The sequence below is a fragment of the Manihot esculenta genome, chromosome 5, assembly GCF_001659605.2.
Source record: "Manihot esculenta cultivar AM560-2 chromosome 5, M.esculenta_v8, whole genome shotgun sequence".
In the NCBI taxonomy this organism is placed as follows: domain Eukaryota; kingdom Viridiplantae; phylum Streptophyta; class Magnoliopsida; order Malpighiales; family Euphorbiaceae; genus Manihot; species Manihot esculenta.
Genome location: NC_035165.2, coordinates 3,244,173 through 3,362,706, shown reverse-complemented (window position 1 = coordinate 3,362,706; position 118,534 = coordinate 3,244,173). Strand labels below are relative to the sequence as shown.

At 36.2% G+C, this 118,534-nt stretch overlaps 18 protein-coding genes, 2 non-coding genes and 1 pseudogene across 31 annotated transcripts; 9 read left to right on the top strand and 12 right to left on the bottom strand.

Moving 5' to 3' along the window:
* Positions 1-4,609: 4,609 nt before the first annotated feature.
* LOC110614676 (subtilisin-like protease SBT4.14) lies at positions 4,610-7,881 on the top strand. Its single transcript, XM_021756288.1, has 11 exons — positions 4,610-4,696; positions 4,802-4,893; positions 4,989-5,086; positions 5,194-5,337; positions 5,420-5,525; positions 5,631-6,147; positions 6,281-6,378; positions 6,459-6,680; positions 6,753-6,861; positions 6,938-7,151; positions 7,235-7,881. Exons 1-11 carry the CDS (start codon positions 4,610-4,612, stop codon positions 7,771-7,773), a joined length of 2,226 nt encoding a protein of 741 aa, XP_021611980.1. The 3' UTR covers positions 7,774-7,881.
* A 1,620-nt stretch (positions 7,882-9,501) lies between these two features.
* LOC110614834 (subtilisin-like protease SBT4.14) lies at positions 9,502-13,022 on the top strand. The gene is made up of 11 exons (XM_021756513.2): positions 9,502-9,774; positions 9,886-9,977; positions 10,066-10,163; positions 10,268-10,411; positions 10,493-10,598; positions 10,731-11,247; positions 11,344-11,441; positions 11,529-11,753; positions 11,854-11,962; positions 12,039-12,252; positions 12,350-13,022. The coding sequence occupies exons 1-11, from the start codon at positions 9,688-9,690 to the stop codon at positions 12,886-12,888; spliced, it is 2,229 nt and encodes a 742-aa protein (XP_021612205.1). The 5' UTR covers positions 9,502-9,687; the 3' UTR covers positions 12,889-13,022.
* Positions 13,023-14,375: 1,353 nt separating this feature from the next.
* On the top strand, positions 14,376-17,271 carry LOC110614785 (subtilisin-like protease SBT1.1). Its single transcript, XM_021756447.2, has 2 exons — positions 14,376-14,678; positions 14,798-17,271. The coding sequence occupies exon 2, from the start codon at positions 14,805-14,807 to the stop codon at positions 17,103-17,105; it is 2,301 nt and encodes a 766-aa protein (XP_021612139.1). The 5' UTR covers positions 14,376-14,678; positions 14,798-14,804; the 3' UTR covers positions 17,106-17,271.
* A 21,664-nt stretch (positions 17,272-38,935) lies between these two features.
* Positions 38,936-46,026, top strand: LOC110616089 (phospholipase D beta 2). Of its 2 annotated transcripts, XM_021758409.2 has the most exons (10): positions 38,942-40,984; positions 41,349-41,465; positions 42,117-42,311; positions 42,529-42,780; positions 42,896-42,964; positions 43,091-43,238; positions 43,727-43,875; positions 44,169-44,345; positions 44,683-44,880; positions 45,510-46,026. In XM_021758409.2, exons 1-10 carry the CDS (start codon positions 39,263-39,265, stop codon positions 45,801-45,803), a joined length of 3,321 nt encoding a protein of 1,106 aa, XP_021614101.1. In that variant the 5' UTR covers positions 38,942-39,262; the 3' UTR covers positions 45,804-46,026. The 2 variants fall into 2 exon arrangements, 1 of the variants encoding a protein (XP_021614101.1); XR_006350644.1 differs by lacking the exon at positions 45,510-46,026 and having other exon boundaries at positions 38,936-40,984; positions 44,169-44,444; positions 44,683-44,824.
* Positions 46,027-46,305: 279 nt separating this feature from the next.
* LOC110616090 (ataxin-10) lies at positions 46,306-48,333 on the bottom strand. The gene is made up of 2 exons (XM_021758411.2): positions 47,580-48,333; positions 46,306-47,466 (listed from the first exon to the last, which is right to left on the bottom strand). Exons 1-2 carry the CDS (start codon positions 48,184-48,186, stop codon positions 46,592-46,594), a joined length of 1,482 nt encoding a protein of 493 aa, XP_021614103.1. The 5' UTR covers positions 48,187-48,333; the 3' UTR covers positions 46,306-46,591.
* Positions 48,334-49,499: 1,166 nt separating this feature from the next.
* On the bottom strand, positions 49,500-51,264 carry LOC110614699 (transcription factor TCP9). The gene is made up of 2 exons (XM_021756322.2): positions 50,077-51,264; positions 49,500-49,998 (listed from the first exon to the last, which is right to left on the bottom strand). Exon 1 carries the CDS (start codon positions 51,132-51,134, stop codon positions 50,094-50,096), a length of 1,041 nt encoding a protein of 346 aa, XP_021612014.1. The 5' UTR covers positions 51,135-51,264; the 3' UTR covers positions 49,500-49,998; positions 50,077-50,093.
* Positions 51,265-51,417: 153 nt separating this feature from the next.
* LOC110614669 lies at positions 51,418-53,359 on the top strand (annotated as a pseudogene).
* A 2,982-nt stretch (positions 53,360-56,341) lies between these two features.
* Positions 56,342-59,930, bottom strand: LOC110614373 (peroxisome biogenesis protein 16). The gene is made up of 8 exons (XM_021755892.2): positions 59,604-59,930; positions 59,010-59,067; positions 58,432-58,648; positions 58,038-58,339; positions 57,691-57,959; positions 57,457-57,524; positions 57,302-57,363; positions 56,342-57,188 (listed from the first exon to the last, which is right to left on the bottom strand). The coding sequence occupies exons 1-8, from the start codon at positions 59,670-59,672 to the stop codon at positions 57,127-57,129; spliced, it is 1,107 nt and encodes a 368-aa protein (XP_021611584.1). The 5' UTR covers positions 59,673-59,930; the 3' UTR covers positions 56,342-57,126.
* Positions 59,931-62,105: 2,175 nt separating this feature from the next.
* On the bottom strand, positions 62,106-62,186 carry TRNAL-AAG. Its single transcript has one exon. It is a non-coding gene; the product is annotated as a tRNA-Leu (tRNA).
* Positions 62,187-62,570: 384 nt separating this feature from the next.
* Positions 62,571-66,373, bottom strand: LOC110615859 (ATPase GET3A). Its single transcript, XM_021758037.2, has 7 exons — positions 65,657-66,373; positions 65,213-65,337; positions 64,454-64,604; positions 63,693-63,803; positions 63,311-63,449; positions 63,089-63,204; positions 62,571-62,948 (listed from the first exon to the last, which is right to left on the bottom strand). The coding sequence occupies exons 1-7, from the start codon at positions 65,918-65,920 to the stop codon at positions 62,772-62,774; spliced, it is 1,083 nt and encodes a 360-aa protein (XP_021613729.1). The 5' UTR covers positions 65,921-66,373; the 3' UTR covers positions 62,571-62,771.
* A 134-nt stretch (positions 66,374-66,507) lies between these two features.
* LOC110615858 (SPX domain-containing membrane protein At4g22990) lies at positions 66,508-73,201 on the bottom strand. 5 transcript variants are annotated; one of them, XM_021758034.2, is made up of 12 exons: positions 73,051-73,179; positions 72,361-72,625; positions 72,097-72,171; positions 71,864-71,984; positions 71,097-71,432; positions 70,794-70,934; positions 69,890-70,344; positions 69,436-69,734; positions 68,489-68,676; positions 67,618-67,808; positions 66,978-67,111; positions 66,508-66,843 (listed from the first exon to the last, which is right to left on the bottom strand). In XM_021758034.2, the coding sequence occupies exons 3-12, from the start codon at positions 72,147-72,149 to the stop codon at positions 66,605-66,607; spliced, it is 2,157 nt and encodes a 718-aa protein (XP_021613726.1). In that variant the 5' UTR covers positions 72,150-72,171; positions 72,361-72,625; positions 73,051-73,179; the 3' UTR covers positions 66,508-66,604. The 5 variants fall into 5 exon arrangements, 4 of the variants coding, with proteins under 4 accessions (XP_021613726.1, XP_021613727.1, XP_021613728.1 ...); XM_021758035.2 differs by lacking the exon at positions 72,361-72,625 and having other exon boundaries at positions 73,051-73,201; XM_021758036.2 differs by lacking the exon at positions 72,361-72,625 and having other exon boundaries at positions 70,830-70,934; positions 73,051-73,200.
* A 6,980-nt stretch (positions 73,202-80,181) lies between these two features.
* On the bottom strand, positions 80,182-81,264 carry LOC122723747. The gene has a single exon (XM_043957136.1). The coding sequence runs from the start codon at positions 80,989-80,991 to the stop codon at positions 80,659-80,661; it is 333 nt and encodes a 110-aa protein (XP_043813071.1). The 5' UTR covers positions 80,992-81,264; the 3' UTR covers positions 80,182-80,658.
* Positions 81,265-81,883: 619 nt separating this feature from the next.
* LOC110616001 (UDP-galactose/UDP-glucose transporter 2) lies at positions 81,884-84,071 on the bottom strand. Its single transcript, XM_021758294.2, has 7 exons — positions 83,649-84,071; positions 83,329-83,357; positions 83,056-83,257; positions 82,725-82,967; positions 82,547-82,648; positions 82,365-82,472; positions 81,884-82,226 (listed from the first exon to the last, which is right to left on the bottom strand). The coding sequence occupies exons 1-7, from the start codon at positions 83,811-83,813 to the stop codon at positions 81,993-81,995; spliced, it is 1,083 nt and encodes a 360-aa protein (XP_021613986.1). The 5' UTR covers positions 83,814-84,071; the 3' UTR covers positions 81,884-81,992.
* A 1,602-nt stretch (positions 84,072-85,673) lies between these two features.
* On the bottom strand, positions 85,674-87,764 carry LOC110615133. Its single transcript, XM_021756850.2, has 2 exons — positions 86,755-87,764; positions 85,674-86,498 (listed from the first exon to the last, which is right to left on the bottom strand). Exons 1-2 carry the CDS (start codon positions 87,460-87,462, stop codon positions 85,950-85,952), a joined length of 1,257 nt encoding a protein of 418 aa, XP_021612542.1. The 5' UTR covers positions 87,463-87,764; the 3' UTR covers positions 85,674-85,949.
* Positions 87,765-88,472: 708 nt separating this feature from the next.
* On the bottom strand, positions 88,473-88,554 carry TRNAS-UGA. Its single transcript has one exon. It is a non-coding gene; the product is annotated as a tRNA-Ser (tRNA).
* A 152-nt stretch (positions 88,555-88,706) lies between these two features.
* Positions 88,707-92,491, top strand: LOC110615962 (ribosomal RNA small subunit methyltransferase, chloroplastic). 3 transcript variants are annotated; one of them, XR_006350844.1, is made up of 10 exons: positions 88,707-89,118; positions 89,377-89,526; positions 89,601-89,657; positions 89,752-89,850; positions 89,980-90,075; positions 90,538-90,622; positions 91,082-91,134; positions 91,343-91,491; positions 91,631-91,741; positions 91,870-91,975. XR_006350844.1 is itself a non-coding variant. In XM_021758236.2 (10 exons), the coding sequence occupies exons 1-10, from the start codon at positions 89,000-89,002 to the stop codon at positions 91,933-91,935; spliced, it is 915 nt and encodes a 304-aa protein (XP_021613928.1). In that variant the 5' UTR covers positions 88,708-88,999; the 3' UTR covers positions 91,936-92,491. The 3 variants fall into 3 exon arrangements, 2 of the variants coding, with proteins under 2 accessions (XP_021613928.1, XP_021613927.1); XM_021758236.2 differs by having other exon boundaries at positions 88,708-89,113; positions 91,343-91,426; positions 91,870-92,491; XM_021758235.2 differs by having other exon boundaries at positions 88,710-89,118; positions 91,343-91,426; positions 91,870-92,491.
* Positions 92,492-92,642: 151 nt separating this feature from the next.
* LOC110614664 lies at positions 92,643-93,137 on the bottom strand. The gene has a single exon (XM_021756274.1). It carries the CDS (start codon positions 93,135-93,137, stop codon positions 92,643-92,645), a length of 495 nt encoding a protein of 164 aa, XP_021611966.1.
* Positions 93,138-95,381: 2,244 nt separating this feature from the next.
* LOC110614560 (RING-H2 finger protein ATL7) lies at positions 95,382-98,193 on the top strand. The gene is made up of 3 exons (XM_021756122.2): positions 95,382-96,199; positions 96,851-96,948; positions 97,478-98,193. Exons 1-3 carry the CDS (start codon positions 96,053-96,055, stop codon positions 97,824-97,826), a joined length of 594 nt encoding a protein of 197 aa, XP_021611814.1. The 5' UTR covers positions 95,382-96,052; the 3' UTR covers positions 97,827-98,193.
* A 4,229-nt stretch (positions 98,194-102,422) lies between these two features.
* On the top strand, positions 102,423-106,030 carry LOC110615938 (vacuolar protein 8). Of its 4 annotated transcripts, XM_021758177.2 has the most exons (4): positions 102,423-102,578; positions 102,759-103,046; positions 103,244-103,316; positions 104,152-106,030. In XM_021758177.2, the coding sequence occupies exon 4, from the start codon at positions 104,198-104,200 to the stop codon at positions 105,878-105,880; it is 1,683 nt and encodes a 560-aa protein (XP_021613869.1). In that variant the 5' UTR covers positions 102,423-102,578; positions 102,759-103,046; positions 103,244-103,316; positions 104,152-104,197; the 3' UTR covers positions 105,881-106,030. The 4 variants fall into 4 exon arrangements, with proteins under 4 accessions (XP_021613869.1, XP_043813017.1, XP_021613870.1 ...); XM_043957082.1 differs by lacking the exon at positions 102,423-102,578 and having other exon boundaries at positions 102,612-103,046; XM_021758178.2 differs by lacking the exons at positions 102,423-102,578; positions 102,759-103,046; positions 103,244-103,316 and adding an exon at positions 103,341-103,653.
* A 3,412-nt stretch (positions 106,031-109,442) lies between these two features.
* On the top strand, positions 109,443-112,732 carry LOC110615639 (peroxisomal membrane protein 11C-like). The gene is made up of 8 exons (XM_043956875.1): positions 109,443-109,632; positions 110,816-111,017; positions 111,394-111,468; positions 111,558-111,632; positions 111,711-111,791; positions 112,047-112,121; positions 112,221-112,394; positions 112,480-112,732. The coding sequence occupies exons 2-8, from the start codon at positions 110,826-110,828 to the stop codon at positions 112,513-112,515; spliced, it is 708 nt and encodes a 235-aa protein (XP_043812810.1). The 5' UTR covers positions 109,443-109,632; positions 110,816-110,825; the 3' UTR covers positions 112,516-112,732.
* A 548-nt stretch (positions 112,733-113,280) lies between these two features.
* LOC110615638 (F-box protein At4g00755) lies at positions 113,281-117,530 on the bottom strand. Of its 2 annotated transcripts, none has more exons than XM_021757628.1 (6): positions 117,450-117,530; positions 116,317-116,463; positions 115,225-115,641; positions 114,963-115,126; positions 114,360-114,478; positions 113,281-113,867 (listed from the first exon to the last, which is right to left on the bottom strand). In XM_021757628.1, exons 1-6 carry the CDS (start codon positions 117,481-117,483, stop codon positions 113,603-113,605), a joined length of 1,146 nt encoding a protein of 381 aa, XP_021613320.1. In that variant the 5' UTR covers positions 117,484-117,530; the 3' UTR covers positions 113,281-113,602. The 2 variants fall into 2 exon arrangements, with proteins under 2 accessions (XP_021613320.1, XP_021613321.1); XM_021757629.2 differs by lacking the exon at positions 117,450-117,530 and adding an exon at positions 117,374-117,395.
* Positions 117,531-118,534: the final 1,004 nt, after the last annotated feature.

Here is a 118,534-nt window from a genome sequence, read left to right as displayed (position 1 = left end):
AATTAAATTAAATTAATCATTTAAATATATTTAAATTAATAAAAATTAATTCAATTTCGTTAAAATAATACATTTGGACGTGCGTAAAGAAAGAGAAAGAGATTGAATTTAACCTGACTGCATTGGATAAAGATTAATATAATAATAAATAATAAAATTGATTAATTTAATTAATTGATTATTTAAAATATTTAAATTGAATCAAATTAAAAATTAAATAATTTAAAAAATATTAATCAAATTAAATCCAACGTTCTAACTAATTGAACCGCCAAATCAAAATCACTCAATTTAATTTATTAATTAGATCGGAAATATATTATGCTGGACTGATCTTATTCAAGATCCATTATACATTTAATGCTCATTATAATATTATATTATACAATTATAATTATTTAATAATTTTATAAATTACTTTTTATTTTATTTAATAATTTCATGCCATAAATTTAATTTTTTATTATTTATATATAATTCAAATTTTAAAATTTTTTATCTAATTTTTAAAGTTAATTTTAACTATGCACGGATTTAGTATGATGGTAAATATGTCTGAGTAAATATGAGAGATCTCATATTCTACCCCTCTAATTTTTATTTTTTTTAAAAAATAATTTTAATTATAAAATTACCATTCACTTATAAATTTAAATATATATAAATTTTAAATTTTTTTTAACTTTCAATTAATTTAAATAATAAAATTATTATTTACTTAAATTTTAATCATATATTTGTAACTAATTAAATAAATATGGACTACATAATATATATTTATAATTAAAATTTTTAAATATTAAAATTTATTAAATTTAATAAATTATTTTTAATATAATAAGTAATTTAATTCTATTAAATTTAAAATTAATAACATTAAACTAAATTCACTTGTACAATATTATAAATATTTTTTATTTTAAATAAAGATTATAATAATTTTTTTTATAATATTAAATCAATTAATTTTATAATTATTAAATATCATATATTATGAAATAAAATATATAAAATTATTAATATAATTATATTATTATTTATATTATTTTTACTTATTTTAAAAAATAATTTTTAATCAGGACGAAAAAATTTTAATTAGAAATTAAAAATATTATATCTCTCAACTTAATCACAACCGAATACCGATCAGTTATCATCTTGTGTAATATATTATTATTTTTTAAATACTTTTTTTTATACTCAAAAAAATAATTTTTTATATAAATTATAAAATAAAAATATTGTATTTATATATATACATTCAATAATATAATTTTTTTTAATGATAAAAATATAAAACTATAGAAAAATAAAATAAGTGTATAAATAAGAATAAAGAGTCGGTCGGACTTTGATCCGTTTACTCCTTTAAGATAAAATTTGTAATTTGTAATTTTAAATGCTACTAAAAAGTTTCTTTAGAGTTTTCATTATAGCACTTAAATTACCATTTAATTCGATAGTAATTATTTATTATTATAATAAATTTTAATATTTTTTTAAATATTTTCAAATTTAAACTATTAAATATCTTTTATTCAAAATGATTTGTTTAAAATTTTTTCAAACATTTTTAATAAGATTATTCTTTTAAATATTGTTTAAAATTTTTTAAGTATTTAAATAATAATAAAATTACTAATATTTAAAATTAAGATAATTACTTTATTATTTTATTTTTTAAAAATTATTAATTCGTTGATAAACATTTCATATATTTTACAATTTGTATTTTTTTAATTTGAATTTATTATCTAATATTTTAATATTGTAATTATTTTAATATTTTAAATAATATTTAAGTTTGTTATTTTAATAATCGTATATAAAAATTTTAATCTTTTAATTATTATGTATATATCAAAACCTATAAATTTAATGATATATGTGTTAAAAAATATCAAAATTTTAAATGCATAAAATACATTAGGGTTAAGAATTGAAAATAATAATTATTAAAATAAATTAAAATATTAATTAATTATCAAATAAAATTAATTAAACTCAGAAAATTAACAATTTAAATTTAATAATATGATATGGTGATAATTATTTTAATATTATTTAAATAATAAAATAATTATTTATTTTAAAATTTAAATTCAATTATAAATGGCTAAATAATATAAAGGTAAAATTGAAAATCTCATTATTCCATCTTCCCATTTTTATATATAGTATATATTTTTTTAAAAAAATAATTATGTAAGAATTAGTTGAATATAAATTAAAATATAAATAGGATATGCATAATTATTAAAATATATCATAAAATAATTAAATTAGATATTATGAATAAAATTTTTTTTAACCAAAGTTAAAGGAGAATAAATAACGATGATGAGAATGTTAGACTTTTCATATTTATTCTAATATATTTATCATCAGGTCTGTAAATGTAGTAAAAAAATTAAAAAAAAGTGTTATATTTAATAATTTTGAATATTTCTAAAATTATAAAAAGTTAAGTATATGATTTTTAGTTATGGGTTTAGGACTACGGCTTATAAACATAATTTTAATGGAATTGAACTATATTTAAAAGATAAATTATAATTGAAATAATATTAGCTATTTTTATAAACATAGAACTATATTTTTATCGATTTATAAGTTTGATGTTATGAAGATTAAAAATAAAAATCTAAATTATTATCCAATTAATAAACTAAGTAAAAACAACATAAAGTTAGAAATTGAATTATCTTGCATAATAAGTGGTTGATAAAATCAGCTACTTGTTGGCTTTAAGGCGGCTAGAGTCACTTTCATACTTTTTTGGATAGAATGAAATTTTAGAAAATTTTATGGAATTCATTGACACAGTAAAATTTAAAACAAATATCAGTCCAACTCAAAACAATAAAAGAAAAAATATAAAATAAAAGAACAATAATAAAAAATATTAACTTAAAAAAAAATATCAACTTCGCAATAATACCATAGATTAGACATAAATATATATTTCTTAACATCATATTCCTTTTTTACGTAGGTCAATTAAAGTTAAAGAAGACAAATTTAGTATACTAGGTTTGTTAAAAAAATCATTACGGTTTTGAAAAATTTCTCTACAAGAGAGGTCGATAACCCTATTAACCCCTAAGTTTTCCTTTAACAAACTTAGTAGACCCATGATGGACAACCACAAAATTTTCAACTCAAACTTTGATCGAATCTTTATACTATGCAAATATGAACAATTCAATGGGAGTCGAAGTAATAAAACTCATAAATAGACCTAATAAGATGGAAAAAAGTATAAAACAACTCAATATAAAGGACAAAATCCCAATACAAACACATTACGGATTTGAAGCTAACACATGAATAAAATAGAATTAGGACCTATTTATGGGCCTACTCTATGTACAAACTCTAGACTTGCTTTGATGAACTGGGTTGGATGCTAGCCTTCCGTGAAATAATAAATTTCGTGATACTCGGGATCATGTTGATTTGACGCCATATGGAATTAAATGGCCATATGATGATAGGTATGGCCAAAATGACTATAATAAGAGGATATAAAAGGAGGATGACAGTTACACATTACTAAAAAAGCAAAAAAAAAAAAAGGAATAAAAGGAAGTAAAGGAAGAGAAACAAACTAAACTTATAAAAATAGGCTCTGAACCTATTTTTTACTGGATTTCATACATCAAATATGATATCAAAATGTAACATAAAGAATGTAATACAGAAAAAAAATTATGATGATATAATAAATTATATCAAAATGTAACATAAGAATGTAATACAGAAAAGAAATTATGATGATATAATAAATTATAATTGATAAAGAAGGAAGGTGAAAAGAAAAAATTACCATAAATTTTATAATTTTAGGTGTTGTTATAAACATAAAAAAGGTAACGTAATTATTATTTTATAGATATATCATTTGAAATATGAATTGAAATTGAAATAATAATTATTTTAATCTAAATTAAAATAACTGGTATAAATTAAAATAGACATAGAAATGGTTTAATATAAAAATAGGTTTGATTGAGGCTCTTTCCATTAACACATTAATTGAAATACAAATTAAAACAAAATCTAAATAAACATGATTACTAAAATATAAGGATGAAATATAAATAGAAAATATAAATGGGAAAGGAAATATGATGATAAAATTAAATTAAATATAGCAAAGAAGGAAAGGTGAAGAAGAAAACAATCATAAGTTTTTTAATTTTTTTCTATGAAAACGAGAAGCAAAGTTGGGTCACGAATCACGATGACATTGGCTAGATTAGAGTTTATCACAATGTTTTCAATAATTTATTAAAATATCTTAAACACTTTAATTTTTCTGTTTATTTAACTTTAAATATTTAAAGAAAAACATAATATTTTTACAGAAAAAGTAAAATCTATTTTTTAAAAATAAATATAGAAAATATTTATCTGAATTCCATACATGTTTTTTCTTTAAAATAAAAATTATAAAAATAGAATATGAAATTTCGTAAATTTATTAGGCTAAGTTTGTAAATACGAATTCTAACGTTGTCGTACAACACGTATACACCTAAGAATTTATATATATACACATAAATCTCTGGACATAGTTTGGCACCAAAATATTAATCCTGCAAACATGTGGAGAGAGAAATCTATTGCTTCTCTCTCTCTCATCTTGATATTGACCTTTACAGGGCTTGTTGCTGCAGCTGAAGACAAAAAGGTGTCTTAGATCTTCTTATTATAATACTCTAGCTATTTATTTTGCTGTTTGCGTAGTTTCAGGGGAAACATATTATAATACAAGTGCTTGTTGTCCAATGAACAGGACTTCTATATTGTTTTTCTTGGAGATAATCCATTGGACACCGTCTCTGCACTACAAACACATATAGATATTCTCTCGTCCGTGAAGAAAAGGTAGGCAGTGGGCTTACTCCTCTAACACCATATTAGTTCCCCTCTTTATAATATCCATATGCTGCTTTTGATTTACATGGTTCTATGAGAAGCAGCCATCGTGATGCGAAGGAGTCTATCGTCTACAGCTATACAAAGAGCTTCAATGCATTTGCAGCGAAGCTGTCTAAAGCTGAAGCCACTAAGCTATCACGTACGGATATATGTTTCCTTGTTTTATTTACTGATTTATTATTTAAATTTTGTGTGGATTGAAGAAGTACTTTCTGAGCTTATTTGTGGGTCGCCGTCATGATTCAGAATTGGACCAAGTTATTTCGATGTTCCCAAATCGATATCACAAACTCCATACCACCAGATCATGGGATTTTATTGGATTTCCTAACACAACACAAAGAAATTTGAACGTGGAGGGAAACATGATTGTGGGTCTACTGGATACAGGTATATATTGAGTATCTCTATCTTGCAATTGTAGTTAATTATGAATTTTGTCAAATAAAATCAATCGGTAAGTTGCCTTCAGGGATCACTCCAGAATCTGAGAGCTTCAAGGATGATGGCTTTGGTCCTCCACCCGAGAAATGGAAAGGAACTTGTGACCACTTTGCTAATTTCTCAGGATGCAACAAGTAAAGTTTTCTCTTTTTATTGTAAAATTTCTAGGAAGTTTCTATACTTTCTTCTTCTCTTCAACCTTAACCTCATGGGCTCCTGCTTTATATGGGTTCTTAAAGGAAACTTATAGGAGCTCGATACTTCAAGCTCGATGGCAACCCAGTACTCCCCGGCGATGTCTTATCACCCATCGATGTGATTGGACATGGGACTCACACATCATCAACTGTAGTAGGCAACCAAGTTCCTGATGCGAGCCTTTTTGGTCTTGCAAGAGGTGATGCTCGTGGCGCAGTGCCAGCTGCCAGAGTGGCCATGTATAAAGTATGTTGGATCGGATCAGGTTGTGCGGACATGGACATACTTGCAGCAGTTGAAGCTGCCATAGCTGATGGTGTTGATATTATCTCAGCATCATTAGGTGAAATTACTGTTGATTATTTAACGGATGCACTGTCAATAGGTGCATTTCATGCCATGAGGAAGGGTATTATTACAGTGGCCGCCGCTGGGAATAATGGACCAAATCTTGGCACTGTGGCGAACCATGCACCTTGGCTATTGACCGTGGCAGCTAGCGGCATTGATAGGGAATTTAGGGACAATGTTGAGTTTGGTAATGGGAAGAATATCTCGGTAAATCCTACGTGATCACTTTTAAGATAAACTAGTTTTTTCTTAAAGGTCCCTTGCACGTCATTAATAGTTGTTAAATATATTAATTAGTCATATATTTTATAATATTTTTATTATATATTATTGTACACAGGGGCTTGGGATAAACACATTTGAACCTGAGCAGAAACTATACCCTATTGTTAGTGGAGCTGATGTAGCTAACAACTCTGAGAGCCAAGACAGCGCAAGGTACTCGTTCATTAATTCATCAACGAGTTATGCAATGCAAATGGGTAAATTTTAGTTAAGAAAATGAAATCAATACGCAGGTTTTGTACGGGCGGAATGGACCCTAACAAGGTGAAGGGAAAGCTTGTTTACTGCGAGGAACAAGTTGGAGGTTGTGATTCTGTTGTTAAAGGACTTGGAGGGCTAGGCGTTATTATTCAAAGTGTGCGATATCCTGACATGGCCCAGGTTTTCATAATGCCAGGAACAATGGTCAATTTCGCTGTTGGTGAGGCCATCAAGGACTATATACATTCCACCAGGTAATAGATAAATGAAATATGTGGAAAATAATGATGAATTATAAATAAATATATTAGTTTTGTTTGCTACAGTTCAGCATCAGCAGTTATACATAAATCCCAGGAAATAAAAGTCCCTGCGCCATCTATTGCTTCATTTTCATCTCGAGGACCGCATCCACAATCAGCACACATCCTCAAGGTATTCGTTGTGTAAATAAACCATGCTTGTTATTGAATGTCTAAAAACTATTTGCTGATTGTTTACAATGATTCAGCCTGACATTGCAGCACCAGGCATTGACATTTTGGCATCTTTCACTCCCCTGAGATCACTCACAGGGCAAACAGGGGACACTCGGTATTCAAAATTCACACTCATGTCTGGGACTTCTATGGCTTGTCCCCATGTTGCTGGTGTAGCTGCTTATGTAAAGTCATTCCACCCAAGTTGGACACCGGCTGCAATCAAATCTGCCATTCTCACCACAGGTAATTCCCTATATAGCTTTCTGTTCATTTATGTCTCTATCATCTCCATAATGGCCTCACATTTCAATGAAATTTGTGTCAAGCTACACCTATGAGTGCGGGAGTTAACAGCGAAGCAGAATTTGGCTATGGTGCTGGTCAAGTAAATCCAACTGGAGCTAGAAGCCCTGGCTTAGTCTATGACATGGACGAAATGTCTTATATTCAGTTCCTATGTCACGAAGGCTACCCTGGATCAAAATTGGTTGGGTTGATTGGCTCAGAAGTAAATTGCTCCTCATTGCTTCGTGGACTTGGCTATGACGCTCTTAATTATCCCACCATGCAACTTAGTCTCAATAACGACAGCCAGCCAACCATCGGAGTTTTTCTACGGACAGTAACCAATGTGGGTCCTTCTCCTTCCATCTACAATGCCACTATTACGGCTCCTGATGGGGTGGAAATCACAGTAACACCCACGAGTCTCTCCTTCTCTTCTGCCTTGCAAAAGATGAGTTTCAAGGTCGTGATTAAGGGAACACCTACGACAATCGGACTAATAGCGTCTTGTTCACTTGTATGGCAAAGCGATAGTCACACTGTAAGAAGCCCGATTGTCGTGTTCAGGCCGCAGGCCTAAACATTAAAAGAAATTTTGCAGTAGGATTATTACATGTACAACGGTTATAGTCCCCCGCCAACTTACTATGTCGAATGACTGTAATATAATTGTCGTACGTATAAAGGTTACGCGTAATAAATTTTCCTACTTGATATGGATATATAATCCTGTTATTATATTACGTTGATGGTGCTCACTGAATTATATGAAAAATTTTAGTAAATTAAATTAATTAAATAATTTTACAATTATCTATTTATTTTACATTTTTATATATTGTAGATTAATAAGAATAATATAGAGTAATTTGATTGGTTTAAATCGGTGATAATTTATTAGATTTATTCTATTTAAAATGTGTTAAAGATTATATTTGTTCCTAAATGATTATTAAAAAATTAAATAAATTTAAACAAGATTAATGAATGATAGCCTTATTTAACATTTTGGGGCAATTTTAAACTAAAAGATGAAATAAAATGCAAATTTATTTTTTTTAAAAATTTTTTAATGATAATATAGATACAAATTTAGAGTTTAAAAAATTGTATTTTAAAATTTTTAATGTATAATTTAAAGATAAATTTAATTTGATAACACCCAGGTTTTCAGAATAATAATGATGAATTTATTATAAAAAATTTACAATTTGTAAAAGTTTTGTGGATAAAAATTTATATAAAATTAGATTTAAAAGTGGAGTTCTTGTTTTAGGGCGAATATCTGAACCTTGTAAGAGTTGGACTATATTGTTATTTTACAAATAATTAAAAAATAATAATAAAAAGAAAAGTGGCTTTCTAGTTTCTAGAGAGGAATTTTGAATTTTAGGCTGCTGTGTTTTGAATAAATTAAATAATAACAATAATGCTCACAAAATTAGTAGGAATCAAAACATGGAGGATATTATTCTAATTTTTTATTGGATATTATTATAAAAAATTTGGTGAAGTTCTGATTTGTGGTTAATGAGATATACATTATTTTTATCCCTTGTGCTAAGCAAAATAAATATTTGGCCATATTTAATTGGAGTAATTCAGTTAAAAAACTTAAAATTTTCAGGAATTGTAAAAATTGTTTATATTTGATTAACATTTCTTCTTAATTTTCGAAAAAGTTAAAAGGGTTTTTCTTTTATGGGGAATTAAGTTATTTTTTGAAAAATGATTTTTCAGAAAATAATACATTTAAATTTCAATCCAAATTCATATTTATTTAAATTCATAGGACTGTAATAAAATCATTCAAAGTTACCTCATAAGGAAACTTTTAAGCTATCATCACCATATTCTTAGGCGGTTAGAAACCTTGACTTGCTTAAATTGGAATTTAAGGAAAAGGGGTTGTAATGTTATTTGCTCTAAGCAACATCTCCTTCAATATTCACAATACCCATTCAAGATCTGCATAGCATTTTTCAATTAACATAGTGTCCATTAGGGCAGAAAATTTAATGCAGACCTTTCAAATTGCAAATGGGTAATAATCTCTCTCCACTATTTTGACTATTGCCTTACAACTTGAACATAGTCTACTCCACAAATCTTAGTGATTAGAAGATAAGATGTGAGAGTGCTCATCATAAACTTCTAGCTTTTCATGGGTCAAATTTTTAAGAATTGTCTTAGAAGAATTTAATCATTTTCTCAGCCAATAACCATAGATTTCACATGGACAAACTTGCCTGTCACAAAGCACTACAAAAACTAGTGGAAGTATTTGCAAATCACTCTTATTGTTATCTTTCTTCAAAGCTTTCTAATCCATATAGCTTAATCAACTACAGCTTAAGATGATAACTACAAGTTTTCTATCTTCTTATCCCCTTTGAAGCTTTCTTGAATTGCTGCTATTAATACACGAGAAGCTTGCACCAACATATATATAGCTTCCTACATAATTTGGAACCACAACATTTATCCTGCAAACATGTTGAGAGAGACATTTGTCCGTTCTCTCACTCTCATCCTGATATTAACCTTTACAGGACTTGTAGCTGCAACGGGAGACCGAAAGGTGATTTGGATCTTCATATTATACTAGCTGTATTTTTCGTTGTTTTCCAAAGCCAATATGGTTTCCAGGGAAAACATGTTATAATAGCAGTGTTTGTTGTTGAATAAACAGGAATTCTATATTGTTTATCTTGGAGAAGATCCACTTGATAATATCTCTGCAGTACAAACACACATGGATATTCTCTTATCCGTGAAGAAAAGGTAGGTTTACTCTTCGAACACCATCTTCATTCCCCTCTCTGTAATATCCAGATTTTAGTTTTGATTTACTTGGTTTTATGTGAAGCAGCCATCGTGATGCCAAGGAGTCCATTGTCTACAGTTATACAAAAAGCTTCAATGCTTTTGCAGCAAAGCTATCTAAAGCTGAAGCCACCAAGCTATCACGTACGTTTCCTTGTTTTATTCATAGTTTAATTATTTCAATTTGCTTGGAGAAGTTTTTTTTTTTTTTTTTCTGAGATTATTGGTGGGTTGCTGTGATGGTTCAGAACTGGACCAAGTCCTTTCTGTGTTCCCAAATCAGTATCACAAACTCCACACCACCAAATCATGGGATTTTATTGGACTTCCTAACACAGCAAGAAGAAATTTGAAAATGGAGGGAAACATTATTGTGGGTCTACTGGATACAGGTCGACATTTGAGTCTCTTTGTTTTGTCACTGTAGTTAATTATGAATTGTCTTACAAAATCAATCGGTATGTTGACTTCAGGGATCACTCCAGAATCTGAGAGCTTCAAGGACGATGGCTTTGGTCCTCCACCCAAGAAATGGAAAGGAACTTGTGGCCACTTCGCTAATTTCTCAGGATGCAACAGGTAAAGCTTTCCCTTTTTATTGTAAAATTTCTAGGGAAGTAAGAAAAATCATGCACTTTAGGATTTGTATATACAACCTGGATTAACCTCATGGTTTCTTTCTTTTTGTCCACTTTATGTGGCCACTTAAAGGAAACTTATAGGAGCTCGATACTTCAAGCTCGATGGCGACGACCCATTCGCCGGTGATATCTTATCACCCATCGACGTGGATGGACATGGGACTCACACATCATCAACTGTAGCAGGCAACCAAGTTTCTGATGCGAGCCTTTTTGGTCTAGCGAGAGGTGATGCTCGTGGTGCAGTGCCATCTGCCAGAGTGGCCATGTACAAAGTATGTTGGGCCGGATCAGGTTGTGCAGATATGGACATACTTGCAGCATTTGAAGCTGCCATAGGTGATGGTGTTGATATTATCTCAGTATCAATAGGTGGAATGACTGTTGATTATGTAACGGATACACTGGCAATAGGTGCGTTTCATGCCATGAGGAAAGGTATTATTACAGTGGTCTCCGCTGGGAATGATGGACCAAGTTTTGGTACTGTGGCGAACCATGCACCTTGGCTATTAACCGTGGCTGCTAGTGGCATTGATAGGCAGTTTAGGAGTAAAATTGAGTTGGGTAATGGGAAGAATATCTCGGTAAGTCCTACAGTATCACTTCTAAGATGAATAACTTTTCAACAAAACACATTTGAACATTTGCCATTCCATAATCACTAGTCTGCTTAAGTACAGGGGCTTGGGATAACCACATTTGAACCAAAACAGAAACTATACCCCATTGTTAGTGGAGCTGATGTAGCTAAGAACTCTCAGAGCAAGGATAGCTCAAGGTACTTGTTCATTCATCATGGATTTATGCAATGCAAATGGGTAAATTTTAGCAAAGAAAATGAAATCAATGAAAAATTATACTGCAGGTTTTGTACGGATGGATCAATGGACCCTAACAAGGTGAAGGGAAAGTTTGTTTACTGCGAGCTACAGGAATGGGGTTCTGATTCTGTTGTTAAAGGACTTGGAGGGCTAGGCGTTATTGTTGAAAGTGAGCAATATCTTGACGCAGCCCAAATTTTCATGGCACCAGGAACAATGGTCAATGCCACTGTTGGTGATGCCATCAATGATTATATACATTCCACCAGGTAATAGATGAACTTATCTTCATCCTGTCATTCAAAATATGAAGTGTGTGAAATAGAATGTTGAATTATGAATAAAATAGATTACTTTTGTTTGCTACAGATCAGCATCAGCAGTTATACACAGATCCAAGGAAGTAAAAGTCTCTGCTCCATTTATCGCTTCATTTTCATCTCGAGGACCACATCCACAATCAGCACACCTCCTCAAGGTATTCATTGTGTAAATAAACCATGCTTGTTATTGAATATCTAAAATCTATTTGCTGATCATTTAGAATGATTCAGCCTGACGTTGCAGCACCGGGAATTGACATTTTGGCATCTTACACTCCCCTGAGGTCACTCACAGGGCTAAAAGGGGACACTCAACATTCAAAATTCACACTTATGTCTGGGACTTCTATGGCTTGTCCCCATGTCGCTGGGGTAGCTGCTTATGTAAAGTCATTCAACCCAAGTTGGACACCAGCCGCAATCAAATCTGCCATTCTGACCACAGGTAATTCCCTATATAACTTTCTGTTCATTCATATCTCTTACTCTAGCTGTTGATCATCTCCATAATGGCCTCACATTTCAATGAAATCTGTGTCAAGCTAAACCCATGAGTGCGAGAATTAACAGCGAAGCAGAATTTGCCTATGGTGCTGGTCAAGCAAATCCAACAAGAGCTAGAAGCCCTGGATTAATCTATGACATGGATGAAATGTCTTACATCCAATTCCTATGTCACGAAGGCTACTCTGGATCAAAATTAGCCGTGTTGATCGGCTCAAAAATAAATTGCACCTCATTACTTCCTGGACTAGGCTATGATGCTCTTAACTATCCCACCATGCAACTTAGTGTCAAAAATGATCGGCTGACAACCACCGGAGTTTTTCGACGGACGGTAACTAATGTGGGTCCTTCCCCTTCCATCTATAATGCCACTATTAAGGCTCCTAAAGGGGTGGAAATCACAGTATACCCCAAAAGTCTCTCATTCTCTCGAGCCTTGCAAAAGAGGAGTTTCAAGGTCATCGTTAAGGCAAAACCTATGGCAAGTGGACAAATAGCGTCTGGTTCACTTGTATGGAAAAGTCATAGTTACATTGTAAGGAGCCCGATTGTCGTGTTCAAACCAATGAGCTAGACATTAAAACAAACACACATAGAGCATCGAGTTAAGTCTGCTTTACGAGACGTTTTACTGTAGAACTACTATATTATATGCACAACAAAATTATTATACATACAACGGTTTTATATAATAATTTTTTTTATTAAGTTAAAATTGCTCACTGAATTATATGAAGAATTTTTAATAAACAAATTAATTAAATCATTTTACAATTATAATTTTTTTTTTCTCTCTCTCTGAATGAGCCTGGATTTCTTTCTTAAGATGGAGCTTGGTGGCCTAGCCGGGCCAGGCTGCTTCCACTAATTAAAAAGTTAATTAATTGAAATAAAAAATAAAAAAGAAAAAAAGAAATTGCGATAGAAAGAGCTTCAAAGGAAAGAGTAAAAAAGGATCAAACCTTCAAAGCCAAGCATGTAATACTAATTAAAGTATAAAAAAACAATTTTTTTTAATCAATGGAACAAAATCCTGAAAAAAATGGATATTTGTATGATATATATATTTTTTAAAATGAAAATTAAAAATTGTGGTAGAATCTAAATTTAATAGACTTATCACCAGATTAAATCTGTGATTGGATTTGTAAAATATTCTTAACAATTTTTCTTTTGTTTATTGTTAAAATATCAAGATATTAACTCTTATTTAAATATTTATTTTATTTACTACACATATAATTTTTATAAAATATATTAAATAAATCAATTAAAAAGGAATAAATACTCTCAATTTATTATATAATTTTATTCGATTCTTTGGCATGTGGGCATGTGCTCACTACTTGAATTCCACTATCTAATGTGGGCATATAACGATTTGATTTCTCCTCTGGAACATACCTTAAAATAGACTCAAAAAAATTAAAAAGAAAAAAGAACATAAACAGTGATGAGACACTCATGACTCAGTGACTCACCCACTAAGAATTTGGAGAGGCCAGATTGTATGTTCATCGAGTGTTCCATTTGTTTGTAAAACATCAATATGGTATTGGTCCAATTTGAATTTCATTTTTTTTTTGGTGGAGTGCACCATCTCCCTTCCAGCAAAAGCAAGTAAAAGAAGGCATGAATATTTCCATAACATATGCTCTATAGCTTTTCTTTCTGTTTCTGTCAATACCATTATCATGCATCCCCCACCAACAAGCATGTCATGAGGGCCATAATTGCAAGCCTCCTCCTCTTTGCTTCATTTTTTTTTTTTTTTTTTTTTATACTTGTGCTTCTGTCTTTATATACCTAACTATTCATTACTGTTTAAAAAAAAAAATAACTATTTTTATACAAATATCTATGCTCCTGCATGAAAAAATGATGGTCTTCTATAATTTTTCCTTTAGCACCATTGAAAGTGCCAACTAAAAGTATTTTCAAGATATTAACTATTAAGTCAACCGTCTCTATTAGGAATACTTAGCTTTTCTTTAAAAGAAAACAGTACAGTTCTAGTTGGTGCAGTTTTCTCTCTAAGGGATGGAAGTGTAATTATCAAAGTCCTCCAAGCTCTGTTTAGGCAATAGGCATGTCCCACAACCCATCTTTCTGTAGCTCGTGGAGGCTTATGTATAGGCTATAGCTTTGCTTGCGCACTTTTATCCATTTCAAGGCGTGCACCTTACAACAGAAGAAAAGGGGAAACAGTGGGGATGATTATTATTCAGCAATCGAGCACACTAAATTCAAGTTATCAACTCTTTTAATTTCTTTCAATTTCCTATATAATAAGATATACCCTTCAACTCCTTCTCATTCTTCATCCTGCTTCTGCACTGTTCTGTTGGGTTCAGGCACAGAGAGGTACTTCTATTGGATCTATTCTTTCTTTCTTAAATGCCATTAGTATAGGATTGTTTGTGAAGTAACAGATTCTTACATGCATTCTTTTTCTAATGTATGACTTTTTATTTGGAATTTAGTGTCAGGATGATCTGGAGGATGTGCTTGTTGCTACTAGCCTTAATGGCTACATTGTCAACTGCTTCAATTGACAAACAAACATATGTAATTCATATTGACAAAACCAAGATCCCTACCTCATATCATTCTCCAGGAAGTTCCAAACAATGGTATGAAGCAGTGATTAATTCTGTCAACGAATTCTCATCTCAAGAAGAAGAAGGAGAAACAATTTCTCCACAGCTACTTTATGTCTATGAAACAGCTTTTTCTGGTTTTGCTGCGAAGCTCTCTAAAGACCAAGTCCAAGCCTTGAGCAAAATCAATGGTTTTCTATCTGCCATTCCTGACGAAATGCTAACTCTCCACACCACACATACCCCTCAGTTTCTTGGACTCCAAAGTGGTGAAGGCCTTTGGAGTGCTCAAAACTTGGCTTCAGATGTGATAGTTGGCATTCTCGATACAGGAATCTGGCCAGAGCATGTTAGTTTCAAGGACACAGGCTTATCTGCAGTGCCTTCCAGGTGGAAAGGCGCATGCGAAAATGGCACAAAATTTTCACCGTCAAATTGCAACAAGAAGATCATTGGTGCTAGAGCCTTCTTCAAAGGCTACGAGTCCATTATAGGAAGGATCAATGAAACGGTTGATTACAGGTCTCCTCGGGATGCACAAGGCCATGGAACACACACGGCATCAACCGCAGCTGGAAGCCTTGTAGACCATGCAAGCTTCTTTGGCTTAGCAAATGGCGCAGCAGCTGGAATGAAGTATACAGCAAGAATTGCAGTTTATAAAGTCTGTTGGTCATTAGGTTGCACCAACACTGATTTGTTGGCGGCTATAGACCAAGCTGTTGCGGATGGTGTTGATGTGTTGTCCCTCTCTTTGGGAAATAATGAAAAGCCATTTTATTCTGATAACCTTGCTATAGCCTCATTTGGGGCAACCCAAAATGGAGTCTTTGTTTCTTGCTCTGCAGGCAATTCTGGTCCATCTAGCTCAACTGTAGCCAACACCGCACCCTGGATCATGACAATTGCTGCTAGCTACACTGATAGAAGCTTTCCAACAACTGTCAAACTTGGCAATGAAGAAACTTTTTCTGGATCATCTCTATATCATGGAAAACCCACCAAGCAATTGCTAATCGCATACGGACAAACTGCGGGTGGCCAATCAGCCAAGTATTGCATCAGTGGCTCACTCAACAAGAAGCTAGTTAGAGGCAAAGTTGTTGTCTGCGAGAGAGGAATGAATGGCCGAACAGCAAAGGGAGAACAGGTGAAATTGGCAGGAGGAGCAGGAATGATACTAATCAACGGCGAAGTTCAAGGTGAAGAGCAATTCGCTGACCCCCATGTTTTGCCAGCCACATCTCTAGGAGCCTCAGCAGGTAGAGCAATCAAGAAATATATCAACTCAACTAAAAGACCTACTGTATCCATTACTTTCACAGGAACAACATATGGTAATCGTGCACCAGCTGTGGCTGCGTTCTCATCCAGAGGGCCTAGTTCAGTGGCACCAGATGTGATAAAGCCGGATATTACTGCACCGGGAGTTAACATTTTAGCCGCTTGGCCACCATTAACTAGCCCATCCCTACTTAAGAGCGACAACAGGAGTGTACTGTTCAATATAATTTCAGGAACATCAATGTCATGCCCACATGTTAGTGGCCTAGCTGCACTACTAAAGTCCGTCCACAAAGATTGGTCCCCAGCAGCAATCAAATCAGCTCTAATGACCTCAGCTTATGTTCTAGACAACAAAAATGCTCCAATTGCTGATTTCGGAGCCAACAACTCTGCACCAGCAACACCATTCGCGTTCGGTTCAGGACATGTCAACCCCGAGAGTGCTTCTGATCCTGGACTAATATACAATATCACCACAGAGGATTATCTACGCTATCTGTGCAGCCTGAATTATACATCTTCTCAAGTAGTTATAGTGTCGAGGAGGAGTTTCAGCTGTCCTAACGACACACTTCTTCAGCCTGGTGACCTGAATTACCCTTCTTTTGCAGTGAACTTTGAAGGTAAAGCTAAAAATGTCAGCAAGACATACAAGAGAACCGTGACAAACGTAGGGACATCTCCGAATACTTACGCAGTACAAGTCCAGGAACCCAATGGAGTATCAACCATCGTCCAGCCAAAGGTTTTAAGTTTTCAAAAATTTGGAGAGGAACAGAGCTACAATGTAACTTTTATTGGGTTGAGAGAAAGAGATGCCAGAATTAGTTACTCTTTTGGGTCTATAGTTTGGATTTCAGACAAGTACAAGGTCAGAAGTCCCATAGCCGTAACTTGGCAGTAGTTTTGGAATTGTCGCAATATGTAGGTGCAGACACAGAAGAGACTTGGACATTTCCCAATTTAATTCCTGCGTAGAAATTGTTTGCAGCTTCGCTGAAAAATCAGACAAGGGTATGAGATTCAGGTGTTTTGTATTTTGTATTTAAATATTTGTGAAAACAAATTGCTTACTTTTCTTTTTTCCAAATCCAAGTCGAGACTTGGAAAGCGAAAGAAGCCAATATAAAACGGCAGAAATGCGAGTTGTGGGATATTTCAAAGGTGGGGGAAATTGTAGGCGGTGGCCGGTCGGTCCTTCCTGGTTCCAGATCGAAAAAAGAAAAAAAAAATTACGGGTATTTTAAGATATTTCATTTAACTTTATTTCATCGAAAAAGTTTAGATAGTGAATATTTAAATTAATTTTGACTTAAAAAAATAAAATACGTATCAAATTTAAATAAATTTAAGAGTTGACAATAAAAAAAATTCTGTATTTCAATTTATATTTTTTTAATTAAAATTTAATTTTTTAAAATTATTTTGATTATATAATATTATCATTTATAATAGAACTGTTACTATGCTACATCAGTAATTAATTGTTAAAAGAATTTTATATTTTATTTTTATTATAATTTTACTTTATATTTTTATTTTTTATTAATTAAACTCTATTTTTTAATATTTCATTAAATGCATTCAATCGTTATTCGTATTATCAAAAATTTATAAAATTATAAAATTATTCTTTTGCACTCTTAAATATATTTAAAAGTTATTATTATTATTTTATTTTATTTATTTTTTATCAATAATTTTATAATAATAATAATTTATTTTAATCTTATTTTAATTAAAATTATTATTAACTGATTTTTTAAAATTTATTTAATATGTTTACTATAGTATTATTTTTAAAATTATAATTAAAAAATAATCTTATTAAATACATTAATTATAAAATATTAAAAAATAATTTAAAATAATATTTAATATGATTCGATTTAAAAATAATAAAATAATTTTTTAAAATTATTCTTTCAACTTTAAAGTATAATATTAACTACTACTTTTCTTAAATTATATTAAAAAATTTTAAAAATTAATAAAATAAATAATTATTAAAAAAATTTATATTTAATTTTATTAAATTCTACCGTAACTTTTAAATTATTATTAATTTTATTTTTAAATTATTATCAATTTTATTTTAAAATGACATTAACGTGAATGGATAAGGTAATTTTATTAATTTTTAAAATATTTCAATAATTTTAAAAATAAAATTTTAATTGAAAAAAAATTATATGAGTATAATTACAATAAAATTAAAATTATAAATTCTTTTTCACTACTACCTCTAAATTTAAATATGAAATATACGATAATATTTATAAATTTTAAAATAAATATAAAATATTTCATGAAATTATTAATTTTAAATATATGTCATTAATGAAAATTTTCATATAAATTATTCATTAAACTATATAAAGTCTGTTCCTGAAAGGATAGCTGATTTGAGACTGATTTCTCTTAGTAATGTGATTGATCGTATTGTGTGCAAAGCTATGGCTAACAGATTGAAGTTTGTTCTTTCACAAGTCATCTCGGAAGCCTAAAGCTCTTTTATTCCGCATCGTCTCATCACTGATAATATTATTGTGGCATATGAGCTTTTCCATTCTTTAAAGCAAAAGAAGCAAGGCAAGCGGGGGTATTAGCATTAAAGACTGACATGAGCAAGGTTTATAATCGTATAAAATGGAAGTATTTGAAGCTTATTATGTTAAAGTTGGGTTTTGATGAGTCTTGGGTCTCTCGCATCATGAAAATTGTTACTTCCGTTTCTTATTTTTTTGTGAGAGGCAGTTGTAACGACCCGAAAATCCGGACCGCTATCGGCGCTAGGATCCAGATTGGCATAAGGCCGCCAGGACCCATAGCAAGCCTACTATGCTTCCTGTACAGCTGGTATAATCCCAAACATGATCAAACATATCCATAAAACATTTAAAACTTTACCTTTAACCAGTTTGACCTGTGTATGCACTATGACTGAACTCATAGAACCCCTAGGGTCAGCATACCCTATGTCAAACTCGGTCCATCACATGTAACAATCATAAAATAAAACTCATGTACAAAGGGACTATCCAACTCGAGCCAAGCACAATACTATAACTCTGAACATATAACATAATATCATTATGCAATACAACTCTTTTTACAACAATACATAACCTTACATTACATCATGTCCACTACTATTCTATTACATAAACATGACCATGGACGTAACCTGCTGATCTCCTGACTATCTCTGACCCTGCAAACCTGGGGTTAGGGGAGAGGGGTGAGCTAAAAAGCCCAGTGAGCAGAAACCACAAAAGAAAACAGTTCATTTTAACGTATGCTATCATGGAATGCGTCACATCACAAATATATCACTTCAAGGATGAATCTGTCACCAATAGCCCTCTACATATCAATCTCGTACCATAACAAGTCAACAATACTCTATGCCAGGGGCGATACGGCCACGCCTGGACTTCATATGCTCTATGCCAGGGGCGATACGGCCACACCTGGACTTCTCATGCTCTATGCCAGGGGCGATACGGCCACACCTGGACTTCTCATCTCATATCATATCGTACATGCCATATCATATCATTCTGTAATACCCGGCTAGACTCCGGTATCGGAATTCCTACCGTCCGGTGGAATCTCGGATGTCGGAGACCTCTAGAAGGGTAGAATCATGTTTTATAAAAATGTTTTAATGTGTTTTATGATTTTTAAGTATTAAATAAAATGAGTTTTTGCTTGAAAAGTCTTTGGAGGAAAACCCAGGTTCGGCCGCCGAAAGTCAAGTTCGGCCGCCGAACATACATGCGTTTTGGAGGCACGTTAGGCCCCCGAAAGCATGAGTTAGGGAAGTCCAGGTTCGGCCGCCGAAAGTCAAGTTCGGCCGCCGAACATTGCATGGATGCGGAGACACATTCGGCCCCCGAACGTGGCCTGGCCAGCCACCTATAAAAGGGGCACTTAGCCGAAATGGGCGAGTTTTCTCCCATTTTCGGCCACAGCAAGCTTCCGACCTTCCCTTTGCAACTCTTGTGTTCTTCTTCCAAATCTCTTCCATTTTTCTTGAGTTCTAAACTCACATTGCAAGTTTTGAGCGTTTAAAGCAAGTTTTGGAGCTTTGGGAACTCAGGAGCTCATTTTTGTGGATCTCCAAGTTTAGGTCGTCTCCCTCTCCATCTTCAAGAGGTTCGGACCCGAGGAACCGAGGACCCCAGCAATGAGTTCAGCTGCTTCGGTGTTGTCAGAGTCAGCCAGAAGTGAGTAGGACTAAACTTAATCTTTTAAATTAAATGTTTTTATCATGTTTCATGCATCATGATTATGCAATAGGATGATTGCATTAGTTTTCACGAATATGCCGCATTGCATCGATTGTTGTTGATGTGGGTGAATGTCGGATGACCCAATTAGTCCATGACAGGAAGACCAGGCCCCATTCTACAGGCCTGGCACAGAGTAAGGAAAGACCAGGCCCCATTCTACAGGCCTGGTACAGAGTAAGGAAAGACCAGGATCCCATTCTATGGTCTAGCACGGTTATGGGACTCGAAGACCAGGAGCCCAGAGGAGGCCCTGGGGAAATGGTAAGTAATGTATGTTCTGACAGGAAAGACCAGGACCCCATTCTACAGGCCTGACACAGAGTTAACTTGGACTAATTGGTGACAAGTTCACCCAACCCTTATGTGAATTGTCTGTGTTATGATGCATTTCATTAAAGCATAGTGTTAATATGTTTTATAGTTCATCTCACTGGGCTTTTAGCTCACCCCTCTCCCTTTACCCCCAGGCTTGCAGGTACAGTATAGTGCGGGAGTCCGTATAGAGTAAAGAAGTCATGCTTATGTAATAGCTAGCAATGGACATGATCAAATTGTAATGTAAAAGTACAGTATAGTTATGTAATGAGGTTTATGGATGTTAGTGTGTGCTTGACCATAGATTGTGCTATCCCTTTAACACATGATCTTAGAGATTTTTACGATGTTTATGTAAACCAACTCAACAGATGTTATGTTACCCATTGGGGGCACAGATGAGATCCCACAGAGGGATCAAAGCTATGTTAATGTTTATGCTCAGGTTGAGTTTGGTTGATGTTCATGGAATAAAAAGTTTTAATTTTTATGTATGTTGTGGATCATGTATGGGATTATACAGGTTTACAGGTTTTATGTCAGGCTTGCTACGGGTCCCGGCGGCCTTAAGCCGATCCGGATCCTAGCGCCGGTAGCGGTCCGATTTTCGGGTCGTTACAGAATGGTATCAGAGCCCTAGGTTCATATGGTCGGACCTAGAGTGTCGGGCTCATAGATGTTATAGAAGGTCAAGCACAATAGGAAAAGATCATGTCCACTAGGATAGGATGTGGAGTCCTGTCTTGCATGATGATGTGAAATGCCATGATAATATGCATGTGCATTTATGATATGTGATGTATGTGATGTATGTGATGAGGGTTCATGTGTGCCCACATGAACCATATGATGCTAATGTCTATGTGTTGTGTACTGTCTTTCAGAAAACACGATGAGAGGAACTCGTCGATCAGCAAGATTGACTGGAGTACCACCTGAGGATGAGGGCATGAGCGCCCAGAAAGAGCAGCAAGAGACCCTAGAAGGTCTTTGGATCTGGGTAGAAGCAGGTCAGTCAGAGGAACAGTTCAGGGAGGAGCGTCAGAGGATATGGGGGATGATATGGACGTAGAACAGAGGAGGGATGGCAGCTTGGGAGTCAGTATGTCAGAAGAAGGAATGGGAGAGTCCCAAGGAGGCACTCAGGCCTCGGGATTTGTACAGCCACCTCACTACCCACATTTCTCACAACATCCCGGGTATTCGATGGGAGGTACATCGGATTACCCTAGTTTCACCCCTTATCCCACACAGATGCCATACCCACCATACTACCCACCATACTCTCAGTACCCAATGTATCCACCTCCACCCTATTATCCAAATCCAGCAAACCCTACCTCAGAAAATGTTGCACCACCTCCACCACCTACAGAACCAGCAGCCCCAGTTGCTCAGCCATCTAGATCTAGCGCAGCCAGTGGGAGCAAGGTTAAGATGACTGACTACATGAAATTGGGTGCTCCCCAGTATGAAAAAGGGGACGACCCATTTGTGTACCTTGAAAGGGTTAAAGTAATCACCAATGAGATTGGGGCTGATGACAGTAGAGCCATTCAGATGGCAGGGTTCACGCTTAAGTGCAAGAAGGCACGGGAGTGGTTCAAAAATTATGTGAACCCGAGAGTGGACAGCATGACTTGGGAGGAGTTTGCAAACGAGTTTACAGGATGGGCTTTTCCCGATAGTTCAAGGGAGCTGAAGATGATAGAGTTTGAACAGTTAAGGCAAACGGATGAAATGGGTGTGGAGGAGTTCACCGACAGATTTATGGAGTTGTTGCCTTTTTCTGGGCAGAGTCTGGATGCAGATTCGAAGAGGTCAAGGAGGTATGTTATGAAACTCCATTCCAGGTATCCCTCCTTGATTCAGTCAGTGGACAGGGAGAGCTTCCATGCCATAGTAGATATGGCCAGGAAAATGGAGGCCAGTGCCATCGTTCAGGGGACAATCAAGCAGTCAGTGGCACAGTCTTCCGGTTCTAAAACTCCGGGTGGGGGAAGATTAGATCCCTCTACCCTGAGTGCAGCAGCTTCAGGCAGTAAGAGATGGGGTAAGCCCAAGGGTAAGAAGAATAAGTTCTGGAACAAGGTCAAGTCTAGTCTGGGATTTGGAAGTGGCTCAAGCTCTGGTGCGGATAATGCAGTTTGTGCAAGGTGTGGTAGACCACACAAGGGAGTTTGTCGGTTAGGGACTACAGCCTGTTTTAGATGTGGTCAGGAGGGGCATATAGCTCGAGATTGTCCAAGAGCGACCCCGATGGCTCAGTCCCAGCAGACAGCTTCAGGCAGTGTAGCGCAGCCAGCAGCTCCAGCCATGACTCAGGCCAGTGGCAGAGGCAGAGGGAGAGGAGCAGCCTCTTCTTCAGCGGGTTTCAGAGGTGAAGGTCCATCAGCCCCAGCACGGATCTTCACAATGACACAGCAGGAGGCAGACGCATCCAACACCGTGGTGGCAGGTAATCTCGTCATAGGTTGTTCGGATGTTTATGCATTGATGGACCCTGGTGCATCTCATTCTTTTATTGCTCCTAGATCCGTCCAGAGGTTGGGGTTGATGATCTCTGAGTTAGAGTGTCCTCTCTGGGTCAGTGGACCCAAGTGTGATCCATCTGTGGCAGAGTCAGTCTGCCAGTGTAGTCCTGTGTTTGTTGAGGGGAGATGCTTGTCCGCCGACCTAGTGGTTCTAGATTTGACAGACTTTGACGTCATTCTAGGGATGGACTGGTTATCTACCCATGGTGCTACCTTGGACTGCAGGGACAAGGTAGTCAGGTTCAGAGGTCAGGATGGATCAGAGGTCGTCTTCAGAGGAGACAGGAGGGGTACACCTAGAGGTATGATCTCAGCTCTTCAGGCTCGTAGGTTGCTTAGGAAGGGATATCAGGGGTATTTGGCTCATGTGAGAGAGCTTAGCAGTCAGGTTAGAGAGCCCGCCTCGGTGCCAGTGGTTAGAGAGTTCTTAGATGTGTTCCCAGACGAGTTGCCAGGTTTACCACCTGCTAGGGAGATAGAGTTTGAAATTGAATTGATGCCTGGAACTAGACCGATCTCTATCCCTCCCTACAGGATGGCGCCAGCTGAGTTGAAAGAGTTGAAAGAACAGTTGCAAGAGCTGGTAGACAAGGGCTTCATCCGACCGAGTACCTCACCCTGGGGTGCTCCAGTCTTGTTTGTGAGAAAGAAGGATGGATCCCTTAGACTTTGTATCGACTACAGGCAGTTGAACAAAGTCACTACCAAGAATAAGTACTCATTGCCAAGGATCGACGATCTATTCGACCAGTTAGCAGGAGCGGGTTGTTTCTCCAAAATAGATCTGAGATCGGGGTACCATCAGTTGCGGATCAGGGAAGAGGATGTACCAAAGACAGCTTTCAGGACCAGATATGGGCATTTTGAGTTCCTTGTGATGCCGTTCGGGTTAACTAACGCCCCTGCAGCATTCATGGATCTCATGAATAGAGTGTTTAGTCAGTACCTGGACCACTTTGTTATTGTCTTCATAGATGATATCTTGGTGTATTCCAGGAATGCAGAGGAGCATGCCCATCATCTGAGGTTGGTTCTACAGACCTTGAGGGAACATGGCTTGTATGCCAAGTTCTCCAAGTGCGAGTTTTGGCTGAGGAGCATTTCATTCTTGGGGCATGTAGTGTCAGAGAATGGGATAGAGGTAGACCCCAAGAAGGTAGAAGCTGTGGCTAACTGGCCTAGACCCACTTCAGTGACAGAGATCAGGAGTTTCTTGGGTTTGGCAGGTTACTACAGGAGGTTCGTTCAGGACTTCTCAAAAATAGCAGCTCCTCTGACCAGACTGACCAGGAAGAATCAGAAGTTTCTGTGGACCGACCAGTGCGAGGAGAGTTTTGAAGAGCTTAAGAAGAGGTTGACTTCAGCACCAGTTTTAGCTCTGCCATCTAGTGATGCAGACTTTACAGTCTTTTGTGACGCGTCCCGTGTGGGACTGGGTTGTGTGCTTATGCAGAATGAGAGGGTGATTGCTTATGCTTCTAGGCAACTAAAGAAGCATGAGTTGAATTACCCCACGCATGACCTTGAGATGGCAGCAGTAATCTTTGCACTCAAGATGTGGAGGCACTACCTCTATGGGGTAAAATGTGAGATCTTCACCGATCATAAAAGCCTGCAGTACATCCTGAGTCAAAGAGACTTGAATTTGAGACAGAGGAGATGGGTAGAGTTGCTGAGTGACTATGATTGCAAGATTCAGTATCATCCGGGTAAGGCGAATGTTGTGGCAGACGCCCTAAGCCGGAAGTCACTAGGCAGTCTATCCCACATCACGGCAGAGAGGAGACCAGTGGTGAAGGAGTTTTACAAGCTCATTGATGAAGGTCTACAGTTGGAGTTGTCTGGTACAGGTGCCTTGGTCGCTCAGATGAAAGTGACACCCGTGTTTCTGGAGCAGGTGGCTCAGAAACAGCATGAGGACCCAGAGTTAGTGAAGATTGCCAGGACTGTTCAGTCAGGCAAGGACAGTGAGTTCAGATTTGACAGTAAGGGGATCCTCCGCTATGGGAGTCGATTGTGTGTACCAGATGACATAGGGCTAAAAGGAGACATTATGAGAGAGGCTCATAATGCAAGATACAGCGTTCACCCCGGAGCCACCAAGATGTATCAGGATCTAAAGAAAGTTTATTGGTTGCCAGCTATGAAGAGAGAAGTGGCACAGTTCGTGTCAGCCTGCGAAGTATGTCAGAGGGTGAAGCTGGAACATCAGAAGCCGGCTGGAATGCTTAACCCGCTACCTATTCCAGAGTGGAAATGGGAGAATATAGCTATGGACTTCGTAGTGGGGTTACCGGCGACGTCCAACAGATTGGACTCCATATGGGTGATTATGGACAGACTCACCAAATCTGCTCACTTCATCCCTGTCAGGAGTGGCTATTCTGTGGACAAGTTGGCGCAGGTGTACGTTGATGAGATAGTCAGACTGCATGGGGTTCCAGTTTCTATAGTGTCAGATAGAGGGCCCCAGTTCACCTCCAAGTTTTGGCGGAGTCTGCAGAATGCCATGGGTACTAGATTGGATTTTAGCACTGCCTTCCATCCACAGACAGACGGACAGTCAGAGAGGACCATCCAAACCATAGAAGATATGCTAAGAATGTGTGTGCTGGACTTTGGCGGTTCTTGGAGGCAACATCTACCTTTGGTGGAGTTTGCCTACAATAACAGCCATCATGCTAGCATCGGGATGGCTCCATATGAAGCTTTATATGGAAGGAAGTGCAGGTCACCTGTTTGCTGGGAAGAAGTTGGAGAAAAGGCCTTGGCGGGGCCTGAGCTAGTAGAGATCACCAGCAGGGTAGTACCCTTAATCAGAGAAAGAATCAAGACAGCTGCAAGCAGACAGAAGAGTTATGCAGACATCCGCAGAAGACTAGTAGAGTTTCAGGAGGGGGATCTGGTATTGCTTAAGGTGTCTCCAATAAAAGGAGTGGTTCGGTTAGGGAAGAAAGGTAAGCTGGCTCCGCGGTACATCGGACCCTTTGAAGTCTTGCAAAAGATTGGGAATGTATCGTACAAGCTGGATTTACCTGCTTCTATGGCAAGAATCCACCCGGTTTTCCATGTTTCAATGTTGAGGAAGTTTGTGTCAGATCCGAGCAAGGTTCTTAGTGAGCCTGATGTGGAGGTCCAAGAGGATCTCACCTATGTTGAGCAGCCAGTACGGATCCTAGACACCCAGATCAGGAAGCTGAGAAACAAGGAAATCCCGATGGTGAAGGTCCTGTGGAACCACCACAATCTGGAAGAGTGCACTTGGGAGACACAGGAGTCTATGCTCCAGCAATATCCTCATCTCTTTTAAGGATAGTCTCTATGTGTTTTATGTGTATGCTGTGATGTATGCTTTGCATGTACTAGTTGAGAAACATTCGGGGACGAATGTTCTTAAGGGGGGGAGAATGTAATACCCGGCTAGACTCCGGTATCGGAATTCCTACCGTCCGGTGGAATCTCGGATGTCGGAGACCTCTAGAAGGGTAGAATCATGTTTTATAAAAATGTTTTAATGTGTTTTATGATTTTTAAGTATTAAATAAAATGAGTTTTTGCTTAAAAAGTCTTTGGAGGAAAACCCAGGTTCGGCCGCCGAAAGTCAAGTTCGGCCGCCGAACATACATGCGTTTTGGAGGCACGTTAGGCCCCCGAAAGCATGAGTTAGGGAAGTCCAGGTTCGGCCGCCGAAAGTCAAGTTCGGCCGCCGAACATTGCATGGATGCGGAGACACATTCGGCCCCCGAACGTGGCCTGGCCAGCCACCTATAAAAGGGGCACTTAGCCGAAATGGGCGAGTTTTCTCCCATTTTCGGCCACAGCAAGCTTCCGACCTTCCCTTTGCAACTCTTGTGTTCTTCTTCCAAATCTCTTCCATTTTTCTTGAGTTCTAAACTCACATTGCAAGTTTTGAGCGTTTAAAGCAAGTTTTGGAGCTTTGGGAACTCAGGAGCTCATTTTTGTGGATCTCCAAGTTTAGGTCGTCTCCCTCTCCATCTTCAAGAGGTTCGGACCCGAGGAACCGAGGACCCCAGCAGTGAGTTCAGCTGCTTCGGTGTTGTCAGAGTCAGCCAGAAGTGAGTAGGACTAAACTTAATCTTTTAAATTAAATGTTTTTATCATGTTTCATGCATCATGATTATGCAATAGGATGATTGCATTAGTTTTCACGAATATGCCTCATTGCATCGATTGTTGTTGATGTGGGTGAATGTCGGATGACCCAATTAGTCCATGACAGGAAGACCAGGCCCCATTCTACAGGCCTGGCACAGAGTAAGGAAAGACCAGGCCTCATTCTACAGGCCTGGCACAGAGTAAGGAAAGACCAGGATCCCATTCTATGGTCTAGCACGGTTATGGGACTCGAAGACCAGGAGCCCAGAGGAGGCCCTAGGGAAATGGTAAGTAATGTATGTTCTGACAGGAAAGACCAGGACCCCATTCTACAGGCCTGGCACAGAGTTAACTTGGACTAATTGGTGACAAGTTCACCCAACCCTTATGTGAATTGTCTGTGTTATGATGCATTTCATTAAAGCATAGTGTTAATATGTTTTATAGTTCAGCTCACTGGGCTTTTAGCTCACCCCTCTCCCTTTACCCCCAGGCTTGCAGGTACAGTATAGTGCGGGAGTCCGGATAGAGTAAAGAAGTCATGCTTATGTAATAGCTAGCAATGGACATGATCAAATTGTAATGTAAAAGTACAGTATAGTTATGTAATGAGGTTTATGGATGTTAGTGTGTGCTTGACCATAGATTGTGCTATCCCTTTAACACATGATCTTAGAGATTTTTACGATGTTTATGTAAACCAACTCAACAGATGTTATGTTACCCATTGGGGGCACAGATGAGATCCCACAGAGGGATCAAAGCTATGTTAATGTTTATGCTCAGGTTGAGTTTGGTTGATGTTCATGGAATAAAAAGTTTTAATTTTTATGTATGTTGTGGATCATGTATGGGATTATACAGGTTTACAGGTTTTATGTCAGGCTTGCTACGGGTCCCGGCGGCCTTAAGTCGATCCGGATCCTAGCGCCGGTAGCGGTCCGATTTTCGGGACGTTACACATTCCATATCATGTCATAACATATTGAGGGCTAGAGGATCATCCAGTATCCATCCACATCATTATCATCGTATTATGCAATGCATCATATTCGTGAATTCTAATGCAAACAACCTATTGCATAACATGGTATTCATGATGCTTGAACATGCTGAAAACATTTGATTTAAAACATAAGGGTTAGTTCCACTCACCTCTGGCTAGCTCTGGACTAACTCTGAAGCAGCTAACACTGCTAAACACCTCGGTTCCTCGGGTTCGATCCTACACAGGTGGACTCCAGTGAGGTGCCAAACATGCTCTAAACAACTCATAAACAACTATCCAAAAACCCCCTAAACATCCTCAAAACAAACATAGAAAACACCCATGAAAGGGCTGGACAGGGCACTTTCGGCGGCACCTTCGGCGGCCGAAGGTCCCTTCCAGAGACGAAAGTCAGGCAGGTTCGGGGGCACCTTCGGCGGCCGATCCCTCTCTCCAGAGACGAAAGTCAGGCACTTTCGGCGGCCGAACATTACCTTCGGCGGCCGAAAGTCTGCTTTCAAGCCAAAATCCAACTTTCGGGGGCAAGGTTAGGCGGCCAATCCATGCGTCCTCAGGCAGGTTCGGCGGCCGAAACCACCTTTGGCGACCGAACCTGAGTTCATCCAGAACTCAGCCTTTGTGCATTTCAAGCCTCCCAAACCTTCCATACACCCCAAAACAAGCACCCAACTTCTCAAACACATGCATACATCCTTAACCATGCACAAAGGAGCTTAAACAAGCTTAAACTCCAAAAAAAAATAACATCTAAGGCATACATAGATAGCTTATGACCCACATAGGCCAAAATCATCAAAACAAACCAAACCTCACATACTCTCTCCCATATGCTCAAGGGGCTTGAAAACTAACCTAAACCCCAACACAAACATCACAAAAACATACATTATCATACATTGGGCATAAAACCCACATAAACCCTAACATGCATATCTACCCATACTCAACCATCAAAACCATCTTAAAACTCACTTAAAAATTCATGAAACGTAAAGGAAAGCATAGATCCACACTTACCTCTTGAAGATCGAGGGTTTGTGCGAGCTCTAACTTGGAGATGGGAGGAAACTACTCCTTGGGTCTCCAAGCTCCCAAAACTTTGATCTAAGCTTGAAAACTCTTCAAAACAACCATGGAACTCATAAAAATATGAAGGAGATGAAGAGAAAACATGAGAATGACCAAAGGAGGACATGAACACACCTGAGCTCGAGAATGGGGAGAAATCTCGCCCATTTTCGGTCTGAGGGGCTTTTATAGGTGGCCAGCCAAACCTCCTTCGGCGGCCTAACGTGCATGCAAAACACCCCCATGTTCGGCGGCCGAACTTGAGGTTCGGCGGCCGAACTTGAGGTTCGGCAGCCAAACCTAGTTTGTTCAAACATAGCTTTCGGAGGCCAAAAGCGCTCCCAAAACCAACTCATGTTCGGCGACCGAACTTCACTTTCGGCGGCCGAACCTGGCAAATGTCTCCTTGGTCTATTCTTTTCAAAACTAAATTCTTTTTCATTTAAAACCATGAAATCAGTAAAAAAATCATTTTAAAAATCACATTTTACCCCTCTAGAAGACTCTGGCATCATCAAAGTTCCATATTCCAACGGAGATTCCACCGGAAGGTAGGGATTCCGATGCCGGAATCTAGCCGGGTATTACATTCTTCCCCCCTTTAAGAACATTCGTCCCCGAATGTTCAAACAAACAGGCATATGCATAAACACAACATAGCAACACATAAGCTCTAATCTGAAAGAAACACGGTGCCACTGGAGTATGAGCTCTCGGTCTCCCTGGTGTACTTTTCATCTTAAGGTGATTCTAAAGGGCTTTCACCATCGGGATTTCCTTGTTTCCACACTTTCTGACTTGTGTGTCTGCAGTCCGTACTAGCTGCTCAACATAGGTGAGATCCTCTACGGTCTCCACCTCTGGTTCGTTTAAGAACCTCACTCGGACCCGACACGAACTCATATATTGTGGAAACATGGAAAAACGAATGGATCTCTTCCATTGAAGTGGGTAAATCTAACTCGTGGGATACATTCCCAAATCCTTTGCAGGATTTCAAAGGGTCCTTGAGAGTAAATTTACCTTTTTGCCCTTAACGAATCACCCTCTCTTTAGGAGACACCCCCAGCAACCTCAACTTCCTCGAGAACCTCAACAAGTTTCCGCTGCACACTCTGACAAAACTCTTCTCTCTTCTGGTACTCCACATGCCTCTTGTGGACAACTTCATAACTTTCCTGCTGACCTACAGCAGTTCTGATTCTTCTCATTCTTCTGCCTTGACTCAAGGTATAGTGCAAGCTCTTTCGATCTGTAAGGATCTATCCTGATACCTTATACAGGTATCGCCTCCACATCTTGAGTGCAAGGATTACCATCGCCATCTCTAGATCATGTGTAGGATGATTCAACTCATGCTTCTTCAGCTACCTAGAAGCATAAGCAATCATCCTATCACCTTACAATAACACACAATCTAGTCCCACACGGGACGCATCACAGGACACTGTGACATCTTCATTATTGGCGGACAGAGCCACCACTGGTGCTGACATCAACATTTCCTTCGGCTCTTCAAAGCCCTCTTCACACTGAGTAGACCACACAACCCTCTGGTTCTTCTTGATCCATCTAGCCATAGGAGCGGCAACTCTAGAGAAGTTCTAGATGAACCTCCATTAGGTAACCTGCCCAACCCAAAAAGCTCTTGATCTTAGTCACTACAAGGGGCCTGGGCTAGTTAGCTACAACTTCAACTTTCTCAGGTCTACTTCACTTTTCTTTCTCCGACACACATGACCCAAGAAGGATATGCTCCTTGACCAGAACTCACATTGGGGAACTAGGCATCCAAGCCATGTTCCCTCAAGATCTGCAATCCTGATTTCAGATGATGGGCATACTCTTCTGCATTTCTGGGACTCACCGAGGTACCGTCAATGAAGACAATAACGGAGTGATCCAGAAACCGATTAAAACTCTGCTTATGAGATCCATGAATGCCGTAGGGGCGTTCATTAACCCGAACGACACTCCTAGAAACTCATAGTGCCCATATCTGGTTCTAAACACTGTTCTCAGTACATCTTCTTCCTTGATCTTAACTGATGGTACCTAGACTTCAGATCTATCTTGGAAAGGCAACCAGCTCCTGCTAGCTAGTTCAAAGTAGATCGTCGAGCCAAGGTAACAAATGCTCATTCTGGGTAGTGACTTTGTTCAATGACTTACAGTCGATACAAAGTCCGAGGGATCCATCCTTCATTCTCATAACAACTCTGGAACACCCCAAGGCGAAGTGCTCAGTCGGATGAAAACACTTAACCACCTACTCTTGCAACATGCTCTTCCTACTACTTTAATTCTGCAGGTGCCATCCTGTAGGGAGGGGTAGAGACGGGTCTGTCTCTATCATCACTTTCATTTCAACTTCTATCTCCCTAACAGATGGTACACCTGGCAGCTCGTCTGGGAAAACATCTAAGAACTCACTACTGGTATTGAGGCGGGCTCCCTGACATGACTACTGAACTCTCCTGCACGAGCTAGAAACCCCTGACAACCTCTCCTGGCTAACCTATGAGCCTGCAGGGCTGATATCGAACCTCTAGGTATCCCTACTTTGTCCCCCTCTAAGGACTACCTCTGATCCATCCTGACCTTTGAACCTGACTACCTTGTCTCTGCAGACTCAAGTAGCACCACTAGTAGAAGAACCAATCCAACCCTAGAATGACGTCAAACAGTCAAATCTAGAACCGCTAGGCCAGCTGGAAGGCATCTACTCACACATACTCTGGACTATATCGGCAGACTGACTCTGCCACTGATGGATCACTCTTGGGTCCACAGACCCAAAGGGAATACCCTAACCCCTAGGCTATCAACCCAACCTCTCTACGGCTCTCGAAACCATAAGGAAAGAGAAACACCTCAGGGTTCACAAAAGCATACACATCAAACATAAGAGAGTGAGATTACCTGTCACCATCATGTCCGATGTGTTAGCTTCTTGCTGCGTCATGGAGAAGATCCGAGCTGGGACTGATGGACCTTCACCTAGGGAACCTGCTGAAGAAGGGGCTGTCCCCCTTCCTCTGCCTCGACTACTACCCTGAAACATGGCTGGAGCTGATGGCTGTGCCATACTGCCTGGAGTTGTCTGATGGGACGGTGTCATAAAAGCCGCCTTAGGACACTCCCGAGCTATGTGTCCCTCCTGGCCGCATCTGTAACATGCTGTAGTCCCAAACCGACAGACTCCCTTGTGCGGCCTACCGCACCTTGCACACTCTGTAACCTCTGTGCCTGAGCTCGAGCCACCTCCTAATCCCAGACCAGACTTTATCCGATTCCAGAACTTGTTCTTCTTTGATCTTCTGAGACCTCTGTCTCCCTTCTTACTTTTTGTGACAGCCTCGCTCAGAGGGGAGAGATTAACATCACTTGTCCCCGGGAGTTTGGAACCCGAAGACTGTGCCACGTACTGTTTAACTGTTCCTTGAACGATAGCACTAGCCTCCATTTTCCGTGCCATATCCACTATAGCATGGAAACTCTGCCTCTCTGCTGATTGAATCAACGAGGAATACCTGGAGTGAAGCTTCATAACATATCTCCTAGACTTCTTCAGGTCTGTGTCAAGACCTTGTCCTGCAAACGGCAACAGCTCCAGGAACCTGTCTGTAAACTCATCTACACTCATCTCTTCTGTCTGTCTTAGCTGCTCAAACTCAATCATCTTCAGTTCTCTGGAACTATCTGGAAAAGCCCATCCTGCAAACTCATTAGCAAACTGCTCCCAGGATAAGCTCTCCAACCTTGGGTCCACATAGTTTTTGAACCACTCCCTTGCCTTCTTGCATTTCAATGTGAACCCTGCCATCTGAATGGCTCTACTGTCACTTGCTCCTAGCTCATCTGTTATCATCTTTACCGTTCTGAGGTACTCAAAAGGGTCATCGCCTGCTTCGAACTTGGGGGCATCCAACTTGAGGTAATCTGTCATCTTTACTTTATCCCCAACTGACGAACCAGGTTTGGGTATCCAGACATCAGGGACTATTGGTTTTGCTGGTGGAGGAGGAGGTGCAACATCCCCTGGGTTAGGGTTTGCTGGACTTGAGAAAAAGGGTGATGATGGAAACATGGGGTGATGATGGAAACATGGGGTACTGTGGGTACGGTGGGTAAAAGGGAGGATAGGGCATGTAGGTGGGATATGGATTATGGCTAAAGAAATCCGATGTACCTCCCATCGGATACCCTGGCCCTTGCGGGTAGGGTGGACACTGTGGTGGAACAAAGCCCGAGGCATGAGTGCCTCCTTGGGACTCTCCCATATCCTCTACTGACATACTCATGCCCAAACTACTATCTCTTCTCTGGTTATCCTCCTCTGTTTCCATCACATCCGCTGACATACCTTCATGAACTGATCTCCTTCGACCCGCATCAAAAGACCTTCTAGGGTCCCTTGATGTACCTTCTCTGCTTGTCCTACAAGATCTTGCCCTCTGCAGAGCAGGGGAATGGGCATCCATGCCCTCATTCTCTGGCGGTGCTCCAGTCAATCTAGCAGATCGACGAGTTCCTCTCATCTTGACTTCTGAAAGCATAACATAGCACATAAACATTAGCATCTTATGGTTCATGTGGAAACACATGAACCTGCATCACGTACATAACATACATATCATAGCATTAATGCACATGCTCATCATCATGGCATTTCACATCATCATACGAGACAGGACTCCATATCCTATCCTAGTGGACATGATCCTCCTATTGTGCTTGCCCTACTATAACCTCTATGAGCCCGACACACTATAGGTCCGACCATGTGAAACCAGGCTCTGATACCATTCTGTAACGACCCGAAAATTCGGACCGCTACCGGCGCTAGGATCCAGATCGGCATAAGGCCGCCGGGACCCGTAGCAAGCCTACTATGCATCCTGTACAGCTGGTATAATCCCGAACATGATCAAACATATCCATAAAACATTTAAAACTTTACCTTTAACCAGTTTGACCTGTGTATGCACTATGACTGAACTCATAGAACCCCTAGGGTCAGCATACCCTATGTCAAACTCGGTCCATCACATGTAACAATCATAAAATAAAACTCATGTACAAAGGGACTATCCAACTCGGGCCAAGCACAATACTATAACTCTGAACATATAACATAATATCATTATGCAATACAACTCTTTTTACAACAATACATAACCTTACATTACATCATGTCCACTACTATTCTATTACATAAACATGACCATGGACGTAACCTGCTGATCTCCTGACTATCTCTGACCCTGCAAACCTGGGGTTAGGGGAGAGGGGTGAGCTAAAAAGCCCAGTGAGCAGAAACCACAAAAGAAAACAGTTCATTTTAACGTATGCTATCATGGAATGCGTCACATCACAAATATATCACTTCAAGGATGAATCTGTCACCAATAGCCCTCTACATATCAATCTCGTACCATAACAAGTCAACAATACTCTATGCCAGGGGCGATACGGCCACGCCTGGACTTCATATGCTCTATGCCAGGGGCGATACGGCCACACCTGGACTTCTCATGCTCTATGCCAGGGGCGATACGGCCACACCTGGACTTCTCATCTCATATCATATCGTACATGCCATATCATATCATTCCATATCATGTCATAACATATTGAGGGCTAGAGGATCATCCAGTATCCATCCACATCATTATCATCGTATTATGCAATGCATCATATTCGTGAATTCTAATGCAAACAACCTATTGCATAACATGGTATTCATGATGCATGAACATGCTTGAACATGCTGAAAACATTTGATTTAAAACATAAGGGTTAGTTCCACTCACCTCTGGCTAGCTCTGGACTAACTCTGAAGCAGCTAACACTGCTAAACACCTCGGTTCCTCGGGTCCGATCCTACACAGGTGGACTCCAGTGAGGTGCCAAACATACTCTAAACAACTCATAAACAACTACCCAAAAACCCCTAAACATCCTCAAAACAAACATAGAAAACACCCATGAAAGGGCTGGACAGGGCACTTTCGGCGGCACCTTCGGCGGCCGAAGGTCCCTTCCAGAGACGAAAGTCAGGCAGGTTCGGGGGCACCTTCGGCGGCCGAACCCTCTCTCCAGAGACGAAAGTCAGGCACTTTCGGCTGCCGAACATTACCTTCGGCGGCTGAAAGTCTGCTTTCAAGCCAAAATCCAACTTTCGGGGGCAAGGTTAGGCGGCCAATCCATGCGTCCTCAGGCAGGTTCGGCGGCCGAAACCACCTTCGGCGGCCGAACTTGAGTTCATCCAGAACTCAGCCTTTGTGCATTTCAAGCCTCCCAAACCTTCCATACACCCCAAAACAAGCACCCAACTTCTCAAACACATGCATACATCCTTAACCATGCACAAAGGAGCTTAAACAAGCTTAAACTCCCAAAAAAAACAACATCTAAGGCATACATAGATAGCTTATGACCCACATAGGCCAAAACCATCAAAACAAACCAAACCTCACATACTCTCTCCCATATGCTCAAGGGGCTTGAAAACTAACCTAAACCCCAACACAAACATCACAAGAACATACATTATCATACATTGGGCATAAAACCCACATAAACCCTAACATGCATATCTACCCATACTCAACCATCAAAACCATCTTAAAACTCACTTAAAAATTCATGAAACGTAAAGGAAAGCATAGATCCACACTTACCTCTTAAAGATCGAGGGTTTGTGCGAGCTCTAACTTGGAGATGGGAGGAAACTACTCCTTGGGTCTCCAAGCTCCCAAAACTTTGATCTAAGCTTGAAAACTCTTCAAAACAACCATGGAACTCATAAAAATATGAAGGAGATGAAGAGAAAACATGAGAATGACCAAAGGAGGACATGAACACACCTGAGCTCGAGAATGGGGAGAAATCTCGCCCATTTTCGGTCTGAGGGGCTTTTATAGGTGGCCAGCCAAACCTCCTTCGGCGGCCTAACGTGCATGCAAAACACCCCCATGTTCGGCGGCCGAACTTGAGGTTCGGCAGCCAAACCTGGTTTGTTCAAACATAGCTTTCGGAGGCCAAAAGCGCTCCCAAAATCAACTCATGTTCGGCGGCCGAACTTCACTTTCGGCGGCCGAACCTGGCAAATGTCTCCTTGGTCTATTCTTTTCAAAACTAAATTCTTTTTCATTTAAAACCATGAAATCAGTAAAAAAATCATTTTAAAAATCACATTTTACCCCTCTAGAAGACTCTGGCATCATCAAAGTTTCATATTCCAACGGAGATTCCGCCAGAAGGTAGGGATTCCGATGCCGAAATCTAGCCGGGTATTACATTGATGACTATGGCCCGTTAATTCTGGAAAGAAGTTTGTGTCCAGGTGATCCTCTCTCTCCTTACCTTTTTATTATTTGTCAGGAAGGATTATCGACGGTTTTGTCTAAATTTCAGGCTCAGGGTCGGTTGCATGGTGCTACTGTTATAAAGAGAGCCATTCCTGTTTCTCATTTATTTTTTGCAGATGACTCCCTCTTCTTTACTAGAGCTTCGGATGAGGAAGCGCATCAGTTGAAGTATTGCTTGACTCTTTATGAACAAGCATCTAGGCAGAGAATAAATTATGATAAGTCGGCAGTGATGTTCACTCCTAATACAGATTATGGGCTTCGTGCAAGTATTTGTCAATGTTTGGGAGTGCAGGAGGTAGAAAATCATGGTAATTATCTTGGCATGCCTTCGGGCATTGGCATAGATAATAAATTAATTTTTAATTATGTGGTTGACAAAGTGGCGAAGCATATTCAAGGATGGAAGATGAAATTTCTTTCTAAGGCTGGGAAAGATATTCTTTTGCATACTGTTACGCAGTCAGTTCCCAATTATGTTATGTCATTGTTTTTGTTACCGATGGATACTTGTAAAGATATTGAGACTATAATGAATAGTTTCTTTTGGGGCAACAGGAATGACACTGGTAGTGGTATAAGGTGGTTTCGATGGAAACGGCTTGCAGTTCCAAAGGTAGCTGGTGGTTTAGGGTACCGGGACTTACGACAGTTTAATCTTGCTTTAGTGGCTAAGCAGGGTTGGAGGCTTTTGAAGTATCCTAATACCTTGGCTTCTAAAGTGTTAAAGGCGAAGTATTTTTCCCATTCTGATTTTTTACAAGCTCCTGTGGGTAATGGTCCGAGTCAGATTTGGAGAAGTATTTGTGCTTCTCGCTCTATTTTAACTTATGGCTGCAGGCGACGGATTGGGGATGGGCGTTCCACTCACATTTGGACTGATCCTTGGATTTTAGAAGTAGGTGATCCTTAAATTCGGATTGAGGTTGTTGAGAACATGCCTTTTATTATGGTTTTTGATTTGATTTTGAATAGGACATGGAATGCTGAGTTAATTTGGACTCACTTTCAGCAGCATGATTCTGATAATATTTTGTGTATTCCTTTATCTCTTAGGGAATGCGATGATGATATTCTCGTACGTCCGTATCCGTATGGCAGAGACAGGTGGCCCAATGGCAGCAAAACCGTTACACGTCACTGATCGACAAAGGAAAATAATAAAAGGGGAAAAGCATTCTCATCTCAAACTAAACTTACACAACTCTTGTAAAACTCTATTTTCTGGATCTTAGATCATCAATATTTAAAAATTTTAAAATAATTTTAATCAAATTTAAAATTAATTTTAACTTAAATAAAAAACTTTGTGTTAAATTAAATCAGTTTTAATTTTGAGGGAGGTAGTAGGTGAAGTGGTTTGATGTTTGTTGAGAATGGGCAAATTAAAGATTTGGTATTTAAAGGTATAAAATAAATAAAATTAATGATTGCAATCATATTAATTTTTATTTTTTTAAATCGACGAGAATTGACAAATTAAAGCTTTGCTATCATGTCACGTGGAAGAGAAAGAGAGGGCCCACACTCCATTTACTAAAAGGAAAGCATCCGCTGTTATGCAACCTCCTCAAAATCCTTGCACCTTTTTCTATTTTTATTGCTTTCATTCTCTCAATAATTTATAATTCCACAAAAACTAGTTCTAAATAAGTTGAACTTTCTGGTGAGAATGAGATGTACTGCTAGAGACAAAAAAAAAAAAAATCAAAATATTTTTTTAAAAAAAATTGAAAACGTAAATTTAAATTTTAAATAAAATAAAAAAATATAGTGTTGATTTAATGTCTATAAGGTAGCTAAAATTTTAGCTGCAATAGCATTAACTTTATAAGATAAATAAATACAAAAGAAAAACCCTGAGTTTACGTTTCTTATTTAACCCTACCAATAACATATTTACAGCGTGGCTTAAACTAATTTTGGCTATTATGTTATTATTATTATTATTATTTAACCCAAAAAAGGGGGAAAAAGAAAAAGAACAGAGCTTAGTAACCTAGAAAAGCCGGTGGGCTCACACGTTGTCAACACGAATAAGGTTGCACATTACGGAAAATGGTAGAGGTTTTGTTGTTTGATCATCTTCTTCTTTGAAGGTTCCAGGAATAGCTGATTCACCCTTATTTCACCCAATTCAATTCCACAGGTGATTCTTTTCTTTTTCTTCCTCATACAAGTTTGATAAGCTTCTCCTTCCTTTCTCTTTTTTCTTCCTTGAAACCGATTTACACGAAAAATAATCAGTCATTTCGTATCTCTCTCTTTGTAAGATTTGGTTATGAACTATCTTTCATTTGATTTACATTTCAACCTAACACAAGAGTTTTCTGCTTAATTCTTTAATGGAGAATTATGGGTCTTCTTCTTCGTACCCATACAATAATCCCTACTCTTACCCTTATCGTCATCCTTCTCCTCCACCACCAAATCATGGCTACCCACCTCCTCCTAGTTCAGATTCATACCTCCCCCCTGCCCCATATCCATACGCTTATGCTCCTTATGCTTATCCACCATCCCCTGCCTATGCATCACCACCATCACAGCATCAACAACCGCCGTATCCAACGAGTCATTCAGGCCCTTTAGACTACTATCAGCCGCATTCTGGCCATCTTCCCCATCAATATCCATACCCTCCATCTCCAATTCCACATGGCTCTCCTACACCATCCCTTACACATCATGGCAGTTTCAATTACAGTGTATCGCAGTATCCTTATCAACCTCCACCTAGCCATGATAGCTCCCCACAAGGATCTTCCTTTTCCACTCATCAAAGGCATGAAAGTTGCCCTCCTATGGGAACTGGATCATCGATAAATCATGATAATCACAGTGATATTGCCAATTCTCACTCTTCTGCATACCCACCTCTGGATGATCTGATGAGTAATATGCATTTGAATGATAACAATCGCCCTTCTGCCCATGCTTCCCCGCCAGCACCCTCAGTGCCACCGGTACCCGATTCCCCTGTTAGTCTTCAGAGTTCTAGTTTTGGGTATGATAGACACGGCTTTTATGGTTATCCTAATGACTCATTTTCAAGTAATTACGAGGGCGCATATCTGGGTCGTATTGATTCTTCCGGTCATTATTCCACCTCTGTTTATGCCCATTCAAGTTCCTTTAGCGATTCAAAGCATGGCCAGAGTGCACAGATTGTGCCTTGGCAGAATAATAAAGGATCTTTGCGTGTTTTGCTTTTACATGGGAATTTGGATATATGGGTTTTTGAGGCCAAGAACCTTCCGAACATGGACATGTTTCACAAGACACTTGGCGATGTGTTTACTAAACTACCAGGAAATATAGGAAGCAAGATCGAAGGACAAATGAGCCGCAAGATTACCAGCGATCCATATGTTTCAATTGCAGTAACTGGTGCTGTAATTGGGAGAACATACGTGATTAGCAACAACGAGGATCCTGTTTGGTTACAGCATTTTTATGTTCCTGTTGCTCATAATGCTGCTGAAGTGCACTTTGTTGTTAAAGACAGTGATGTTGTGGGTTCACAATTGATAGGAGTTGTTGCTATTCCAGTTGAACAAATATATTCAGGGGCTAGAGTTGAGGGAGTTTACCCTGTTTTAAATAACAGTGGCAAACCATGTAAACCTGGAGCTACATTGAAAATTTCAATTCAGTACACCCCAATGGAGAAACTGAGCATTTACCATCAAGGTGTGGGTGCGGGTCCTGATTATCAAGGAGTGCCAGGAACATATTTTCCTCTTAGGAAAGGTGGAACTGTGACTCTTTATCAAGATGCCCATGTTCCAGATGGCTGCCTTCCAAGTTTGAAACTTGATAACGGGTTCTCTTATGTCCATGGGAAGTGTTGGGTCGACATCTTTGATGCAATACGCCAAGCCAGGCGTTTAATTTACATTACAGGGTGGTCAGTATGGCACAATGTTAGACTGGTTCGAGATGCTGGTTATCCATCGGATATCACATTGGGGGATCTGCTGAGGTCCAAGTCTCAGGAAGGAGTAAGAGTGCTGCTTCTTGTTTGGGATGACCCTACTTCAAGGAGTATCTTGGGATATAAAACAGTAAGAGGCTTTTCTGTATATAATTGTGCAATTCCAGTTGTACTTGTTATTCACAATCTATCTAATATTTATCCACCTGTGTAGTTTAATTTTCAACACAATGAACACAAGGCTATGATCTTTATTTTTGGATCTTAAGAAAACTAAGTGTTGGTGGTTATTATCTCTGTTAAATGTAGTGACTACTGTGTTTTTGGTTCTTCTTGTATGCTTTATGTTCTATGGGCTTCTGGACAGATGCCATGACCATTGATTTTCCTAAGAATGTTTTTCATAAATTACTCTCTCTATTATTTGCACTTTGGTTTTTAAATTGAAAGGTTTTTTTTTTTTTGCTAAAACATTTTAAAATGACTTAATGCAGGATGGAATCATGGCAACCCATGATGAGGAAACCCGCCGTTTTTTCAAACACTCATCAGTGCAAGTGCTTCTTTGTCCTCGCATTGCTGGAAAAAGACACAGCTGGGTCAAGCAAAGGGTTAGCTATTCCTTGACAAATCTGAAACATGAACTATCTTAATGATTGAGGCAAAATAACATTCTTCTTGATATTTTCAGCTTGTCAAAAAATTTGCATAATAAAACCTCTTATGTTGCATTATCCTTCAAACTAAGTTAGGTGCTAAAACATCATACAGTTCAGTTTCACTTTTTTTTTTCAGTGAATGCCATTATTGTGGAAGTTTTATTATTCAGTATCATTAGTTGATTTTTTTTATCTTTACAGTCTTTACTGCCTTTATAATCTAAACTTCCTATGTGATATGGGACCGGTAAGCTTATATGATATTATCACCATGGTTTAATAACCTTTCAAAAGAACTACATTTCATAGGTAAACACCAATGTTTTTACATTTTATTTTCTAGGAAATACTAAATTGACTATGCTGGTTGGCAAATCAGTGTCGAAGATATTTTTCTCTTTACTTCTTGCTGCTCACATCTATGAACTTGGCAATGATATAAAGTGAAACAGCTGGCACTTGATTAATCAGAAATATTGAGGAGCTCTTTTTTTTTCTTTTCTCCTTATCTAAGCATGCTTTGCACTTTTATTACATATCAGTAGAGATTGATGTAGAAACTGGAAATTCTCTGTAAATTTCCTCTTACTTTTTAAATATCAGGAAGTCGGGACCATATATACGCACCATCAGAAAACTGTAATTGTAGATGCTGATGCAGGCGGTAATAGAAGAAAAATCATAGCTTTTGTTGGTGGACTTGATTTATGTGATGGACGATATGATACTCCGCATCATCCTATATTTAGGACATTGCAAACAGTGCACAAGGACGATTACCATAACCCCACTTTCCCAGTAAGCTCTTAAAACTTTTATCTATCTCGGTAGGTACACAATTGTGGTTAAGTGTATTATTTGTAGTAAAGTGTCATTACACATGAGAAGCAAATGTGATAAAGGGAACTTGGGGATCATATTGATAGGGTGTTAATGGTTGTCGCTTTTTCTTTTTTTAAAAAAAATTGAAATAAGTTTTCCCTTTATTAATTATGTGATTGTATTACCCAATTAGGCCAATAATGTTTCTGGTTGCCCTAGAGAACCATGGCATGATTTGCACTGTAGAATTGACGGCCCAGCAGCGTATGATGTCCTAACCAACTTTGAGGAGCGCTGGTTCAAGGCTGCAAAGCCTCATGGGATTAAAAAATTAAAAATGTCATATGATGATGCTCTACTCAGGATTGAAAGAATTCCAGATATCATAGGAGTTTCTGATGCTCCTTCTGTTGGTGAAAATGATCCTGAAGTTTGGCATACACAGGTAATTTGTCAAAACTGTGACTTCCAGTCAAAACTGCTGTAGGATGCTTGTCGGTTATGTTCTGATGTTTGAAATTTGTTTTTCCATAATAGATATTTCCCCCTTTGAATTGCAGATTTTCCGTTCAATAGATTCAAATTCTGTTAAAGGCTTCCCAAAGGACCCCAAAGCCGCTACAAGCAAGGTGAGTTTAGAGAATATTTGGTAAGGTTAACTGATTTTACCATTTCTGATTCAACCTGTGTATGTTATTGTGCGGCCCAAAAAACATAGATTCATGTGGATGTTGATTATTTGTTCATTGTTGCAGAACCTGATGTGTGGGAAGAATGTCCTTATTGACATGAGCATACATACAGCCTATGTAAAAGCCATTCGTGCTGCCCAGCATTTTATTTATATAGAGAATCAATATTTCATTGGCTCCTCATTCAACTGGAGTTCATATAAAGATTTAGGTGAGGGGATTTATTCTTTGTTTTAGGAATCATTTGAATATTCATGGCTTTGTAGGTGGCATCTCTACTTTCAGACTTTCTAATTGATATGGAAAAACATGAGATTTATGGATTTTAAATTCAAAGATTTTGGCATGTTGTCCTGTTTCAATGGTGCATATATGTAGTTGTATGCTGGTATTTATTGATTTCTCTAATTTATCTTTTACTTGGTTCTTTCTGTCATAGGATTAAATAAATAATTTTAACATTTACGGTTTTCATTACTTGCGCATATATTTTAGTCTATGTTATTGGCCATTGTTAGTGTGTTACACCACTTGTGGCACTATCAATTCATTGATATGTACTGTAGAATGCTCTTATTGATTAACTCAACAGGAACAAAGTTTGGTAAACGGGAGCTTTTCTTTTCCTTTTTTCTCTTCTTTTGCTCAGTTGTAAAGTTGGGCACAAAATGCTGACTTGCTGAGCCATTATCATGCTAGGTGCTAATAATTTAATTCCGATGGAAATTGCTTTGAAGATTGCTGATAAAATCAGAGCAAATGAGAGATTCGCTGCCTATATAGTTATTCCAATGTGGCCGGAGGGTGTTCCAACAGGTGCTGCTACACAAAGGATTCTATTTTGGCAGGTGGGTCTTCTACTAAACTATTCACTGAAAATAAAAATAAACCTATGTTGTCTTACTAGTAGTATTATTGTTGTTGCTGCTGGAAGTGGCCATCTACAAGAGTTAATTTACCAAATAAAAGTGTTTTCTTTGGGAAAAGATGATGATCAATGAACTCACCGTATAGTGCTGAGGCATACGTCTCCCTACTGGGGAATTTATGTAATTGACCATGTTATAGTACTTGTGGTTTTATGTATTCCAGTGGTGGGAAATTCATTTTGTTAATCTGAGAAATTTATGAATTGCTGCAGCATAAAACCATGCAAATGATGTATGAGACAATTTATAAGGCCTTAGTGGAGGTTGGACTTGAGAACATGTTCTCACCTCAGGATTATTTGAACTTCTTCTGTCTTGGTAATCGTGAGGCCACTGATGCGTATGAGACTTCAGGCATAGAAAGTCCCGCTGCTGCAAACACTCCTCAGGTATGTTAATTCCTGAAACCAACATTTTTCTTTGGACCAGGATTTTGGCGGCACTTTCTCTGCCAACATGGGAAACGTTTCACTGCAAGAAGGGTTCCTGTAAGCATGAGAAACAAGCGATGAAAGTTTTACACTTGGATGCTTCCATATTATAGATGAATGATTTTCTAGTATGGATGTAACTTAGAAGTAGTTGGTGATTTCTGTTACCTACTTGCATCTGTGTTGAGTAGGTTTAATAATTGGCTCATACAAAATTTATTATGTATGTTTATGTCGCTTTCTCCTCTTCTCACTGCATAGTTGTGATCGAGTGCTGCAATGTTAATATTTCCAGGCACTCAGTCGAAAAAGCAGGCGATTCATGATTTATGTCCATTCAAAAGGGATGATAGTGGATGATGAGTATGTAATTTTGGGATCTGCAAATATAAACCAGCGTTCAATGGAGGGCACAAGAGATACTGAAATTGCAATGGGAGCATATCAGCCTAATCATACCTGGGCAAGAAGACGTTCTAATCCACATGGACAGGTAACTTTGTTCTTTTTTGAGTTCCTAGGATCAACTGAAGATGTCATTTCGCCTTGGATGTATGTATAGCATGCAACTTCTAGTATGTATACAGCATTACCGTTGGTAGTGGCAAGTCATTCACCTAGAATGGAGGTGAAATTTTTTTGATCCTATGCTAAAAGGGAAAATTATTATTTAGTCATTATGGTGTGGGTAAACTCATTAATTAGTCCCTCGATTTTAAAAAATACATTAAAGCATCTTTGAGGTTTTTAAAAATCTACTAGTTTTGTCTCTTTGTTTATTTTCGCCGTTGAATGTTTGAAAAAAGTCTAAAATGTCTTCAATCCGGAGAGACTAATTAGTAATTTTTTTAAAAACCTCATGGATGCGTTTTATTGTATTTTTTAAAATAAAAAAACCAATTAATGAATTTCTCATACAATAGAGACTAAATAGTAAAATTTAATGGCTAAAACTAATTGAGGGATTAATTAGTAGATTATTTAAGACCCTATTAATATATTTTTCAAATCGGAGGGACCGGCTAGTGAATTTTGCCATATGAAAGTAACTCGATATAAAATTTTCTTTTCTTAAATTATGCAACTGACTTGCTGGTTGTTTGGAAATTTGCACTTGTGTAGATATATGGATATAGGATGTCACTATGGGCAGAGCATGTTGGAACTCTCGAGGACTGCTTCACCCAACCAGAGAGTATTGAATGTGTTAGAAGAATTAGGACACTGGGGGAGATGAATTGGAGACAATATGTAGCTGACGAGGTTACAGAGATGAGGGGACACCTACTACAATACCCAGTTGAAGTTGATAGAAAGGGTAAGGTGAGGCCTCTTCCTGGATGCGAAACTTTCCCTGATGTTGGCGGAAATATTGTGGGTTCATTTCTTGCCATTCAAGAGAATCTAACAATCTAAGTAGAAGTGTTGCATGCGGCAGCAGACACTCTTTTCTCTCGGCATTGACATTTGTATCATTCACACACCCCTTGAGTTTATTGATTGTTAATTCACTGTAAATCTTCAGAGAGTAATTATTATGATGTGTTGAAGGACCTGTGAAGATGACATAGTCCTTGTACATTCCTGTAGATATAATAATAAAATAAAATTAAAAAAAAAAAACATCTTTTTACCTACAGTTTACTGCTTGTACTGATTTTAGTGTTGAACGATTTTAATCGGAACCGACGATAGGTAGCGGAGTTTTCCTGTTTAATTATACATCTTTTCCATCCAATGGCATTCAGGCGTGTCAAGGAATTCATATCTCTTTATGATGAGAAAACATCCAGGCCATGAAACTGATGATTTCAGAAAAGGTCACATGTCTTTACCCAATTTTACTCAAAAACTGACCCAAATGGCACCTATAATTTTAAAAGGTCTCTTGGTAAAATTCTGCTCCTTTGTCAGGAAAATACCAAAAGAGAGCATCAGTAACAAATACTATATCACAGTTTCAAACAAAGTTCCGCCTTACAACATCAAAGTTCTTTACACGTTATTCATCATTCGTTGCAAATGATTCAAATTTCAAGCTTGATCAAATCTGATCGGCACAAAGATGAAAGGTAACGCCCCAAAGAAGATCAAATGCCTATGTTAAGGGATCCCTGTAGATACTGACCAAAAAGGGGATATACCACGGTTCAAATGGAAGCATATGCCCATTTCCACTCATAAGAGGAGCACAATGTTGCCTCTTAGGACACATTTACTAGCCTTGCACGTCCAGTTTTTGGATCCACCTCCACTCTTAAACCAAGTCCAGCAAGTTCGGGCACATCAACAGATCCTTGAAGCTCCAATTCAGCTACTGCCTGCTGATTATCTGCATTCCCTTCCAATAAGTTCCTCACAGACCAAATGCCCCATTCCCTTAAAAATGGGTTATCTTCATCAGTGACACACTGTTGTAACATTAGAAGAATGGATTTCTTCTCCCTAATATAATCTTGCACACTCCTCCTCTGAAATGCACAATTGCCAATTACTGCAACAATGTCTCTCCGAAATCCTATGTAAGGGCAAGATCTGAATGAGTGTGAAGGATCTGCGGCTTGGCTCCCGTTCAATTTCATGGCTTTCTTGATAATTGTTGGGGGCTCGAGGTCTCGAAGGACTGATAGAAGCAATTCAAGAAATCCATCTGACAATAGTTTATCAACGACATCCATTAGATCTTCATTAAGACTGCTCTTACAATGCTGAGCACATATGTCTCTTAAAATGGTGAGTGAGTATCCAAGAACATCAGTTGCAGCAGAACCTGTAGGAAGGCCAGAATTGGCTTTCGAGCCAAAGTCAATGACCCCAAGCGACCTTTTAAATATTCCAAATATATACAATCCAAAATCAATTGCAACAGTTATCTCCCTGAGGCGTTCATTCAATATCTCTGATACAATGCTTAGAAGATAAGCCTGTTCCCTCGAGAAATGGCCGTCGCTTGAATTAATATCTTCACTGTTTTCAGACTCTTCAACACTATAAAATCGAGAGAACAGTTGTGGAAAGTGAACCTCCTCCAAGCATATCCTTGATAGAAGCAGCTTCAACCAATCTTCTCCAAAACCAACTGGCAAAAGAGCAATTCAAAACCAACAATTGCAATCCAATTGAAAGGCGATAAGAGCAAAAATCGATAAAAAGAAGGGTAATGCAAATGCAGAAAAACAATACAAAACATACCTGCGGATGCAGTCCTCACAACTTCAGCCATAATGGGCAACCCTTGGTCTCCAGAGAGCTCTGCAAACAAACTAGGGTTTCCATCACAACAAGTATAAATAATCATACAGAGAGGATCAAGAATGTCACGACTTGAGAATTTTGCAAGAGCAACAAATTCACGAGGGAAAAAGCAACGCCAAATAGATTGCTGATGTTCTTCTCCAGCCAAAGAGACATTTGCCAAAACCTGCAATCCCATACGGATAATCCCATGATCTGGGTCAGAAGCAAGAACTGCAGGCCTCAATACAATTGAAATTATCCCAGGTCCATTCAATGCGATAAAAAGTGTCTGATTAGCTATTTCTCCAGCACAAAGGTTCCGGAGGAGTTTTAAAGCGAGCATGAGGCATTGATGTCCAGAAGGGTAAGGTATGGACTGGGTAAGCTGAAGAACAGTAGGAAGAATATCTTTAGAAGCAAGATCAGCACGGCCTTCATCAATTCTAGAAGTTTCAACAAGAATTTCTAAAGCCTCCTTGAGGTTAGAAGATTTCGAAGTCCTGAACAATGGTTGCAGGAGATTTTCAGGCAAAGAGAACTCCAGCTCCGATACGCGCCCCATGGAAAGAAGCTAAATTCGCAATCAATAAACTCCACAATGGCACTCAAATTGCCGAATACCTGGATCCCAAAAGAACCGTCGTTGGTTCTGTTTCTCCTGAAGCCGTAGCCCATTTCATTGCTCTCTTCCACTGTTTCCGAAAAGCCTCTTTCTTGGACCGGCCCATACCCATTGAAAACAACAAATTTTCTAAAGTTATTTGGTCTCCTAAGTCCTAAAATGGCCTAATCTTATAAAATATTAAAAAACTAATAATTATTTCAGGAAAATTACCACGATAGCCTTTATTTATGGCGGCTCGATTTATTGGTTTATTGTATGTTTACTAATTTATTTTATTTTATTTTAAAAGAGCTGTACTAACCTTCAACTTCCATTTCCATTATATATCATTTATGTTGAATTTAATTAATTACTGTTACTATAAATAATATGATTTTTTTATTGAATTTCAATTATTTCTAACTATTACGGAAGAACAAAAGTTGAAGAATTTACAAGTGCTAAATACTTTTTTTATTTATTTAAAACAATTTGTTTACCAAATGAATTGTATTTTATGAAGACCTAACACCTATGTTGTCGTCGGCCCCCTCCGCCTTTAGTGTGGGTGCGCTTCATGATCGGTTCGGCATTTTTGTTCGTTTACTTTTTTCTTTTTTTTTTTTTTAATTTTCTACGTTTTGTTTATTTTATTTTTAATTTGTTTGATGATTTTTTTATAGAGAATTTAAAAATAATTGTCATAGATGATTATGAAATATAGCCTGTAATTTATTTGATGTTGGAGTTTAATTGACTTTGTTACAGTGTTTTATAACTATCTGAAATTAAGAATGTTATATTAAAAGCATGTTTGACGTGATGAAGTCGGTTGGTACCCTATACAGAGTCGATGGTGTTGTGTGGGGTGCGTTGAATTGCTGTTGTGAGCCTTTTTTAAATTGTTGGTTCTTTCGTTTTGTGGGATATAGATTTTTCGTCAATCTTTACGAGAACATTCCTAATAAACTCTTTTAATTTTTTTTCTTTATTTTGTAAGTTCTTTTAAAACCATATTCTGAAACTGGTTTGATGAGCAAGGAGTGACTTTCATTTTAAATAATTTTTTTACTTATAAAATGGAAAACTAAACACTCTCTACTTTCACAAACAAATCAGACGCTGTAATTCCTTTGAGATAAGAAGTGATTCTGATATGTTACAGGGTACATTTACATTTGGTTGTAACCCTTAATATTACAAGACAAATAAAGATCAGCGGCATCCAATTCCAAACATCATCCTCATCGGTCATCACCATCACGTTTTGCTTTTGAAAAAAAAAAACAAAAAAAAACCGCCAGTAGGCCCTCGTTAAAAAAAAAATGAAAAAACCTACGTGTCAGATATAAAGTGATGACCCACATTTACAGATAACATAGGCCACGTGACCACGTCTCCCCATCTCTAGACCCACTCTTACTTTCCCCACTGCTCTTATCGGACCACCGAACCAACCTATAGGGACCACAAAGCGGCCGCCTTGGAAACGATGTCATAACGGTCCCGTAGGGCCCATCTCTTAGGGTCCCGCGCCCCATCACATGGCCCCACTTTAAAAAACGCTGCTCTTTTTGTGCTGCACGGTCCACGGAGCCAAGTCTTACCCTTTGCATTTTAGGTTATGTTGACCCACCACAAGTGGTGAACCCCACACTCCCGCCTAATCCTGGCCCACTTTGCACGTGCACACCATTGACCCCCCATGTCCAGCAAGCACGTGCTTTCCCTCCCCCTCAGGCCGGGCAATTTCTCGAGCTCAAATGAACTCTGCAATGGCGGATAGCTAAAAATTAAACCCCAAAAAAGTCAACGAAAGAAAATATCCAACGGATGAAGAGTAAGCACCGAAACAATCAATGTTGTCATTGCTTTGAAGATCGAGTCATGAACTGGAGCTCCTCTTTATCGTAAACCTCCAAGGAAAAGTCTCTAAGCATTTGGGTGGTACTTGTTGTACTACTAGCGGGAGCAGAACTTGAACTTGACGCCATAACTGACGTAGCTTTCGCGGGCTTTGTCCCAGAAATATGAGAACTGGAAGCGGGCGTAGCTACTGCAGCTCGTTGCATGTATGATGCAAAAGACGATATTGGCCTCGCTGATATGTTGATTAGAGGCGTGGCCGCAGCTGGGAATGCGAATATCTGGGGCTGATTTGAAGGTCCCACGATGGATGTCGCCAAGGGCGGTACCATGAAGAACGCGCCAGGAACGATGGCGTTAGATGGTATAGCCCACATAGGAACAAAACCCTGAGGAACTACTGTTGCTATTGCAGCTACTGGTTGCGGTGGTGGTGATGTTGTTATAGGGGCAAGAGGCGCGGAGATTGAAACGGCAGCGTCGCTTATGTCGATATATTCGCTATTGGCCGGTCGTTTACGCTTTTTTTTAGCGAAAGGATCACTGGGTTCGGAGTTTGCATTAGAGGTGGTGGGGATTTTGAGTGTCCCATTTACTGACATGGCAATAGCAGGAACAGTTCCGGTTCCGGTGGCGGCTACAATTGCTGGCTCCGCGTGCTCAAGTAGCCACCTAATGGTCTCTCCATCGGATTTATGGCCCAGCTCCCTGGTCAGCTGGAAAATCCTAGCCGCACAGGTTGCAGGCATTCGGATTCTTCTGCCCCGACCCTCGACTTTGGTGTGTCGGTCTTTCCCAGAAGGTTTCTTGGGTGGAGCAGCCGGCACATGGACTGCCACAGGCATCACACAAAGAGGCAGAGATGATCTCTCCTCTGTGTCAGGCTCTTCCTTCGGAGCAACCTCCTTTGCTGATAACGTGGACTCAGTGGTGGGCTCTACCTTGTCATGACGTGCATCTGTAACGCCGTTGATTCTGAAATCGTCAGTACTCCTGGTTTCATCGTCTTCTTCAAATTCTTGTTTGTGGTTTGTTGTCATCACTGAAAATGGAAAGGTAATAAGTTTTTGCACACGTCGGAGAAAGAAACGGAGGGCGGAGGGGAAGAGAAAAAGGGTGAACGCAGATGGAAAGGAAGCATAGAAATAGTGGAGTTTGAATTGTGGCAATAACACGTGAAACGGAGGGGATCAGTATATATATAAACAGGAAAGCTTTTCTACGGTTATCTGCCTATCGCTGAAGGAGATGATGACACGTGGTCATCTTTCTTTCCCCCGCGATATGATCTCTTCTTTGTGTTGGGTAGGGTCAACGGTTGTGATGCCGCGACTAAGCCAAGTAACCTATCCTCTTGGTTACCTGATTTTTTTTTTTTTTTTTTAAAAAGAACATTTAGTAAAAAGCAGTGAAATCGTTAAAATTGCATCCCATTCTAAAATTGCATCCTTACACTGTAATTTACATTATCCAACCAGAATCTAACAATTAACTTTTTTTTTTTTTTTATCCTTTCATTTATTTTCTTTATTTAATTATGAAAAAATATAATGCATAATAATTATCTTTTAAGAAATATTATTAAAATTTTTTATCATAATTGTGTAAATAAAAAGTATAATAAATGTCCATATATATTTTATCAATCCATTCAGTGGACCACAAACTAAATGCAATTTTAAAGATTTAGTATAAATGTTCTGTTGAATTAAAATTTGCATTTCAAATCAAAACCAAGATTATTTTTCTTATTTTATATCCATGTTGTATTTTTCTTAGAACATCCATATTGTATTTTGATTTTCTAATATATCTGTTTAAAATATATAAATTTGCAATTATTTAATTTTTTTTATTAACTTTGACATTTGAAAATACGTTAAGCACTAATTTAAGTTATTTATTTCAAAAAAATTGTTAAAAATAAAACAAATATTATTATATGAAAATTAAATATAATTTTTTTCACACTTTTTTTTTTTCGAAAACTAACTATTTTCACACACATGATTTACTGTAAATGAACATTTGTGTTATAAGATTTACAACTAACTTTTAGTTGGACTTTTTTTTTTTTCCCTCTTCAGTAATCATAGGAAATACCAACCAAAATCAAATTCTATAAATTTTCTCAATATTACTACGTATAAAGAAAAATTTTTAATTTAATAATATCAAATTGTTTTAGCATTATAGGATCTCAAATTACAAATTTCTAGTAGGAGAGAAGCATATGAGAATTCAAAACCGAAGAGTATCAAATAAAGCTTTGTTTGGTTTAAATCTAAGGAAAAATTACTTTTTAGTTTTTGAAATTTAATATAATTAATATTTCTATTTGTCTATTTTGACGACCCAACACTTAAATTTCTCTTTTTTTTTTCGTCAAAAATAGCCATTTGGTCAGAGAGTTAAAGGTGATGTGAAATTTTTTATCATAAATATCTTTAATGAAATTGTTAAAACCCTTCTCAACTTGAGATCCCTCTATTCTTCTTTTCCCTCATATTTTCTCTATTATTCTTCTCTCTCGTATTTTCTCTGTTTCTTACATCCATCATTCTTCTCCCTCATATTTTTTTATTTCTTCCTTCCATTCTTTTTCTCCCTCGTATCTTCTCTATTTCTTTTATTCTCTTCGCGCATCTATCTTTTTTCTCCTTCCTCTCAATCCTCCCCTTTCTCTTATTTTCTCTCCATTTCTCCAACTTTCTTTATATACCCCACATTTTCAAGGCGCCTCTTTGCCTCAACCTTCACTGTCAAGGCTAGTGCTGCAAAGAAGAAGGTTCTTATAGTTAACATAAATAGCGGTGGTCATGCAGTTATTAGGTTCTATTTTGCAAAAGAGCTTCTGAGTTTTGGCCATAAAGTTACTATCATGACGGTTGGTGATTAGAATTCTGACAAAATGAAGAAGTTGTTATTCAGCAAATTCCCAATGAGTTTTAGAAATCATTAAATAATTCTTGAAATTTTCATTAGAATTTAATTTCATTTATCATTTTCTGATTTAGGAAATTGTGTGTGCGGGGTGGCAGTCAATCTGGAGAGACCCAGTAGAAGTTGGAAAAGCTGTGGAATGAGCAACCTTTGATGTGGTGTTAGATAACAATGGCAATAACCTTGATGCTGTGAGATTTGTCAACATTATGCCTATTGACTTAAACTCATTATTAATATAAGCAACCAATCCTAATCAACCTTCACAAATAGGCCTGTAGCGGACTGGTCCAAGAAGAAAATTGATGATATTTTGTTCTAAACAGGGATTGTTCGAAAAAGGTCAGTGCTCATCCTTGGATTTGGGATGTAACTAACTAATATTGCTCATGTTAGAGACTTGTCCTTTATGATTACAACAGCTTTTGAGAATCCAGAAGCTTTGCAAGTAATAAAATATTCAATTGCGTAAGTGATCGTGTTGTGACTCTGGATGGATTCGCCAAATTTTGTGCACAAGCTACAGGACTATGAGTTGAAATTGTGTATTATGATCTAAAAGCTGATGGAGTTGATGCAAAGAAAACTTTTCATTTCCAAAAAGAAATAGATAAAATATGAGGAATAAGAAGAACGGAGGATTTCACGTTGAAAAAAGGTTTAATAATTTCATTAAGAGCATTTTTCATAAAAAATCTCACCTCTCACCTTTAACTTTTTGACCAAACGGTTATTTTTTATGGAAGGACTATGAATTCGGATGGAAGAAAAAATGAGAGACTTAAGTGTTGGATTATCAAAATAAAAGGACAGAAGTATTAATTATATTAAACCTTAGAAACTAAAAAGTAATTTTCTCTAAATCTTTACTTTTTATAAATTACTTCTCTTCATTTTAAATAAATTAATTTATTTAAATTCATGAGAAGTTAAAATAAAAATACCAACCAAACAAGCTGAATTTATCAACTTCCCGAAAAGTTAAAATTCTTTAGTTAAGATCTTATTTGATTAGAATTATTTAATTAGAATAATCCAGTTACGAAACTTGAAATTTTCATGAAAAGTTAAAATTCTTTAGTTAAGATCTTATTTGATTAGAATTATTTAATTAGAATAATCCAGTTACGAAACTTGAAATTTTCATGAAGCTAAAAATTATTTCTATTTGGTTGTCATTTCTTTTTAATTTTCTTAGAAATTTAAAAATGTTTATTTATTTAATAAAGAGAAAATAACTTAATTACTCTAACCTAATTAAATTAGATATTAAAAAATAACACATTTTAATCAAACAAAACTCAAATTAACTCAAGAAATCAAGTAAAATTGAATATAATACCATTAATGCTAGTGGGAGTGCAGCTATACATGCCTACACCAATCCAATTGGTACACTCCATTATATTTTTTGTGAAATATAATTTAAATATATAAAACCAACTCGTTCTTAAAAAAAATCTTGCATGATGAATTATAATCGTAATAAACCCAATTAAATTTTCAGATCAAAATAAATCAGCCCGAACTGGTAGAATCAACAATACCAACTAGATTTTCCTCTTCAAAAATTAAAATCTAGATTAATTGCAATTATTTTATACATAATAAATAGATTTTTAGAATGCGATAGTAATGACACCTATTATAATTGATGATTAAAAAATTTTTAAATAGATTTGATTCACTATAAATTTAAAAAATATTAAAATTAATTTTATTTATTTATTACATTAGAAAATTTAGCTCTCGATTGATTCAAAATGACCTATTTTCAAAAAAGTTAATTTTTTTGAAAAGTACACTTCTAAGAAAATTATTTTTTAAAAAGTATAATTTGAATTTCTTAGAAAATAAATAAAATGTATCTATAAAAATAACATAAATATCATCACATTAATATATATATATATATAATATTTAAAATATAATATTCAATTTAATATTAAAAAATTATATATTTACTAAATATTCAAATTTTCACAAATGAATACTCTATTCACATAATAATCAATATATAATTTTTTTATGATAATAATAAAAATTATCATAAAATATAAAAAATATTTATATTTAATTTAATTAATTTTTTTATTTGAATGAATATATAACTTCAATAGAATTATATCATAAATTTTTTCACACATTATTATTTATCAATAAATATAACTTTTAATTTTCTACTAAATTTCATCTAAATATTTGAGTTTAAAAAAATAAAAAAATAAAAAAATAAAAAAAAAATAAAAAATAAAAAATATAATTTGAAGTTGCTTAAATTGAATAAGAAAATTTACTTTCCTCGTAAAGAACACAAATCAACTTTTAAAAAAATTATCGAAAAATTATATAATCATGTTAATTATATAAATTAATATTTCATATTTTTTAAAAAATTAAATTTCTCTTTCTAAATTAGCCCAACCAATAATATCTTAGAACCTGTCTCGGACCACCATGTTTGTGCACAATGATTGGATTGGGCGAGAAAAGCAGGTCGATACAGCGGACGGAGATGCAGACCGGTGACTTTGTACGAAGTCGGGTAAATGTTGGTGGGGATCAGATGCGGTCGACCACAATCACCATCAAGTGTGTGGAACTGGATAGGGTAACTCAGCTGGTTGAAAATGACAAAAACCAATACACCACGCCTAACTTGTAGTGTTCGCCAACAATATCTAAAGGGACCCATTACCGGTCTGAAGGCTCCACCATTCATCTGGTGGATCCCACCACACACACACAATGCCATCTTTCTCCGTTATTGGATTCTTCAATTTGGGCCCGGAACCTACCATAGAATGGTGGTGGTGGATCCCACCATTTTCACTGGGTCCAATGAAGCATCAGCTGGGCCCCGCGAGGAGGAATTTCCACATGGCCACATCTATTAGGAGGTGTGGGACCCACCACCCCGGGTAGGCCGACGATGGAAATGGTCACAGATCCACACACTGTGGGCCGCACCCACTTGTCCCAAGAGCAGATTTGGATCATTAGATGGGGCGGGGACCCCAACACAGGTGGTCCCACGTGTGTGTGCTGTGTGCAAAGGACCCCACAGTATGCTTTACCCCAGCACGAACTTTGTATAGTGTGCATCACCGCCAGCTAATTGCAGTTCCGCATGCCATCAGTTTTAGGTCCAAGGCAATCCAATTTGCTGATGCATGTTTCTTGGAGTGCAATGGGCCAGGCCTACTTACCTTGACAAAAAGGCCGAAACGATGGGGCCACATCCCACAAAGAGCTTTTCAGTTTGAAATTTCGTTCCTTCTGGAGTTGGGACTTGAGATTGAAAGGAATTTTTTTTTTTTTTAAAGAAATATTTTAAATACTATACAAAAAATAATTTAGAAATAAACAGCAACAACAATAATATCAAATAGAAATAGACCTTCTAGATCATATGATCCAGGCGAATCAGATCAGTACGACTGAAGAACCAGAACAATAAGCACCTTTCTTATCCCTCCAACTTCTCTTTTGGCCTAACTGTCCAGTGGCTAAAAGCATATTAGCCACTTACTAACTAGGTTTGAGTCCCCACTCTCCTATTCCCATGCTTAGAAAAAAAACTCCTTATTCAAATTTATAGAAAGATCAAGTCTTCTATGAACTCGTTATGTTTAGCCTTGCACATATAAATGTATTATGCAGAATTAACTGTTATACATAAAGCAAGACAAGCACCTGTAACTAGTTTCTTAATTCTCAGAATAAAGAATGCCCAATTCTTGCTAATAGAAACTTACTGCACTACAAGCCTTGAGCATTTCACACCTACACTGGAAACAACTTAATACCGTCTACAAAAACAAATTTGTATGCATACACTCTTATGCATTCTGAATCTGCATGTATCCAGTCTAGAATATCTGAGACCAGTTTTTTTCATCAAACACAAGTTTCTTGAATTTCTACTTATGACACAGGGAATATGGCCAAATCATTTGACAGTTGTAACCACAGCTGAACTAAAAACTACTATAACAATAAACCTCTAGTAAAATTCTACAATTTGATGGGTATACTTCACCTAAACAGTTGAGAATTATCGGAAGACTAACTTCATGCAGATTTGTCTCACGATCCTGACATGTACGTGTAACGAGTCTGAGCTCCAATAACAAGCTCAACAATTTTTGCTGCAAATTCAAAGGTATCAAGAATTTGAATTTTTAAGAAATAAATTCAATTAAAATACATGATTCATGAACATAACAAAATTTGTGAACTCGAGAGAATGTACAAAACACACCTGTTAGAATCCCAATTAGAGGAATAGGTTCCAGTAGTTTTTCACTGCTTTCAAGTCTTTGTCTGAAATGATTGACAAGCATTATGTTGGTTTTTGGATTATTCCAACCAAGAAACTGCAAAAATTAGCAAGTAACTTGGACAACGCATCAGTACCTGGTGTACTTGCTAAAGAATGGATCTCTCATAAGGTAAAGTGCCCATTGCAATTTTCTTCTTTTCAACTAATTCAAACATAAGATCAACACCTATTTAGTATTGAATCTATCAATCACTGACTAAAATTTTCATGCAAAAATTACTTCAACAGTCTATTGCCAGACATATCCTCAATGCTTAGGAACTGGATGCATAAGAAAATTGCAAGATAAAATCCTATGGAATCCTAACCTCGTCCTGTTCAGAGACAGAAAAATGGAATGGTTGCCCTTTTCCTCCATGCATTGGCTTTGTAGCTTGTGTTAGAAAGCTTATTCCAATGAGATCCACAGCCAGGGAAAAGAACCAAGGAGTCCAAGATCGAATTCCATATTTTCTGATAAACAAAACATAAATAAGAGGTCTTGTGATACAGAGCACCTCTCCCAAGACAAATAATGCTCCTTGTAGACCTTTCTCAGATAATATTGTGGAAAGTGTCATCCTATCAACCATTGGAGCTGTAAATTCATAATGGAAAATATTAATGGCAACAACATAAATTTAATGAAATCCTTAAAAGTTGAAAAAATAGTTACATGGAGGCCCCATAATTGCATGCTGATGTTGAACCCTACTCAACCATACTGGGTCAGATACCATTCTAGCATTTTGTCCAAACCTGCTCAATGCAGACAATGCCCTCCCTTCTAGATTCCATGGATTCCGTCCATTAATGTCTCCTAAATGACTAGGCCCATGATGGTTTCCAGGCTTTGGAAAACCCCCAACAGTGTGTTGAGAAGATAAATTTGACTGCTTCTCAATATTTGGTGTCTCTCCTCCATGAAGAAGCATCTTATATCCACTGTTCCGAAACAAACCCAGCCTAACTAACACCCTAAGCAAATGACCATTTTGATTATAGGCACAGAAAAATAAGCCAGAAGTGAATAGGACAGAGGCAAACACAGATTTACAATGGCAACTTACTTCAAAGCTTCTGTAACAGCCATGAAATTCCATTTCTTATCTTCACCAAAATAATGTTCTGCTGTAACTTCAACTAGCGTTTCCAAGTCCTTCATTGCGGATATGCACAATGAATAAGGGAAAGAATATGGTTCTACAGAGCCAGGATGCCATTGGGTTGGAGTTGTATCAATTATATGCTCGTTGATGGCAGTGATTATGCCCAAGATAGCAGTTACTGCACATGATGACTAAATTGATCAATTCAACAGTTCGAGGCAGTATAAAGGAGGGGAAACAATGTGATTGTAAATCAGCCTGGTTATTTGCTGGAAATAAAAAATGGAAAATGCATGAAACACAAAATTAGAAACTTAAATTTCTTAATCTTTTAACCCGAGAAAACAACAAAATTACATTCAGCAAATCCAACAGACACAGGTTTACTTCAATTAAGAATTAACTATGGAATTATAACTCTAGCAGAACTCGCACATTACTTGGGCAGCATTTCCATGATTTTTTTTTCCGGTAAAAGGAAAAGACCCAACAAATTTTTAGCTCAAAAGAAGCTAAATGTTACCAAAGTTTCACAAAACCTGCTTCTGGTCCTATCTCTGAAGCAGAAAAGCGCTCTGGAAGAAGCCATGTTAATCCCTGCACAAATATTTTCAATACAAAATCAGATATTACTCGGATATAAAAACAAATTCCACAGCCAATTCATTAGAGTTTTCCATTTCTGCTACCACACGGTGGAAATTCAAACAAAATAAGTAATAAATGAATTTCTTTTTCTTTTTTTAAAAGAGAGACTTTAAGGCATGAGCACATTCTTCTCCCCAAGGGCCTAATCTTTTATTTCCCTTTCCTCCCTGGTGAACAATCTACACTCATTACAGACGAGACAATACCAGATTAATACCAATTATTAGTTGCAAATATAGCCAATTATACGTGCAATAATTTGTCAAGAACTACAACTACTAAATTTTATGGGAGATAGGGACAAGTCAACTAAAAAGCATATCAACCTGAATTCAAATTAAAACAAGTCTCTAGAGCAGTCTCTCCATCAATGCAGAGAAAGAAAAGAAAACCATTTGAAGCCAAAATGGATATACGCACACCAATCTATACACATATTGTACAAGAATTTTTGCAAATTAAATAGTGACAATGATACAGCTTACATTGGCAAGAGATTCCAGCGAGTGGACATAGTCTTTATTCGTCCTAACCCATCTTTTATAAGCCTCCATGGATCAGAATCTCTATCCAAAGCAAGAAAACAAACAGAGAGACTCAGCTCTCCAAATCCCAGAATTCAAATACAGAGCCCGATCCTCAATTCCAGGAGCAACTCTGTATGGTATTTCTAGTGCAAATCACCCAGAAAATGGAACCCTTTTCGTTAATTTATCTATAGAGTTGGATTTGAAGAGGCATGGATGTGAACAGGAAGGCTTGCGAAAGAGGGAGAGCGGACAAGTGAAATTTTTGTGAGAAAGATGCAGGGATACAGTTATGATAAGGCGTAATTTTCATTGCGAGGAAATGAGGCACCGTTGATCTGCCGAACATGTCTGTATCCCTGACCGTAGGATTTTAAAACAGCGAGTTCTGTGGTTGTGATGTTGGTTAAGTTTACAGTTATGTGGGGAGCGTAGCACAAGATCATACTGTGATAAATGAGACGATGTCCTTTTTGTGCACCCCAACAACTACCGATTATCTCATTAAACATAAAAGGGAAATTATTTTTTTCGTGGTTTGAAGTATGATATAATCAATACATTTATTTTTCAATTTTTGAATTTTACTTTTATTAAAATTAAAAATCTTTCCATTTAATAATTCAATTAAGTTAATAATTTAATTTTAGTTAAAAAAATTAAAATATAATTTAAAAATATCCTTATCAATAATAAAAATTATTTCTACCCCTTAAATTTTCAAATTCTCTTAATTTCTTTTCAACCACTAAATCATCTTCATCTTCTTTAAATTTTCAAATTTTGTTTATTATTCATACTGATCAAAGAAGATAGAACGCAATTCATGTTATAATTGTATTATAATTTTCTTAATTTTAAGTTTTCCTTTGATGCTCTCCATGTGCAGTGGGTATGAACACAATGTTTATTCAGACATACATATGAGGAGTTTCTTGAACGTGGTGTGCTTCTGGTGGGTCATGGAGCTGCAGGTTATGCTCCAATCCGGTTTAAGGAAAAGTCCTAGATTATCAAAAACTCATAGGGAGAAATTTGGGAAGAGATGGGTATTATAACACACAAGATAAATTGGAATTTTAATAGAATACATGGCAGAAAACGAGCTTGTTTCTACTTTTCCCTAAACAGCATTGGAGAAATAGTACACCCTAAAACTCACCAACGAATAATACATGCCAATACGATTGGTATCACTGTTCTACTCTTAATCTAAGTTCATCACTGTTCTGCTCTTAATCTAAGTTCAACAAATAATTGACTGTTGAACAGCGAGAGGTGCAAGATAAAGAGCAATATAAACTACATGTGATTGCAAACAACGAGAGATGTAAGCAAGTAAGTAATAGCGAACAATGAAAGATATAAGCAGTAAGGAACAGCGATCGGCAACGCGACGTAACTGGCGATAAATAGTGGCAAGAATGATCTCCATTGGACTTTGATTTTTGATAATTTAAATTTTAGGAAGATTTACAATTTAGTTCTTGGATATTATCATTATTAACAAGTCAGTTTTTACATTTTCAGAAACCTATTAAAACGTTCTTATTTTTTCTCTTCGTTAACAAAATAGTCATTCCGTCTATTTCTATTTTTAAACTCCTTCCTCCTCCTCATCGATTCTTTCTCTTTCTGCTTCTTCTTTTTCTTCTTTTATTTATTTTTTCTTTTTTTTCTCCATCATCACTATTTTCTTCTTCTTTTAACTTATTAATAATGGTAATATCAAAAAACTAAATTATAAATCTCCCCAAATTTTATCCATTTAAATTTTTTGTTAAATTTATTTAATTTTTTTTATGAAATTGAATTTAAGATTTTTTTATTATTTTGATTTGTGAATATATATATTTTTGTTTTAATTTATGGATACATTTTATTGCTTTAGTTTTGTTAGTTTTGTTTATTTGATTCTTTTGAGAGAGAGTACTTATTTTAATAGAATTAAAATTTAAAAATTAACTTCTAAAAAACAATATTTTAGTCATTTTTTTTACTAACCATATCTTAAAAAAAAAAAGATTTTCATAAAATTAAAATTTAAAAATTAAAATATTAAATTTTAAAAATAAAAAGATAAATTTATTAATTATACTATATTTTAAGAATGAAAAAGTAATTTTTTTAAAATAATTAACTTTTATTCTTTAATACGATGCAATTATTTTACAAATAATTAACGTTTATTGTATTTTATTATTTAATTTTCATTAGAGTTTTAAGCATTAAGCATGAAAGGATTCTGTGCAAGTATTAAGCTGTTTTGCATTATTACATATATATATATTTCTTTTGTCATCGATAAAAAGCACACATTAAGATTAGGGGTAAGATCGAATTCGTATTAAAATCATTATAATTTTAATAAAATTCTTAATTTTATATAAATCTGATTCGCAAACTTCACTTCAAATGTTGATGCAAAAATAAAGCTTCCATAAAAAATGCAAGAGATAGTGTTGAGAGTGGGATTTGAACCCACGCCCTTTCGGACCAGAACCTTAATCTGGCGCCTTAGACCAACTCGGCCATCTCAACTCTTGAGCCAAGTTTCCTGACATTTAGATTTGGCACTGTCAATAATCGCTTCAAACTTTAAGAAACGCACTTATCTTAAATTTAAGAAAAAAACTACAATAATGTGTTTGTCAAAGAACATTATTTTATAGTGCTTGCTATAACTTTTCCTTTCATTATCTTCAAAGCTCAATTTTTCTTTTGTTTTTTTTTTTTTAAAAACAAAACAGATATCTAATTTCAATTCAAAGTAAATCCACATATGTAAAGAAATAAAAAAATCCAATTCATTTTCAATTCAAGGCATGTGTTGATGAAAATCATTTTACCAGGTTAGGGATAAAAATCAATCTCAGAACCCCAAAACACAATTTCATGCAGGCATAGTTTCTTTCTTAAGCAATATGAAAATGAAAATTTATTGTAAATATTTAACGATCTAAATGATACAAAAACGAACTTATTTTGATGTGAAATGTATAAAATTAAATTAGTTTACCATAAAAAAAACGAACAAAATTACTCTCTCTGCTTTTCTTTTAGCAGCTGAAGTCAAGTAGATGCCATTTAACTGTGATATCAGGGAAAACGAGCAAATGAACAAAATTACTCCGTCTGCTTTTCTTTCTTAAGTATTTCTAGCTCTCCCTCAGCATCTGTCAATTGTCGCCTTATGGTGTTTATTTTTCGTTCCAAATCTTCCACAGTGTCATGACTAGTGGAAGGCTTATATGGAGTCACAAAACGACTTGAGAAAGCTTCCAGAGCTTCAACCCCAGTAACCTATCATATCATATGCAGCTCCCACTAGTTAAACTTATTCACTGCCTCCAGAGATGAACAATTCAAAAAGGTAATAGCAAGACTTAAACTAAGATATTCCTTATAAAATTCTATTCACAAATGCTACTATATAAGCTTACCTCGTCTGGCAACAATGGCAACTTGGTGATATGGAAGTCGTCATACAACATGTAGAACTGATCAAGGTACTTTTGTTGCATTCGCATTCTTGCTTTGAGCAATTTGGATTCAACATCTACAATAATAACATGACCGTTTAATATTTCACCTTTCCAATATTTTATTTAAAGAATACCATAAAATGTGAAAGGAAGGCCTAGATGATCACATAGAAAATGCACCTTCGTCACTATAAAGTACTTGGTTAATGAGAATATTATGTGTATCTATCTCAAATTTGGTAAGTTCCTGCACCAGCCTCTCTGTTTCATATAGCGAGAGGAACTCTGGGATGCAAACACAGACAAAGGTTGTCATATCCTGCCAAAGAAGAAAACAACTGGATTACAAATAAATGAATATTGCACAACAAAAAGAATTACAAAGAAATCTCACAAATAGGACGCTTCGATCGAAATTAAAAAGCAGGCAAATCGTAAAGAAGAAGAGACAACACAAGACATTAGATGATTCAGCAATCCTTGTTTTACACTGGAAATTTACTAATATTTTTAGTTCATCTGGATCAAGGTAAGAGAAAATCATGTGAATGGGAGATCTTACCGGGTCTTTGAATTGCCTATTCACTTGTTCAATCACATCTTTCATGCCCTCAAGTCTTCCCAAAAGGGCATCTTCACCAAATTCATCATCAATACCAAACATACGGGTCATCTATAATGAATAATATCAATCATATCAAACACATAATTCTACTAGTAATAGACTATGATCAAAGAAATAAAAACTACAAATGAGATTAAAGATCTAAATTTACTTAGATTATGATACCAAAAGTCTCCACTGAATATATTTTACATTCCTTCTTTCAAATGAGCAAAAGCTTATATTCATGTATGATAGTAGATGCCAATGTATATTCATGTATGATAGTAGATGCCAATGTCCAAATCTAAAGCATGTACTATGAATTTTATCTGCCCATGAAGCCATCGCACAAATGCAATAACACCATAAAACCAGCACATGCATTCAGTTCTTGAATCATGATATCTAACATAGAAATCCACCAAATACAGTATGAGAATCAAATAAGATAATGGATATAGAAATCAACACCTTTTATAACCAGTACAATACATTTATCATCATCGGCTATAGACTTCCATGACTCGTTTGATAGGAAAGTTAACCACTTTAATTAAGATAAAGAGGGAGTCAAAACTAAAACAAGAGATGAATACGGATTGGTAAAAGACTGAGCATAGTGTAGCCTCACTCAAATTTCCAACCTACAATTCAGTGGAAGGAAGCCCAAAAATAAGCCCTTGCTTGAGTTCTGATCATATTACTCAAAGACATACCTGACTCAATAAACCACCAAATTTACTTTTCAAAGACATCATTTTCTCAAGGCCCTTCTCTAAAGTTGATGGAAATTGTAATAGCCTGAGTGTATGACCAGTTGGAGCAGTATCAAATACAATAACAGAGTAATCCATTGTTTGCACCAATCTGCAGGAAATAATTTATGCATAAGGCATGAGGCTAAATTATTAAAAAACTAAATTGGCAATTTGGTACCCAACATATGAAGCAAAGTTTATGAAGAGAATGCATGTGTTAAAAAGGAGAAATACATAAGAGTTGATAACATATCATTAACTCCACCACATAATGCATTTATTTGAATTTGTTTTTCTTTTCTAATATAATGAATAATGATAAGTTCACTCTTCGAATCATTTAAACAATTAAATAGAGTAAGCAAACCATGTAAAAGAATTTCCTAAAACAGTCCAGGCAACTATTCAATGATACTCCTCTACAACTATGCAATACAACTCCTGCATTATGACTAAAATTTTAGTTATGATTATGGTTAATCTATTGGCCTTTGGCTAGCTCACTAAGACGTGCATTACAAGCTAACCCCTTATTTGTGATGATAGTTATCATAAAAAGAGTAAAACCATCATATCGAAAAGGGGAAAAATTGTAAAAATCTAATATGAAAAAAGAGTAAACACAAAGCTCTTAGATCATAGGAATCATTGATCCACTAAATGCATTTGCCATTTGGATGTCGCAACATAATCAAGATGTGGAGACATAGTTCTCACTTCAACATTTCTGCAAAGCTCATAGCCTCATCGATTCCAGGAATTGCATTAGCTAGCTCAGAAAACACAGTGTCCATTCCATCATTTCCACCCATGTCATCGTTTTCAACATTAGCATCGACTTCCTATATAGTATTACACCAGACAACAAGGTCTTAAGATATTGAAACAAAACAAACATAAACTATAAAATAACAGTTTTCCTGAAAAATGAACATGAGAGAAACGGTTAAAATCCAACAATAGTAATGAATAGAAATAACAATACAAGGATTAAGAAGAAAAAAAAAAGTCCAATTCTGCATATTAAATTAAAAAATTATCAATGAAACAACCATAAAGACGCTGAATTGGTCTAATGGGCATTCCTCTACGTATTGCAGACACCCAAATTCACATAAAAACAATAAAGCAAAAACATAAGCCCAGGAAATAAAAGAGTACCATAGCATATAAATTGGTATAGCCATTGATCAAAGTGGGGATCTTGGTGAATCGTTGTTGAAACGCATCGCTAAGATTGTGAGCAGGGTCAGTTGAGATGATCAATACAGAGGATCTGACCTTAGACAAAAGGATCGAGAGAATCGAACTGGAAGTGGTTTTTCCTACGCCACCTTTGCCTCCGACAAAGACCCATTTGAGGGTGATTTGCTCTAGTATATTCCGGACGGATCCTTCAGGTATCTCTTGATCATCTGTTGCCATCCTTCTCTAACAATGTGATTCCTTGTCCCAATTCTCTCTCTCAATTGCTCAGTTCAAAACAGAAAATAGATCCAACTCGATGTACAAACACAACTTATCTTTTTCTTCCTTAATATATTTTTCATGTAATATGAGAATATATATATATATATATCCTTCAGTTTTATGCTAATTTTATGTTAATTTTTTTTTCTTTTTGGATTTTTCTTTTTTATATAATGTAAATTTTCTTTTTAATTTAATTAATACATTATCATCATATCACCCAAAAAGGTTAAGGCAAAGATAACGCCGTAACGGAAACTTTCACTTGGTCGTAAGACTGGAAGACCGTGCCCAACAGACTTAACTACTTTTTCTCATAAATTACTGTTTAATTTCATTAAAAATATTTTAAATTTATTTATTCTAAATGCCATGCGTTAAGTTGGTAATTTATCTTAAAAAGTTGGATTGTTTTTAGCGTTTAAACCATAAACTGGGCTCAAACCAAAGGGGCCAATCGATTGACAATTGGCACAGCAAACTGCTGCCGGAAATTGCCTGGTCTACCGCCACTTCTCGTTCGGTTAATGTAGAGGCGGATATGAGAAATATGGACATTTTACATTGCATTAGCAGCAAATATTAGATGCTTGGAGATTGAGATTAGTCTGTACAATATGTGATGAGAATGGATGGGAATCAGTAGAGAGAATTGTAGGTGAAGCAGGTGGCAACAATGGAGGAGATACAGATGAAGAGTGATGGAAGTAGAGTGGCATTCAAGAGCCTACTTTCACTTAAATATCCACTCAGTGTTATTGTTCCATCTGCAATCACTCGAGCCAAGGTTCCTGCTTCTGTTGAAAGCAACCCTCCATTGTAGGTCCCTCGAGCAAGCCTTGATGACATTACTCGAGATAAGAGTGATAAGTTCACACCTGGATTCATCAAGCAAGTGGGATCTCAAAATTGTTAAGCAATCCAATGAACCAGAGTGATAGAGTATGACTTAGTGCTCAATTTAGAAGATACTAAAACAAAAATTTTCAATGTTTCGCTAACAGAAAACTACCTTCAAGGACTTCAGCTGATACGAATGTGATCAGAGCTGAGCCGACATATTGAGGCACAGAGTAAGGAATCAGTATATTGAAGCTTAGAAGTATACCTATGCACACCATAATTTCAGATGCTAGCAGAACCTGCCTGCAACCAGATTTTCCAAAACATGAACTATTTGGGAAAGAAAGTAAAATGAATTTACAGCATGAAATTCTTAAATGACATAGTAAATTACAGATTATGTTTTTGCTGGATGACAATGACTTGGTGTTTATTTCACAAAAGCTGATAAAACAGAACAATTATACTCTTGAGAGAGCCTTGCAGACTTGACTACTCAGGCTTGACTGGAATAGTGATTTTATTAAACCAAAACTGTGTTTCTGAGTTTGTAATCAAATAATCTTTCAAATGTAATTTTAGGACATAGTTCCTCCCAGATTATTAGGTGTTTATCAATCTCTCATCATATCTGATAATAGTAAAAAGTTTAATGAGTAAACGAGGCATGCCAAAGCCAGCAAGGAAATAAGAAGATGAGAACTTCCAATACTGCAGCCTTCACCTTACTAAGATGCTCAGAGTTCCATGTTCTTTTATTGAGGAGGAAAAAAGTAAGGAGCTCTTTTCTCCCCAGTTGAATGTTTTACCTCTCTTCAAATTTGTTGCTGATGTAGCTTCCAACGAAAACATTTACAGGAAGCACTGTCAGCCCAAGACATGCGAGAAAAATTGCTACGCTGCTGGGTGACCATATAAAGTAATACCCGGTGATGACACTTGATTCAGCAAGTAAAATCTCCATTGCATATTTAAGCATAAAATAAATGAATAGCTGCACCTGTAAGTAATAGAAAGATTCAATTTCAAGATTGTGTTAGACATCACAGTATTTTAGATCAGCAAAAGGAATGACCACATATTGGACTAGCTCAACAGGTTGAATACAGAATCAACATGCTCACTTGATCATGCTTATAAATTATAATGCCTGGTTCCCTCTAAACTACAGATAATTAAACCTGAGAACAATTATCATTTATGCATCAAATCAACAATATCAATGCACTTCAATATGTATACCACATCTTATAGTTGGTGCTAATTCTGGTGTCTACTTGTTGTGACAGATTATTTCTTCTTTATTTGTTCACAAAACAATCAAGAGATCATGAAAGAGTGTAAAATTAAAGCGACTATCAACTAAGCATGATCAGAAGCATGCCAAGTTCAAGTTTCTCTTCATCAATCCTTTAAACAAAAGCGCTAAAAAGTAAGTCTTCCCTTTAACATAAAGTTGAAAGTGCTTGCTATGTACACTCGTTTGCCTGAACAGCACATATTTTTTGCAGTAACAGATGCACAAATACAGCTATATGGTGGAAAAGAAACATAGACTTCTTGTTAACTTGGATGGTTGAATTAAGCTTCATGCAGTTGAGAATCAAATGATAGACATGGACAAAAATGAAAAGAAACACAGAAATATATACAAGTCTAGATAGGACCAAGAGTTAACACCTTCACTGATGGTGTGAGCAGTCGATATGCTGATACAATTGAAGTGACAGGTTCATGACTTCCCTCAGAATCTTCATCACCATCCTCAATTTCTTGGCATACACCTTCATCTTGATTCTCAGCTTCTGCTTTCAAAAGCAATGGCTGTGTAAAACCACTCTCTACAGCGCTATCATTCACAAACAGCCCTGCATAAAGAACATTTGAATCCTCAAGAGTCAAGTAAATATCAAGGCTACAGAAAGAAACATTTGAAATTTTGTTACCAAAATCTGTAAGCTGCAAAAAATTTGAAAAATGAAGTTTTCAGTAGGTCCCAATTCCTTCAGCGTAGCTATCTCATTACCTAACTTTGTAAGTAGACATACTTTGTTACAATGATAAGTAATTCTTTTGTTACAATGTCAAGTAATTCTCATATACCATGAGGTCTAGCCTGCTCTGGTGGACAGTTTTGAGAATATGAAAACAGAACACCACTAACTTAGCATTGGTGTATACTTTCTACTGCTTCACTCTGTTTGGCGTCAAGTTTCAAGGTAAAAAAGCACCGTTCAGAAGGGCAATTTTTAATATTTAAGGTATACTCCAAATGTATGGTGAAACAAGCCACTTCTGATATTTAACGTGATTAGGAACGTCGTGTCAACAAGGACTTCAACAATTCTCATAATCAAATTAGTCAAGAACTTAGGGTTATGGTTCAGTTTTACTGAGAATTTATTTGGGAAACCATAGAGTATTTTCTAGTTCTTTTCAGTCTTAACTCTTAGACCTGCAAGCTGTCCTGCATGCCACCCTCATGGATGGTATATGAGATGACAGACAAGAGTTCACAATGTTCACAACCATCAGTCCAGTGTAAGAATTAGAGGGTGATCAAAATCATCATGCTGAAAAAAGGACTGCATATCCAAAATTTAGAAAAGCTCATCATGTTGACAAACCAGAATTAGTTTGTTGTGGCACAAGTTCTTTAGTCTCATGTGAAGGTTCTCTAAAAGAAATCCACAGCCATAGTAGGTATGCAAGCCATGCAAAAGCCATCACCCAGCCAGGTAAAGTGTCCTCATTAAAAGTAAGGCTGTATATCTTGAAATTAGTTTGGAATAAGCAAGCAAGAGCTGGACCACATGCCATGCCAAGTGCACTTGCACTGACAAAACCTGCAGAAGCCTGCATTCTCAATTTGAGTGGAACACAATCACTGATGTAACGCCTGTTAACAGCTCTTGCAGAGCCTAACCTGGAATATTAAAAACAAACAAAAGAGTCCTACTTTAGAGCATCAGGAAACTCCATAAGAAAGCATAAAATGCAATAGCAATCCAAAAAAAAAAAAAAAAAATCTCATTGTCATTTCAGTGCCCAATTAATGAAAGTATCAATGAAATCACTTACCCGCAGAAAAGACGACCAATCAGAAGGACTGATATTGAATTAAGATCATAAGCCAGTGCATATAAGGTGTTCCCCGCTAGAAGAATGATGCTACTAAACACAAGAGGTCTCAAATATGACCTATTTGACCATGCACTAAAATATATAGAAGAGAACACCTGTGCAACAGCCATTGACCCAATAATGACACCACAAACAGTTGCTGCAGCTCCAAGGCTCAGGGAGTAGTTATCTGCTGTTGGGACAATAATATATGTGTTGACCATATAAAGAAACGTGTTTACCAGGTTCAGCAGAAGTGACATAAAATGATAATTCTGCTCAATGAAAGAGTCTTCGGAGGAAGTTGGTAATTCCTCTTGTATAATGAATGCATGCTTCCCCAAGTACTCAAGGAAACTTGTCGAGTTTGATAACTTGTTTACAGCTGCTCTAATAGAATCAATGATAGGATCCTGCAAAATTATTCATCAAATGTCAATTACGTAGGCAAAGTACTTTCTGAATCAATATAAAGACAGATGCTATTACATGCTCAAGTTTGGCATCTCATTTAGACTCTTTACAGGATGGTGAAAAATTGCAAAATTCAAGGCATTACAGTTTTAAAAGGACAAACAAATTACGTTACAAGGATAACCACTTGTGTCAATATTTTTTACTTCAAAGTACTTTAGTGTCAATAATTTTTATGTTCAGAGTTCATAAATTGCAATGCAGATAATGTGACTCAAGGCAAGCATGTTTGCGATTTCTCTCCATTGAAATGATTACTTTTGTTTTCTCATACACCAACAGAAAAGGAAATGCTGCTAAATGCATTGGTGAAGTACAATATGAAGAATGGCCACGAATACTTGGACGCTATTTAAAACATTAAGAAAGGATAAAAAGAGGGCAATACTACGGCATATAATTTTCTATAGATATGAGAAAAAACCGGGTGGCGTAATGAAGGCTGATCATATATTGATATGTGGTTCCCCTCGTGATCTTGGAGATCTGCAAGGTTGCGAGATATGGCTCCAACAACAGCCTCAATACCCTGCATGTTCAGCCACTCCATATCAAGTACCAAATTAAGAACACAAAACTTCAACTAGGTACATGATGAGCCAAAATAATTCCAGGTACTTATTAACTTAAACTAATGATTATTGTAGAATAAATATTTTGAAGAGTACAGTTTGCATGAAAAGCATATTACCACATGCTTGAACACCTGCTGCAGCTGCGAATAAGGATGATTTGCACGGGTTTTAACATAGTAATCAGTAAATCTATAGCCAAAGCGCTTATCAAATTTCTTCAGAATCTTTCGCAAACCAGTAGCATTCATCTCAACAAAGAAGAGGAGCTTTAAGAGATCCTGTCCAACTGCTCTATATGCTTCTCGTAGTTCAGGTATTTTAGAATCATCTGATTGCTGTAAAAGAGCATTGTGCTCTTGCTGTAAAAGAGCATCATGCTCTTCTCCAAGATTCAACAACCTGCTTGCTAATAGCCCTTGTTGTTGTATCAGAAACAAAACAATCTTTTCAATCTGGATTGTTAAAAGGGCAGGGAAAAGTGAATCTCTCTTTTAAGCATCTTGCATTCCAATGTAAATAAAAGGATAAGGTATGATAAAATAAGAATCCTAAACTGCAAAAAGGCTGTATGTCTTGTCTGAAACAGTAAGATACAGGAACTACTCTTTCAAACGAGAGGGAATAGTGCTATTGGGTATAAAAAATCATATCTCAAGGACATTGAAAATTGATGAATCAAGTAAAACATTGAATTTTGCAAGGTAAGAAAAATGTTCCTGATCATCTATTACCGAATTGAAGATACATAGAAGAAGAAGAAGAAGAAGAATAATTTAACTCAATCAATCATGCTTTTTCCTATCATGTCAAATTATGATTTCCCGAGTACCCTTTTGCACTAGTTACATAAAATTGTGAATTATTCATGTATAGTTGTAAACACCTGACAGTCCAGCATTCTTGAGAAATCCTTGAGAACATAGTGTTGATTTTCTGCTCCAACTTCAATTTGTCGTGTATAACGGTTGACTTTCTTCTTCAGAAACTTATAGTTAATATAGTATCTGAAAATAGAATATTCATAATAACTAATATTAACAAATTGATTTAAATAAATGGCAGAAAAATTATTTTTAAGTTGAAAGCCAACTGATCAAAGTTGTCGCAACAACATACTCTCGCCATTCTTCAATTTGATTTTCTTTCAACTTCTTCCCGAATGCGACCATCCTTTAGAATAGAACCAATACACTACAGCAACAAATAACTTATCATAAGCACACGAGACACTATGAGACAAAATTAAACAAATCTTACAACTGGTTCAGACTTTCTTGACATTTGTTGCGATTTCTGCTGAGTATTAGAATTGAAAGGAAAAAAGAAGTCCTCAAAACAGAGAGCAGAATAATCATTACAAAACCCAAAACTTTATCGTACGTATTAATTTAACTGGCAGTTGAAAATGGGGAGATGAGACCAAACAAACAGGTGATGTGCATGCGGCTGAAGATTTGCTAGCTCAGGGACAATGATAAGAGAAACCCAGCAGCGAATCTAGACGGAGAGAGAGAGAGAGAGAAATCGCGCGAAATTTGTAATATAGTTGGGAGTAAAACTAATCAATTCACGAGGGGCAGGTGTACACGTCATTTCACGTGACCGTCAAATTTCTCCATGCCACGTATCCGCTGCATTCTGGCCACTTCTTTTTAACAATAAAATATATATAAAATTTTAAATTGTGGTTCTCAGTAGTAAATATTCGAAACGTAATTAAGAGTGCAGTAATACAAAAAATGTAATGAAATTGTCTTTAAAACTCTTAAATTTTCATGTCCAATTTCCGTTTAAACAAACAAAAAAGTTTTTTTTTTGCCCTTTCCCACGGGAGCAGCAACTAATATGGATAATGCTTTTGGCAAAAAAATATGGGTAATGCTGAAAACGAAATATATATTATTTTTTTTAAGAAAAAGCTTGGTGCTGCATGTGATTCTAAAAGGTAGATGAGCTGAGAAAGAAGGAAGCTGCATGGAATTCTATATATCTAAAGATAAAGAAGCTGCATGCACATATATAAATTTCATTTATTGTGTATATATAACTGAGTGAGTTTAGTTCACTTACAGCAGCTGGCTGAGGTTGGAGGGTGAAGAATATAAGCACTTGTTGAAGGAATTGAAGTTCTGGGAGAGCTTGCAGGGGGAATTAATGGATGAGTATATATTGGAGATGAATGGTAATGGAGAGACTCTCATGTGATGAGAGAAAATAATAATAATAATAAAACACGTGTCAAAAGGATATTCTTTGTTGTCTCTTAAAATAATGAAAGGGCACATCAACAGCTGAAAAAATAATGGGGTAATGATCATGTGATGGCAATTAGAAAAGGGTAATAGGAAGAAGAAGAAGAAGACAGGATTAATAAGGTTAAATGTGAAGGGTATATTCTGTGGTACAAAACTTAAATAAAAATGGCGAAACCAAAGGGAGAGCGACAAGGCAGCTTAAACACAGAAGAAAGAAAATAAAGGACGCTTGACTGTATGTGGGAGTGGCTTGCAAATGCATTTCCACTATCAGACAAACATATCTGTTTCATTACTACACAACACAATCCCAATCACATCATTTTATTTATTCATATTCTACCAAATAAATAAATGAGTAAGCTTTTTGTTTTATGTTAAATGGAGAGGAGGAGAGATTGTGAGTAGGAAATTTTTAAACGGGATAAATAAAATTAAAACTATATTTTATTAGCCGAAAGAAATTTGGTTTAAGATATGGGAGGAGATGGGTCTTTATATAAATAATTATTACTTTCATTATCAACTATTAGATATGTTGAGACTTTAGGGAAAATCATTGACATGAAATAAAGTAACTCCCATTCTAATTATAGTCATTGTCTAGAATATATAATTATACTCCCATTCTAAAAGAAAACAATAGGTTAAAATTTGAAAAATTTTATTAAAATTCTTCAAAACTTTAAAAAATGAGTTTCAAATAGGAGAAAGAATATTTATAATAGAAAAAAAAATTTTAATATATAAAATTATAAAAATATCTAAAAAAATAATTAAAATACAAAATTAATCCCTAAACGGTAGAATTTTCGTCTCGAACTTTGTGACAGACTTGCAGCCCTCGTCACACTTTTGAAAGTTGTGCGTTTTGAAATTTCCTTTTCGAAAAGTTATTGTGGGTCTCCATCAAATATCGACAACAAAAATTAGATCCGGTCCAAATCTGTCGTAAAGTCCAAGTTTAGTTGCTCTGTGTCATTTCCTTCCACTTGTAAAAAACTCGATCTTGATGTGTTATTAGCAGATTAGTACTGAAATAGATTCGCCACGTTAGACGTCTTAAAAATTTTCATCTCATTTAGGAGGTCAAGAATATAGACATTGTCATTAATCTTCTGAATGATCTAAAATAGACCAATCTTCTGAATGATCCGAAATGGACCAATCTTCTTGGAGTCGAGCTTTTTCTGTCCTCCACCACATTTCTTGTGTAAATATACCATAACTTGGTTACCAATATTGAAGGACTTGAAACATCTATGTTTATTAGTTGTAGCTTTATATTTGTCATTGGTTTCTGTGAGGCATTGTTGTACCTATTTGAAAATATCCACATGATGCTATGCCAAATTACTTGTTGTAATATTGTTTGTGAGAATCTATAAGAAGGGCACTAAGGTCAATTGCTATGCCAAATTACTTGCTGTAATATTGTTTGTGAGAATTTGTAAGAAGGGCACTAAGATCAACTGTATGCACTAGGACTTTTTTGTACACAACTGCAAAGGGTGATATCTTTGTGGAGCTATGGACAACACTGTTGTAAACAAATTCTGCTTGGGTAAGAACAAGATCCCAAACAATTTTCTTATTACTGCAGATGCAGTGTAGAAGATTGCCAAGCGTGTAATTCATCACTTCAGTTTGTCCATCAGTTTGGGGATGGACAGCATTGCTGTATCGAAGTTTAGTTCCAAAATGTTTCCATAAAGTCATTCAGAAGCGAGCTAGAAACTTCACATCTCTGTCAGAAGTAATGGTCTTAGGGATGCCATGTAATCGAACAACTTCTTGGAAAAATAATTTTGCAACATGAGAAGCATCATTAGTTTTCTTGCAAGGAATGAAATGCGCCATTTTGGAGAATCTGTAATAGAATCAGATCCACTTTGAGTACGTGGAAGACCAAGAACAAAATCCATAGATAAGTCCTCCCAAGGATATGCTAGAATAGGCAGTGGAGTGTATAAGCCCGTATTCTGCGAATGACCTTTCTGAGTTTGACAAATTAGGCACTTCTGGACCATCTAACCTATATCCCTTTTCAATTATGGCCAGTAAAAACGCTCCTCCAACTCAACAATAGTCTTATCACGCCCCAAATGAGCCAGTAAAAATGCTCCTCCAACCCATCTGACCTGGGAGCTTGGATGATTCCTTCACTATCCTTGAAAACTCCTTCAACAGTTCTTTGACGGGTGGTAGTAAAAATGGTGCATCCTCTGATGCGCCTGTTGCTCTCACCAATAAAGTCAGTATGCCTCCAGATTTCTCAACTGCACCTGATAGTCTTTGCACTCTTGTGAAAACAGCAACAACATTCTTCCCTTCCACTTTAGAATGTTTTGCAGAACCGGAAGGCAAAATAGTAATCTTCTTCGATTCCATATAAACATGTATAAATTCTCCTTCCCCTTATACAATGCATCAACATTAAACTGCCAAGGGTGACCTTGCAAAATTCTAGAGCAATCCATACACACAACATCACAATTAACAAGTTCAGTGTAAGATTTACCGATCAAGATAGGCACATTGCAGATTCTGTTGACCTCAATTGTCGGACCTTCCTTAATCCATACAACTTTGTATGGCGAAGGATGCGGCTGTGTAGTCAATTACAATTTCTCCACCAATTGCTTAGCTATTAGATTCTCACAACTGCAGCTATCTATAATTAGCCTGCAAATTGCTTCTCCTACTAGACACTTTTGCCTGGAAAATCTTTCTCTTTTGCGTCTCCTCCTCCTATTTTGTCGAGTATAAGATTTTTTCACCACATAGATGACCTCTCCATCTTCAGAACCAGCAATAGATCTGTCATCGTCATCCACTTTCTCCTCAGATTCAGCCACTTGCTCAACCACATTAATCTGTTGGCGATCATTATTAACTCTACGTTCTGGACAATTATTCGATCGATGATTAGGTTGCCTATAGCAGTAACATATGTCTTCCGTTGGCTTCTGATAATGATTGGTTTTGCCTCCTTTATCTGTTGTAGTGGCGACTATTTTTTTCTTATCGTCTCTTCTCTCTTCCATAGTATTCTGAGGATTGCCAAAATTTACAACCTTAGGAGGTTGTCCGCTGTAATTGCCTTTATACTGTTGTGACCCTGTCGAACCAAAATTTCTATAATTAAAATTTCAATTATACTGCTGTCGTGACTGCCAATCAACACTCTCTTCTGCTTTTTTTGCCATCTCAATGGAGTCTGTCAAAGTGAAAATCGCAGCTACTCCCGTCATACAACGAATTTCATAATTCAGGCCTTTCTAATAATAAGCAACCTACTGGGCTTCATTCTCACAGTTTTCACACCTCGTCTGCAACCTCAAAAATTCGTCGGTATATTCATCCACCCTTAATTCTCCTGTACACAGTCATGATACCGGTTATACAAAATCTAAACATAATCACTAGACAAGAACTGATATTCAATCATCTATTTTATCAACACCCAATTTCGTATAGGTTCCAGCCTCCTCCGATAGAATTCGTTTTGAACCGAATTCCACCAGGTTGTTGCATCTCCTTTTAACTTATAGACCACAATCGAAATCTTTTGATCCTCTTTCACGTTCATAACTTTGAAGAAACGTTCGATCTCCACCAACTAATCAAGAACAGATTCTACATTCAATGAACCAAAAAAGTTTTGAAAGTCTATCTTTATCTTATAACCTTCCTGATAATTCTGTTGGAAATTTGCAGGTACAAGATTGACGACCACAGGATTGGCGATCATAGAATTTGTAACTGGCTGGGGGTGTTCAGCAGCAGCGGGTTGGTGGATTTCATGCTACAGGACTAACTGTCCAATCATCTTCCTCAATTCTGTCAAAGATGTCTCAATTGCAGCAAGTCGTGCCTCTTGGTTTTCTGTCATGAACGAACTTCGCTCTGATACCAACCTGATAAAAGATTGATTAGACTCCATCAGAAGTTTTAACCAATATTGTTTGGTTTAGACGATATAAAAGAAAATGATAGACTAGAAACCGAAAAGTCTTATTGAAATTCTTAAAAAATTGAAAAATGAGTTTCAAATAGTTAAAGAATGGTATGTATAATAAAAAAAATTTAATATGTAAAATTATAAAAATATTTAAAAAAAATAATTAAAATATAAAATTAATCCTCTAAATGATGGAATTTTTGCCTTGAATTTTGTGATCTCTCATCACACTTTTAAAAGTTGTGCATTTTGAAATTCTTCTTTCATGAGTCTCCATTGAACTGGACGGCAAAAATTAGATCCAATTTAAATTTATCTTTGATCAAGCATAATTTAGCCACATTTTTATCATAATTATTATTGTTTATTTACACATTTTTTAGTTTAATTTATGATTTTTATCTTGTTTTTACAGAAAAGGAAGAAATTGGAAAATTGAAGAAAAAGTGCAGAAAATTGATAGAAAAGTGATTGGGTCAGTGATTTGCCCAAAACACTCAAATCACCGGGCAAATCACTTTGACAGCAGAAACCTGGAGGCAACAGGCAGAAGTGATATGGGCAAGTGATTTGCCCAAGACACTCGAAGACACTGGCCAAATCACTCGCAGAAGACAGAGAGTAAAAAACTGGACTGACTCACAGAAAAGTGATTGGGTCAGTGATTTGCCCAAAACACTCAGATCACCGGGCAAATCACTTTGACAGCAGAAACTGACAGAAGAGCGGGAAATTGGGCAGAAAAGAGAAATCCGAATTTTCAGAAGTCCAATTCCAATCCAATCACTACCAACATAAAACCAAGAGTCACGAAAGAGCTTCTCATCCAAGAAATTCCAATTGCAATTAAATTCAACATCAAAAGAGGAGTCAAACGCCAAATCAAAAAGGGATTTTGAAACCCTAGATGGATGGAATTCTTCAGCTATAAAAGGAGACCCTCCAAACCAGCAGAGCATCTTCTGATCATCTCTCAGCTTCAGAAACTCTCCAGAAACGCAGCATTCTCTTCTTTCTTTTCTTTTGTGATTTTGTCCACCATAAGTGGCTAAACACTTTACTTTCTAGTTGAAGTTGGAAAATTCAGATTTGTGATGAATTGGGAGATTTAAATCTCCATTGTTAAACTTCTATTTATTTTCAATATTTATGCAATTTGATCTTTCTATAATTGTTGCTTTGCTTTTAGAATCAATTTAGGCCTATTGCTTTTAATTGCTTGAGTAACAATTGTTTGAATAATTTAAGTCCGTAATTGCTTATATTATTTGAACACAAATTTAATCAAGTTGCATGATCTAAACTTGACCACGCGGTTGGCAAGGTTAGAATTAGGTTTCTCTAAGTCTTAATGCAGTTAACAGTTGTTCGATGCCAAAGGCCCCAAGGACGTTCCTTGGCAACTTGTCAACTAGTGTTTCATTAGCGAACGTTTCCTAATCAAACTAGAACTAAGGAAGAATTTGGATTGTGAGAAGCGTCTTCCACATCCTAAACTAATTTATTGAGATAAATAGGAGTATTAAAGAATCAATGATCAATTCTAAACAATCTGAAATAGATCCATACTTCAACTAGAAGCTTTTCTCTTATTGATTTACTCATCTTTAAATTATTTGCTTTCTATTGTTAATTAGCTTTAGTACATCTTTAAAACAAAACCCCCCTCTTTTTATTTATTTGTTATTTATTTGTCCAAGTCATTATTAGGAAAGTTCGTAGTGTCAATTCCCTGTGGTTCGACCCTATTGCCACTGTCTACAAATTTATTTGTTCATTGATAATAGGTTTATTTTTGAATTTTAAAATTATTTGCTCGGTCTCAATTATAAAATAAATAAGTAAATTTAATAATTATTAATGAGGAAAAGGGTTGTGGTTGAGAAGCAGGCAAGGACATGCAGTATCAAAAATATTGTCTGATTTACATAAAGCGAGGTTTGGTCAATTTGTCGTATAGGATAGTGAAATGCCAAGTATATTCTGTCATGGGTTAGAGAGTGGCGACTATTGAGTGATGGGTCAAGCCTCAACTCAACTGCCTTTCATGTTTCATCCATCTTCAATTTTTTGTCCTGATAAGGAATTGCTTAACCAATCTAAAGATGACCGTTTAGATCCCAAGGACCACAACCAGATTTGTACTCATATCTACATCTCATTGTGTTTCTCTTCACCAATCATCATCACCCATTGGTGTCTCTCATCAAGGGCTAATCACATTTTACTTTTGTCAATAAGATCAATCACATTTTAAAGCTCGTCAATCTCTTACGATAACTATTTTTGCTCTCACCCACCAACTTTAATTGCTTCCATTTTACGATTAGCAATGAAAATAAATTAAATTATTAATAAATTTTTTAGACTCGATTTCATAGAAATTTCATGAAAAATGAGTTAAACTTTAATTCAAATTTTAAATAAATGAAATTAAAACTCTACGACTTTATAAATAAATTCACGATTTGATTTATTAGATAATCTCATAATTAGATTCGGTGAACAGATTAAACTCAATATTATAATTTTAACTCAAATTCAAGTCTTCGTAAATTTTTATGAGCTAAATTTGAAACTTCTAAAATATAGCTCCATTCTATTCAATTATATTTTTAAAATTTGCAGATATTCAACTTATTTCAAACTTAGTTTGAAAGATAATTTGTAATATATACTTATTTAATTAAAGTATTTAATTTTAAATTAATATTTATTATAATTATTAATAAATTTAATTATTTATAAATTATTTAAAATTAGCTAGTTTCAATAAAATTTTAGTTCGTTTTAACTTATTAATATTTTAATCATGTTCGAAATTAATATGAATCATCAAACTTGAGTTATTCAAAACCGAGTGGTTTTGGTTCGTTTAAGCCATCCTCCCCACCCCAATTCACAATAGAAAGTAATCCATACTTGTGGAGGAACACTTTCGTTGCTTCAATAAGGAGCCATTTGACCCAAATTTCATAAACCCTGAGAACAAGATAAGTAAATGTTCAGCTCTTGTTCATGTTTAAAAAGGAAGATGACAATGATTCCACCATTATCAAAATGAATTATTAATCAATGGACTATGTGCACCTACTCATATAGAAATGAGACTAGGATAATCTCTCATTAATGACGACAAAGAAAATAAATTTCTTTTCTGTTTAGACCTGACGCATGATGGATTTGGGTTGGGCTGTCTGTCTGCCTAGGCGTACGTGTTGGTAGAAAGTTGGAATATGCTGATCCTCATCTGTTCGTGGGCTGTGTCCATATATTTAAACTTTTATCCAGATACACAATACATAACACAAATTATTCTAGTTGATCATTTATTTGCTTGTTTTGATCTCAAATACAGTATTGTTTTGATAATTTTTTTCCTGTTTTCGCAACGAAACTAAGATAAGCAATGATCTTTTTATGTACAAGGAAAAACAAAGGCAAAAAGAAAAAACAAAACTACCGTAATAACATGTGTGTAGATTTTGATGGAGTAATCTTGATGACGAGACCAGGGAAAACATCATCAGGGTCATGTATATGGGGGTTCTTCTCAACTATAAAGGGATCACCACACTTATCGCTAATGGTGTGAAGGGTTTCCCCTTCTTGGACAACATAAATCTCATCGCATGGTCGTTCCAACATTTGATTGCCTCTAACAATCTCACAAGGATCGTAGGTTTCTCTCATAGAGCTTTGCAGTAAGAGGATGACAAGAAGAAAGGCGCAGTACCATGAAGCTGCATCAGCTATAGACAGAAGCGTGAATGAAGAGTTGTTGGAAGCCATGAGAAAGAGAGATGGAGAGAAGAAGAAGGTGGGTTCTCGGTATTTAAGTGAATTAAGGGAAAGGGAGGGGAGGCACGAGCGAGGTGTGAAGGTCAGTTTTGGCGGTTTTTAGGGGTGGCACTGGCAATGGCATGACAAGATGGAAGCTATAGTGTTACGTGAGTCACCTTCTTGTTATGAGCGCGAAAACTACTCCACTTGTTCGTCATCGCAGCCTTGACGTTTGTCTTTGCCCTGTTTTAGTTAGATTTTGTAGTTCCATTTCTATCTGTGCTGAACTTTACGTATAATTTGGATTAAATTTGTCTTTAACGGCAAACAATATTAATTATTTGGATTGCTTAAAAGGAAGGAAGAGGGGAAGAGTTCCTTGTAGTGGATGTTTTTGGTACATTACCCATGTTTCGTCATAGAAGAAGACAAGTTTATACTTCGATTGCCATTCCTCCACGTCCATCTGATTCAATATCGTTAGTCCGACGCCATCAAAAGATTCTAGCAATGTAGCATAATTGACCACCTTTATAATCTATAAGTTTTCTGGGCATTTCCGCTTATCTCCAATGCCCATACATAATAATAAAACCCATACTTCTTCATTTAGAAAAGAACAATAAATTCATCAAAATATGAATTTTTCAAGTAGAGAGTATTATATGGCCAGTAAAAGAATTTCATTATGGCAGAGTCATAATATATTATTAAATTATATATACGATAGAATACGTACATAAACATACATAAATAAAGATAAATAAAATATTAAATTATAACAATTTTACTAAATTTATTTTATAAAAAAAAATTATGGAAATGTGTTTTAGTTTTGGGAAGAAAGCTATCCCTTATTGGCTAAGTCTTGTCAATTAGCTCGATAAATCCTAAAAAAATAGTCTTTCAATACTGGATTGGCTTTAAAATAGAAAGAACTAATAAATACAGAAATATATCATCCATGGCAGTTGTAGAATAACAAGCAAAAACAGTAGTACTATAAAATGTTAGACCAATGGTCTATTCTCTTCTTGAGCTTCAATATCTTGAGTTGAGGAAGAGGAAGAGGAAGAGGGATGTTTCTGAAACTTGGGCTTGGAAGGCTGCTTGTTCTCGGGCAAGAGCTTCAATGTGATCCCCATGACTATCAATAGAAGCCCAGTCCCATGCTGTTCTGTCAATGGCTTCGTGAATATCATATATGATAGTAATAAAGTCACTGCCTTCCTCGCCGTCGTCACCTGCCAAACCCAAATTCATTCAATATTCCAGGATATTTAGCCTAGTTTTGAAAACAAACAACTAAAAAACTCCATTAATAAGAGCATTCAATGTTGCATTAAAATCCCTGGTACATATGGAACGTGAGAGGAGCGTACCATGGCTGTGGTGGCCGCTCCAAAAAGGGCAATCAGCGAAAGCACAGACACTTGCCCAATAAACGTCGCCATGGCTTCAAACACCAACACCCCATATACGTATGGATGCTGCATTAATAAAAAAATTACACATTGAAGAAATTAAAAACAGAGAGAATTGTTTAATCTGTGTTAATTTTTACCTGAGAACAAGAATTCCAAGCTCTGAATAACTCTCCAGTGAAGATCATGGGAGGGATTAAGAAAGGCAGACCCACAACACTTGAACAAAACAACATCTCCATCTGTAATTTATCATTTTAAAACCAGCAGAGACTATCTATTTACAGAAGGCTGTGACACGCAGAACTTAATTATTACCTGTGTAGTTTCAGGATTCATAGTAAAGATAGCTTCTTGCAAATTGCCAAGAAAGGAGTCCATGATTAAAGCACCAGATATCATCACAACACCAATGATGCTGAAATTTGGAGAAGTTTTTGCATCTGCTAAGGTGAAAAGAATCAACCCCACCACCAGAAGGATTGCTGATATGTATTCATGTGCTGGATATTTCCGTCTGAGTCCTGGAATAAAGGCCCCCATCACCATCACTGGCAGAACCTGCACCACCGCCACCAAAGTTATTGGTAATACAAGAGCAATTATACTAAGAGAAACACAGTAGGTTTTTTAATTTTTCATTCTTTACCTTGGTGGATTTAAACATGATCTGTGCAGGGTAATTAAGAAAAGCTAAAGATCCTTTTGTGAGCCCATGGGAGCCCATAAGAACTGCAGAGAGCTTGACATAAGTCTTCCATGGGTTCACCATTTGCTTGGTGGTAAAGCCTTGGAGATAAATCAGGAAAATGTAGACAAAGCTTTGAACAAATGTGAAGTACCATCCATAGCTGGAAGAACAAAGATCATCTATCAAATTTAACATGCAACAGCATGTCAATCATGATCAGAGAAAACTCACCTGAACTGGAGTCTGTTATATACATATTCCTGAAATTTACACAATTTAGTTAAGATTTGCTTAGCAATTGATAAATATAAATATTCTACTCCTAAAATGCAGTTTTCTAGGGAAATGGCAAGAAAAAAAAAAAAGGTATAATCTAAGATTATAAGAAGCAAAATTATAAACTAATCAAATTATCAAGTTGAATGTGAATCTAGTGTTGGGGATTATGAAAAACAATATGAATAAATGGAATCAACTGAAAACAGAACACAGATGAATCAAACTTTAAGCATAGTTAGAAAGGTGAGAAAATGGGGAAACAGAGCAAGTACCTCGCAGATGCCATTGACAAGGTATCCAAAGAAGAAGCCAGAAGAGCAAATGAGGAACTGTTGCCATCTGGGTCTGTCAGTGAGAGAAACCCCAAACAGAGACCGGTCTTGCTCTTCGTTTTTCATTTCTGTCTTGTCTTGCCGAGATTTGTCTCTCCTCAACATAAAGAATCAACGGAAAGCTTGAAAGTGGGGTTTAATCAACAATGCAAAACCTTCATCAACATTTGCAAGTGGAATTCAGAGCGACTACACTGGAAAAAAGCTTCCATTTCATTAAGTTAACCATTACAATTTAGAATTGGGGGTGTACACGGGAAAATTCTCTAGTAATATGGGAACTAGGAAGAAAGATTTTATAACAGAGGAAATAGAGGGGTGCGGTAATTATTCAGTGGGGGAAGGTGCAAATAGCTCCCATGGTGCTTCAGCTCTTTGAAGAAGTTAAAAGTAGTATAAAATATGATGAAAGCTGCGATTAGGGAGGGATTGGAGATCGATTTATATATTTAATTGTAATTAATATTTAAAATTTAAATTTTAAAATCTTAATACCATTTGTGTATTAATCAGCTGGGGATTTTTTCAAAAGGAGCAAAAACGGGTCAAGGCATGAGGCATGAAATCCACGTAGTCCAGGTGGCACATGAAAAAGGCAGAGTGGTGACACGCAGACTGGAGACTGGTGCTTGGCTTTTATTACCGACGGCTTTCATTTCCGTCGCTCCAACCGTTTTTAAATTTTAAACTCACAGTTAGCTCTCATTTTCCACAGGGAGGCTGCAGCCCATGGTTTTCTGATTTCTCGTAGAACAAACACCAAAGAGCTTCTCCACATTGTTAATGACTTCTGAGTAAGCATAAATTCACATGGATTTAATAATTATAAAATCTAACCTAATTAATTATTATTATAAAACCGTAATATATACGATGATTTATTAGATATTTCCCCATCTTTTTCCTGGTCATAACTCATAAGGCTACGGCTAAGACCAATTTATATTCCAAAAGATTTGTGGATTAACTCAAAAATGTTGGTTGAAATGGTAGCATCGGAGGCCTATGGTCGCCGCCACTATCCAATATTGCATTTAACGTTGTGGCCATCTCACATCACACCCGATTAATTTTATTTATAGCTGGAATCATCCAATTTTAATTTTAGTTCAAATTAATTGAATTAGTAAAATAATATTTTTATTGAATTTATAACCCTTTTTAAATAATATGTATATTTATTAAATAAATTCAAATGGGATTTGACAAATTACAAGGCACGGCTTCTGCAAATTTCAAGTTGGGCTACAAGTTGACATTCACATTTCCAATTCTTAATATGCATGCGTACTTTGCCAATAAAATATGCATGTGATCAAATAAAAACACGTGTTTTTTCTAAATTGCATCCCCTGTTTTTAATTTTAATTAAATTTAGATTTTAAAATTTATGGTAACGATCCTTAACAAGCAAGCAAATTTATGAAAAGTGTAATCTTCTCAAGGGGAGATGAGATCCGACTTTTGGGCCATCGATCTTCCCCTTGTTTCTCTTAGATAGACCTTAAGAAGTTTTCAATGCTTTCTTTTTTTACCTCTTTATTATACTCTCTGAAATAGATTTTAGTCTCCTCTTTGTGAATGGGGTTCTAAGTTTTTGCCTGAATGGATTTTACAAGAGTTTGTCTATGGCAAATCTCTCTCTGCATGTGTGGTATTCGCAGCCTTAGTGGCAATTCGGCTGGCACTTAAAAAATGGATAAAATTGAGAAGGCCCACTAGTGAAGAAACTTCCCTACCTAAAATCAGTGCAAGTAATGAACTTTGTTCTAAACAATGCTAAATTGTAAGCGTTGGTTGGATGTATTAGTAGTTTGAATAAACGGTAATGATTAATTTTTTTATTAATTATTAGTAATTAAATATTAATAATTAATTATTTATATAGTAATTTGAAGTAAAAATATTTAATATAAAATAAATATTAAATTAATTAGCTGTTAAATATAAAATGATAATAAAATGATTTAATATAAAATAAATAGTTTTTCAATATCTATTGCCAAACAAGCCTAAGAAAATTCAGCAAGCCCCTCCGATAAGCTTTCTTGTTTTATTTATATACTCAAATCTACAAAATTTCAGCACATGCCAAGGCTGCCTACAAATGGGCAGGGCAGGAGACATGAGTTATGTCTTTGTAAAGTTAACACGTGTTCTCGTCTTGCACATTCCATTTGTTCTTATTACATTGTGGCCAGACATTAGTGGGTTTTGCAGATTGCCCAAGTCCATCAATGTTCAAGAGAAGAGATCAACCAGCAGCTCGTCGAGTATACAATTCTCAATTGCCAAAGCAATCTCTTCTTGCTCCTCCTCAAACTCCCTCCACTTTCCTTCTCTCTCCATTTCTATAACATATGCTTCCTTCTTATCCCATCCAATCAATAAGCTTTGTTCTCCATCTACCCATGCTTTTACTCTGCTTACCATCTCACAACCAAACCCAACGTTCCTACTTTGGTTTCCATTTCTACTCAATTCATCTCGAAAAATATCCAGCAGCATTCGATCCACATTGTGTCTGTATAATTCCCCAACTGAAATGATCTCCCTAACTTGTTTCAGTAATTGCCACGCCTCTTCTTCTTCTTCTTCATAGATGGTGTTCGTCTCTGTTGCTTCTTCATCGTCGTCCTCTTCCCCGGAGCTGGAGTTTTCTTCCATTGACATAAACCATTTTTCTAGGTTGACAGTGTCAAGGCTTTGATCCAAGAATGAACTTGACTCTTCATCTTCTTCAACTTCGATGTCAATCACTGAAACGGGGCCGTTCTGATGCTTCTCTGCCTGTCATTACATTAATTAATTAGAATAATTAATCGGCACATACTTTTTGTCTGAAGAAAAAGACAAAAAAGCTAAATTACATAAGTTTTTGTAAGCAGGTGTAGTACAGGACAGACGAGGTCAAACCAGTTTCGCTAAAAGACACTATCACCGTCCTTCTAAATCATAAACTAAGCTAAAACAGGGCATCCACGGACCCTCAACGGCAGACACATGATATATTACTAAAGATGCGATGCACTAAATAATGCCTCACCTTGGGCCCCACAGCTGCCGGCTCCACTGAATCCTTTTCCTCGCCGACACGCAGTAAATACTGTTTACCAACTCCTTCAGCACCGTCGTCAACGCACTCCTCAAAATTACCGTACTCTGATGTGAAATCACTGTCACACCAGCTTGATCCATTGCTGCTGTAACTGCAACGGGGTGTAGTGGCGGTGGTGGCAGTGGTGGTCGTTGTGCAGTGATGTGGGGAAGATGCCAAATCCAACGGCTGTGATTTCTCTTCGTTAATGTCTCGAAATGATTTCCACCGTATGATGTCTTTAATTGTGACTGGAATTTTTGTTTGAGTTTCTTTATTTTCGTTTTCCTTTTCGTTTTCAGTTTCAGTCTTCCTGCATCTGCATGAATTCCTCTCACTAGATGACAGCCTCCGAGAAAGGCTTTTAGGTAAAATTGAAGGAGACTTAATGGCAGTTAAATGAATGTTCTTGACGGCATTAATCATTGCCTGAAATGCGGAGATTGTAGTTGAGGCTGCTCTTGATCGACATGTTAGCAGCTCAGAATCATTGAGATCAGTTTGGAGGAGGATTGGCTTTCTGGGAAATGACTTGAAGCCCGTAGAAGCACATGATGAATTGGAATCATCAGTGAGAAAATCTTTGAGCATTCGAGGTCTGTGATCCAAAGGAAAATGCTTAGTCAGGTGTTTGAAGTTAGAATCTGAAGAAGCCATTAGCAAATGGGTTAGAGAAATTAGAGAGGGAGAAATGAAGGTGGCGAGGGAGAGAGAGTGAAGTGGACAGTGAGGAGCAAGGGTTTATAAAGAGGGAGAAGAAGAAAGAGAGAAGTAACTTCCAGTTGGGATCTCCAGGTAAGAAGCTCGTGCAAGTGAAGAAGCCATGAAACCTGAAAATGAAGACAAGAGGAAGAAGAAGCGTGGATGCTTCTTCTTTCTTTTCCTTTTTAACAAGGGAATATGCATGTACATGTTTGCACTCTAAAAAATTCGAAGAAAGCAAGCGAATAAGAGAGAGAGAGGAATTTTTTTTTTTTTTTCTCTCTTTTTCCCTTGGGTAGATGAAAAATATAACAAAGAAAAGACAATAATTTTATTTTAAATAAATAAGATTGTATTTTGATAAAATTACAAAAATTATAGCTCATGTCTTATAATTTTGACTTATTAATTTAAAAAAAACATATTATTATTTTTCTTCAATATCTTGTATTTACACGTTAATTATGAATTATAATATTATAATATATAATAATTATGTATTATAAAATTTATTTTGAGTATGTGTGATGGGCGTGAGATCTTAAAATTCAAGGGTGAAACTTGAGGAATTCATATACTGAGGAGTAGCTATTTAATTATGTAATAATTTGAGTTTGAGTGGGTTTAGATGAGATGTTAGTGAAACGGAGAAGCGAAAAACACAGACTGTACAAGGCAGCGAGCACGGCCTAGTGGGCAACTTGTTATAGTACAAAATGAGATTCAGGATACACCAAATCTAACGATTGCTTCGGATGGATGCTTTGAACGTACAAGAAATCCGACTTTTAAGGGTTCCACATGCACCCTCGTAACTGAGGATCCAATGTTCGCTGATGCTTTGGCCAAAAGAGAAAAAAAAACAAACGTGTTCGTTGTTGATGGCAATTGCTGGAGTCCGACTCCACCATGAGAAGCGGGACTCGTAACTCTGTCATTCAATAACGAAAAGTGAAAGTAAATAACGTCGACAGCAGGGTTCGAACCTGCGCGGGCGAAGCCCAACAGATTTCAAGTCTGTCTCCTTAACCACTCGGACATATCGACGTTGTTGTCTACTTTAGAGCATAAGACTACATGAACATTTATCCTTTTGGAATGTAATTTTAGTTTTTTTTTTTTAACTATTTTTTATTATCGAAGAATGTAATTTTAGTTGTTTTAATAGTTATTGTGTTGCTGTTATCCTATTCGATAAATTGTCTTAGAGACCCGCTCTGTTGTTTTCGCCCTCTTGAATTATGCTCCTTTATCGAAGCTCTTGAATTCGTCTAAATCAAAATCAACTTTTTTTTTTGTTCATTTCGCGTACCTTCAAGCCACGTGGGGAGCATAAGGCCTAATCTCTTTTCCCCTGCGACAGCCGACAACAGAGAACAGAGGAAAAAGATGAGCTCTGCACCTCATCTCCTACAAACCATCTCGCCAATTGCTCCTCCAAAACCCAGGGGCAAAGTCAGACCTTCACTCCCGGCGCACAATAGCACAGCTGATGTACATAGACGAATGCTATCCATTACCTGTGGCACGAAGAGAAGCCCAGACGATTACCACGCCACACTCAGAGCTCTCAACTCTAGGGGCCGCAGACCCAGGAAATCCTTTGGTCAGGTCTTCTATTCTACTTATGAATTTCTCATTCTCTCTCTTTATCCGCATTTTCTTGGAAGTGCTTTTCGATTTGCCCTTCACCGTTTACGGAAGGTGGGAAAATGGGTCATTGCTCGAATGACAGTCTATTTCAGGAAAATGAAAACTACCTGCGAAACTGTCCATCGCCATCTTTAGTGTTCGATATGTAATTAGTGATTATTGCTGTGTAAGTCTACTGTAATCATTTAACTCTTTTGAAATTATTACCCATTGCAGCATTACATGTTGAATTCTGAAGTTAACGAGCAACTTGCTGGTGCCGCTAATGTTCAAGAGGGAGATGTAGTCCTTGAAATTGGACCTGGAACTGGTTCTTTGACTAACGTTCTTCTGGACAAGGGAGCCATCGTTCTTGCTATTGAGAAAGTATGTTTCTTTATATACTCTCTCCCTTTTTCTAATACTATTTGTTAAACAACTCACCAAATGATGACATCTAGGATCCTCACATGGCTGCTCTAGTTAAACAGAGATTTTCTCATACAGATCGTTTCAAGGTAGATTTTGCTTTCACTAGTATATATATCTTCTATGCTCTTCTACAATTGAATTGTGAATAATCTGCCCTTTGTTCCTGTTATAAACTCTTAGGTTTGGCAAGAGGACTTTGTCAAGTGTCACATTCGTTCCCATATGTTCTTGCTTTTTGAAAGCATAAGTTCGTCGGATCAAAAGCCAAGACATGCAAAAGTGAGAGCTTTATTTTCTGATTCATTTCTTTGCAGCATTTGCTTGAAAACAATTACTAGTTTCTGATTCGAAGTAGTTAGAAATTGATGACCTGTTAAAACTTCTGCTTTTTCTTATTTCTTTTGACAGGTAGTCTCTAACATACCATTTAATATAAGTACGGATGTTGTTAAACAATTGCTTCCAATGGGTGACGTTTTCTCAGAAGTTGTACTTTTACTCCAGGTTAGAATTTCATCCTCTTTGATATTCACTTTTAAATGACCATCTTGTATTTCTGTTTTGTATAAACTGTATGAAAATCCTGTACATAAAATGATTCACTAAGAGATGATATTTTCTAACAAACTCTATGTTTAAGGAAGTAATATATATTAGAAATCCCACTTCTTTTTAGTGGATGACTGTCAGGCCTTGTGAGAGGACAATTAGATGAATGCTCCTATTTAAGCTTTTATGCGAGTTGTCTCAAGTGTTCCAAAATAAAAATTCACTAGGTTAAAAGAGCTTGACAAGAAGAAACATGGATCATAAATGGTTGTCTCTTGGCCAAGCTTGGATTTTGATACTGACAGTGCATTGGTCCTGTTGATTAACTGATCAATGGATCATAAAGTTCGGATACTGATTAAGTGATGGATACACAACACCTGACTAAACTTCATGAGGATTATTTAATGTTTCCAGGAGGAGACAGCTCAACGTTTGGTGGAATCATCCTTAAGAACATCAGAATACCGACCTATCAATATCTTTATCAATTTTTATTCAGGTATCTGTTTGGAATTGTCTGTTAGGAACTTTTGGTCAGTGGAATTAATGCATTGAAGCATGCTGCTTTTAAGCTTTCTGTTACAACTAAAAACTTACAATTTTGGTTAAAGAGAATAGGAGTCCCAATTTTTACTTTAATGCTGACACACGCCCTTGTGTGAATTATTTGAGTTTTCGGTTCAACTTTCATTTTTCATGTTAAATTCTTGTAGATTCCTATGTCATTTTATATATATATATTGTTCATGAAACTTGACATTCATTTGACATGATCGTAGCATTCTCATTTTTCTAATCAAGGATTAAATGAGGTGAGGAATTACTTATGTTTTCTTTTTTTGGTTGACAACATCTTATGCCTTTTACGATTCTAGTTTTTCATTGGAACCATGATTGTTTATGCATATATTGCCCATCTTCCTTGTTACCTAGTTCAGTATGCTGGTTCTTTTTTCAGATCCTGAATACAAATTTAAGGTCCCAAGGTCAACTTTTTTCCCTCAACCCAACGTAAGTAACTTAGTCCAAGGATGCAAATATTCTTTATGCTAAGGAGGCATAGAAAAATATACAAGTAACTGATATTATCTATCCATATCCCCAAGCGTTCATTATATTTGCATATTTAGGATAATGTTTTGCTTTGACTTGACTGAATAATGTCCGGAGAGCTGATGATAACCAACAACTCCCCCCTCCCTTGTTTTCTTGTTGATAGGTTGATGCGGCTGTTGTTGCATTTAAGCTAAAGCAAGCTGCAGATTATCCAGCCGTTTCCTCCACTAAAAGCTTCTTTTCAATGGTTGTTTCCTTTCCAATGCCCAACTTACTGTGTATGACAAGCTTTTTTTGGGGGGATATTGGCTGGTAACTTGAGGAACTTGGACTAAAACTTGACCACCTTCCTAACTTTGGACATTAACTATGGTCTTCTGATAAGTTCTATCTATTAACTGAGAATTCTTCTTTTGGTTTTTACGCTAATCAAGCCCTTTGTCTGATATAGGTGAATTCTGCATTTAATGGGAAACGCAAGATGTTGCGAAGATCACTTCAGCACATTTGTGCGTCCCCTGAAATTGAAGAAGCTTTAGAAAATGTTGGTCTTCCAGCCACTGTAAGTGCAAAGAATGGTGTATATTTTATAACTATCGTCTATTATCTGATAATTCTCACATACTTATTAGTAGTTACTTTTCGTAAGTTAAGTTATTGATTTCAATAATTCAACTGTTCAACTTGTAGTCAAGACCAGAGGAGCTGACCCTGGATGATTTTGTAAAGCTGCATAGTTTGATTGCAAGGGTATGAGAGGTATCATGGCTTTGGAGAGCAAGTTCTAGAAAATGCCCCCATGAAATAGGCTAGTAGAGACTGTCTTCTATCCTATGGAGTCGCAGAAGATTAACAACAAAATACTTGGCATACGAAAACCAGAGTTGAGGAATCAGTTGAAGCATATAAACAGTGATATTCATGGATGAAGACCAAGGAAAATGACATGGAGCTGAAGCCGAATTAACATGAGACTGGGCATGAGCTAATCATGTTTTGCAGATGTTTGGACAGCAGAAACAAAAAAACCAATCTAGAGGAGACAATCTGTTAGTCCATCACACGCTACCCATAATAGTATTATAGCAGAGCACTTGAAACTGTACCATTCATCAAAATTGTACATAAAAACAATGCTGTTACTGCCTTGATCTTCCTCAAAATTCACATCAGAATGGCATGTTCTAAGCCTAAGTTCTGTAACAGAATTACAAGCTTGTAAATCCCAGAACTATGGATTCTGAAACTACATTCATGATTCCTTCCGCTCCCAATTTCAGCTGGATCATAAGTTTACTTTTTTGCTGTAGCATTCTTAAAACTATAAAAACATGAACTACTTTTTTTGAAATCCCATCTAATCCATGTAAAAGAATTGGCAACTATGTGATCATTGATCAATCACAATGCAACCGAAAGTGAAGGATACTTATCCTCTGTTTTTCCCAATACCCCATTAATTATCAGCCATGAAACTGGAAGACAAGATCCAGAGCCCTTAATCTGGTTGCATGAGGATCGAAACCAGGTATTCCTCTGGCGTCCCCGTCATCTACCAACCTCCTTTCCTCCGCCACCGATGATGGCGAAAGCGGCCGCTTAAGCCTCTTATTCTTGATAAAGCAATTCCTCATCTTCTCCTCCACCTTGTCAATTGTTGCCTTAAAATTGTCTTCTGTTCCAGCTTCATAATCATCATCTCCTACTTGCATCGGCTGGTCCCCGTCGTCGGCGGCCTGAGGGGGTGGAGGAGGGGACAGGGAGAATTGGGTTTGGGAAATGAATGAAGATAGATTTTGGTGGGCTTGATGGAGAGAGGAGTAAATTTGGAGGAGGTGGTCTGGATGAGCGGTGGATGGGAGTTGTTTAGCCATGAGGGTTGCTTGCTCTAAAGAGAGTATAAGGTCAGGCAATGGGACTGGTGGCGGAGCTTCTGATGCCGAGGCCGAGCTGTTCATGTTCTCTCTCTCAGACTCTGTCGATAACTAGAGAGTTTCTTTAGCTGGTGAGCTCTGTAGAGGATGAACAAAGAAGTCCTCTCCGCAGAAAAGTGTTTCTTTTTCTTTTCTTCTTCAATCAACAGACGAGTTCGTGGGAGTGGAATTCTCTATCAATCGTTCTAGAAAGTTCCATCAATTTGTAAATTATGGATTTTTAGAAAAGTATATTCTAGACTCCGGTTGGATATATGTGTAAAAATTAAACTATCTAATTCTTAACTCTATTTATATTAATAATATTTAAATTTATTTAAAATTTAATTAAAAATTAATTTAAATTATTAAAATTTATCTAATTTGATTATTATTATTTAAATAAAATTTAAATTTATTTAATTTTATATATTTTAATTAATAATTTATATAAAAAATATTTTTTATTAATAATTTTCATTTAAAAATTTAATATTTTTAAAAAAACATTTAAATTTTAATTTTTAAATAAAAATAATTTATAAATTTATAAATATTATTATAAAATATATTTTTATATTAAATTAATTATTTATATAAACGGATTCGTACAGTAAATAAATACAAATCAATACTAAATATATCTGAATAAATTTAAAAGTTTTTAATATTATTTTTTCAATTTTATTTTTTAAAAAAATTAATTTAATTTAAACTTTAACTATATTATTTTTAAATTTAAATTTATTTTAAATTTAATTTTAATTATTTAAATTTATTTTATTAAAATTCGATGAATCGATTATTCGAAAATTTCAATATGTTATCATCCTATTCTAAACTGGCGAGTAAATTCAAAAAGAATTAGATTAATTCTTTTTTTATTTAAAAAAAGCTGAATTAATCCCTTTTCTATAAAATAAAACATATTGGCCGTGAAACCAAAAACCCTATTTTCAAACAATACAAAAACTATTTCAGAAGCCGTTTGACCTTGAGATTAAGAACCTGGGTATTGTTAAAAAAGTCAATTCAGAAAGTGCAAGGTCATATCGATGTCGGGTAATTTCTCATTTCTCAAAAAGCTGCACATTGTAAACCATCAATGAGCTCGATTCAATCAAATTAACATGCCAAAATCGGCAAAGCTGTTTCCTTTTAGGCCGCAACGAGTCCATTAACAAAAGTGGAAATATACTCGCTTAGCCCAAAACAATTAACTTCCAATTTGTCCGTACAGACAAAAACTAAAGCCCAAATACTAAGCCGCCACCTCAAGTGTCCAGTTCTGAGTGGGTCTGCTTCATCAAAGACAGAGACCAACTTGCAGTTGGGGGCCATGGCAGCATCAATCGAGCCCCCTAACTCCGCCAATGACGTGAAGGGACTTTTAAGACTTGGATGCATTAAAATATTTTTGCCGTGCGTGTGCGTCTCAAACATTTCATTTAAACTAGATGCTAAATTATTAAGCTGCTTTCACTAGAAGATTTACCAATCCTTTATAAAGATATCTTATAAATGCATCTATCTCTTTGAAACAGTGAGTTCAAGCTGCCAATCAATGATTTAGTTTCTTGGTCCAGTGACCAACAATTTATAAGAGCGATGTGAAGCAAAGGTTGCCACGTAGACAGTGCCATGGAAGATGTGGGTAATATACTAATATGTCAACATCTGGGAAACAAAGGTCAATAACCTTATTAAAAACCTCAAGGCAGAGATTTCTTGTTAGAAAACGGCAACGTGTCAAGCCTTCTATTCCCTTGTAAAGGAAGAATAAGATGTATTCTCTTTCTCATGCTCATCATTGTTAGTTCCCAATTAGGTTACTGTTGTGTCCACATGTCCGCACAGGTTTGGTGGAGCTTAACAAGATTCTAATGGTCGGTTTGAATTTGGATGAATGCGTTTGTAATCAAGGCATATCTATCTCTAGATTGTTGAAAAAGACCACTTATAATTTAAAAGGACCAAACTTTTTCTTTGGAGATTTTGTTGATTGGTTGGAGATGGACTACTCATCCATGGCCATCAATTATGACTTAATTATAGAGAAAAAAAAAGGACACATATGCTTTAAAAATTAGGGCAGAAGCAACTAAGAAAATAAAAAATAAATTTTAAATATTTATTTAACCGTAATTTCACAATGTCGTGAGTGTTATTTAAAATGATTACTTTTGCGGGTTAAAAACAAATTCACAAGGTGTATACGAGAACGTGAAACGACATCGTTGCCCAGTTATTGGAAATAAGATGCTCTGATCCTATCCGGAAGAGGTAATAAATGTTAGAATGAACAAGTGGAGAGATGCAGAGTGGAGATTCTCTTTCTCTTTTCTCATTTTATGTAAAAAGAATTCAGAAGAATCTTTGGTACATCTACTACTTACCATTCATGCCTTTTCGCCGCCAAAACAGGCTACCTGCCTCAATCACAACCGTCTGATTCTGATATCTACCTTCTTAATTTAGCTGGGTCCCTCTCACTATGGACCCAGTCCAATGCAATTCCAAGTAAAGAGAAAGCGAACTAGCTTCTTTGCTTTCCACAACTCTCCCCTCCTTCCTACCATCTATTCAATGGCCCCCTTTCCTTTGAATCAACTTCGAGTCCATCGAAAGCGATTAGGATTCTATATGGGTTTTCGATTTTCTCCTTTTTCTCCTTCTTTGTGATTTAGTTTTTCTCCATCTTTGCATTGAACTATTGAAGAATAGTCGTTTGACTCATTTCTTGAAGATTCCTGATCTGGGTCTTTGCTACTCCCCTAGTTCACTTGTCTAGTATCGTCTTTATTGTTTTCGAGCCCGTGGGTATTCTAATTTTCCTTTTTTTTGTTTGTCTTGTTTTTGTTGAAGAACTTTGGGGTATTTTCCTTGACTTGGTTTGCAATTGGGGGTTGGACTCGTGTGTACTTGTTAATTTTGATAGTTGGCAGATCTTAGGTTCAGGGATGAATTTGGTCACTACTATTATTGGGTTTGGGATGAGTGCCACTTTTATTGTTTTTGTTTGCACAAGAATAATATGTGGGAGGCTTCGAGCTTCCGCATCCAGGCAAATGTTCGAGATTGAATCCAGGAATATTGACCTTGAACAGGTATATTTCGTTCTTCGCCATTTGTGCATGTGATTTTGTCTTTTGTGCTGGTTATCCTTGCGGATGATATCCTGTGATTTTCACAAACTAACTTTTCTGTGACTGGTTTAAATTACATTCATTGGTGTCTTGTTCACGTGGAGACTCTGTGAAAATCTTGAACTTTGTAGGGTATTTAGGTTGTCTCCAAATATTGGTAAGCAGCCGTGTCACTTGCTCAATTCTTTAGTTTTGAATTGATTGCTTTAGTGGGTTGGAGAGAGACTTCAAGAGATAAAATACCAACTTGCAGAATTATTATTTTGGTACTTTTTCGGGTTTGCTCTTCATTCCGATAAAAAGAAAGGAAACCAATTACTAAATGGGCGTTGAATGCCGAATAGACAAAGAATATGATGTGTTTCCATTGTGTTTGTGTGTAAGAAATTCAAGCTACGATCTTGAATGCCTATACTATCATATATAAGATAATAAAAATTAAAGGTAATTAAAGATAAAGATTAGGTATGTCTAATTTTAATTGACCTCAATTCTATCTGTGAAATAGGCAATTAGAACATGCCTCCTTTGCTTATCAAGTTGGTGGTATCAAAACTATGAATGCAGTATGCAGTATCAGAATCGTTTTGAACTTTTATTCTTATCTGGCAGCCAGAACATCGGATTAGTGGCCTTGAACCGGTGCTTGTTTCTGCTATTCCCACCTTGAAGTTTAGCCGTGAGGCGTTTAGTGCTGTGGAAGATACGCAGTAAGTTTTGCCACCTGTAGTTTGTTGTATTTTTGAAGAACTACATTTGTATTACTTAAAATGTGCATCCCCCAACTTCCCCCCTCTTCTCCCATCTCTCTCTCATTGATGAAGGTAATTATGTGTGTGAATTTCCTGTTATATTTGTCAAAGCTCCAAACGTTGATAAAATAGTGTGTTCTTTACTTAAGGGCTTGAATTTTTTTTTTCTCTTTTCTAATGACAAATTTGAGCCCTGAGCTGCTGATTTGGGATTCTGCACCCACCAACGAAACTTTAGAATTATTTCTTTCTTGCATTTACCTGAGCTTTTATTCATTCACCTGCTGCTGATTTGATTGATGTTCAGCAGTATATCTATTGTTTATTGTTCTTTGTTTGTTCCCTCTTGGTTGAAGTTCAAAACTTATGCATGCTGTTGTGATTAAATGGTTGTTCTGTTAGCTTTTTTGCGTTTAATCTAACATATGAATAAAGGGAAGTCCTAATGCTTTCAACTTCCATAAATCGGTTGATGCTTTTTCAACAGGTGCTCAATATGTTTAGGAGAATACCAAGAGAAGGAAGTGTTGCGGATCATGCCCAAATGTGGTCACAACTTTCATCTGTCTTGCATTGATGTATGGCTAAGAAAACAATCTACATGTCCAGTTTGTCGGTTTCCAGTACAAGATTCTTTGGCAACAAAACGTATGAGACATGCAACAGTGAGTTTGGTCCGATCTATTGATAGTCCTGAGACTTCAACTGAACACTCTCGTCAATGGCTCCTCCCTGGTTCTGAGCATTCAGAGGGGAATGCTAGTCACCAAGAGAATCTCAACACTGTTCACGGAAACCCAGAATCTGCTCAAGGAGAACCCCAAACAAGGGACTGATAAAGAAAAGAAACCAGTGTAATTAAGATATATTCATTTTGATTCCTGGAAGCTGTCATACATCTGCTTCAAGCCAACTTCGACAATTTTGGGACATTGAATCTCCTTTTTGGGGTAAGTACAACTAGAGATTTTGTGTAGATCTGTATATAAAATTCCTTGAATCCCTCTGTAGTCTGTAGGACGGTGCTGAGATTAAGTCCCATTCATTGTGACAGAACCATAGTAATCCTGAAAAGTTGTCACTGCAACATCATGATAGATTTTGAATTGAATTTCTCCAAGTATTTAGTTGAGTTACTCAAATTCTGAATGTTGGAGCACATCTAAACCTTTAAAATGGTCATGTGAGATTATTTTTCAGCCATATTTCAGAAGGAAATTTTGGGAGCACTTAATTATCCATTGTTCTCATATTTATTTTATAATCCAGAAGCCATGAATTCTTCACCTTATCTTCCTGTTATAATCTGCCCTGTACTAAGGCTGCCATCGGAGTACTAGCAGACACCCCATTTGCATCCTTGGAGTTCGCAAACTGTATTTTCCTAAGCACAGGTCTCGGGCTCACTGAACTTTAAGTCATTGTTTCATTTGCATTTTATAATTTTATTTCTATTAAATTAATATCTCATAATATAATTTTTATATTAATATTTAAAATAACATTTAAAAATTATAGTTATTTGTTAATGATATATATATATATTATTTTGATATAAATTTAATTATGAATTCTAAAATGAAAAATCAATAAAATTATATAGTTTTTTTTTTTTTTGCTTTTTTATATTTATAAATGCAATAATATTTTTTATAGGACTGAATTTATACAAAATCGTACCGATTAACTTGATTAGAAGATAACAATTTCAATCTAAGTGCTGATCAAAAGTCAGCTGACTTTTTTTTAAAAAAAAAATAATCAGCTATTCAATTTGTTTAAATAAAATTGGATAGAGTAAATCAGAATCAATCAAAATTAAAACAAAATGGAAATAGAACAATTTTAATTCCTCTAACAAAACTATTGTCTAAACCAATTAGAGGAATCCTATAGCCTAAAATAGAGGGTAGGTGTTTTAATTGTAATTTTGTACTGAGCCTCTCATGATATTATCCTAAATCCTTCACTAGATATAGCACGTTCAATGTCATTTTTTTGCATTGTTTATGAATATTGTACGTAGAGTCTCCATGATTTTTATTATAAAGCATGATTATTTATCGTAATCACCAAACCCTTTTGTCTAATCGACACAACAAATTACTTAGAATGTTGCTTTATGATTGGACGCTTGGAACTAAGTTGGTGTAAAAGGGCCAATGAATAAATTAAGCAATACTTATCTTTTCATTAATTATCTCATTTTCAGACAAATACCAATTTAACAAAAAGCTCTGACCAATCTCTGATTTGAAGATTGATCGATTCAATTTCACATACACCACTCACATGGAGTTAATTATAATGATGCAATCAAGATAATTACCGGCTCATTATAGTTTTAATTTGTTGATATCATCGAAACTCAGAAACTTAATCAAAGACAACCAACAGAGAAGCATGCAGCCTACAGAGGCTTCACTTCCCATTTCCCTGGATCATCATCAATCCTAATGGCTCTGGGAGATGTCCACTTAACTCTGGCACGTGCCACGTGTCTTGAGGGAGGGAACTCCACCCATTAGTTGACAAACTCCTCACTTACAAACCAAGTGGAATGAAAGTTGAGGGAATCTTGGCCAACCCTTAGATGACTATAGTTTAGTTCCAATATAAGAGCCATCCATTTCAATATCAATACCCAAAAAATATATATATTTGTAAATGTAATCATATAATATAATATTAATCATACCCATTTGATTAATTTGTATAAAAATTAATTTTTACAAGGTAGAAAGAGGCAATTTGGAGAGAGGAAAATAAAACCAGCGGAAGAGACATGCCACGGGGATTGTGGAGCCCACAGATGAACAAATCATTCTATTTTTTAAAATTCCAATCGATAACATCCAAGATTAACTTCCACGTCATAACATATTAAACTAACTTTTGCGCCGGATTTTAAAAATAGAGTATCCAACGTTCCAATTCCGTTCCTCATTTACAAGCCGACAAACTTGTCCGACCTTTTTCTGTCTGCTTCCCTCTGTATCTTTCCATCGTATTAAGCCGTAGCTCTTGAGTTAGTCACACATTAATTGTAGTTAAGTTGAAGCTATAGACAAATACTCAAGTTGATAAATAATGCTGCATCTGCATTCACTCTAGCTGAGGACAATTAGGGAAAAAAAACAAACCAAATAATTGAGATGGGTATCCACCAACATTGATCGCCATCACTTGTTGAAGTCACCTACTATAAATAGTGCTGTACTTGCAGCCTATTTCCTCCCATGTGGTTTCCACATGCAAACAGAAAACTGTTCTCAAAATTTGCAGCTTAATTAGTTAATCACTTTAATATATACTTAATCTTGCTACTAGTTAATGGCAGAGGTTGAAAAACTCAAGAATTCTTCTGCTGCCACTACTAAAACCACCAACATGGAGCAACCCAACAAAGCCGTTCGCAGATTTGTTGGAGTCAGGCAGAGACCTTCAGGAAGATGGGTAGCAGAAATTAAAGATTCGTCTCAACGTGTAAGGCTATGGCTTGGGACGTATGATACGCCTGAAGAGGCAGCTAGAGCCTATGATGAGGCTGCTCGTGCCCTTCGTGGAGAAAATGCTCGAACCAACTTTGCTTTGGTTAATAATAACAATAATAATCCCCACTATTCCAACACAGCCCAGTCTGGTTTGTCTCCTACAAATGGTGGGTTGGTGTCAGAATCTGATGGGAGGCACAGTCTTAGCTTCTCTTCATTGAAGGCTAAATTAAGCAAGAACCTACAAAGCATCATGGCTAGAACAACAGAAAGCAAGTCCACGAAGAATAGAGTGAGTGACCACTTCACTTTTGCTAGAATATTCCACTTTAGGAGCCAACAATACCAAAAGCCAGTGGATATCAAGAACATAGAGAAAGTAGTGCAACCAAGCATCATCGTTCCCCGTGTGGCAAATGAGCATGAGCAGTCTTCATGGGAAACCTCCAGCGTTTCAGATTGCAGCAATGAATGGATTGGGTTCAGGCAACAAGGGCTCGACTCAGATGGATCTGATATTGGGGAAGTTAGTATTGGTGATCAAGGGCTTAAGGACCAAATGATGGTCAGTGGTTGTAGCGGTGAAGGTTCAAGGAGTAAAAGGTTCAAAGTTTCCTCTACTGTAATGGTTCCACCAACTTTTAGTCATGGGTCTCCATCTTTCTGTGGATCTCCAAACTTTTGTGGGTCTCCATGTTTCTGTGGATCTCCATCCTTTTGTGGGTCTCCATTTCATGGTGAGAATTGAAGGCATGTGGTATTGATATAGATACATAAACATATATAAGCATGAATTTGTTTTAAGCATGTACAGTAAGAGACAGATGCAGGTTTGGTTTATAATAAGATCAATAATGGCTAAGCCACGAGATGATCTGTTTCTACTTTGAATTCACAATGCAAATTAAAGCTTGCTACGTTTGCTGCTGTAATATATATATCTTTTTCTTGAAAAAATAGTCAACAAAGATTATCCGTCAAGAAATATTAAGGATTTTATCATTTTAATTTACTGCACCGTTAAATATTACTATAAATATATATTAACGGGAACAATGATCGAATTCTTTTTATGGAATTAAATAATTTTATATTTCATAACTTATGGGCTTAGAGGCCCATCACAGTGATATCTTAAGGCAAAAAGTAATGGGTACTTGACCCGGTGAATCGGATTCCGCAAACTTTGGAATATAATCACTTTTTACCGCCATTTTTTATCCTTAAGTTGACATTTTATGTAATAGATTTTGATAGGCAACATCAAATCACTAAGATTTCCTAAAAGGGATGCTCCTTGTCGGCGCCCTTTTATGTAATGGAAAATTCGCAAATTTTATTTTAAAATCTTCTTTCATCATTAATGCTTTTTAATATATATTCTTTTAAAAAAATTATTGCATATGTTCAATGTATATAGTCCCTCACAAGGGTTGTTTAGTTATTAATTTGTATTAAATTAATTACAATTTATTTATACTTAAAATATATAAACATTTTAACATAAAAACTTCTAATTTATTTTTTTTATATAAAATCTAGATTATTAATTTTCTTTGTACCAACACCGCAAATAAGATAATTGCATATGGATAGGCTTCGATCGGACATTTTTCATATGATGATTACAGGGTGAAAGGAATATAATGATTATTTTAACGTTTCATTTTTTAAAATATCAAAATTTTATTAATTCCAAATTACACTTCTGACCCTCAACCCTGATTGACCCAGTGACAGCCATGTAAAAGGCTGATTCGTCACAACGTCAACTGTAAAACACTTGTAAATTGTAGCCGTCCCCACCTCACACGTGGAGAAATCTCGCCAACTTTGCTCCTCGGTAACGTAAAAGTTCGAAAAGCACATTCAAATTTCACCAGATCTCAACGGTCGAATCCTCTGTACGATCTTCAATCATGTTCGACATTTAACCCCCCCCCCCCCCATTTCCCTGCCTTGAAACACAGCGGAGTAAAATAATGCGTTTTTCTTTCACATTTTACAGAATCTAAGCAGACATATAGCTCTGACACATTTCCTCCGAGGCGAGAAGAGGAGAGAGAAAGACTTCTATCAGCAGATTTGAAGAAGGTTTGATTTTTGAATGTGACCGTGATGGTCACTAATTAGACTCTCTTTGTCTGGTAGCGTTAAAGCTCGAATAGTTTATTTGGGTTTTTCAAATTTCAGCTACTTGGGTCCTCCTGTGTTATTTATTAGGTATTTTTTGAAGTGTTTTCGACCGTTTCCTTCTGTTTCTCTGTTGCGCAGCAAAAACAGCAGCTCCTCTGCACTTCTGATTTTTTAAAAGGGTTTTCTGGGTCGATTAATTTGAGGATCAAACTGAGGCTGATTGCTGATTTTGGAGGTATTACTGCTTCCAGCTTAGAGAGAGACTGAAGTTTGAAGACAAAGCTGTAGTGGGTTGCTGATTCCTTCAAGCAAGCATCTTCTGGTAACGGGAGAGAGAAAGTGAAAGGAGTTCGAGAGGTTTGAAGATCAAGCTATATGGGTTGCTTTCTGGAGAAAAGGACAAATTCTAGTTCCTGAGGCTTAAAGGTTAGTTCTTGACGTGGATTTTTCTTGCTTTTTTATCATAAAAGAAGAAACTTTGTTTTTTATTTTGTTCTTATCCACCTTAGCTTTTGTATTTTGCCTTCATTTATTAACTCTGATCTTATTATCCGAGTTACAGTGTTTGTTTTTTTTTTCCGGGGCTCTCATTTTCCCTGTCTTGTATTTTTCTTCTCTTACAGAAACAGAAGATAAGGGAAGAGAGAAATGGAGGGCTTTGGCCTTGAATGTTGAGGAAAGTCAAAGCAATTTGAGGTATTTTTTCATAGTGATTTGATTTGTCTTGCTACATCTGAGTGGGGTTGGTTTGGTCTATTGATTCCATCTTGATAAATTTAAATACACTCGATATGAATACAAGTTGTGATGGAGACTTATGTCGTCTCTTCAAAGGAAAGTCTCTTTCTCTATCTCTTTCAACCAGCTCGAGCTGTATTTATGAGGATTAAAAAAATGGTAACAAGCTTCAGAATCCTGCTCTCTCCTCAAAGCGCAGAAGATAAATCTGATGCTATATTTTACATTATTCATGGATGAAGAGTAAAGTTGCAGAATTTGTTTATTTTTTTACTTCCCACCATTACCTTTAACAGTAAGCAAAATATCTGTGGTGAGATTCAGAAGGGTATTTCGGGTATTTGAAAGAAAACCAATTGGCCGACTGTTTAGCTGAGTAAAACATAAGTTGTTTTGTTAACCTTGATTCCATCCACGATTTTTTTATTTTTTATCTGAAAATTGTTTATTATGGTTACCATAGTAGATTTAATTTCGGTTGGCATTTAATTATCACTTGAAAAAGCTATGGTTACGACTCGTGTGGGCATCTTGATATTGGCCATTTGATTTTGTTGGTCGGTTCTTGCATTCAATGAAACAAGCTTCGTGTGATCATCAAAGAATCCCGAAGCTCCTTGGCCTGTTTGTTTTTGTTTCTGTTTTATTTTAAAACCAGTACCCTTTATTTATAATTTATGCCTGATGATTGCAACTGCTCCACTGCCTTCAAGTTTTCTATGCAAAAATCGTTTCTTTCATTTTCTTCTTAGCTGGGTCATCACTTTATGCGTTGGTTTTCTTTGTAATCCAGTTGGTGCAGCTCTCTTCATCAATCCGATCCTTGCCATATAGAAATCATGGTGGAAGATAAAGGAAAAGAAGTTATACAAGATATTCAGACAGTCGAAGACTGGTTATCATATGCGCAAGAGCTTGTTCCCTTGGCACTTGACAAGGCCAAGACTGTGAAGGGGTTTCCTGGTAGATGGAAGATGATCATTTCCAAGTTGGAGCAGATCCCTTCGCATTTATCTGATTTATCCAGTCACCCTTGTTTCTCCAAGAATTCACTTTGCAAAGAACAATTGCAGGCTGTGTCAAAGGCGCTGAAAGAAGCAATTGAATTGGCAGATTTATGTGACAGTGAGAAATATGAAGGTAAACTTAGGATGCAGAGTGATCTCGATTCTTTATCCGGGAAATTGGATTTGAATTTACGAGATTGTGGGCTTCTGATCAAGACTGGGGTGCTTGGTGAAACTACTCTGCCTTCAGCTGTGGCCGGTTCGTCAACAGAGCCTGAGGCTGCCATTCATGGCAATATAAGGGAATTGCTTGCTCGGCTTCAGATCGGGCACTTGGAAGCAAAGCACAAAGCTCTTGACAGCCTCGTTGAGGTCATGAAAGAGGATGAGAAGACTGTTTTGGCTGTTTTGGGCAGGAGCAATGTTGGTGCTCTAATCCAGCTATTAACAGCAACCTCTCCTCGAATCCGGGAAAAGACTGTTACTGTAATCTGCTCACTTGCAGAATCTGGGAGTTGTGAGAATTGGCTTGTTTCTGAAGGTGTTCTGCCACCTCTGATAAGGCTTGTGGAGTCAGGTAGCACAGTGGGCAGAGAGAAGGCTACGATCTCGCTCCAGAGATTGTCCATGACATCAGAAACAGCCAGGGCAATTGTTGGACATGGCGGGGTTCGACCACTGATTGAAATTTGTCGAATTGGTGATTCAGTATCACAGGCTGCAGCTGCTTGTACTTTGAAGAACATATCTGCTGTACCTGAGGTTAGACAAAATCTAGCTGAAGAAGGGATTGTAAAAGTCATGATCAATCTCCTTGATTGTGGAATTCTACTAGGATCTAAAGAATATGCTGCAGAATGCTTGCAGAATCTCACTGCTAGCAATGACAATTTAAGGAGGATTGTTATTTCAGAAGGAGGAATCCAAAGGCTATTGGCATATCTAGATGGTCCATTGCCCCAAGAATCTGCAGTTGCAGCAGTAAGGAATTTGGTAAGCTCAGTCTCTATGGAAATGTTGGTATCTCTTGGCTTCCTTCCTTGCTTGGTTCATGTCCTTAAATCTGGATCGGTAGGCGCACAACAAGCCGCTGCATCTGCAATATGTCGAGTTTGCAGCTCATCGGAGATGAAAAAATTGGTAGGTGAAGCTGGATGCATTCCTCTGCTCATCAAATTGCTTGAGGCCAAATCAAACAGCGTTAGGGAGGTTTCTACACAAGCAATTTCAAGTTTGATGACACTTTCACAGAATTGCAGAGAAGTTAAAAAGGATGATAAAAGTGTGCCAAATCTGGTTCAGTTGCTTGACCCAAGTCCACAAAACACTGCAAAAAAGTACGCTGTGTCCTGCCTAGCATCTCTTTCTTCAAGCAGGAAATGTAAGAAATTGATGATTTCCTACGGCGCAATTGGTTACCTGAAGAAGCTAAGTGAGATGGACATCCCAGGTGCTAAGAAGCTGCTCGAGCGGTTAGAAAGAGGGAAATTAAGAAGTTTGTTCAGCAGAAAATAGATGATAAATTGTACCCTTCTTTTGTGTATGATAACGTTTTTACATGTAAGCTCTGTTTCATTATCTGCATGAAACAATAGCCTATTATGAACTCTGCTAATCTTTGCAATCAATCTTATATTTATATAAATATACAAGCTTTCTCCTCTAGCTCTCTTCTTTTTCACAGATGCAAGATCATATTTCTGGTCCTATGAAATCCCTACCTTCATGAAATGAATGAGCTGCATTCTGCAATACCATTATCAGATATGGTCTCTCTTTACTACTCTGCATTTAATATTTTTCCCATACTTCTGCAACGCTTGAGGCTTCAACATGACCTATTATTATAATATGAATTATATATAGAAAACTATTATTATAATATTATCTGTTTTTTTATATGAAAAAAAAGCCTAAATCGTTCATTTTGTTAGTTTTCCTTCAATGAACACATGAATCAGCCGTTCAATTGATGACGAAGAGAGATTCAATTCTTTTTTATTATTATTAATAAGTAAAGTTTGACTTCATTGGAAACATTTCAAACTATTTATTTTAAATGAATTAAACTAATATGAAAGATTATGTTTTTAAAATTGCTCAAATAAGAAATTTAATATTCACTTGTGAAGGTTGATAAGAATGTGCTTCAGCTTTCTTGAATCAACCCTAAATCTTCGAAAAAGAAAATCAACCCTAAATATGAAAATAATAATTTTTGTTAAATTAGATCATACAAACATCAAATTTTATGTTAAACAAAGAATATTATATGATGAGAGCTGTGCTGTCGTCTTAAATTTTATTAAGAATTGAAAAAAAATATATTATTAAGAAAAGTTTATAGCGTATTTTAAATATAAAAAACGTTTCATGAAGTAAACAGTAAAACTTGAGCAATGCTTATCCAAATTTAAGAGGAGGAATCCAATGCATAAAGATAGTATATCACTATTATTTTTAAGTTTGTATCTACTATTATTTTTAAGTTTATTTTACTATGATTGTTTATGACTGTCGTATTTTAAATATCGATATCTGAGATAGTCTAAATTAAAAGAATTAGACTTAAACTCAACAAGAGTTCAATACGCGACTCTAAACCACATATTGGCTCAGGGTTTGTCCACACAAACCGGATTGGATGCGATCTTAACTCCAAATGCTCGATAGTCTCCATGAGAAAATAGACCTCGTGATATCCGGGATTGTGTACAAGTGGCGCTGGATGAAATTAAATAGCTATCTCACAAGAGAAAAGAACACAGTACGTCCGTACGTACTGCCAGCGTGAATATGGCAAAGGGATATAGATACAGAACGACGGTTACACATTACTAAAAGACAAAAGGGAAAGAGAATAAAAAGAAACAAAAGAGAAATAAAAACCAAGTTTACCAAAATATACATTGAGCTTAAACCATTCTTAGATCTCAGACATCATTTTGGTGCCGTCCATGAAAATGAAGGAGATCTTATCATCACCGGAGTTCTCATTCATACTCATCCATTGAGATCCATATGACAAATCACGGCGAAAATAATACATAAATCACCTAGAATGATCTGAGCTCGACTCAAGAAAGTCCACTATTCTTATTCTCTAGCCCAATAGCACCAGTAAACTCGCCATCCACGTTACTAAATCCCTCACCAAACTTAATTGGAATCATACCTCGAACCTCCATATCTGATCAAGAACTTCAAAATATGGCCCTGCAGTTACAGAACATTGCCCATTGGCTAAGTTAGATGTTACAACAAAGAGGGCTCAGTACCCCATTGAGCAGGTTACCTATAGCAAAAGAGTTCAATCTCAGCGAGCTCCAATCCATGCTGAACTACTAGATTCCCCAACCAAGTAGCAAAAGGACAGGAGAGGGAGATGGGGAAGCCAGTCGGAGGAATGAACTACTAGCACGGACGAGGGGCAGGGGAGCTCATCGAATACGATGGAGTAGAGAGTTACTCTTTTGAACCAGTAGAGAAGTATGGAAATAAAGAGTTGGAAGAAAGTCACTAGCTGGAGAAGAGGCCCAGGAGGGAAAAGACAGAGGTAGATCAGAAGCTGGAGAGGCTGAAAGAGCAGCTGTTAATGGAACTATGGGCCAAAGATAGTAGTAGTCCCTTGTTGCCGACCTATTCACCATTTGTGAAACGAATCCAATAGGAGATTATATTGAAGAAGTTCATGATGCCAACCTTGACAGTCTATAATGGGATGGAAATCCCTAAGAGTATGTGCTGAACTACAAGACTTTTATAGAGTTACATGCTCATTATGATCATTTTATGTAAAGTCTTTCCAACAACCTTAATGTGACCAGCCTGAGCTTGGTTCAACAACCTGGAGTCAGGGAGCGTCAAGAATTTTGTGGACTTGGCCAATGTATTCATCAGCAGATTCATTGCTGGAGTTCCTGCTGAGAAAAAGACGAGCTACCTAGAGACCGTCAGACAAAGGAGAAATGAGTCCCTGAGAGAACATGTTGCCAGATTTAACTCAGAAGTTTTGCAGATATCAGAGTTAGATAAAGAAATAGCAATGAAAGCCATGCAGAATAGTACGACCTCCCCTGAGCTTTTCAAGTCACTATGATCGAATGTACAGGAAATTGATACTGAGAATTTTCAAATAATGATTAGGAAAATAAACAATGAAAATAAAATGGGGGATTTTAAGAATGAGTTAAAAATAAAGATTAAAGTAATTAAAAAAAGCAATAATCAAAAAGAAATAAATCAATGAAAACAAACTCCAATAGAATATTAGGATCTATTTCAATTTTAAAAATTGATCATAAAAATAAAAATATATTTATTTATTATAATAAATTTATTCTGATTATGGAACACGCTTTATACAAATAATCTAAATTTAAATTAATTAGGAAACGTTTGTAAGATTTTAATTTATCAATTTTCTTAAGAATTAGGGAGATCTAATTTTAATCAACAAATCAAAACGTATGATAAGTTCAAGATAAACAATGTAATTTTTTAATAGGTTATATTAATTATTATTTATTATTGAATAATCTAAGTAATTATGGATTTTAAATATCTAAATTAATAATATATTATTTTAAAATTATAAATAATGAATTCTATTGATCAAATAATAAAATAATAAAATAATAAAATATTAAAAATTGAAATTATATAAATATTAAAAAAATAAATAATTATATTTATGTCTCACAATTAAGATATAATATGAAATCTCAACCTAACTCTACTTACAAATAAAGAGATTAGTCACTTAAAGAGTTTTTTTTTTTCTGATAAAAAAAAAAAACTGTAAATGGATGGGATTTCCTTTGTTTTGTCATTTTATTTTTCTCAAACTTTGTTTGGTTATTTTCCTTGTATAAGCTTATTTCTTATAATTGCGTAAACGCGCAGTCACGCAAGAATGGTACCCTCCCGTAGGCCGTAGCTACAGCCATTAGATTTGATATCTACAAATCTGAACCGACGGTGCAGATGAAGAGCAAATACGAGCAACGGTCAACAGGGGAGCGCTATACGAAACCAAATTGTAAATTTGTTTGGCGTTAAGATTTGAAAGAAAGAGAGAGCCAAACAAGGCCTTAATCAGGGGTCTGTCGTTATTAGCTCTACGGAGAGGCAAAAGAAGACACAGATTGCTCACTGCCTCTTTTTTTTTTTCTCTCTTTTGGGTGCGGTAGATTTTTTCAGAGAGAGAAAGTGAAGAAAAAGGAGATTGTGGTTTTCGAGGCTGAATCCATCGGGCACTCCACTCGGTATCATTATCCTCTCTCTCTTTTTCTGTGTTCGTATATTCAATTTGCAAGCCCTAACCTCTTTGATTGCTGATCGATTCTCTTTGAAGTATATATGTTGGTGTTTATTTGATACTGTCTGCTGTTTGTTATCTTCTGTTCTCGCGGAATTGGAGTAGGTGATTAATTACTGTAGCTGCTAATTGGGTTTTTCAAGTTTGTTCTTTTCTAATAATTTTTCTATATTTCTTTAATGAACTCGTATTCTTTCCAGTTTCACTTTGTTGTAGTGGATTTGGGCTATGAATTTGCATGACCGGAATTTCGTTGTTTAATTCCTGTCTCCTCCTTTTTTGTATGTTGGTGGTCTCCTCTGTTCCTTCTGGCTAAACGAAGAGAAAAACAAGAGAAATTTGTGTAGTTATTGTTCGTATAGGATTTTATAGGGTTAAAAAGAAAAATTGGCAAACTTAATTAAGCTTTAGATATAGGCTCACGTGGGTGGAACAATTTGCTTTTATCAGGGTCAATGACTTTCATTTTTTCTGTCGAGTCTATGACCGCTGTCTCTTCATCCTTCCTCGGCAGCCCAATAGTCGATACTTTTTACATAAAATTTTGCCTTTGTTTGCATTTTCAGAAAATTTTATTGTTTCATATATCTGCTTTTTTCCTGTGTTTAGCTGATTTCGGTGAGCAGATTTTGGGTATTTTGAGGAAAAACAATACCAGGGAATTTTGTTGTTTTGAGGATTAGGAGTGATTCCAGGTCACCACAACTTCCTAAAAGCAAGATAGAGAATTTCTATCCTTATGGGAATTAGCCTCAGTCACGCACAGATGAATTGAATACGCCTGAATGATTAAGGTTAGGTTAGCTATCATGGCTAAAGAAGCAAGTGGAACAACTATAATAACTTTTCCCTTATTCATGTTAGATTCCAAGATTTTTATGATTTTAACTTGTTCTAGTTTAAATGCTCAGTGGAGAAATTTTCTGTTTGGAATATTCCTCCTATCCCCCTCCAGAAACCAAGAGGGAGAGAAATTTTTTTTCTTCAAGCTGAAATTTTTTAGGTTTGCTTGATCAATTTGTCTGTCTTTGATGTTCAATCATGTGTTTTTCATATGGTATTGTTGTTATTCTCTTATGCTTTTGGGGGCTACTAGAAACTGTTATATTGACTTTAGCAATTATTTTCAGGACAAAAAAAATGACTTCATTGGATGCAACAAGAGCAGAACTTGGTTTATTAGTTTTGTATCTGAACAAGGCTGAATCCAGAGACAAGATCTGCAGGGCAATTCAATATGGTTCAAAATTCATAAGTAATGGACAGCCTGGTACGGCCCAGAATGTGGACAAATCAACAAGCCTGGCCCGTAAAGTTTTCCGACTTCTTAAGGTTAGGTTTCATCATGTATATGGAACTATTAGTCATTAGCTTCAGTTAAGTTGCATTTTTATCTGGTGCTGTTGGTTAACCAGGTGCCTGTTGTGGTTTATTTTTAAAGACATTTGTTTCTTGAAAACAAAGTGTAACACACTTACTGGAGGTTGAAAGTGCTTTAAATTAATTCTCTGTGTTTCCTGGTAAAATGGTTGTAATGAATGAGCTGCGAGCTGAAGGAACAATTTGCAGTATCTTTTTTTTTGTCTTGTCAGTAAACAACCGATAGATACTTCATCATGCTAGTGGATGTGGAACCTGATACTGTATCTTTCTCTTAGATTTTCTTTTCCAGCTTATTTTTACACTACTTACTTTTGTTGATTTGCAGTTTGTCAATGATCTGCATGCTCTTATTAGCCCTGTCCCGCAAGGAACTCCCCTTCCTCTTGTTTTATTGGGAAAGGTAATGGTGGACAGTTAATATTTATTTTCTTAAAGTTCATCTTGTTCTTATTCCTCTTTGTGACTTCTGTCTTTTGCTGCTTATTTCAGTCAAAAAATGCATTGTTGTCTACTTTCTTATTTCTCGATCAAATCGTCTGGCTTGGGAGAACTGGCATCTATAAGGTATGAAATGCTTATTATATCTAGATTCTTTTATATTCGTTATTGGATTATGTGACATTTTTCTTTTCACCTTGATAGAACAAAGAACGTGCTGAGCTAATTGGTCGTATATCTCTTTACTGTTGGATGGGATCCTCAGTCTGTACCACCTTGGTGGAGGTTTGTAACTTCTCTCTCTCTCTCTTCGTCTTGTTTTTATTTTTATTTGTCCCTGCAAAATTCATTTATATCCCTCAGAGAGTAGGTAGGAGAGGGGGGAAAATGGAGGGGGGTGGGAGGGAGGGAGGGAGGGAGAGAGAGAGAGAGAGAGAGAGAGAGAGAGAGAGAGAGAGAGAAAGAGCAACGGAAGTGAAGAAGAGAGAGAACAGAAAGAGTTGTTCATTTTTATCACGTGCTCCATTCTTTTTACTTCAGATTGGAGAGATTGGAAGGCTTTCTGCATCAATGAAGAAGCTAGAGAAGGAGCTTAAGAACGGTGATAAATATCAAGTATGTATACTATGTGATTTCACACTGTAGGCTGACCAAGACTGTTTCTTCCATATAACATCCCCTTCTTTTTGCTTTACAAATGTTCATTTAATGCAGAATGAGCAATACCGGGCTAAACTTCAAAAATCAAACGAGAGATCACTGGCCTTGGTTAAGGCTGCCATGGATTTCGTAGTTGCAGTTGGGCTGCTTCAATTGGCACCCAAGAAAGTTACCCCTCGTGTAACAGGAGCCTTTGGATTTGTTAGCTCTTTAATTTCCTGCTATCAGGTATATATATTCTCTATTGGAATTTAAGATAAATCAAGTTCTATAGTTTTTGTTTATTAATGGATTTCCTGTTTCTGTTATGCAGTTACTTCCATCACGGCCAAAAGCCAAGACCACATGAAGATACAATTCTGCTCTGTTCTGTTGTTCAGGAAGTTATATGAGTTAAAATAATAATTATTTGAACATTATAAATTCCGCTTTAGAGTAATTAGCCACATTCTAGGTGGAAGTAAAAGGTTTCTCACTATTTAAAGCCAGTTTTAAAATTCTGTTGTCACAGTTCACTCTGCTTATTTGTAATAGTAATAATATATTGGTGCATTTCTGGTTTTCTATACCATATCTAACTGGTGGTTTCTGGTACATTAGTAGATTGTAATTTATATCAGCTAACATGCCTAGTTGAGGGTTTTAAAGGGTGACGTGCTAGATTTTATTGTGAATATGCTTTTCAAAAATAAATAGATTGTATGTATATATTATATATGTAAAGGATAATTGAGCATTACTTGCTGCTGCAAAACGAGAACCGAGGGCTTTGCATTTTGGACCGACCACGCTCATTTCTCTATCTAGAATACGTTATATAGCCTACTGCTCGTTTTTATGGGTTTAGCTCGTGTATGAGTTGGGAGAGGAAGGACTACGAATTTAGAGAAAGTGTTGGGTCGCTAAAATAAAGGGATAGAAGTGTTAATTATATTAAACTTTAAGGATTAAAAAGTAATTTTTCTTTAATTTTATTTTAAAAATAATTTATTTTTCTTTTCTTTGATCTGGATCTTTTCATTGAAAATTAACTATATCAAACATAATGGTAGTTCAAATTTAAAAGCAAGCCCATGAGAGTGTATTTGGCATTACCATCTGAGGCAGATCAATATAAGGCCATAAACCATTTTCTCTTTTCTAATAGTCGGAGTCTCCACAATTATACCGGCCTATGAATACTGATAATGCAACAGAAGCCATTAATGAGTGCACCAAGACCTCAATCTAATGAAATAAAGATCAAAAGAGCCACCCAAAGGGTAGGTCAGATTAAAAAAAAAAATAGAAACCGCATTCCTCTCCAGTCACAAAAGATGGCATAAGTTCAATTACACATCAGAGATACTGCACATCTAGGTCGGAAAGGGTTCCCATATTCACTCTTCACTTATGTCCACACTTCCATTTGTTAAAATGTATTCTTGCAAGTAGGCTCAGAGAGGCATCTCTTCATCTAATTCATCATCTTCATGCCAACCATACTCAAAAACTAAACCTTCCTGTAGCAAATCCATGAACTGCTGTAGATCTCCTGCACGCTCCTCCAAATGTGCATTAGGGATTAGGCAGGATCCATTTTCAGGTAAGCTTGGTTGCGTGTAACTGTGAGCTTTTAAAACAAACTTTCCAGAAGGTTCAAGAATTTCAACACTAAATGGAGGTGATAATTGTCGGCCCAAAACTTGAACATGAGATATGCTGCAATATGACAAAAGAACGTCATCAACAAAGTTCTGCAAAATGCTATGCACAGGGTGATTATTGCACTATTATAGCATTTTCTTCTTCAGAATTACAGGCTGCTTAGGAGAGTGAGGCCCAAGTTTGCATCATGCATGCGCCATATCATGAAAGCAGATGAATAAAAAAATATGCAGATAGCATCAGTAACTCCATGTCCGAGTTCATTTTTCATGGACAGAGATTGAACCTCAACAAATGAATACTTAGTTTTAACAGTTTATTTCATTCTCACACGTATGACTCTATGACTCTGACTTCAACGCAGCCCATGAAAATTCAGGCATGTGACTGAAAGAATGAAGCCAACAAGATACTATTTATGCAGAATGCATGGCATCAAGAGTCATTAGCCAAAAAATGCCATCATTCCACATGACCAAGGATCCAATGGGAGGATAGAATATCAGAAATCCAACAGAACAAGAAAGAAAAGTGTGGGGAACAAACCATAAATAGAATAAGCCATCCATTTCTTGTTTCTGAACCCTACCCAACAACTCAACTTGCAAAATTCCACCTATACAAAGAACAGGCTCTGGAAGCTTGAACTTCTGCAAGCGATTCTCCTGTTCATGTAAAAGTCACTGGGCAATTAATATTTCTATGAAGAATTAAAGCATTTTCAGCTACATAGTAATTCAAGGTTCATAAATAGATAACACGGTCTGCCACCCCATGTACCACAAAACGAAATAATCCAGTCCACGAAATCAACTCATAAATAGATAACAGGGGCTGCCTCCCCATTAAACAAACTCATAAATAGAGAACAGTGTGGTTTTAACAAATTTTCAACAAATAAAATCAACTCTACCCTATGAAGTTTATGATGTAACAAGATAAGTGTTCTGGAAGAAGTAGTGATTCTAATTATCGCATTTGTTCTTTTATCATGAATGCAAAGAGATAACAACTTGATTGTTCATGATCATCCTACTTAGAAAAGTTCTTGCGAGTTGATTGGCATCAGGGTGCTCCTTCAAGTTGAGAGATGTGGTGTCCCATTGTATGAATACAATGGTAATTGCAAATGAAACAAGAAGAGATTACCTGAGCCATTGCAAACTCTGGTGAAGTGTAAGTCCATATGAAATTGTCATTAGCACAATTATCACTTGGCTCACCCGTGAATTCATCCTCTGGGGCTTTGGTATGACCCATCCGAAAGCGCACCGATTTGGAAGAATATATTGGTGAACCCCGCTGAAAAAATGCTGAATATAACAGCAGATTTTACTTCAATAAAAGACAAACCAAATGTGAAAAGAAAACAGAAGAATGCCCAACCTTTATGAAATTTCAGAATAATAACCTTGAAAAGGCCGTATACTGATTTCATTGATGACACAAATATCAGCAACAAGCTTATATGTAAGCATCTCACATGATGCAGAATCACTTTGCCCTTTACTTGACCAATATGAAGCTCCCCATGCAACCCTGTCTCTTGGTTCAAGGGTATTATGAATGCTTTCCTCTGGATAATTGTCAGTGCTAGACGCACTTATTGCATCAGCAATGCACTCTCTAAGAGCAAATGATGTACAACCTCGAGCTAAAAAAGCATATACTCTGTGCTCCCTCTCCAGAGTTTCCCATTCTACAGATTTGCTGCATCCATCTTCTGAAGGGTTTTTCATGCCACAGTTTGGTTCAATGACATGATCTACTCTATGCAAACAAGGAAACCTTCTCAAGCACAGCTGCTTACAAAGACCATTCACAATCACTGAAAAAAAAACCAATTAATACCTTTTGTAAAATAATCAAAATTGTAAAAATTCCTGATGCTTAATCTATATAAAACCTCTGATGGTCACTAATATTTCAACTAAAATAAGGATAGCAGTAAATTTCTTCACTTCAGAAATGCCGTCACAGTTTTTCTTATTAGGATGACAGGAAACTAAGACTCATACTTGTGACAATAATAAAACCATATAGTGATAACAAAGGAAAAGAAGATTCCCATGGAGTCAAATATGTAGACAGCGGCACAGGGTTGAAGGATAATATAAATCAACTGGGGTTATCACACAATGGTGTGCTCTTGCACAAGTAAGCATGTGTTATCATTATCAGTACCAGAACTTTACCATTAAATATCACTGGCATCAATTAATTTTGTAGATAGAGTACACATGGCGAAAGAAAGTTTAACAGCCAAAACATTGAACATGAAACTGGTTCCTGTTTATTGCAACCAAACTACAAATAAGAGCCACCAGCTTTTCTTTAATTCATTAGAATCACACACACCACTGCACAAATTCAATCACTGAAATTCAATGATTATGATTAGCAACTTTACCATGTAAAGAAATTCTTTGCAACAGGGTTATGCAGGTATTTAAAATATAGCATGGGTGTGAAAGGAGAAATGTATACATCAATAATTACTCACCAAACTCTCGCCAAGAACGTGAAACAGAACTAACACGAACAAGATCAGATGGATCCTCCAAACATATGAGAATCCTCATCAATGTGTCGTGGTCAAGCCAATTAAAGAAGTCGACATATGTCTCCATTTTAAGCAACTTACAAACACCTGTATATTTTTTTTTTAATCAGTAAACTTTGCTTGTCAGGAAATAAGCCAATTGAAGAAAACATTTGAAATAAGCAAAGCTCATTGTCCTCTTGAACCTCAAACCGTAGTTTCAAAGAGAATATAACATAACAAGATTCAAGAGCTTAAAAAATAACCGTGAACCTCAAACCATAGTTTCAAATAGAGTATAACATATCAACATTCAAGAGCTTAAAAAATGACCGCAGAAAGTTAATGCTTGCAAAAGTGCACAAATTTATATTTCCACGTCCAATCACAATTGTCTCATCATGAGTAACAGAAGACCAAGTCATGAACACTAGCGAAATATTCTGAAGTCACGAAGAACAGAAGCTGAAAATTTCCTAACAAGGAAATAGTAAGCTTATTGCCACCAAACCCTAACGACAAAAAAAGTTTCAAATAAGCAATAAAAAGGCATGATCATTGATCATAGCAAGGCACAAAACTAAGTAGCTGAAGTAAATTAACAGATTCAAACACATAAGCAAAAACATCAAGAAAGAAATTAACTTCAAAATACCCAGAAAAATAGAGGCTAAATCACACCCCTCACTGCATTCGCAAATAGCAATGTGGTAAAAATACTGAATTTATGTACGGGTAAAATCAATATAGCGGTAATCAAGGTCATAACGGGACATAGATCAATAAAATCTCCATAAACTCAATTTATTTTGCTAGTTATTGACTAAAAAATGAACCACCATCCAAAAAATTATTTAAAAAAACAAAACTGGAAAATTGAGACTGAATCCAGAGAAAGAAAACAGGAAAAATGAAAACGCACATCAAAAGGGGCGGATGAATGAAAGATGTATACATAATTTAAATTAAAAAAAAAAAAAAAAGTCGACAAATTGAGACGATCGAGGACGGAGGTTACGACTGAAAGAAATCGAGCAACATTTGATGGCGAAAGAAAGAGAGACATCGCTAAGAAGAAAGCATCAACTTCCTACCCTTGTTATCAGGAACGCAAATGTTCATAGACATCGGCCAAAATTCCAAAAGCCAGAGGAGGCGGTCATTATGGCAGCAAATACACGGGCTTTTATATTTAAATATTTTTTAAATAGGGGATTAGTCTGTTAAATATATTATATTTTAATTTTATAATTATTTTTTATTTTATTTAAAAAAATAAATAATATAAATATTTATAATAATTCACATCTATATTCAACGTTTTAAATTTTAAATAATAAAAATAACTTTTTTTCAATTTATATAATTATAATTAAAAATATTAAATTAAATTTAAAATAATAATAATAATAATATAATTTTTAAAATATTGTATTATTATTTTTTATTTTTTATATTTAAAAAATTTTACTTTTTTTAATAGTATTTTAAATAAAATAAAATATTATATATTTTAAATTATAAAAATTTTTTCATATTTTAAATTTTTATTAATAATTTATAATATTATATAAAAGTGACAGTAAAAAATTAATAAGAAATGATAATGTTGTAAAAAAATATGTATTTAAAAATAATTTGATTAATTAAATAAAATTTTAAAGATTATGTTATAATTTATTATTAATTTTTTTAAATTAATTTAATAATTTTAACTATAATTATAATAAATTAAAAATTATTAGCTGCAGAATGTTTATTCATAAAATTTAAATTTATTATATGGGATTACACTTTATTAAACGAGTGAAATTTATTAAATATATTAAAAAATATATAAACAAATAAAAATTTATGACGCTTTTGTTTTATAACCTGCATAGATTAGATTATTTCCTATTTCACAAATTATATATTAAATAAAATATTAAAAATTAAAAAATATTTGAAAAAAGATAAGAATAAAGTACATATTCAATAATAATAATAATAATAATAATATAAACATATTTTTAGCCCTTCAGATACAAGTCAATAATTATATGAGTATTTAAATATTTTTTAAAATTTAAATAAACTATTCAACAATTGAAATTTAGCAAATAAAACGTCTAAATTCTTACAATAGATTAAATATACCTATAGATAAATAAGCCTTTTAAATTTTAAAAAATAAAAA

Bases quoted from the DNA above. Each gene is read 5' to 3' on its own strand.
- LOC110614676 (XM_021756288.1), top strand. From the start codon at position 4,610: ATGTGGAGAGAGAAATCTATTGCTTCTCTCTCTCTCATCTTGATATTG. The intron at 4,697-4,801 runs GTGTCTTAGATC...TCCAATGAACAG, and splicing joins CTGCAGCTGAAGACAAAAAG to GACTTCTATATTGTTTTTCT. The intron at 6,148-6,280 runs GTAAATCCTACG...TATTGTACACAG, and splicing joins GTAATGGGAAGAATATCTCG to GGGCTTGGGATAAACACATT.
- LOC110614834 (XM_021756513.2), top strand. From the start codon at position 9,688: ATGTTGAGAGAGACATTTGTCCGTTCTCTCACTCTCATCCTGATATTA. The intron at 9,775-9,885 runs GTGATTTGGATC...TTGAATAAACAG, and splicing joins CTGCAACGGGAGACCGAAAG to GAATTCTATATTGTTTATCT. The intron at 10,412-10,492 runs GTCGACATTTGA...TGTTGACTTCAG, and splicing joins TGTGGGTCTACTGGATACAG to GGATCACTCCAGAATCTGAG.
- LOC110614785 (XM_021756447.2), top strand. From the start codon at position 14,805: ATGATCTGGAGGATGTGCTTGTTGCTACTAGCCTTAATGGCTACATTG.
- LOC110616089 (XM_021758409.2), top strand. From the start codon at position 39,263: ATGGAGAATTATGGGTCTTCTTCTTCGTACCCATACAATAATCCCTAC. The intron at 43,876-44,168 runs GTGGGTCTTCTA...GAATTGCTGCAG, and splicing joins AAAGGATTCTATTTTGGCAG to CATAAAACCATGCAAATGAT. The intron at 44,881-45,509 runs GTAACTTTGTTC...GCACTTGTGTAG, and splicing joins GTTCTAATCCACATGGACAG to ATATATGGATATAGGATGTC.
- LOC110616090 (XM_021758411.2), bottom strand. From the start codon at position 48,186: ATGGGGCGCGTATCGGAGCTGGAGTTCTCTTTGCCTGAAAATCTCCTG. The intron at 47,467-47,579 runs GTATGTTTTGTA...CTCTTTTGCCAG, and splicing joins TGTGAGGACTGCATCCGCAG to TTGGTTTTGGAGAAGATTGG.
- LOC110614699 (XM_021756322.2), bottom strand. From the start codon at position 51,134: ATGACAACAAACCACAAACAAGAATTTGAAGAAGACGATGAAACCAGG.
- LOC110614373 (XM_021755892.2), bottom strand. From the start codon at position 59,672: ATGGAGGCTTATAAAAGATGGGTTAGGACGAATAAAGACTATGTCCAC. The intron at 59,068-59,603 runs GTAAGCTGTATC...ATATTTGTGCAG, and splicing joins CGCTGGAATCTCTTGCCAAT to GGATTAACATGGCTTCTTCC. The intron at 57,525-57,690 runs GTTAGGATTCCA...TGTTTGAATTAG, and splicing joins CTGTCTCTGAACAGGACGAG to TTGAAAAGAAGAAAATTGCA.
- LOC110615859 (XM_021758037.2), bottom strand. From the start codon at position 65,920: ATGGCAACAGATGATCAAGAGATACCTGAAGGATCCGTCCGGAATATA. The intron at 65,338-65,656 runs GTACTCTTTTAT...AATACTATATAG, and splicing joins ATACCAATTTATATGCTATG to GAAGTCGATGCTAATGTTGA. The intron at 63,450-63,692 runs GTAAGATCTCCC...CTTCTTTGGCAG, and splicing joins ATAGGCAATTCAAAGACCCG to GATATGACAACCTTTGTCTG.
- LOC110615858 (XM_021758035.2), bottom strand. From the start codon at position 72,149: ATGGTCGCATTCGGGAAGAAGTTGAAAGAAAATCAAATTGAAGAATGG. The intron at 71,433-71,863 runs GTGTTTACAACT...TTAACAATCCAG, and splicing joins CAAGAATGCTGGACTGTCAG to ATTGAAAAGATTGTTTTGTT. The intron at 69,735-69,889 runs GTAAGTGATTTC...TTAATATTCCAG, and splicing joins ATTGGTCGTCTTTTCTGCGG to GTTAGGCTCTGCAAGAGCTG.
- LOC122723747 (XM_043957136.1), bottom strand. From the start codon at position 80,991: ATGGCTTCCAACAACTCTTCATTCACGCTTCTGTCTATAGCTGATGCA.
- LOC110616001 (XM_021758294.2), bottom strand. From the start codon at position 83,813: ATGTTGAGGAGAGACAAATCTCGGCAAGACAAGACAGAAATGAAAAAC. The intron at 82,968-83,055 runs GTAAAGAATGAA...GCGGTGGTGCAG, and splicing joins TCATGTTTAAATCCACCAAG to GTTCTGCCAGTGATGGTGAT. The intron at 82,473-82,546 runs GTAAAAATTAAC...TTATTAATGCAG, and splicing joins CTTGGAATTCTTGTTCTCAG to CATCCATACGTATATGGGGT.
- LOC110615133 (XM_021756850.2), bottom strand. From the start codon at position 87,462: ATGGCTTCTTCAGATTCTAACTTCAAACACCTGACTAAGCATTTTCCT. The intron at 86,499-86,754 runs GTGAGGCATTAT...ATGTAATGACAG, and splicing joins CGGCAGCTGTGGGGCCCAAG to GCAGAGAAGCATCAGAACGG.
- LOC110615962 (XM_021758235.2), top strand. From the start codon at position 88,897: ATGAGCTCTGCACCTCATCTCCTACAAACCATCTCGCCAATTGCTCCT. The intron at 89,851-89,979 runs GTGAGAGCTTTA...TTCTTTTGACAG, and splicing joins AAAAGCCAAGACATGCAAAA to GTAGTCTCTAACATACCATT. The intron at 90,623-91,081 runs GTATCTGTTTGG...TTCTTTTTTCAG, and splicing joins CTTTATCAATTTTTATTCAG to ATCCTGAATACAAATTTAAG.
- LOC110614664 (XM_021756274.1), bottom strand. From the start codon at position 93,137: ATGAACAGCTCGGCCTCGGCATCAGAAGCTCCGCCACCAGTCCCATTG.
- LOC110614560 (XM_021756122.2), top strand. From the start codon at position 96,053: ATGAATTTGGTCACTACTATTATTGGGTTTGGGATGAGTGCCACTTTT. The intron at 96,200-96,850 runs GTATATTTCGTT...CTTATCTGGCAG, and splicing joins GGAATATTGACCTTGAACAG to CCAGAACATCGGATTAGTGG. The intron at 96,949-97,477 runs GTAAGTTTTGCC...CTTTTTCAACAG, and splicing joins AGTGCTGTGGAAGATACGCA to GTGCTCAATATGTTTAGGAG.
- LOC110615938 (XM_021758176.2), top strand. From the start codon at position 103,933: ATGAAACAAGCTTCGTGTGATCATCAAAGAATCCCGAAGCTCCTTGGC. The intron at 103,983-104,151 runs GTTTGTTTTTGT...TTTGTAATCCAG, and splicing joins ATCCCGAAGCTCCTTGGCCT to TTGGTGCAGCTCTCTTCATC.
- LOC110615639 (XM_043956875.1), top strand. From the start codon at position 110,826: ATGACTTCATTGGATGCAACAAGAGCAGAACTTGGTTTATTAGTTTTG. The intron at 111,018-111,393 runs GTTAGGTTTCAT...GTTGATTTGCAG, and splicing joins AAGTTTTCCGACTTCTTAAG to TTTGTCAATGATCTGCATGC. The intron at 112,122-112,220 runs GTATGTATACTA...CATTTAATGCAG, and splicing joins AGAACGGTGATAAATATCAA to AATGAGCAATACCGGGCTAA.
- LOC110615638 (XM_021757628.1), bottom strand. From the start codon at position 117,483: ATGTCTATGAACATTTGCGTTCCTGATAACAAGG. The intron at 116,464-117,449 runs GTAGGAAGTTGA...AAAAATATACAG, and splicing joins TTGCGTTCCTGATAACAAGG to GTGTTTGTAAGTTGCTTAAA. The intron at 113,868-114,359 runs GTTTGTTCCCCA...GTCATATTGCAG, and splicing joins GATGGCTTATTCTATTTATG to CATATCTCATGTTCAAGTTT.